The 144,179-nt window shown below is 42.8% G+C and overlaps 2 protein-coding genes and 2 long non-coding RNA genes across 7 annotated transcripts; 1 reads left to right on the forward strand and 3 right to left on the reverse strand.

Annotated features, from left to right (window-relative positions):
* Window positions 1-42,461: 42,461 nt before the first annotated feature.
* Window positions 42,462-99,723, reverse strand: EFNB2 (ephrin B2). Of its 3 annotated transcripts, none has more exons than XM_081198600.1 (5): window positions 98,765-99,711; window positions 70,345-70,628; window positions 49,350-49,442; window positions 48,465-48,578; window positions 42,462-46,286 (listed from the first exon to the last, which is right to left on the reverse strand). In XM_081198600.1, the coding sequence occupies exons 1-5, from the start codon at window positions 98,890-98,892 to the stop codon at window positions 45,904-45,906; spliced, it is 1,002 nt and encodes a 333-aa protein (XP_081054726.1). In that variant the 5' UTR covers window positions 98,893-99,711; the 3' UTR covers window positions 42,462-45,903. The 3 variants fall into 3 exon arrangements, with proteins under 3 accessions (XP_081054726.1, XP_081054728.1, XP_081054727.1); XM_081198602.1 differs by lacking the exon at window positions 98,765-99,711 and adding an exon at window positions 97,849-98,084; XM_081198601.1 differs by lacking the exon at window positions 48,465-48,578 and having other exon boundaries at window positions 98,765-99,723.
* On the forward strand, window positions 46,293-64,244 carry LOC308589498. The gene is made up of 3 exons (XR_014009325.1): window positions 46,293-48,162; window positions 62,577-63,877; window positions 64,115-64,244. It is a non-coding gene; the product is annotated as an uncharacterized lncRNA (long non-coding RNA).
* A 7,512-nt stretch (window positions 99,724-107,235) lies between the features above and the next one.
* ARGLU1 (arginine and glutamate rich 1) lies at window positions 107,236-116,525 on the reverse strand. 2 transcript variants are annotated; one of them, XM_081199394.1, is made up of 4 exons: window positions 115,950-116,520; window positions 111,397-111,622; window positions 108,992-109,075; window positions 107,236-108,036 (listed from the first exon to the last, which is right to left on the reverse strand). In XM_081199394.1, the coding sequence occupies exons 1-4, from the start codon at window positions 116,306-116,308 to the stop codon at window positions 107,872-107,874; spliced, it is 834 nt and encodes a 277-aa protein (XP_081055520.1). In that variant the 5' UTR covers window positions 116,309-116,520; the 3' UTR covers window positions 107,236-107,871. The 2 variants fall into 2 exon arrangements, with proteins under 2 accessions (XP_081055520.1, XP_081055521.1); XM_081199395.1 differs by lacking the exons at window positions 107,236-108,036; window positions 108,992-109,075 and adding an exon at window positions 109,335-109,566 and having other exon boundaries at window positions 115,950-116,525.
* A 20,222-nt stretch (window positions 116,526-136,747) lies between these two features.
* On the reverse strand, window positions 136,748-137,249 carry LOC308589750. The gene is made up of 2 exons (XR_014009468.1): window positions 137,145-137,249; window positions 136,748-136,860 (listed from the first exon to the last, which is right to left on the reverse strand). It is a non-coding gene; the product is annotated as an uncharacterized lncRNA (long non-coding RNA).
* Window positions 137,250-144,179: the final 6,930 nt, after the last annotated feature.

The raw sequence follows: 144,179 nt of genomic DNA on the forward strand, positions 1-144,179 counted from the left end.
CTGTTTTGCTAGTTCTTAGGTTGCATCTGTTTTTATTGCTTTGGTGTTGTGTTTTTGTATACTACTTGGAGTTTTTGTAAAATGTATAAATGCTTTTAAAAAGGCATAGGCAAACTCGGCCCTCCAGATGTTTTGGGACTACAATTCCCATCATCCCTGACCACTGGTCCTGCTAGCTAGGGATCATGGAGTTGTAGGCCAAAAACACCTGCAGGGCCGAGTTTGCCTATGCCTGCTTTTAAATATACTATATAGATAAATTGAATAAATTGGTGTGATGGAATGGCTTCATGGGGCCTTATCTTCTCATGAAGGGCATTCTAAACCATTAGAACTACTGTAGAAGATGCGGTACTCCTTTCCACTGGTAGAATCAGATGACAATACACAGTGCATTGCTCTGTTGAAAGGTATTGATTTATGCAGATATTCACAGTGAAGGAGAGAGGTGGACTTCTAGATAATCCATATATTTTACTTGCTGGTCTCCTCAGAGGATGCTCGACATTGCTTGGAAGCGACAGTCATTAACAGTCATCAACAGGTTTACCTCACCTATCAGCCAATCACCCATTCCCACCACCCTTCTGAGTAATACCCCTCCCCACCCTCTCACTATATATAAGGGTTTGATGACTTCTGTTTCAGTGTATCTGAAGAAGTGTGCATGCACACAAAAGCTCATACCAATAACAAACTTAGTTGGTCTTTAAGGTGCTACAGGAAGGGTTTTTTTTTATTTTGTTCCTTTCCTCAGTTTATGGTAAGAGGCAAAGTTTATGCAAATGTATAGTAAAAAGCAGACTCTTTAAACAAAACAAAACAAAAACAACCATCCCTTATTCCAGATGCTCAAATCTCCTTAAGATACAATGGACATTTCTTATTCCAGAGCACAGTTGTAGCTCCATTGAGCATAAAAGATTTACATTAGCACCACTTAACTTTGTGAATAGATGCTCATTCTTTATAGAACTCTAAAAAGTATTTTTACTTTCCCAGATTTGGCAATCTTTCTGTCAGTTATTGTGTGCCGCTACGATTTAAGACAAAGATAGTGTATTGTTTTTTTAGGCTTCCTAGCAAAGAACAAAGATAAATGTTATTTCAGAGGAAAAAGAATTGCGTTCAGCAGTTTTAGTTGACTTGATCTGAACCTTTCGGTAACATTTGGTTTTAAAATGAAATACTGTAGCAATAAAGACAAAGACTTGGTTTAGCTTAGCTAGATTAATTTTTACTGGCAATGTATGTAGTACAATGTAATTAAACTCAGGAAAGTTCTTTGTTATTTAATTTCCTTGTGTGCTGGAGCATTATGTACATTCACTCCACATAGCCCAACACAAAGTGCAAAAACAGCACAGAAGAAGACTTGGATTAAAAAAAACACACCAATGAAACTTGTTTCTGCCTCCTTCTTGTGACTCAAAGCTTATGATAAAAATTGTATAGCAAAGACCATGGATATGATAGTGGAAAGCAACGTCCCATTTGCACATTGATTATATTTGCATTCTACAAACTACATGTTTTTAAAATAAGGTCGTTTCACTTGTGGCCGAGATGAAACCAAGAGAGCATTAAACATCCCAGAACCTGTCATCTGTTGCAGCCCCTGTGAAAAAGTTGCCTCTTCAGCAGTTGGTGCTCAAGCAAAAACAAAAGTCTTGCAAAAATCCATCAGCACAGAGCACCATTGTGGGCTGCTGGGTCCTTTGAAAAGGCCCGGTGCACTGCATATTAACACCATTTCACACATTCCCAAGATGTATGCAATTACCTCAGGGAGAGGAGCTGGGAATGTGAGGTCTCAAGGGCTTAGATAATGACATAAAATAAATTGCAACGATTACCCATGTATTTTTCCAAGAGACATGTTATTTAAAGCCTATCTGGGGCTTCCAGAATGAAAGACAGAGGAATGTCCACTTTATGAAATTGCTATTAATGTGTGACCTAGAGTTGAAGACAAGGTTAATTATGGGTTTTTAACAGAAGTTTCATTTTGGCTTAATATCAGTGCCTGGCTCTTAAATATTGAAGTAAGTTACATTTTTCAGGGACAATTGCCTTTGAATGAAGAATGACAGGTCTCTGATCTTTGCTGACCCTTACAACTCCCACTGTGTAATCCATAGCAACTATGTTTCTAAGGCAACCAGAGAACACGTAGTAGAATAGGATAAAACCATGAAATCTGATGTCATACTTTCTTCAGGATACAAAATGGAAAGTAATCTTTTAAAGCAGAGTTATTAAATGTTTTTGACCTATTGTGTAAAAAAGACAAGATGATGCGTGTCTAATGGGACACTCACTCCATATGGCTTGAAAAATAATAATAATTCTGGCTGGCAATTAAAACCATAGTAAATAAATATTGAAGTATTGAAGTGAATGAGGTTTAACTCTAGATTATAACTGCTTGTGAATTGAGCTGCCTGTGTAGCAGTGGGGTCAACAAAGATGTGTCAAATATACCTCTGAGCCTTTATTTCTTGGGAAAACAGGGTTCTGAATATGAATAGTTCAATAAGGATCAACTTTCCTACATAATCAATTGTGAAATAGTAGGAAGGAAATCTGAACTCCACAAGTAGGATGTGTTTTCTGATTTACAAGATTCCTTCACCCCTTCCTCAAATGTATTCTATACCCCAACCTAAATATATGTAACCTTATTTGTGTTTTTCTCCACCAAACTCCATTGGACTTGATTATACTAAATCAATGGTTTGGCCTAAATGCAATTAGAAATTGACAATACCAAACACACCATTTCTACAGAAACGTGGTATAGAAGTGAATTCCCCATATGAACCAACCCAGACCCTGAGATCATCCTTTGAGGTGCTTCTGGGTGTGCCTCCTCCATGAGAGCTCCAGAGGGTGGCAACATGAGAAGGGGCTTATTCTGCGGTGACTCGCCACTTCTGGAATGTTCTCCCCAGGGAGGCTGGTCTGGTGCCTTCATTAAATATCTTTAGGCACCAGCCAAAAAAGTTCCTCTTCTCCCAGGCCTTTGGCTAATTGAACAATCTATGGTCTTTTAAACTGGGCAGTGTGTGTGTGTTGTTTTTGTTTGTTACTACTTTATATATTCGGGGCACGGGTGGCGCTGTGGGTTAAACTACAGAGCCTAGGACTTGCTGATCAGAAGGTCGGTGGTTCGAATCCCCACGACGGGGTGAGCTCCCATTGCTCAGTCCCTGCTCCTGCCAACCTAGCAGTTCGAAAGCACGTCAAAGTGCAAGTAGATAAATAGGTACCACTCTGGCGGGAAGGCAAATGGTGTTTCCGTGCTCTGCTCTGTGTTTTTGTATTGTATACCATCCTGTGATCCTCTGATGAAAGGCGGTATAGAAATTTAATAAATAAATAAATAGTTATGTTTCCTCCCCCACCCCCAACACCAGCTTTGAAATCTTCATCAACTTCAATGCCATCTTGGGTGTGTCACAAGTTCCCCACTGCAGTTTAAAATTAAGCTAGGTTTTTAACAGGCATCAGCCAGATAGGTGGGTTTTTCAATTCTTTCCTAAATTTAGCTGTGAATCTGAGTCTGGATTCTCTCCAGGTTTCAGCCATTTTTATTTTATTTTATTTTATTTTTGCTCTGTGCTATTTCAAAGGGGGTGAGGAGGATGTTTCCCTGCAATTATTTTCTCTCTCGTTTGCATCGGCGAATACATCCTCTCCTCTAGTAACACTTGGAAAGAGTTTAATTTTAGTCCTGTGTCTCCTCATGAGTTATTCTCTGAACTGTAAAGAATTAAATAGTTACCATAAATTCATTACACCAACTATGCTGCAAATTAGGTTATTCAAGTATGCAAAGGTACAGCCAAGAGGGCAGGGAATAGGTTGCTGCTGTGTAAATGCAGATCTCACACAACTTTTTTTATATAGGCTAATAACTACTAAATGATACAGCACGGGTCGCTCATAATTTTGCAGCCACCAGCTAGATAAGGATTGGGGAAATCCTGTTAACCAACAATGTGCCTGACTTTAAGACGCGGAAAATCACTGCGCTGATCATCACCTGTACTTTTTCTCTACATCACCAAAGTCTCTTGGATGTGTTAACACTTCACATTATCTAGTAAAGGTAAAGGTAAAGGTAAAGAACCACTGGACAGTTAAGGTGACTATGGGGTTGCAGCACTCATCTCGCTTTCAGGCCAAGGGAGCCAGCGTTTGTCCACAGACAGCTTTCTGGTCATGTGGCCAGCATGTCCAAACCACTTCTGGAGCAAAGGGACACCGTGATGGAAACCAGAGTGCATGGAAACGCCGTTCACCTTCCCACCACAGCAGTACCTATTTATCTACTTGCACTGGTGTGCTTTTGAACTGCTAGGTTGGCAGGAGCAGCGACAGAGCAACGGGAGCTCACTCCATCACAGGGATTTGAACTAACAACCTTCTGATCGGCAAGCCCAAGAGGTTCAGTGGCTTAGACCACAGTGCCACCCACGTCCCTAGTATTATCCAGTAAACCCTGCAATTCATTCTCCAGACAGGAGAGGCTCCCATCTAATGCTAGGATTCCCCCTCTTGTGTGGGCTATATAAGGACATAAGATGCGCCTGCTGACTCATGCCAGTGGCCCATCTAGTCCAAAATCCTGTTCTCACAGTGGCTGAACTGATGCCTATGGGAAATCTGCAAGGAGGATTTGAGCACAATTCTTCCTGTGCTTTCCAGAAACTGTTATTTGGAAGCATTTCTGCTCAAACTGTGGAGGCAGAGAAATCCATCATAGCTAGTAGCTACCAATAGGCCTCTCCTCCATGAATTTGCCTACTCCTCTTTTAAAGCCGTCTAGGTTAGTAGCCATCCCTGTATCCTGTGGCAGCGAGTTCCATAGTTTAACTATGCACAGTGTGAAGAAGGACTTTCATCTACACACTGTTCACAGAAGTGTGGGAACATTCTGGGTCTATAACTGGAGTGTGGCCCCTGTGGACATGTCCCATTATGGGACCTGTTGCTTCTCTAGTAACTTAATTTACAAATGTTTTTCAACAGAACTACAAAAAAAGGTGGAAATGGTTATTTAAATGCCCAATTAAAAGGACAGAGTGTTGACAAACTTGGGTCTCCAGCTGTTTGGGGACTACAATTCCCAGCATTCCCTGACCACTGGTCATGCTTGCTAGGGATGATGGGAGTACCTCGTTGAAATGGCAGGTAACTGAGAGGTAGGTGGTGCTGCCCACATGTCCCCAGGGGGACATGTCCCCCTACTTGACCCCCAGGGCGGGGCACAAGAGTCCAACCTGTTGGCAGGGAAGAGGATGAAATGGGTACTATCTTGAGCATCTAAAAACAAACTCGAACTCCATAAAGGCTTTTAAACATTTCCCATCCCTATTCAAAAGCAGAGGTGTCCATGAGATGGATATTCTCTTATTATAACTGTGGAATGCATAAACCAGCTTTAGCGCTGATACAAGAACAAGTGTGGAGTTTGAAGCACAGGTGTGTTGTAGTTGCATGTACTATGTGTGTGAATTAAAATACATTTTGGAGCATTATCAAGTTGGTAAACAAACAAACAAAAAACGCACCTCAATATGGCTCTGGATGATACTGCCAGTGACAAATCTGTGGATGAAGATGTATGTCACGTCACAATGCTGAGGGTGAATCAGTAGGCAAGGACAAAGGCCGATTCAAAATAAAGCATAAGTCAAATTGCAAATAACTAAGCAGGCCAGAAGATTCTTCTGAACAGATGTATAGCTATTTCAGGTCAGCCCCCCAATATGTAGAAGAGAAGAAGGGTTTGGACTTGATATCCCGCTTTATCACTACCCAAAGGAGTCTCAGAGCGGCTAACAGTCTCCTTTCCCGTCCTCCCCCACAACAAACACTCTGTGAGGTGAGTGGGGCTGAGAGACTTCAGAGAAGTGTGACTGGCCCAAGGTCACCCAGCAGCTGCATGTGGAGGAAGAGAGACGCAAACCCGGTTCACCAGATTACGAATCTACCGCTCTTAACCACTACACCACACTGGCTCTCATGTGTAAGCACCATGTGTCCTCTACTTGCCCAAGATGACACTATGTATTGCAACATGATTGAAGAGCTAAGTCTCCATCTGCCTGTGTTTGAGGCTTGAGAGGTGGGAACACCACTTCTGGTGTGGCATATAAGAATAGCTTATTGGATCAAGCCAATGCCTATCTAGTCCAGCATCCTGTTCTCACAGTAGCACCTCAAACATGAGCACTCTCCCCTCCCATGGTTTCCGGCAACTGGTATTTTGGAGCGTTACTGCCTTCAGCTGTGGAGGTAGAACATAGCCATGATGGTTAGTAGCCATTGATAGCCCTCCATGAATTTGTCAAATCTACTCTTTTTGGTTCTGGGACAACTTCTGGTTCTGAGATCTATTGGATCTCCCTTGAGCAGACAGACCTGGTTGTCATGTTCTTGGATCCTGGCAAATGCACCAAGCATTTAAAAAAAAATAAAACCCTAATGGAGATGCTTAGTTGTGTTTAGTAATAAAGATCAAGAGATGTCACAATTCCTTGGTAGGCAATGCTTAGCAATCGAAATGCTGTGAGGGTGAATTGCCATTTTTAAAATAAATAAATAAAAATTAGACAAGTCCTGTTAAAGCTCTGGGTTTCCATTCAAACTTGGGTGGAGGGGTTTTGTTTATGTTCTTAGACCCGTTTCAATCTGCTTTCCAGGATTAATTATTTTATCAGCTGAAAAGCCGGAAAGTATCCTTATGTCTAAACGCTTTCATGTTTACATTTCAGTTTGTTTCTCTTGGCTGATCCCCACAGTACTCTTCTAATTCGATTGTGCTGAGAAAAACATTGATAGAGGACGGCAGGCAAAACTTCAAATTTCTAAGGCTGCTGTTCTATACATGTTTAACTGGGGGAAAATTCAGTTGAACTCAACTGGGTTTACATCTGAGGAAACATGTACAGGATTACACTGTAAGTTACCTAGGAACCCTTTTCCATTGAGCTTATGAAACACAAATAAGCCGTGTGCTCTTAATATACAAGTAAGTGATGTAACCATTATTACAGAAGTCTCCAACCTTTGGGACCCACAGGGACATGTGAAAACCAGAAAAACTGCCGTGGAGACCACACACACACACACACACACACACACACACACACACAAATAACCTGCTACTGCCCAGAGAAACCAGGACATCCTGTTTTTCCTCACGAGAAATGGCTGCCGTGCTCTCATGCAATTTTGGGACACAATCTTGCCCCCCACATGCCTTTTCGGGGCTGTGATTATGCGTGGTGCTCCAAAATGTGCTGTGCCCGATCTTGGCCACAATCTTGGATGGGTCACGTGACTCACACAGGAGTGCGGCCCCAGAAAATGGCACCCCAGTCTTCCCCAGCCTCGTGCTGGAGGATATGACACACTGCAGTTAAGCACACACTCCTAGCTATTCTGTCGGCTACAAGAGAGTAGTTCTTTCAAGCCTAATTTCAGCAGGGATCCTACAGGCACTCGAGGAATCTTTTCTGAGCACATGGGCAATCACCCACACCCCCTGTATTATTATAGCCACCCCTTTTGCCTCTCCAGTCTCAGAGTATACTCAAAACCCACTAGACACAGGCTGAGACAGCCTTGAAGCCTGACACTACACGTTGCAAAAGTCATGTAGCAGCTGATTTCTCCATCTGCTTTCCTCCACGCCTTTTAGTAATCTCGAAACAGGATGTGACACCACCATTCTCTGAGTTTCTTTGGCCCCTGGGGAAAAACTGAAGCATGGGTATCTTGTCACGTGTCTTGACTGACTAGACATTACCAGACAATGAGACATGGAGCTGTGGTTTTCTGCAGCGAGCCACTTGACTCTTGTAACATCTAGTTCCTGAATCCTTTGCTCTTCGCTCGAGGCCAAGGTGGCCTCAGTGGCCCGGAGTGCCTTCCATCAGCTTTGGCTGGTGGCCCAGCTACACCCCAATCTGGACCAGGAAAGCCTGACTACTGTTGTCTATGCTCTGGTAACCTCAAGGTTAGATGACTAACCTTGCAATGCATTATACGTAGGGCTGCCTCTGAAGATGGTTCGGAAACTTCAGCTAGTGCAGAATTTAGCAGCCAAGTTGCTCACCAGAGCAAGACAGTTTGAGCATATTACACCCATCCTTGTCCGACTACACTGGCTACCAGTTAGTTTCTGTGCCCAACTAAAAATGCTGGTTTTGGCCTATAAAGCCTTAAATGGCTCAGGACCACAATACCTCAAGGACTGCCTCTTTCCATATGAACCTACCTGGACCCTGAGATCATCTTCTGAGGCCCTTCTTGGTGTGCGCCATGGCAGCACGAGAACGGGCCTTTTCTGTAGTGGCTCCCCATCTGTGGAATGCTTTCCCCAGGCAAGTTTGTCTGGTACCTTCATTATACACCCTTAGGCACCAAGCAAAAAACCTTCCTTTTTTACCAGATCTTTGGTTGATTTGATTGACATCCTATGCCCTTTAAAAATGTGGGGTGGATTTTTTTTGGGGGGGGAGTATTGGATTGTTGCTGTTTTTATTTTCATTATGGATTTTGTGGTTTCATATTTTGATTTTATTTGAGACCTGCGGGTATAGAGTAGCATATAAATTCAAGAAATCATCATCGTCATCAGTTCCAGCTTCGTTGAGAAATGAACTCAATAACCTTCTGGGCAGTATAACCAGTCAGCTTCTGTGCCCTAAAGGCACATTTTTCTATCTTGGAATGATTCTCATGGTCATTCTACGGCGGACAGCAGCTGCTTGACCTGACTCTTGGCTATAAATTTGATCGCAACTCAGTTTCAAGAGGGTAATGGGTGTGACACCTCACTGCCAGGCATAGGAAGCTGTCTTTTCCTTCATAAAACTATATAGCACAGTATTATGATTGTCTGCCTTTGTCATAAACATATGGTCCAGAAGGAGGTAACAGGAGACAGGGCCTTCTCAGTGGTGGCACCTCATCTGTAGAATTCCCTCCCTGGGAAAACATGGCTAACTCTCACACTGTTAAGTTTTAGATGACAATTATAGATGTACCTATTCAACAGGGCTTGGGGTAGACTGTTGAGACTTCGTTATTATTTATATTCTGCTGTGTTGCTTTGAGTTTGGTTGTTATGATTTATGGCTTTCCATTATTATTGCTGCATTGCATTTTATTATGCTGTATGCTGCCCTGTGCTTTGTGAGAGGAAGGTGGGAATATAAATACTGTATCAACAACAACAACAACAACAACAACTGACTTGTCATAGGCTGGAAGGAGCTAGATAGTCTGATTTAAAGTGTATTCCAATCCGCTGTGGAGTTCTGCAAATTGGATCTGAGTGCCCATGGAATACTTATGAGATACAAAATGGAAGCCCCTATTTCTGCTCATAGGATAATGATGGAATGCTATAATAAATCAGAGTATTAAGTGAGCGAGCCCTTTGTTCTGTTTAAAAGGATTGTTAGTAGCGATCATGAATATGCAGCCAAAAACTCCAACGTACGTATTCCAGCAGTGAAATCTGCAGAGTGGAGATTTGTTCATACATTTTAAATCCTGTTGCATACATTCATATTCTGCTTCGTGCTTATTTGTACTTTGCCCTCCAATTATATTTTATCATCTATTGTTCACAAATAGAGGGCCTGATGAGTAGCTCTAAGTTACATTTTTTTATCAAAAGATTTGTGTAGCAATTACAATTTGATGGCCTGTCAGATGCACACAGTCAGTCACATAATTGGCTCTAATTATTTTATTTTATTTTTTAAAAGAATTCTGCTGTACAAGTAGCCAAAGAAAACAAGAAATGGGGATGAGAGGTTAAAATCTTAGTCAACTGCTTTTCCTCAGGAAATCCTGCAGTTTCAACCAAAAAAAGCGAGAAAACATGTGAGGGAATAATTCGCCTCACATGAAGAGAAGCTTTCCTAGACAGGTAATTCACCACAAAGGTGTATTTTCACATGAGGTTCCTTCAGTACCTTAATTCTACCACAGCCCGCTCCAATTCTACCTAATTTTGCCTGGAGGAAAGTGGAAGATGTTGCCTATGACAATTCAAGCCTTGAAATTTTGAAAGAAACAAACCAATATAAAATTGCAAAAGCAACAATGCTGAAAACACCATTGACTTTTCAGGGGACCTGAATGTGAAACAGCAGACAGGGTGGCTAAAAGTTAGCAGGGCGGAGGGAAAAAGCAACTTCTTATTGTTTAAAACATTCACATTCTGTCTCTCTTCAAAGGTTCAGGAAAGCTAAGAAAGAGGAAAAATACAAATACAGTTCTTTTGGAGGGGTGGAGAAACAACTAAAAAATGACACTGTATTTTAAAAGTATGGGCAGATCAATGCCAAACTTTATTTACACTGGTATGGGGGGTGTTGTGCAGGAGAGATATGGTTCTGCTACGCCAGGGGTAGGCAACCTAAGGCCCAGGGGCCGGATGCGGCCCAATCGCTTTCTCAATCCAGCCAGTCTGGGAATCAGCTTGTTTTTACATGAGTAGAATGTGCCCTTTTATTTAAAATGCATCTCTGGGTTATTTGTGGGACATAGAAATTCATTCATTTTTATTTTTCCCCCAAAATATAGTCCAGCCCCCCACATAGTCTGAGGGACAGTGGACCGGCCCACAGCTAAAAAAGGTTGCTGATCCCTGTGCTACACAGTGGTACTTTTCTAGAAAAAGAGGTGCCAGAACTCACCATAAACACCTCCCTTGTTCTCTTATACAGTGGTACCTTGGTACTCAAACGGTTTGGCTCCTGAACAAATCGGCTCCCGAACACCGCAAACCCAGAAGTAAGTGTTCCGGTTTGCAAATGTTTTTCTGAGGCTCCTGAAGCCAATCGGAAGCCACGCCTTGGTTTTTGAATGGTTTCGGGAGTCAAACAGCCTCCCAGAATGGATTAAGTTTGAGAACCAAGGTACCACTGTGATGGCAATGGCACCCACCTGAGAGGGGCCAGAATTCAGTTCCGGTGAGTTCTGGCTGGAAAAAAGCCCTGTTGCTGCACCATGGAAAGGTTACCATATATTGCTCAGCCCACTAGGGGGGAAAGAAACTGTGCTGATAGAGACAACCAGAAAAGCTAACCAACAAACTGAAACTAACACGGGGACAAACAAGAGGACACCATCTCCAGCGTGGCTCCCCTTTATTACATGCACAGCCCCACAAGACAACAACAAGAACCCACCGGCAGCACATGAATCGATATGGCTAACTTGTCCCAGCAACTGCTGCCCCTCACACAGGCAAACAGACTACACTGCAGTCAACTCAAGGCAACCAACCATGCCTCAGTGCCAGTGGAAACTAATAAATGAATAACAAGAGAACTTACCCACATGATGCTGGCACAAAAACCACACATACACTATGCATAAGAATGAAAGTTTACTACCCTTCTTCTCTCCCCCCCCCCCAGCTCTTTTCCTCCCCAAACTTTATACAGTGCTACCTTGGTTTAAGAACAGCTTAGTTTATGAACAACTTCAGAACACTGCAAACCCGGAAGGAGGTGTTTTGGTTTGTGAGTGTATTCCATCTGTAAATGGAGTCCCCTACTGCTAATCAGAGGCTTTCTGTTGAGTGTGCTGACTGTTCAGTCCCGAGCACCCACACAACACAGAGGTGATATTTGGAGCTTTTGTTTTTGCTATATTTCTGCATTTTTGTTTGTGTGGCTTTTTCATTTTTTTGGCTTGTTGCTTCATTTTTGTGACTTGTTTTTGTGACTGTGTGGAATAATAATAATAATAATAATAATAATAATAATAATAATAATAATAATAATAATGTATACCCCACCCATCTGGCTGGGCTTCCCCAGCCACTCTGGGCGGCTTCCAACAAAATATTAAAATACTGTAATACATCAAACATTAAAAGCTTCCCTAAACGGGGCTGCCTTCAGATGTCTTCTAAAAGTCTGGTAGTTGTTGTTCTCTTTGACATCTGGTGGGAACCCAGTTCAGCTACTGGTTGATTGTGTGACTGCAGAAATGGATAAAAGCCCCCCATCCAAACAATGACTATCATCAGTGTACGTAAGAAAAAAATATTATTTTTATTTTTATCATCTACAATACTGTCTTATTTATTTTATAGTACAGTGCATTGATTATTGCCTTCATCTTATGAATCAATGATCTTGTCACATAGTAAAATTCATGTTAAATTGCTGTTTTAGGAGTTGTTTTTCATCATCTGGAACGGATTAATCCATTTTCCATTACTTTCTACGGGAAAGCCCGCCTTGGTTTAAGAACACTTTGGTTTAAGAACGGACTTCCAGAATGGATTAAGTTCATAAACCAAAGTACCACTGTACTGTATACAACATCAAAGTCTCACATTGAATATGACTGATCTGTAGAAGTGACTTTATGATCTGAAAAGAGAAACAATGTATGTACTTTTACAACCCAACAAAATCTTAATAATATTTTTTTAAAAAAAAACCAACAACCTCCAGAGAACATTACCTGCAGCTGCAAGGCATGGCTTTGGGTATGCGCATAGTTCCACATTATACATTAAATGTGAAAAATTTCAGGTTGGATTCCATCAAATTCTGGCAAATTCAAGTTGTGCAAAAGTTGATTGGGTGCTCTTGCTCAACAACTCCCCCCCCCCCCAATATTGGACTTTTGTAAGAAAAGCACTGGGAAGTGTAGGATAATGCTTACTTGATGCATTGCTTGTTTGTATGAACACCCTACAAACTACAGTGGTGCCCCGCAAGACGAATGCCTCGCAAGACGAAAAACTCGCTAGACGAAAGGGTTTTTCGGTTTTGCGTTGCTTCGCTAGGCGAATTTCCCTATGGGCTTGCTTTGCAAGACGAAAACGTCTTGCGCTTTTTTTAAAAAGCCGCTTGAAGAGGCGCAGTTGCGACGGACCGTGCTTCGCAAGACGAAAAACATCGCAAGACGAAAAGACTCGCGGAATGAATTATTTCCATCTTGTGAGGCACCACTGTAATCAGAATCAATGCTCAGTAAATTGCCAACATAATCTAACCACCCCGCAATTTTTGTGCAAACAAATCAGGATGAATGCTCAATAAAACAAGTTGTTTGGAAGGAACCATCACCGCTTTTCTCGGCTAACAGCTACCATGCTCCTATATGCTTATGTGAATCTGCGCATGGTTATTTCCCCCATGACAATTAATCCATCTGCAACACTCCAAATAAATGCTAATGGAATAAAATGTAGGATATGAAAAGAAATGAATGAACCCCAATGGGAAACCGCTTTAATTAATTAGAAGAAGCATCACAGAACACATTCATTCTTCAAATGCCTCATGGAAAGAACTTTCCCTGGCTAATACAGACAAAGTGAAATTAATTACTCTTAGCAAAAATGTAAAGACAAATCCTGTCCACAGCTGATCCCGAGTCCTGTTTCACAAAAATCCTATCACACTCAGCAGCATCTCATTGTTTAACATGAGTGGAACAGAGTTTAAAGAAATGTCTGCTTTTTTAAATACAATACAGGCTGTTACAATAACCCTTGCTTTCCTCTGGGTATCTGTTACTTTTCCACTCTGTATTTTAATAGGATTTTTATAGGTGCTGAACAGATAAATTTATAGCTCTGGGGTTGCCCTGCTACCTCTTGGGCTTTGTACAAGGGAGAGAAGGAAAATAAAGTGCTTTCCCACTCTTACTTAGAACTGACAGCAAGAAGAAACGACCATACAGAAATTTGATTTTGCAGGCCCTGCTACCCGCGGGGCATGGCAGGAGAGCCAAACCAACTTTCCTATCTTCACAGAGAGAAAATTCATAAGTCTGATGCATGCAGCGCTGAGTTATGCAGCAGATAACCTTGGACAAGTCAGATTCCCAGCCTTAACTTTCCCCAGCGATGACCACATGTCATCACAATTTCGAGAGAGACTTTAAGTAATGCAGGCTGGGAAAACTACACCACAAAAGCTCCTGCAGCCAATCAGAAGCCGTGGAAGCCCTGTCGGACGTTCAGCTTCCAAAAATAGTTCACAAACCGGAACACTCACTTCCGGGTTAGAGGCGTTCGGGAGCCCAAACGTTCGAGAACTAAGCTGTTTGAAAACCAAGGTACGACTGTATTTCCTGTGTTTCGTGTTCCCTATTTTGCTGCAATCAATTGACAGGGTTGCTCTGTCTATGACTCATGTTATTGGCATAAATTCAGATTTATATTTTTTTCAATATTTAGGGGGCAAGTAATGATGGCGTTATAAAAGTCACACATATTCCATAAGTGCATCTATGAATCACTAGATTTGGAATATTTGAACCTCTAAAGGGTTGCGTTTGTGATTTAATTGGCACCCATTAATGCAAACTGCTGTTTGACACAGAGCTGATTCTTTCTGCAAAAGTACTGAGGAATCAGCTCAATCTTACCACCACATATTAAAATACAGATAAATGACACACATGGCTGGTTGCTGTTCAGGGAGAAGGAGATGATAGAAGAGGCCTTCCATGAGTACATGCAAAAAAAAGGACCGCAGAGAAGATAAAGCACAAGAGAATCAAGACAATATGAGAGACAATCACCAGGTAATTGTGTGCATAGGGCTAGACAGGAAGGAAGTGTTACAAAAGAACAAATTATGTTTCAAAGTCAGCTATGTGCCAGATATTAAGTAGCACGTTTGGCAATTCCAAAAACGGGCCAATGGAATAAAGAAAATTGGACAAAAATGTCAAGACACACATGAAACAGGATATTTCTTGTCAAAGACTGAAAGAGAAAGGTAGAGTTGCCAAATATTAAATGTACTCTTTTGAGTAACTTATTAGCTGATATTTTTGGTCTTTTGCAAAGACAAAAAATTTTGCAAAGGGTAACAAACAAATGTTCTTTACAGCTTCTCATGCCATATTTGCTTTGCTCTCTCATATTAGTGACCTTTTCCCTCTCTGAAATTGCTTTTTCCATTCTGTCTGGGGTGGTTCCTGATATTTTCTTCTTTTCTTTTTATAGACTTTGATTTTCTGACAGATAGTTTTCAGATCATGCCCACCCCTCACTCTCCCCAAAATGCTGGCTTTTAATCAGCACTGTACAGTGGTACCTCGGGTTAAGTACTTAATTTGTTCTGGAGGTCTGTTCTTAACCTGAAACTGTTCTTAACCTGAAGCTCCTCTTTCGCTAATGGGGCCTCCTGCTGCTGCTGCCACGCCGCCGGAGCACGATTTCTGTTCTCATCCTGAAGCAAAGTTCTTAACCTGAAGCACTATTTCTGGGTTAGCGGAGTCTGTAACCTGAAGCGTATGTAACCTGAAGCGTATGTAACCCGAGGTACCACTGTACAGACAGGGAATGAGAGGATGAGATGGAGTGACTTCACCAATAGCTTTTCAGAGAGTTTGTGGATGAGCAAGGACAACAACATACTTAAAACAGTCTTATACCACTTTAACTGTCAGTGCTTCCCCCAAAGAATCCTGGGATCTGTACTTTGTTAAGGGCGCTGAGAGTTGTTTGGGGAACCTCAACAAACTACAGTTCCCAGGATTCTTTGCAGGAAGCCATGACTGCAAAAGTGGTATAAGAGTGACTTAAAAGCATGGGGTGCTTTTCAACTAAGTTTTACTCACAGACATTAGTGGACCTAACTTCATCACATATTTTTTCCATTTTAGGGGTTCTACTCTAAGTAAAACATAGATGAATATCACCCATGATGCGAATGTGCGTTAAATTCTAGATCATTCTGTATTGCAAACCAGACAGTTTTAAGTAAAGCTGTATAGGATTTGTGATTTTGTTTTTGGCTTTTCTGTCAGTTTCACCCCCCCAAACTTGAAGCATCCATTTTGAAATAAATGGAAAACTTGTGAACACCGAAATGAATTAAGCCGATGCAAACGGATGTGTGGGAAAATGATTGCTTGTATATGAGAGCATGAGCAAAGTTCTTATTGTTGCAGGATGATCTCATAGCTAGAAGCATCCTTGGAGCATGAACAGCGCGTGAACAGCTCGTGCTGTCCTATATGATTGGCTAACGTAGCATGGCCTGATCGCTCGCACGGTCTAGTACGAAGGTCTTTATCTACTGGCTAGAACAAATTGCTTGGCTTGTATTTTGTATCTTTCCTTGGCTTGTATCTTTCTGATTTCACACAATAAAAGCTGTGCTGCATTAGCCCTAGGAGCTGCCATATTAGCCCTAGGAGCAGCCATATTTCGGAACCTATCTTGGTGTGAGACTGATTTTTCCCTGGATGCCGAGCTGCAACTCGACATTTGGTGCCCCGTGTGACTGCCTTCGGACTTCACGTTGTTTTTCATTATTCAGCACTCACCAACACGTCGTTCATCCACGCAGTGGATCCCTGGTGAGTGCTCCCGTGTGACTGCCTGTTTTTCATTATTCAGCACTCACCAACACGTCGTTCATCCACGTAGTGGATCCCTGGTGAGTGCTCCCGTGTGATTTCTTTCGGATTTCATGCTGTTTTACAACGTTCAGCTCTCACCTCGCCCCGCAAGGGCTGCAGACGCGTCGTTCATCCACGTAGTGGATCCCTGGTGAGAGCTCCCGTGTAAATGTGATTCTGGACTACGTTACGGACTTATCAGCACTTATCTCCGCCCGGACAGGGCAAATAGGCGCCTTCCTCATCCTCCTACGGATCTCTCGGTAAGTGCTCCCTGCTCTTTTTGCAACTTTGCAATCATGGGAAAATCTCTCTCTGCACCACAGAAAAAATTTTATAAAGACCTTAAATTCCTTTTGGCCAGTAACAACCTTGCTGTTCGGAAAGCTGACCTTAAGTCCCTTATAAAAGCCCTGGATACTCACTGCCCGTGGTTCCCCCAGGACGGAAATTGGCAGTTAGATGATTGGAAAAAAATTGGACACTTCTTTCAAAATCATCCACAAATTGATGTCAAGGTTTTGCATGCCTGGAGTAACGTCTACAAAGCTATGTCGTGTTTAACTCCTTCAAACATTCTTCTGGCTGCTGCAACAGCTTCTTCGCCCGCCCTTCAGGTACCTGTTTTGCCTGCCTCAAACCTACCTCCTAAACCGCCGGACATTTCCCCTTCGGCTCCTCCTGTCGTCCCTCCCCTGCATTCTCCGCATTCTTCACTTCCTGCACCCCCCATTTCCACTCCTCTCCAAGAAGAGACTCTTTGTGCTGCCGCTCCGTTGCTGCCTTTTGATTCTGATACTCCAAATCTCTTTCCTGTGATTGCTCCTGCACCCCCAGCCCCCGTCATGCTGACTCAAACCGATGTCCTCGATGGGCTGACGGGAGGAGGCAATTTTCTTACTGCTGCCCAACAGCTAACTCTCCAACCTCAGTATTGGGAGGCCACTACATCTGCTGCCCAAGAGGCTTTGGCCTCTGTCCCTGATGACAAGAATGAGCGCGATGGCCGATGTGGAAGCATCAGACAGGGCCCTGCAAAGCCCTATGGACAATTCGTTGATCGCTTGTACAATACCTTCAAGCGGCAAGTTCAGGACCTGGCAACACAAGAACTGACTGTACGCCAGCTTGCAAATGAGGACCATAAGCAAGCGCTGCGCCTTCTAATGGCAACATCAAATATAGCCATTGCTGATATGCTTAAAGCCTGCCAGTTAGTGGGCACTGCTAGCCACGGCCTGCTAGCCACGGCCTTGTCCTCCGCCGTGTCCCAAAATCCTGCAAAGGCTACAACCTGTTGGATTGACAGTGGCTAAAGAAAAAATCCAGCGGACCTTACCCATTACGTACCTGGGACACAAGCTGACAGCATCTGCAGCCATTCCAGTTACGCCTCAACTACAGTTTCCTGATCATCTTAAACTGGTGGATTTACAACAAATTCTTGGACAGCTGAATTGGATAAAGAGTTATTTGGACCTGCCCACCTCCACTTTGTTTCCACTATTTTCTGCCCTTAAAGGACATAAAGATCCAGCGGACAAGATCACAATCACCTCTGCAATGGAAAGAGGCTCTTCCACAACTGTTCCAGTGTTTCCTGGCACGTTGAAAGGCCATCTTCATCCCTACTGCATTGGCCCCCCTTTTTCCCTGGGAAGCCACTTCAACCACCAAACATCATTACAGTTTTGCTGCCTCTTGTTTGGGAAGTGAGCCTGGCTTTGAAGGATGCCCTCGCTGGATTGGCATCGCTTGGATTTTACCCCCCCAGATCTCTTCTTTTTTTCTCCTCCCTCAGGAGTCCTGCCTTATGATGTGTTCCCCTGAGCATGTACAGAGGGCTGTCTTGGAACTATTGTGGACTCTTGGCAAGGGAGGGGGTGAGGGGATTTCAGTGTGTTCCAGTTGTTTCATTTTTGTGCTTTGGCATGGTTCCCGGACAGAGAGCGGGTTGCAATGTGGTTCTTTAACAGGGCCTGAGAAGACAATGGGCTCTGTTCTCGACCTTGTTGCAATCTTTTTAGTTACAGCAAGTGGAATATGCTTGAAGCGAAAAAAATATGCTTGGCTCCTGCCTTTTTGCTGCTGAGAAAAATGATTTTAAAAAGCTTCTCAAAGCTTTGAACCTTTTTTTTTTGGTGATGCTATTCTAGCATTCCAGTAAACGCTTCATATAAGATTAGCAATAATATGAAGGACAATCGTATAAGTTTACCTCCTGTATTTCTATCGCTTGTAGAATTCGCTCCTTATTGTTTTCGTTTTAATCATAATAGCAAAAAATTTTTAGGTCATTATCCATATTGTAATTGGACATATGAGTACATTAATGGATCTTCTTGTTTTCTTAATGTTACAACCATGAGTGGTAGGCCAAAGGTCTTAATTAATAATGTCACAACCTACATGACTTCTGAACAACAAGCTGCGTGTAGAGATTTTTATGTTTGGTTCGACTGGATGAGAAAGAGCAGCAGAACTACATGTTTGCTTCAATCTGATTTATGGTTATTCTGTGGCACAAAGGCCTACAAAGAAATCCCCTCTGCCTTTTCTGGTACCTGCACGCTAGGTATAGTAGTACCCTTGGTGTATAAAATAGATAAGCTCCCAGCGGTCCGTTTGCGTAACAGAAGGGAAGCACAATCACCTATTTCTCAATATACAGGGACAGCTATCTCTAGGTCTCCTCTGCCTTCTTTAGGTGCAGCCATGAATTACCGTGATTTGCATAAATTGGCAAACTGGACAGAAAATTTGTTCAATTCCACCATCTTGGCTTTAAAAATGATTAACAAAGAAATGTCAGAAATAAGAAATGTAGTTCTTCAGCATCATTATGCTTTAGATGTGATCCTTGCTTCTAAAGGTGGAATTTGTGCCTTAATTCATTCTCATTGCTGCATGTATATAACTGATCAATCGACCAATATCTCTGCTACTATTGATTATATGGAACAAATGATAGCTCATAATCCTTTGAATCCACCTGAAGGTTTTGATCCATGGGAGTGGTTGTCTTCTTGGTTGCCTAATGGATTATGGTTAAGAAAAATATTATTGATTGTAATTGCATGTATTGCTGGCTTCATTATGGTGTGTTGTTGCATTCAATGCATACCCTCTTTGATTTCCCAATGCACTGCATGGTGGTACCGACCACGGCCCACCACAGGGGTTACAAGAGGAATTTATGTTGCAAAGTGTAGACGCTTAGGCAATGAAGTGTACTAATGGTCCCTCTTTTTTCCTCTAACAATATAAACAAGAAAAGAGGACATGTGGGAAAATGATTGCTTGTATATGAGAGCATGAGCAAAGTTCTTATTGTTGCAGGATGATCTCATAGCTAGAAGCATCCTTGGAGCATGAACAGCGCGTGAACAGCTCGTGCTGTCCTATATGATTGGCTAACGTAGCATGGCCTGATCGCTCGCACGGTCTAGTACGAAGGTCTTTATCTACTGGCTAGAACAAATTGCTTGGCTTGTATTTTGTATCTTTCCTTGGCTTGTATCTTTCTGATTTCACACAATAAAAGCTGTGCTGCATTAGCCCTAGGAGCTGCCATATTAGCCCTAGGAGCAGCCATATTTCGGAACCTATCTTGGTGTGAGACTGATTTTTCCCTGGATGCCGAGCTGCAACTCGGCACGGATGGTTGCAGTTTTTATGGTTTGGGAGAGGTGGCAAAGGCAAACTTATTGCCAAGAAGACAGATATATCAGGCAAAAGGATTATCCATAGTGCGTAAACTTGCATAGCCAAGTGGTGGGTGGAGGGGAGAGGATCTTTGAGAAAAAGCATTCAATACCCGTACCTGGAAATCGAAAGAAATGCCACATTCTTCTTTTCCTGTCAATCAAGTATTAGTCAGGCAGGATGTGGAGGTGAAGATATGATTGTTCCTTTTGTGACACTCTAACGGATTTGAATTTTCCGACAACTGGAACTAAGCTGAGAAGAAAACTGTGTTACTGAGGGAAATAATGTGCGCTTGTGATCGGGGAGGATACAATATCATAGAAAAGGGACTGTTGATTTGAGCTTTCCTTTAGTTTAAGAGTTTGCCTTTGGTCTGCAGAGAAGAAAAACACAATGAGTCTCCACCTAATGCTAAACTTTCACACGTCACAAAGAACTGCCATTTTCCACTTCACCATAGGCCAATGCCAGCAGAAGGAAAAGACATGTATCATAATGGTGCAAAGCTACAGGTTAAGATCAAGGAAATGTTAATATAGGGAAATTCCATGCACAATTTATGGTGGCAGACCTATGTTCTTTTAACATATGGTGGTTCCTCCATAAATTGTGCCAGCCTGGCACTATTATTGTGAACAATATTTTGCATACGTTGCAAAATGTTAGTTGTCTTTACAAAGATCCTATAAGGTAAGCCATTGGCCTCAAAATATAGGTGCTTATTACAAACATCGGACCTTAATATGGATCTGTAATGTCCTAAAACTTCCAACATTTTGCGTCATTGAATGTCCACTACAGTAGTACCTCTGTTACAGGTAGGTAGCCGTGTTGGTCTGCCGTAGTCGAAACAAAATAAAAAAATTCCTTCCAGTAGCACCTTAGAGACCAACTAAGTTAGTTATTGGTATGAGCTTTCGTGTGCATGCACACTTCTTCAGATACACTTCTTCTTCTCCGGTTATGTAACCCTCTGATTATGTAAACTTCAGGATGCAAAAGTGGCAAACCTGGATGTATTTGACCCGGTTTCGTCACGCATGCATGCACAGAAGCGGTCCTCAGGTTGCGGAAACCTCAGGATCTGACTGGACCTCCAGAACGGATCCTGTCCGCAACCGTAGGTACCACTGTACTTCTGGTGTTATGAGAGAGGGAGGGGAAAAACTTTTCTTTATCCATTTTCTCCATGCCATGGATGATTTTATAGACTTCTATCATGTTGCCTCCCTACTCATCTTTTCTCTAAACTAAAAAATCCCTGTTGTACGTCCTGTTCAGACATTCATCTGAACACAAATGGAGGAAGAATGGGAACACATTGAAATAAGTGTCCCTGTTTTCCAGGGCCAGCGGATTTACAGAAGTCATCCTGGTTTCTGATTTGAATGATGGGAGATTGCTGTCTGCAGTGACATCAACACAAAGCATTACCAGTGACGCACATCCCCTGTGATGCCTTTTGGTCGCAGGTATTCAAAACCACCCTGAAGAAACATGAGTAGAGGATAATGCATCCGAGTCAACAAGATGGGCCGGGGGGGGGCAGGAAGGGGCATCTGACCCCCCACTAAATCAACAAAAATACATAGCTAACTGAGGTTCTCCCCCCCCCACAAAAAAACAACAACAAAAGGCCCGCCCACCCCCAACAAAAATTCTGGCTACGCTCATGGATGGGCTGCAAGATTTAAAGTGGTGCCTCGCAAGACGAAATTAATACGTTCCGCGAGATTTTTCGTCTAGCGAATTTTTCGTCTTGCGAAGCACGGTGTCGGAAAAGTTTTGGAAAAGCTTCAAAAATCACCAAAAACCTCAAAAAAGGCTACCGCACCGCGTTCTACGAGTTGCTCCTTGAAGTCAAGTCGCAACTGTATTAACGGTGTTAAGAAAAAGGAAACAAACTTGCAAAAAACGCAAGACGTTTTCGTCTTGCAAAGCAAGCCCATAGGGAAATTCATCTTGCGAAGCAGCTCAAAAACCACAAAACCCTTTCATCTAGCGAGTTTTTCGTCTTGCGAGGCATTCGTCTTGCGGGGCACCACTGTACTTCTGTCAAGCTCTTCAACAGTTATAATGCTCTGATTCATAGGTGCTTTCCAAGGACATACAATAGCTGCCAAGGGAACTTCAGGTCTCAGCAAGCCTTTCCTCAGAGTTAGGAGTCAGGCTGATGAACCAACAGAACAATAATGTTCCGTCTAACCACAACAGAGCCCAGAACAGGGTTGCCTGGGAGAGTCAGATAGGAAAGGAGGGATGTACCCAGAATGATTCTAGGGGGACAGAAGGAGAGTGTTTTGGAGCTACATTCATATATATTGCATCAATAATTCACTTGTCACTTCAGCCCACTGGCAAGCCAAGTAACTTTCACAATGACAACTTTCAATATTCTGTGTATTTCGGTTGCGCAGGGCTCATCTCTTTGTTTCTGCTTTTTTATTTTATTTATATGAATCATTGATCACCTGCTTAATATCTTTCCATATTATAAGAAGAGATCATCAATAAATTAGAGTCCCATTCGGAAGGGAAGGAGGAAATCTAGAATTTCAGTGCTGTGGCACAATACTCCCCCCACCCTAAAATGGAAAAGAAAAAGACCGGGCTCTTTTCCTCTCCCTTTAGTGAGTCATGCAGCATCTATGTGGTGTTCCCCCCCTCCTTCTTTTGTGTGTGTGTTCGATTCCATTATCTCTTCTAACCTCTCTGCCCTGGCCTTCTGACTGCCTGACACCTCCACCACATGGGGTTAGGCTACCTTGGGGCTTCCCCTTTGAGCGCTCTTTTGTAAATGCTCCTTTCAGAAGTCAAACAAGGCGTCGCAATTATGAAGCAATCCAGGAACCTCTGTCCCCCTCCTCCTTTCTTCCTCCATTTTAACTTCTTGAGTAAGGTCTCGTGCATGTGCAGCTTTGCAGGAGATAAATTATAGGGGTTAAAGTGACCTGTGATTATCTGAATTGAATCTGACATGGATATACTGGAGTCTAAACATTGCATTGGCCCTTGGCAGGCTGTTAAGCCCCAGCAATTCAACCGGCTGATATTTCTTGCCCTTGCCCTCGATCGGATGAGCCAAAATGCTCATATTCTTATCCTCTGAGGAGATGGAAGCTTTAACTGATAATTTTGTCTGTTAAAAAAAAAAAAAGGCCAGCCATTCTTTCAAATCAACTGATAACCTTAGGCAGCAATGACCTCACTCAATTAGTGCTTTACCTTGAACAACTGGCCTATGTTTAAACTGGCATGAGCACTCTGGGAGTTTAGTCAGAGGCAGATGAACAGCCAAATATGTGTGGGGCGGGGGGGGGAGGAGAGAGAGATTGCATTTATCCTAGGCATCTTGTTAAAACAAACAAAAACAGCAGACTTTCCTTTTTTAAAAAAAGGAGAAAGAAACAGTTCAGTACAACAGACCATCTAATAATTTTGCCTCAAGGGACAAAGAGTATTGAAAAGGAATGGACTAGATAGGTTTTGACTTAGTTTTTAACAATTAATGCCAAATTGTACAAGCTTATTCTTTTAAACGAAGGCATTCTGTATTTTGATTCAGTTGAGAGAGAGAGAGAGAGAGAGAGAGAGAGAGAGAGAGAGAGAGAGAGAGAGAGATTTGAAAGCACATGGGAGATTGTGAGTACTGTTTAAAATAAAATAGATGTGTATCTATTTTGAATTCATCTTGTGAATAAAAAAAGATAGCAGGAAAATGGGAAGAGGCAAGCTTAAGTGCTTCCTCCTTCCCCTGGTGGTTCCCCATTTTAAATGGCACTGGAACTCAGTAATAGACATTAGCATAAAATGTGTAGTTAGATCCTGAGAACAACAAGGCCACAATTAATATACAGTCGTACCTTGGATCCCGAACACCTTGCAACTTGAACGGCGTAAACCCATAAGTGAGTGTTCCAGTTTGCGAATGTTCTTTGGTACCCGAATGTCCGACGTGACTTTTGCGGCTTCCGATTGGCTTCCTGCAGCCAATCAGAAGCCACGCCTTGGTTTCTGAACATTTTGGAAGTCGAACGGACTTTTGTCAAGCATGATGGGGGTGGAGACGCTCCTTCAGGTATACTGGACCGAGGCCGTTTAGGACTTTAAAGGTCAACACCAACACTTTGAATTGTGCTCGGAAACGTACTGGGAGCCAATGTAGATCTTTCAAGACCGGTGTTATATGGTCTCGGCGGCCGCTCCCAGTCACCAGTCTAGCTGCCGCATCCTGGATTAATTGCAGTTTCCGAGTCACCTTCAAAGGTAGCCCCACATAGAGCGCATTGCAGTAATCCAAGCGAGAGATAACTAGAGCATGCACCACAACCAGTTGGGGGGGCACTGCCTGTCAGCTTCCCCTTGCTTAGTCTCAAGATCTTGGGATTCCCTAGCTACACCAGCATACCTCCCTGATCCCAGCTCAGCTGGGGAGAGACCAGTGTCTCTCCCTCAACCCAGCTGAGTTGAGGCTATGCCAGACCAGTCGAAGCTAAGCCAGTGGAAGTTAAACCAATGGAACATACACCAGCAGAAGTCCCAAAAGAAAGAGCATTTCAGGGCTGTGGCAGAGCTGTAACAGGCAGAGGTGGATTTAGGGCAGCACAGCTGGTTCCACCTGGGCACTGAGCCTAGGGGGCGCTGCAGGGCGTCACAACCAATGACTAGTGCATGCACAGAACGGAAAGCGAGAGACGGGGGGCACCAAATGTTGGCCTTGCGCAGGGTGCCACTGAAATGAGCAAGACCAAAGTCCACTGGGATAGGGCAAGGAGAGACTTGCTCCTTTACCAAAACTCTCTCAGCTCAGCCATGTGGCCTGGCAACCCAGCAGAACTTCAGCTGGCAGGATGGGTGGTATCAGTCAAACTCTATTGTGCAGGCTTGTTTTCAGCTCAGCTCAGCTGGCAGTAGCCCCACTCCTGAACAGAGTTTGCAACAAGGATAAGCTTAGGTTAAGGTTGTATGCATGTGTGTATGTATGTGTTTGATTTATATACCACTCTTCTTCATAAGTTCTCGGGGTGGTTCACAAAATAAAATACAGGATAAAAAGAAGCAAAGAATTAAAAAAAAGTACAGCAAAAGAATCACACACACACAGGCACATTTAAAAGGCTGCTGAATATTAATCATCTCAAGGCCTGGTTGAAGAGGAACATTTTTGTCTGGCGCCTAAAAATATATAATGAAGGCACCAGGCAAACCTCCCTGGGGAGAGTATTCCACAAACGAGGGCCACTGCAGAGAAGGCCCCGTTCTCGTGTTGCCACCCTCTGGACCTCTTGTGGAAGAGGCACAAACAGAAGGGCCTCTGATGATGAACACAGAGTCTGGGTCGGTCCATAAGGGGAGAGGCAGGCCTTGAGGTATTGCGGTCCTGAGCCGTTGGCGTAAATTTTGCTGATTTCCTTTACTTAGGATTGCTCCATAAATTTGCATCCAACCAACCCACTGTTTGTTTCTTTAAAAAAAAAATTCTCTTCAGCCAACTTTTTCCTGGCATAGTGTCTACATCGCCACCCGACCCCACCCCTTCCCTCTCTCCACCCCCCTTCTTTTTTCTTTTCTTCTCCCCCTAATGCCTCAACAAATGAAATGGATTTGTAAAAATGTTACATGGGGGGGAAAAAAATACAAGGCACTACACTTCTGTAAAACAAGAAAATCCTGAATAAAATATATATATATAAAAAACAAGCAAAGCCCCCCCCCCCCACTCCCCACACAATCATCTCATCTCAATTCCAGGAAATGCTTCTCTTGTCAATTGCTTGTTCTCCAAGAGCTGTTTAAGGCACTGCAGTCGTTCCAGAAAAACAAAAGGAAGCACCGGCAACCGTCCTTGAACCTTAGAGAGGCACAGTAGCTTTCGAGAGCATGTTGTCTTGTCCATCTCCTGGTTTCTGCTTCTTAACTCCGCACAGTAGCAAAGTCACTCCGCAGCTCTTGACAGATCAAATTCCTTTATCAGTTGATGAAACTGTCCCATGTTAAGGCCATCACAGAGGATAACCCTATATCTCACGTTGTCAGGGAGAAGAATTTCTGCGCTGAAAGGTGCCACTGGGGGAGCCTGGAGAAATCCGGCCTTATCTTCTCGGAGCTGGAAAGATGAAAGAAAGAAGCTGGTTGCTTCAGTTACGGAATGGGTGAACTGGATATCATCATTAGTGCTTCGTCGTTCTAGTCCACTTTCCTTGCCCCTAAGACAGAATAAACTGAAGCACCCTGGTAATAGCATCTGTACTCAGTGGTAAATTGATCTCATTATGCTATTGTACGGCGGGAAATATAATGCAAGCTAAATTAGTGCAACAGTTATCAGACTTATCTCTTGTTGGGATGTGGCTGCAGGCATCGTCCACCCTCCCCTTCATTGCTTCTTTTCACCACATATCATAGAATAGAATCACAGAATTGTGGCGCTGGAAGGGACCGTGAGGGTCATCTAGTCCAACCCCCTGCAATGCTGGAATCTTCTGCCCAACATGGGACTTGAACCCATGAACTGGAGATTAAGAGTCTCATGCTCTACCGAATGAGCTATCTCCGTTTTTTACCTGTATGTCAACAGAGTGGTCTTTGCCAACCTCCAGATTTTTTGGACTACAATCCCCATCAGATCCATCCAACACGATTGGGCTCGTTGAAGGTTGTGGTTCAATACACCTGGAGGGCAGCATGTCGGCAAAAGAATATTCTTCCATCTATTATTTTTATTTATGATATGTATATACCATTTTTATATTCCAAGGATCTGAAGGTGGTGAGCATGGTTCTTCTCCTCCCCATTTCATCCTCACCACAACCTACTGGTGAGGTAGCTTAGGTTAAGAGATGGTGACTGGCCCAAAGTCACCCAGTGAGCTTCGTTCCTGAGTGGAGATTCGAAGTAATAGTGCCACTGTATTCTGCTCTGGTCAGACCTCACCTGGAGTACTGTGTCCAGTTCTGGGCACCACAGTTCAAGAAGGACACTGACAAACTGGAACGTGTCCAGAGGAGGGCAACCAAAATGGTCAAAGGCCTGGAAACGATGCCTTATGAGGAACGGTTAAGGGAGCTGGGCATGTTTAGCCTGGAGAAGAGGAGGTTAAGGGGTGATATGATAGCCATGTTCAAATATATAAAAGGATGTCATATAGAGGAGGGAGAAAGGTTGTTTTCTGCTGCTCCAGAGAAGCGGACACGGAGCAATGGATCCAAACTACAAGAAAGAAGATTCCACCTAAACATTAGGAAGAACTTCCTGACAGTAAGAGCTGTTCGACAGTGGAATTTGCTGCCAAGGAGTGTGGTGGAGTCTCCTTCTTTGGAGGTCTTTAAGCAGAGGCTTGACAACCATATGTCAGAAGTGCTCTGATGGTGTTTCCTGCTTGGCAGGGGGTTGGACTCGATGGCCCTTGTGGTCTCTTCCAACTCTATGATTCTGTGATTCTATGATTCTATGAACCCAGGTCATTTTCTCAGACCCTCCAAGTGTCCCTATTTTCCAGCGACATCCCTGATTGAGAGACGCCATCCCAGTTTCTGATTTGATCCCAGACTGTCCCGCTTTTCCTTAGGATGTCTCTATTTTCATAGAAGAAATGTTGGTGGGTATGGAGTTATCCAACCCCTGAGCCATCTGAAGGCAATCCTATACAGTGGTACCTCAGGTTACAGACGCTGCAATAAAGTTGTGTGGCAATCTTTTTTGAAAACAAGCAAACAAAAGTGAAGCAAATGAATTTAGGTGGTGTTCACATTATGGAATTGTGTGTCTTAGAACTTCGGTTCAGACAAGGCTGGCGTCTCCAGGGGTTGTGTGGTTTATATATTTACAGTAGTAGCTCGGGTTACAGACGCTTTAGGTTACAGACGCTTTAGGTTACAGACACTTCAGGTTAGACTCCGCTAATCCAGAAATAGTACCTCGGGTTAAGAACTTTGCTTCAGGATGAGAACAGAAATCGCACGGCGGCGGCACAGCAGCAGCAGGAGGCCCCATTAGCTAAAGTGGTACCTCAGGTTAAGAACAGTTTCAGGTTGAGAACAGACCTCCAAAACGAATTAAGTACTTAACCAGAGGAACCACTGTATAGGAAAGGTGTTTTTTTAAAAAAAAATGTTCAATGTTTTACTATCTTTTTAAGATATGTTGGAAGCTGCCCTGAGTGCTGGGGCAGCCCATTAAGATGTGTGGGGTATAAATAATAAAATTGTCATTATGGAATGGGGTGTCCCCACTTCTCCAGCAGACACGACAAGCTGCCAAAGGAAGGAAGCCGGCTGCGGCAGCCATGGAGAGGAAACAGGATGCTCCTCACAGCCACCACTGCTGCCACCATCACTCAGAACAAGTGCCAGCACACCCTCCTCCCCAAGCTCAGTGGTGGTGGGGCCGGCAGAGGAAACAGGGACATTCTGGGATCAAATCTGAAGCTGGGGTGCCTTTTGTAATTCCAAGACTGTCCCTGGAAAATAGGGACACTTGGAGGGGATGTGTCTTGTGCTCATGTCTGGCTTGCAGGCTTTCCATGGACATCTTGTTGACCACTGTGAAGACAGGATGTTGGACGAGGTGGGCCATTGGCCTCATCCAGCAAACACATCTTATGTTCTTTGGTTTGCTCCATGGTGCTGTGAATGGGTCAAAGGCAGGTGACAGAGTTCAGCTTCTGATTTTAAAACCATAGGCTCTGAGCTGCGTTTAGATGTGAGATCACCTAGAAGCCCATACATACATCAGCAGCTGGAAAAAGACCAGTGTATAAATATCAACCAGTTAATTCATTTAGTACCCCAACGATTGCATTTTTTTATTTTTAAAAAAACCCACGTACCCGTGTATTGTATTAGCATCTATATCACGCATACACACACGCGCCACATTTTTGCATTCAGGTTTGCTTTAAACCTAGAGAAGTCTATCATTTGTCAAGAATCTGTCATGTCCTCGTCTTTAATAAAATTGTTAACATTGATTTGAACAACCGAAAATTGTCACCTCGGTTAATGGAAGAGAGGAGGGAAAGTGTCCAAGAATTCATTTGCTGGAGATTAAAATATGAAGGAAAAGAAAACCAAGGCAGCTTTTGATTTGTGCTATCCCCACCCCGCCTGCCCCCCACTCCTCTAAGTGCATGGAGGGGGACTGTTTAGAAGCATGAATGAATGCCTGTGGGGATAAGAGGAAAAAATACGCAGAAGATGGTATGCTTGACACTTTATGATTCTTCTAAGTGAAATACTGGAATGTGTTAGAAAATGTCAGCTTGAATTAGAATGCAAGCTGTGCACAGATTGGGTGGGAAAAATAGGTGTCTAGGCCTGTCTAGGACAGCAAAATATATACCTACACAAGTATTGTGGCGCAGACAGGCTTGGAAGTGGACTTATCTACCTGATTACTTAATATGGATATTATTCAGAGGAGGAGAGAGATTCCTCCCTCTCCACCCCGATTTTCTTCGTCTCAGAATATGTGTAGGGACCATGAGACACTCATAAGCAGGGCATGGCTGTCAATATTTTTTTTTAGTTGGCCTGACACTTTTAACAGTAGCCTGATGAAGCTCCTTGTATCACTTTATCTGCAAGCCAGGAAAACTTCCGTTTGCGTGTGTGTGTGTGTGTGTGTGTGTTCAGGCTGCAGCTGGAGGCAGATTAGCAGGGCCGATAAACAACCAGGCCCCCCTGAAAACAGGGTGTGGGAAATGCCTTGCAAGGAAAGCCCCAGCTGTATTACTGTGGGTCATTGCTTCACTCCTTTGCATAGGTGTCAGACAAGGCAAAAGGAAAACAACAGCCTTGAGACTGCAGAAGCGGTTTGTGCAAGACTGCTGCTATCATTTCTGGCATCTGAGGAGTATTCCTCAAAGTCCTCGCTGAGAACAATTCCTGTCCCCCTTGTGTGAGAGATGCAAGTGGGTAAGGCGATACTTTTTATTGTGCCACCCTCTGTCTCCCTGGTGGCAGAGCCATTAATCACGTGCTGCTTCCCTCCTTGCAGCCGGGTGGCCTTTATAAACCACAATTGTCCTTCTTGCAGGAAGCCTTAAATCATCTAAGTCGACTGACATCCAGGCAAAGCACCTCAGTGCTGGATACCTAACCCATGACCAAAGCCCTGCTTAGTCCTGCAATGCCTTTGTCCTGTTATAACTTATTAATTGGTTCCAGCCAGATCCTTCAGCTTTCTAATAGGCCATAGCTGCCATCTCTTGCCTTCAGAGAGCTCCGGAATAAATCCTTCCTTTTCCAAGTTCCTTTATGGTGTTCAGTTCACTTTGTGGGAATAAAACACGCACAGCAATATACACACATCTGTAACACAACTGTGAGGAAAGGAGAGCCCTGCATTCCAACGAGAGGTGTACAGTTTGATGGGTTCATTCAAACCAACAGCCCTCACCATTGCAGTAGAAGAAGAAGAGTTTGGATTTGATATCCCGCCTTTCGCTCCCTTTAAGGAGTCTCAAAGCGGCTAACATTCTCCTTTCCCTTCCTCCCCCACAACAAACCCTCTGTGAGGTGAGTGGGGCTGAGAGACTTCAAAGAAGTGTGACCAGCCCAAGGTCACCCAGCAGCTGCATGTGGAGGAGCGGAGACGCGAACCTGGTTCTGCAGATTACGAGACTGCCACTCTTAACCACTACACCACACTGGCTCTCAGTGTGTACTAGTCTCTGTTCATTCTGCTTGCCCAGAAGCTGCCTTTTTCTTCCTACTCTTCTTCCAAGGCAACCCTTTCCCTCAGCTTCCTTGGCAAACCCCTCTCTTGGAGGCCTGTTTAAGCCTACCAGGCAAGCCATGCCCAGGTGTGGGACATGTTAAGGCACGACTGGGCCAAAAAGAGGATTGCAGGCCCCCGACCAGGCCTGATGCACAGGGCATTGCAAGCTCTGGCAATCACTGTCAGGTTTGCAAGACCCCTTAAAATTGTCAATCAAAAACTTCACTCTTGTGGTTTATCCCCACAACAGCTACTCACCGTGGGTTATAGTAAAGCAAACAGTCTAATTTGCCAATGCCTAAATGATATCAAGTATCAGAACAACATGGCCACAATAAGGAAATTTTGCCCATTTTCCACCCTCCCACTTTAATTCTCTGGCACCCTATCTGTATAATCTAGCAATTCCAAAATATAGTGGTACCTCTAGTTACGAACTTAATTCATTCCAGAGGTCCGTTCTTAACCTGAAACTGTTCTTAACTAGAGGCGTGCTTTCGCTAATGGGGCCTCTTGCTGCCGCTGCGCCGCCGGCACACGATTTCCGTTCTCATCCTGGGGCAAAGTTCTCAACCCAAGGTAACTCTTCCAAGTTAGCGGAGTTTTTAACCTGAAGCGTTTGTAACCTGAGGCATTTGTAACTCAAGGTACCACTGTATAGATGTGCCTTTACCCTCACAAGACTGAATGTACTGCCCTCGGCTGTACTTGAGAGGCAATTCCAACAGATTCCACACACAAAATGCTTATGTCCCTGCGGAGATGGCAGCACTGAATCAGCGGCACATGTCTTCGTGGCCTGCACTCTTTACAAAGACCTGAGGAACGAGATTATCACCTCTCTTTTATTGTCTATTCTGGGTAGCCCAGCCACTGCCACTGTGTCTTTTTTCCTGGCAGATCAAGAGGAGCAGATGACTGCAAAGGTTGCAAGGTTGCTGGGGCAATCAGAATAAGGTCCACTATTTGATTGCTGATTCAGGACCCTAAGCTGTGTGTGGCGTTTGCCCTCCTAGGTGTGTGACATCATACTGGATTCATAAGGAAAATGTTAACTAATTGTAAAATGACTAACCAATGGGAACCGAAGGGGAGGAGTTAGAGTTAGAGTTAGAGTTAGAGTTAGAGTTAGAGTTAGTTAGAGTTAGAGTTAGAGTTAGAGTTAGAGTTAGAGTTAGAGTTAGAGTTAGAGTGAGTTAGAGTTAGAGTTAGAGTTAGAGTTAGAGTTAGAGTTAGAGTTAGAGTTAGAGTTAGAGTTGAGAAGTCAGTCTGGAGTTAGAGAAGAGACAGAGAGGATAAGTCTGTGGGTTGGGCTAGTCTGATGGGACAGAGTGAGAGAATCTGTTAAGAGGAGTCAGTCAAATAGTTGACATAATCAGTCAGAAGGTATTAGGAAAGTATAGGCCATTAAAGAAACTAAAGCTAAGAAACTGACAGGAATATTATCTGAGAAACCTTAAACTTGTTAATGCTTATAAAGTAAACTTGTTTATTTGGTTCAGTTTTAACAACTGTCTGGACTCAGTGTTTTACCCAAGAGTAACGGGTTGGTGGCAGAGGGGAAGCGAGCACAGTGGTGGCACAGGGATCAATAGACCGGCAAACGTCCGGGGACCCTGTGTGATTGCCACACTGTGTTTTATATAATCGACTTTTAATTTTGTTCTGTGTACATCGCAATGTTCTTTTGTTGCTATGGCCGATGGCTGACGCAAATAAAGTTTCATTCATTCATTCATTCATTCATTCATTCATTCATTCATTTGCAAGACTCCTTCCTTTGCCTGAGGAGATTGATTTCAAACCACGCAGCCAAAAGTGGGTGACCTGGTTGGCAGCCCTGCCCACCTATCAATCTTGGCCCATGAAATAGGAGAGATAAGGATGCAGGCAGTTGGAGGATGTTGTCGCCTGCACAGTAACAAACAGCATCCTCAAGTTTCAGCCACTTGCAATTTACACTTTTCTTCCCGTAAACAAAAAACAAAAACAAGAAGCGCACAGGGCATAAAACATTCAAAGGCATTTATTGATTTTTGCCATGAGGTTTTTCAAAGTTTCTGACAGTTTGCGTTAAGTTTTCTAACGCTTTGAGTTTAAAGCACAGGGTGTTTTGTTTTGAATTGAAATAAAAGAAATGGCCTTTTAAAAGAACAGAAATGGTTATTCCAGAGGAGGAGAGTGCTTACCCACAAGCAAGAAGGTACAAACTGCTGCTCCATTATTACTAATAGGATTGAATGGAGGTGCAAGGCTAGCATGAAAAACTTTGGTCCCTGATCTTTTAAGTCCACAGATGATGGGAGAACATTCCACCTCTGCCTCCTTATCTAGCTGACAATCATTAGAACTGAAGGGAAGTTTCTTTAAATCTGCTGAGACTTCAGCAGAATACATTTCATTTTCACAGAGCACAACCACTTCTCAGTTCCTACAGTACTAAGGTACTTTCCCCACAAAACACGTTGAATTTCCTCAGAGCAAAACTACTTCTCATTTCTTATATTGCTAGGGTACTTTTCCCGCAGAATAATTTCCCGGAGCAAAACTACTTCTCAGTTCCTACAGTACTAAGGTACTTTCCCCACAAAACACATTTGATTACCACAGAGCACAACTGCTTCTCGTTTCTTATAGTTGCTAGGGTATCTTTTCCAAAGAATGCTTTTCCCAGAGTAAACCACTTCTCAATTCCTACAGTACTATTTTCCCCTCCACTGAGTGCTGTATCACATGGAGGCTTTTCTGAAACTTGTGCTAATTGCTAGAGAGCTACCCTACTTGCTAATCTAGCCAAACTGGTTCTTTCCAGTAGAAAAATGCAAAAGCAAAACAGTAATTAAAAGTGTCCAGATAATGTCACATTAGTTTTGCTTTGAGCATTATACCTCTGTGGAGTTGTTGTTTTTCCTTGTTGAAAACAAGGAGTCTCCATTTCCAACAACTTTGCTTATAGCATCTAACCTATCTGAAAATGATTCATTCTGAAACAGGGAAATGGCCCCATGTGCATATCTTTTGATGTTTAAAGTGTATTGTAAATTTGACAGCGTTGCACATATTTCTTTTTACCAACCAGTCTTTACTGGCATTTGCCCTGATAGTTTTATTGACCTTATTGTAATTTGGTAGGTTGTTATTTCATCTTGCAGTGTTCTTTTGAAAGTGTGGCCTATGAATATTTCGGCAAATAGTAAAGTAAAACAGTAAAGGTAAAGGGACCCCTGACCATTAGGTCCAGTCGTGGCTGACTCTGGGGTTGCAGTGCTCATCTCACTTTATTGGCTGAGGGAGCTGGTGTACAGCTTCTGGGTCATGTGGCCAGCATGACTAAGCCGCTTCTGGTGAACCAGAGCAGTGCACGAAAAAGCCGTTTACCTTCCTGCTGGAGCAGTACCTATTTATCTACTTGCACTTTGATGTGCTTTCAAACTGCTAGGTTGGCAGGAGCAGGGACCAAGCAACGGGAGCTCACCCCGTCACGGGGATTCGAACTGCAGATTTTCCGATCGGCAAGTCCTAGGCTCTGTAGTTTAACCCACAGCACCACCCACATCCCATGCTTGCTCACAATCTGAGAAAGGACCCCATACCGAGAGTGAGGAATGTAATGTCCATGCCACTGCCACTTTGACAGCAGTATATGCCCAGGTGCCCCCTGACAATGATTTTTAAAACAGATATAAGAAGAATGAAGGATGTTCCATTGTGAGCCCTGACATGTATTCCAATCCTGGTCTCATTTGGGCCTGTTTGACTCTATGCCTCAGCTGTTTCCTACTCTCTGTGTGGTCATTTGAAAGACTGCTAGGTCCACAGTTCAGCACTAGCACTGTTTTAAGAGTGCTAGATATTTTTTTGCAGGAAAGTATAACAGCCACCTTGTCATGACGAGAATAAGGCAGAAAAAATAGAAACTCCTTTCTCAGGGGAAGAACACTTTTTAAGATACTGGAGGATGGAATTTAGCAAAACATTAAGAGGTATAAATATTCAAAACATGCCAGATTTCAAATTTTTGTCACTGAAAATTGCAAGCATATCGTGAGAACACCACAGGCATAGAAGACCTTCCAAGGCTGCAAAGTGGAACGGCTGAATTTAAGCCACCTTTTAAATTTTATGTTTTGTCTCTGAGTTGAAGAAACATGGCATAAACATCATGTTTCTACCAGATGCAATAGAGAAATGGATAAAAATGCTTGTGTTAGTACATTTTTGGCATACAGGCCCCTTGCTGCTTTATCCTAAAAATATTTACACTAAGGGGGGATTGACTAAATAAAATAACCTACTGCTGTAAAGCAGGATGACAACATGGGGAGAAAGGGGAGAGGCATTTAAGTTGAAAGAACAGACAGTGCGTTGGTATAAATGTAGTCACGTAATAACACAAACTGAACTGGCTGGTGTTCTGTAGAAGCACGCTTGGATTTTATTGTTAACGTGGCACACTGTTACAAAAGAGTTTGAGTTTGGATTTGATATCCCGCTTTATCACTACCCTAAGGAGTCTCAAAGCGGCTAACATTCTCCTTTCCCTTCCTCCCCCACAACAAACACTCTGTGAAGTGAGTGGGGCTGAGAGACTTCAGAGAAGTGTGACTAGCCCAAGGTCACACAGCAGCTGCATGTGGAGGAGCGGGGAATTGAACCCGGTTCACCAGATTACGAGTCCACTGCTCCTAACCACTACACCACACTGGCAAAATAATCCCATTGCTGGTGACTACCTGACAAATGCACAACACACTAAGAGCACCACAGGTTCTAGTTTCATCTGTGCTCACTTTTTGATTTCTACCAAAGTTGCCATGCAGATCCACACCAATCGTTTAAAGCACATGACTTCCCCCAAAGAACCCTGGGAACTCATAGAGCAACCGTTCCCAGCATCTTCAACAAATTCCAGTTCCCAGGATTCTTTGTGGGAAGTAGAGCTTTCATAGAATTGTAAAGTTGGAAGGGTCATCTAGTCCCAAACCCTGGAATGCAGGAATAAATGTGTTTTCATGGCGTGGATCTGTCCAGGGTGAATCGAGATTAAGCTTTATTTGAACTTTAAGCCTAGTTTTAAAGCACCTTCAGTGCATTCAGCCCAAATGAATCTTTCTTTTCCAGGTTAAAGCTCTAGAGCTAAAACAAAAAGTTTCTACACATTTCCAGAAGAAATCCTGGCTGCGCACAGGGCTGATTCGGCTGCCATTTCGTGATGTCGCAAAGAAAACTCCTCACTGCTCCTCAGCGCAGTTTTATACAGTGGTGCCTTGGTTCTCAAACTGAATCTGTTCCGGGAGTTCGTTCGACTCCCAAAACCATTCAAAAACCAAGGCACGGCTTACGATTGGCTGCAGGAGCTTCCTGCACTCAATCGGAAGACATGGAAGCCGTGCCGGATGTTTGGCTTCCGAAAAACGTTCGCAAACCAGAATATTGGGGCATTCCGGAGCCAATTTGTTCGACAGCTAAGCCGTTCAGAGTACCATTGTACTTTAAAAGATGTTGTTAAGAAGGCGGACTCTGAACAAATAAATATATAAAGGTAGGTGAGATGCTTTCAGAGAGAGACTCTCAAAATTCCTGATAATTTTCCCTGCTGGTTGGGGCTGATGTTAGTTGAAGGGCTACAGGGTTCCAGGTCTGAAGCAACAGACTAGAGGTGAGATTTGCAGCAGGTGATTCTATGACTATCATGCAAAGCATGAAAGTGAGCTGACTCACCTGGGGAAAACAGGCTTTGGCGTGTGCCTCTTTTCAATTCAGTCTGTATTTCAAAGTCATAATAAATAATAAAACATATTTTACTGTTGTTAGCTGCTCTGAGCCCGGCTTCGGCTGGGGAGGATGGGATATAAATAAACAAACATTATTATTATTATTTGTTTGAAACAAATTAATTATTATTCCCTGTCCTGCCTAGAGACTGCTCCCTCATAAGAAATGGCTCAGACGTTTGGGGTACACATTTACAGAGCAATCCTAACCCCAGCCAGGCAAGATGAAGAAGTATTGCTAAAGATTACGCTGCCCAGGACAGAAAACGGGGTAGGAAAAATTAGGGCTGGGTGATATATTGCCTTCCAAACTATTTTGAAGAACATATTGTGGTATCAGTTTCATAATTTTCAACCTGGAAATATATCGCGAATCATGATGTGTGGGTGGGTGTGCTAAATATTTGAGGGTATGGTAGGTGGGGGGGCAGCTGCCACCCCCTAAATCAAGTAAATAAATAAAAGTAGAAATCATCAGAATATTTGAAAAAGCTCACTGAGGTCACTTGGGTGATGTTGTGGTGCATTCTAGCGAAGGGACTGGCAACCTGACTGAGCGATGGACAGAGCCAGACAGAGGATGATGACAGGTGGGCATCCTGCCGCCCGCCCCCCAACATAAATCGTGGCTACGCCCATGTTGAGGTAAAGATCGGATTTTCCCTAGGGAAAGCGGTGGGACAAGTGAAAGTCTGGATGAACCCTACGTGGAAACAAAGCAGTGTGTGTGTGTAATCATTTGGCAAGCAGCCTCTAGCCTTCTGTTAAGAGATAAGATTCTTACTGTTGCTTCTTCAGATTTCTTATCAGGTAGCTGTAGTGCAGTAAAAATTCTTCGTACACTTTGCAGGATGATCCAATCTGATCTATATCTCAATCTCTATCTAGATCTCTGCAAATACTAAGACTTGAAAGCTGTTTGGGAAACATATCCCAATCAATCTTTTTAAAGTGCAGATTTCTTTTGATGCACAGGGGGAGAAAGAAGAATATAAATACCCACGGTTGTACAATATGCAGAGATATTTATTATAAGATGTCCAATATATAGAAGTTTTGAGCTACTTGTTCTTCCTCAGGGAAGTACTAAAAAAAAAAATGCCACCTTTATTCGCAATCTGCTTAAGTAGAAAATATGCAGCCTAAAAAAACCACTGCTGGAAAGATAGCCAAATTTCAGCCTATATGACCAAATATTTAGGAAACCATCTAACAAGCATTATCAACAGCAGGAGACATTGGCACTTACAAAATCTGTTCACAGAGAACTCCACAAATTAAGAAAGGTTTGAACGCAAGTTCATAATAACCCTTCACAATAGAATATGTTTCACAAGTCATGTCCCATGTGATTGTCAGAGTCTTCTATCCCAAAAGAAGAAAGCTGAGGGTTTGGGTGGTGAAAAGGCAGGAGAAAAGAAGGAGAAAAGAAGGAAACTGATGGAGTCTGAGAGGAGGTTGTGACTACCGAAAAGCCTTTGTTTCTCATACTCAGCTACCATACACCTGTCACCAGAGACAGGGAGAAGGGCCTCAGAAGTAGCTCCTGATTTAGCATTTTAAAAGTCAAAGTCAGAACCTTGAACTGAGCCCAGAAACAAGTTGGCAAATGATGAAGGTGACTGTCATAATCACCCTTAATTTTTATTTTTAAAAAAACCATGATGGTGTGAAATGCGATAAAAACAACACAGAAAGTCAGCAGCAGGATATTGTATATTTAGCTCAGTCTGCAATCCCAAAGACCTCATGGAACAGAAGGTTTTCACCAATCTTCTAAAAGTCCTCCAAGAAATTGAGCCTTCCCAGGAGGTATATTAGAAAGGCACCACCACAAAGAGAAATTTGGGGCAGGGAGGAAGAGAATATAACTGGGGTTCAGATACTACTTAAGACTTTAAGTCAGCACTAGTGAAACTGAGTGCTCCCTGCAGCTTCCTCTAGTAAAACATCACATTGCCAGCCAAAGTGTTTGAACAGCTCTCAAGGGTAGCCCCACACAGGGCCGGATTTAAGTTTGATGAGGCCCTAATGTACTGAAGGCAATGGGGCCCTTTATATGTCCAGCTGTCCTTTGTCAACAACAAATTGTCACTGTTTTTTATGTTGACTATATGCTATATGGTAATTTATGGACCTAATAGGTATCTAAAGCCATTTTGTTTTTTTATCTTATATTTTGGAAATGTACATCCAGGGTTTTTTTCCCCTTTAAATTTTTTGGGGAGGCCCAAGAGAGCAGGGTCCTAAGCTATAGCTTGTTTAGCTTATACATAAATCCGGCACTGGCCCAACACAAGGCACATTGTTGTAATCAAGCTCAGAGGTTCTTAGGGCTTGAATGACAAGAGGCTAGATCCCTAGGTCAGGAACCACTAGAGTTACTCATGTCTTTCCTAGGTCCAAAGTCAAAGTAGAAATATCCAGTTCGTGGGAAATAGTTTTAAGTCTTCCCCTCTGTGCTTACAGGAGCGTACTCAGTTTCATATGCTGTGGTTTGGGTCAGGGACAACCAAGAACCCCAATCACACCAGCTCCCGCAGCTTTGGTTTCCTAGTCCATGTCACATGGTGCGCGTTACTTATGCTAGCTTGTGCCTTGGACTGAAGCAATAAAAATGTCATTGGTGTATGTTGGAAAACAAAGAGAATCCCTGATGGATGCACTGTTTGACTTTATTAGTGCAGACCTCTCGATTCATTGTTCACCAGTCGTATGTCATTTGGCTAAGGGGATATGTCTCTATTCAAGTTATAGTTCCCGGTCTTCTTTAGTACACGTTCCATGGCTAGGCCCCAAATCGATAAGCCTTTCCACCAAAAAACACTACAGCATAGAAAGAAAGGTTCAAGAGCTATAGCAACCAGGCAGTCAGGGTCTCACTGGGGGGGGAGGGGGAAAATCATTTATATTGAGGCAACACCATGTTTCCCTTAATTTTCTTTGTAACATACCAGGTTGCACATCTTCTGCACAATCTGTGAGCTGCTTGTTCCTTCCTTTAATAGATTCTTGCTCCTTTCAGGGTAGATCACAACTGTGCATTATCATTTTATTTTCCACTTAGAGCCTATTGATTCAGCCCAGGCTCATGCTAGAGAAACAAGCTTCATAATGAGGTAGTAAATTCTGCTTTTGTTCTCATTTGATAATTAATAGTGCCATGTCAGCAGCAGTTTAAAATGCAAGTACATCTTTCCCTTCAAGTTATAAAGCATGGGTTGTAAGTCAGCCAGCTTTATGCTGGGTATGTTTTCTGAAAGGTGAACAGCTTCTGCAGAGTGCTGGTTACAGTTACTTGGGAATACTGTACTTGGCTTGGGAATATGGGGAGACTGTGGGGTAGCCCAGTTGGCAGAGCATGAGACTCTTAATCTTCAGGTTGCGAGTTGAAGCCCCACATTGGGCAAAAGGATTCCTGCATTGGTTGGACGAGATGACCCTCGCGGTCTCTTCGAACTATGATTCTACAAAGTCAGTGTAGCTGAGGGTTGCCCCCAAAGACTGGCCGTGGTTATCCAGGTCTTTCTTTCTCAACCCTACCCGGAGATGCCATTCAACTAATGACCTCTACATGCAAAGTATGTGGTTTACCACTGAATTACAGTCCTGTTGAGTTTCACAGTCCAGAATCCAAACAATATTGTAGCCATCTTATCAGTGGGCTCAGATTCTCATTATTCTAGCCAATAATCCTGTCATGTCTGCAAATGCATAATTTAAGCCACATTCCCTGATACAGTTCAACCAGCTCCATGCTGAAAACTTTCACATCTCTAAGCATGTTTTGCTGAATGAAAGGATTGTGTGATCTTTGAAATCACACAGGATGTACATGAAAATACAAGGGACTTGAACATACTGGAAGGCCCATGTAGTCTAGTGAACAGCCATACCCTGAGGCATTGGGAGATCAGGATTCAAATTCCATTTCAGTCATAGACTTAATGAGTTTTAAACAGTGCAGTGTGTAGCAGAAGCTAAAATATGCAGGATATGCAAATGCTATAGAGGCAAACAAGTGCCTAAGTGGACGGTGAAAATACATATAAATGGAATTATAGGTATTAGCATGGAATTAGCATAGGCTGATTCCACCCAAATCAAACTCTCTGTGTGATGATTGCCAGAGATTTATATGATGCTGGATAGCTTCTTGTGTGTCTGAGGTATCATAATGAAATGAAAATGTTCATTTATCTCCAAAAAGCAATCAGCTGAATTCATGTGGGTGCTTCCATTCTGTGCTTGGGATTCAAAGAAAATGAGACATCACCAATTTCCTCAAGTATGAACTTACTTAAGTTCTGTTTGGTTCGAAGATTCCCTAACAAGGACTGAGCCTTCAGCAGTGGCTGAAATTAGGACTAAGTCTGCACTAGATACATTCTACTCCATAAGTGTTTAGTGGGACAAATCTGGACACCATTCATTAACAGGGGAAGGTATTAAGCATCAATCAAGAAGAAGATACTGCCCACCATTTTCTTCAAGTACCATTGTCTGCTCCTTTGTGGCTAGAAACCAGCCAGCCTAGAGGCAAGGGTCAATGGGACCAACTACTGAATAGGCTGCAATAACAATTCTAAAGATTTCTAGAATGGTTGCTGCAAAATTCTAATATTCTCATTTTTCCCACCCAAGAATGAGAAGATAAGCATTGGTGAATCAATACAGAATGAAGTGGTTGAACCTGGAGTCAAGATTCTTTGTCAAGCTGCACAACAGAGAAGTCAAGGATTCCTTGAGATCTACTTGTATGACTATCGCACACAAGTGGACTGGCAGCTGAGAGCACTGGTAAACCCCAGCTATGAAAACGTCCACCAACAGAAAGAGCAGCATATCTCCAAAGTGTAAGGCTGTGCCCTCTGGGTTGCTTTGTGCACACACTAGATCCAGATAATTAATAAAAAAAGGAAAACAAGGAGTTCATTCCTATGGTTTCAGATTTTAAAAATGTGTTCTTGGTGATATACTTCAAAAGGAATAACCAAAGCAGCTACATGGTGCAAGACTAGGTAAAGGGTAAAGGTGAAGGGATCCCTGACCATTAGGTCCAGTCATGACTGCCTCTGGGGTTGCGGCCCTAATCTCGCTTTATTGGCCGAGGGAGCTGGCGTACAGCTTCTGGGTCATGTGGCCAGCATGACTAAGCCGCTTCTGGCGAACCAGAGCAGCGCACGGAAACGCCATTTACCTTCCCGCTGGAGCGGTACCCATTTATCTACTTGCAAGACTGCTTGCTTTATAAATATGGCTTAAAAGGCATGCCATCGTAAGGTGGTTGCCACCATGAGAGATGTTGCAAACTTGATTACAATGATGGAATCAACAGGATGTGTGGTTCATGCCATAAGTTCATCAGCCAAATACAGCAGAAGGAATCTCAGGTCATGGAGCCAAATATAGCTCTCCTGAGCCTCATTTTCCAGCCCAGGCACACCCTACATCTCTCCATACCAGAGTTCTCATTGGCCCTGCTCTGTATCAACATTGACTGCTCTTGCCTGGCTGGAATGTGTCCCTGACCTATGATAAAGCTTGTGGCTTGGTTGGGTGTAGCACCTGACTTTTGCACGGCTAGAATGCAGTGTACTGTACAAAAAGGAATATAAAATCCATCGCCCTGCTCAGGACACCCACAGGCCAGGCCGTGCTTGCATGCAGAACTCGGAAATTTGATAACAATGGAATGTAACACTCTTGCTGGTAAAGGTTCCTTCATCCTGGCTGGGGTGTGGAACCGGGTGTCTCCAAACTCCCCAGTGGATATGGTCCAAACTGAAGTGGGTGCAAAGGAGGGGGGGACCAAATAAGATCCGTAGAAGGCATTGTTTCCATAGGAAAAAAATATTTTATTTTTTAAAGAACAAATTCAGTTTGAAACAGATGTGGAATGTGAATTTTCATAGATTTCATTTTCTGGAAGGGGCTAACTGCAATGTAGAACAAAAGCAGGTTTCAAATCTATGACACTCTAGGTTTTTTTTAAAAAAAGAGAGAAAAAAATTATTTATAACTCAAGCATAATACTGTGTTACTTACAAACTGGACAAAGGAATTCTTAAATAAATATTCATGGTACACAATTACAGCACAAATATGCAGCAATTTGGCAACCTTTTTTATACCTTATCTTTTTTTTTTCCTGGATACTGTGCAAAGGGGGAATGATACGGCCTTTAAACAAGCTGTAGCTAAATACATAGCAAAAGTCAGATTTTATACAAAACATCTCGCTTAGACTTTATTAAAAAACCAATGTTGCTCTATATACACAATCTGGTTAAGAAAAGATGTTTATTCTCGTTTCCATGTGTATTTTTATTTTATATTTATTTAAAAAGGTGAATAAGGCTACTGTAACACCCCAAATCCATATACAGTAAATCTTGAACTTATTTACAGCATCTTCACTCTTTAGACATGATGGTGTAAATTTCAAAAAGTTAGGTGATTCAAGGGGTAACACAAGCAAGGCATTTACAGTAACTTTTCAAAGCTGAACCAAACACCAACTAAAAGGAACAGTTGGTAAGATTGTCATTATTCTGCACAAGACACAACACAGATACGCAGGGCTCGTCTTTTCCTTGTTCCTCACCCCCCTAAAACTGGTTGCAGGTTGTTGCTTCTTCTTCTCCTTCTCCACTGATTCATCCAATATTTCCCCCTCGCAAAGTTTAGTACATGATCAGAATGTAACCAACTAAACATACTCTCGATTAAAACAAAAACAAAAAAAAAACCCAGGCCCATCTATTAACTCTCCTCCCACCTCCCCAAATCAAATCTTAATGACTTACAAGAAAAAAATCTTTCATGGATGGATTCACAGAAAGGAAGGCTTTAGGAAAGAACTACATCTGTATTGTAGCTGGTTACCATGGTAACCTCCCACAGAACCATGATTCTCTTCCACCCTCCCTTCCTCTTTGCTTCTCCTTGGACCAACATCATTTTCAGGTTCAGGAAATACAGAGAGTAATCATTTCTATGACAGTCCTTTTTTTTTTTTTTTTTGCACGTGCTCAGTGGAGGTTTGAGAACCTTAAAATGCTGTAGTTACATGTTCTTTCCAGTCCAGAAAGTGAATCGTTGCTATGGTAACAGGACTATGTGAAAAGACATCTATTTTGCATAGCACATAAAAAAGTAGATCTCCTCCACCCTCCCCCAGGGTATAAGAGGTGGGAAGGAGGACAAGCAACCATGCTTCAAGCAGAAACTCTAAACTGAAACTCTCCGTATTTTGTGACCAGCTGAATGGACTCCATCTTGTAAGGCAAAGGGGCGGGAACAAAACAGGGACATAACACAGAAAAAAGAAAGAAAAAGAAAACCCACATCAGAACATCCGGTTGTTAAATACATGATGCAGTTACGCCAATTCTGTGGTATTTTGGGGCTTGTCTCTCCTAGTCTATGAGTTATGCAAGACAGCTTAGAGGGCTTTTGTTATTTTCTCAGTATTGTTCTTTTTTGGAGTGAAGCTATTTTCGCCGCCCCCCTCCCCCAAGAAGGCTTGCCCAGTCATTTTGCTTTAGGACTGACAATTTAAGATTGAATGCATTGCCACAGATGAACTTCACATCTTCTGGTGTAGAGTCTGTGCAATCTCTCTCTGTCTCTCTCTCTCTAGATATATATATATAGATATATATATTAGTAATCATAACAAAATCTGCTACTTTATATTCCTTGGGTTCTATACACCTACTATAAATAAGTCATACCTTACATCTCCCTCTCATGTGTCTAAATGTATTGCATCTTTACGGACTGTAAGCAGTTTACCATATGTGCTTTAACTCTGAAAGAGAATACCCCAGATAGCAGCAGTGTTGGGAGTACAGGACTCCCTTGCAAATGCACTGCCAGAAACAAGGCTTGATTGGAGGAAAAATAAAATCCTGATTAATATTCAGAGATGTGAATGCTTTTTTTCTTTTTTAAGTGATGGAATTATAGCCCTCTTGACTGTTAAGCATGTGATTTTTTCTATGTCAGATGTTGCTGTTTTCTTAAACAAATTTTCCCCTGTCCTGTGATTAATTAAAATGTGATAAGCATAGCAGCGGAGTCTGCTTTTTTATTTTTTCTCAAAAAAAAGGAAGGAAGGAAAGAAAGAAAGAAAAAGAAATGTCATTTGAAGCAGACCGAGATTTTGCTACAGCTAGTTCAAAGCTGTACATCTTATTGCTGGCACAGTAAGTACCCCAGCAGTCCTGCCCTCATATATCACTATTGTCTTGTCTCCCAGGCACGTCCATTTACTTACACTCTTTGTCCGACTTTAAAGGGAGAGAACTATTCTCTCCCGCACATTGCTATTGGAGAACAACCTTGGCATCCTTCAAATGGAGACCCTATTCAGCTGCTTGTGTTGCTGTGTGTTCCAACTTGCTTCCTAGAACTCCAGATATCAAAAGTGTTGCGCTGCCTAAATTGTCTGGCTTGGCCCAGTTGATATTCCAGAGGCAACAACAGTCGATCAGCCCTTCCTCCTCATATTCTTGGCTCTGCTGACAAGCTAGCTTCGGGACGGAAGATTCCTTTATTAAGCAAGCCCTCCCCTCCCCTCCCATCCCAAAAGCACTAATCATTCAAGTGAGGCTGCTACCACAAACGGATGGTGTATGGAATGGCAAAAATAAAATAATAATAATTGTATGCTTTACAGTAGTGATGTCGGTTGAGGAGTGTGAATGAATGCTAGTGTGGAGAATGCTACCCGACTGAAGCAAAATGCATCAGGGATTGACTAAAAGCAAGAAGGATGATTAAAAAGTCTTACTTAAAAGCAGGTCTGTATGACAAATCCGCAAGCTCTTAAGAGTACACACAAAGTCACAGGGCTGCGTTTCAAGCTTGATGACTTCCGACTCCCTCCCCAAACGCCTAAAAACCATTAGCATCCATGAGTTGCTCCATCTTCCCTGGGCTTTTTGTACGTGTCTGGATGCCAGCAGCACATGGCTTCGGAGGTGATGAACGTACAGCAATGGGGGCAGGTATCTTCTATGCAAATCCTTCCAGCTTCCAAGTAAATGCTTGTTCACCAAGGCAGGAATTCTACAGACTAGGGAAGCTGTCCATCTCAACGTGGCTCTCTTGTCACAGGGTGGGGCTTGCCGTTCCCTCCGCTGCGCCTGGTCCAGTAACCAGCGCAGGGGCTCATCACAACCCCCCACCCCACCCCCACCCCGCGTCACGGATAGCATTTTGACCAGAGAGAGAGAGCTTCAAAAAAGGTACCGCGCTGAGTGTTCATCAGACCTTGTAATAAATGTTTGCTGGGCTCTGAGGGGGCATTTCTTGAACGATGTACACTGGGTGTCCATAGTCGCCGCTGACTTTTTCATAGTGTGGGCAAAAGACACTATCTGCAGTCCTCAGAGGAATGATAATGTCACTGGGTTCAGACCCATTGTTGTTCCCACTGCGTTTGGGGGTGGCTAATGTACTAAGTGACAGTGTCGTCGTGTGCTGGGGAGAATGCTTCCTGTGTCTCCGCCGGTACTTCAACAATAGAACCACCAGAGTTATGATGATGATGAGGAATATGATGGACCCTGAAGCTATCCCTGCGAATAAGGCCACCTCTGAACCAAGGATACTGGAATGTCCAGCCTTGCTTCCATCTGAGTTGGGACCTAGGGATAAAGTTGGAAGGAAGGGGCAGAGGGGAGAGACAGAGCGAGAGAGATCTAAGTTCAAAACGATCATTGTCCCATCACCAGTTTGCAGCACTGAAAGACTTGACTGTTGACTGAACTTTTGACAAACCAATTACCCCGCAAGACATCTAGGAACAACCAGCCACAGGTCAGCCATTCACATTCAGCAAGACGCTTGTGTCTGTTTCTCTCACTTTTATGTTGCTCCCAAACCACACTGTGTTCTTTTCATCTATCATCACCCATCAGCGGCAAGGACTGGCACTGACAAGGCAGCCTTTGATGCACACCATGTCTTAACAGATGTTGGTCAGCTCAAAGCAGCTAATAGGGATAAAAACGGGGGTGGGGAAGGAAATTCTCAAGACTCACTATTCCCCTGCCACTTTCTTTTTCAAACACTAATTTGGACTAAACTTTGCCATTGTGCGCTTAACCTCTGTCTGGAGAGGCATCTGTGTTGCCAGGTGGGAAGCAGGTTGAAATGCTAAGAGACCCCAATAGATATTGCTTCATTTTGTTACGTTTTGGTTTTTTTTAACTACGGTTTAGTTAAAACAGGGCAGGTGGGAACAGCCTCAGACGGATGCCTCAGAGGGTCTAGCCTCATCCTGGGTCAATCAGCTCACACAGATCTGCTAGGGCAGAGATGGGCACCTGCCCTGCCCTTCTGTGTAGCATCCAGTGGAGCTATTTAGCCCACTAGATCTACAGAGGCCAGCAGAGATGAGTGCTGGTCATAGCTGGTAGCAAGGGGGCTTTGCTGGGAACAAGATTCCCATGTACCTGCAGCTAGAATAGCGGTAACAAGGATGCAAACTGATCTGGAGCTCACACAACAAGCATGTTTTAAATTAAATCAAATTTGGTGCTTTGTCGCAGAGAAAACCTTTAATAGGTTTTGCTGCAACTTGATGCCTATTTTCAAGAGAAAATATTGCTGTGGAGGCTAAATTTGGGTAGGAAAATCCTCCCTTAGCACAAAATTGCTGATGCCTGCTCAAGTAACTGACAAGCAAAAGATTTAATGGCATATGGCAAATAATGGTGCACAGGTTAAGGAGTTATTAAAAAAAAACACAATGATGGCACTGAAGTCAACTGACTGAGCAGTGGTCTTAGTCTGAGATTCTTCTCCTCGCTGACTTCCCCTCACTATTCTTCCTCATTCAAGTGAAATAAAGATAAGAAACTGGTCTTACAGTGGTGGCCTATGCGGTGGTTTGCGAGGTGAAAGAGATGGCAATGGCCGACAAGGGGACTTCCTACCCATATCCGCCAATGGCAAGGCAGATATGGGATGACACAGCCAGAACTGTGCAATCCCATGGCTGCCTGAGATGTTTGCCCAGCCATAGGTGAGGGTGGCTGATGCCATCGCAATGACCATACCCCTTGCACAACGTTTATGCAATATCCCGTACCTCTACTGCCACCTTCAGAGAAGTAAGAGCAGAAAGGCTGCTCCCCCTCCATAGATGTGCTGCTGCTGGATACATTTCACCCCGTGAACCACCTCAATGGCTGCTACTGCTATTTTTGTCATTCTGACATTTAAGATAAATACTCGTCTTATACTCATCCAAGAATCAGCTCAGTCATTATATATTGCTTAGATGAGTTATTCAGAGTGCCAATGTGATCCGCCAGAGGATGACAGCAGTAATTATGCATGTTTTAAAGCAAGCCTGATAAGTGCTAATGATAAACTCTTCATAAATACTGCCAGAAGACAATGGCTACAATCTAGTGCTCAGTTAAGGATCCTTTAGTTGACTTCAATTAGGCTTGAGTCAAGTGTGCTTAACCATGAACTGGATTGCAACCAATGACCACCAACTCATCTCTTCTGGTAAGCTTGTTATAACTACTTCGATTCCTGCCTCTCTCTCCCCCCCCTTCTTTTTGAAGTCAGCAGTATTTCCAGATGGAACCATTCCATTTCTATGAAATGCAAATGAAGAGAGGCTTACTTTTGTAGAAGTAATGATCTTTGACCTCTCACACACTGGTACGCATGCTTCCTCTCCCTATGCAAATGCTTGCTTTTATTGTTTCTTATTATATAATAAACCCTTAATGGTGGGAGATAAAATGTATAAGAAATAGCCTTTAAAATCACCTCCTTCAAAATCTAAAAGCTCTCCTGTTTACCTGCATGATCCTTTACAAAGGGACTTGTTGTAGAGCTTTTCCCGTTGGTACCAGCTTCCTGTTCCGGGCGTTTAGTTGGATCAGCATTATTTGGGGACCCACCAGAATTGGGAACTGAAACAACACAAATTATTCACTACAAACTAACAATAATGTGCTTTATAAGCTGGTTATCAATTTTCACGAGGCATGAATGGCTTTGAACAGAAGATCCTTTATGCAGGAATACAAGAAGATATGAGAATGTAATTTTCTCCTTTAAAGCAAGCAAGAGAGAAAAAGCTATAGAGTTATTTCAGAGATTTAGATTGTGAAGCTAGTGGCAGAAAATGAAGGGGATTCCTGAAATTGGCAGGAAAACCTTTGCAGATGACATTTCAGCATAGCAGGCAAGTTGATTGACTACTAAACCAACCTCTAATTAGAAAGAATAGGTTTTTTTCTGCACAATAGGTTATCTGTATATGAGAAAAGGACAATGAACAAAACCCTCTCTTCTTTAGGGAGGATTTGCCACAAGCAAATGAAGGGAGCATTAGCCCCCTTTCCTTTTCATTTGTTTTAAATAATTCTGAGCTCTGAAACTGTGCTTTAATGTTTAGAACGCAAGCAAGAATAACTGCAGCACATGTTGTTCATGGGTGACCTTTCTTTCCAAGGAGAGCTCTCCAATGAAGAGATCTTATTGCATTAACTCTCTTCCTGTAAAATCTGTCAGTAACTTAGGTGCAGAAAATAGGCTTTGCCTTCAGAATCCAAAGAAAGGCAGACTAATATAGACTCCGCTGTTTCATGCTGTTTCACCTTATTAGCAGAAGCTGAGACACTCAATGGGGCCCAGGGGCTGATCAAAGTTGTTTGATGAAAAACACAGATGGTCTTTACCTTGTCCAACTTTCATTAGGATCTTCATGGCTTTTGTCTGACACACCCCTCCCTCCTGGTTATCCAGGCCTTCCAGTGATCCATTAGATGTTGCTGATTGAAAAAACAAAAACACAAGAGTGAAAGATTTCAGGATGCCACCAGGTGAAGTTACACAAAGCAAGAGTACCTGAAAATAGATGTTATCTGTTCAAATTCACTCCTGCTGTTCAGGTTTACCCAGAAAAAGTTGTGAAACGCTTGACAGCCAGGCAAACAGAGCAGGCTGTGTTGTATACCTAAAGCTGGAATGCATTATCAGGTTTCTAACTTATCCAGGCACTTTTCTTTCATGAACAATTGGCTGTCTTGTTATTATGCCACTGGTTGAAAGAGTAGACAGTTCTCCACACCTACACCTACACTGCCCTGAAAAACTGGGAGTTGGCTGGAAAGAAAAGGGAGTCCTGCCAGCCTCAGCAAAGTAAGTAACTTGCATTCCTCTCAAGCCAGAGAGTCCTACCGATTGAAAAAACCACAACTCAGAATTTGCAGTTGCTCATTTGTGTACTCCAGTACCTGTGCGTATTATCACTTGGACTAAACCTATCTGCATCTACAGTGGTACCTCAGGTTAAGTACTTAATTTGTTCTGGAGGTCCGTTCTTAACCTGAAACTGTTCTTAACCTGAAGCACCACTTTAGCTAATGGGGCCTCCTGCTGCTGCCGCGCTGCTGGAGCACGATTTCTGTCATCATCCTGAAGCAAAGTTCTTAACCCAAGGTACTATTTCTGGGTTAGCGGAGTCTGTAACCTGAAGCGTATGTAACCTGAAGCGTATGTAACCCGAGGTACCACTGTATTTCCATTTCTGCCTTCACCTGAAGGGCAGGGAAACTGTGGCCCAGGATGCTTTATGAACTCCCAAGACTAAGATTTCAACAAACTGATGCACACACTCAAGCAAAAACAGACAAAATGAAGACTCAAAGACAGCTTTTCATTTATGCTTCCTTAGCTTGCCTAACTCATCAGGGAGATATTCTACCTATCCATCTCCCCTTAAGGGCAAATAGAATTTGGCAAAAATCCCACTGCAGCAAATTCTCTTCCCAGAGACCAATGCACACTCCCAAATTCTAGGGGAAGTTGCTGATCAGTTGAGAGCCAAAAGGGAGGGGAAGAGGTCACTGGCAAATTGCTCAAGAAAGCTGCAAGAAGAGTGGGATTGGACGGGGGGGGGGCTGGGTTAGCTCTTGGTATTTTAATTATCTAGTTGCAAGGCAGGGAAACTCTGAAGGCAAGAATGGGCTGAATGGAACCTGCAGTTCCCCATTTTAATTCATGGGACTTCGAGAACGGACATTATTTATCTATTGCAAGGATTTTGAAGTTGCAAACAATATTTCATGCACTGAGCAGAAATAGCTGCACAGACTATCTATCTTGATGAATAATGCCATGACAACTTTTAATATTACTAACTGATTATAGCCCTAATAAATCTGGTATCAACTTTATTGGGGGTTTTCCCCAGTACTTTCTCCTACCCTAGTGCTCTATAGCCTTTCCAAGGCACATTTGCAACAACATCTGCTAACTTACCAAACTATTAAAGGAAAGGGGAAGGCCATGAAAGTCCTTGCAGGGGGTTTACATGAAGAAAAAGCAATAAAGTGGCACTTCTGGTACTAAGAAGAATCTCCTTTTCATCTAATTTAGATATGGCCCCATAACTCTTTCTTTTTCTTAGAAAGATGTACCTTATATTCATTCCTGAGTTCCTTCATACTCCCGGACCCCCTTTCACTAAGTGTCTTCCCAGCCCCATGTTGATATTTTTCTTTCTCTAATCTTCTCACTAGCTGCAAAAACTATGAACCTTTTCCTTCCCTTTGATCTAGTTCCTGCTTTTGTTCTACTTCGCCCTCCTTGTGGGTGTAACATAATTCCTCACTACATGAACTTCCTTCTTGCAGCTCCCTCTCATATTATCCTTGTAGCTCAGCTTGCCCAGGCATCCCGGGCTAATTCTGGCTTTCCATCTCACACAAATGTTAGCTGGCCAAATTTCACCTCTCTGTTTTCTGACTCCTTGCATGTGCATTTTTAAAGTGAGAAATTTGGCTTGGGAAAATTGTGCACATCTGCGGGGCCAAGCTCGGAAAATAATGGAGATGTATAGCTTTGTTTTGTTGAGATCTTTTTTCTCCCCTTCAGAGAAAAGAAAAATCAATACTAAGAACCAGTTTGGGACATAAATCAAATGCATCTTTTGCTGTGTGTTTTTTTTTTATGACCTCTTTGTTTCTGTCCTTGTAATCTGTACTCTGGCCAACAGCGTACAGAAATACTGAAATAGAGCTTCGGTAGAGAAAATAGCAAATAAACAGTGACCGTTCTGCTCTTAATACTAAGCTTCAGGAATTCAACTGCCTTTAGCTGCCTTTTGCAGATTAAAACATAATAGAGTCAGACTGCAGTCGGTGTCTTTCTACACTGTAAAAAAAAAGAGAGAGACCATCTTGTTTGACCCATGATCTAGGCAATGGCAATGCAACCTAAACAATTCACAGCTTAACCTCTGTATGACACAGCAAAGAACGCTGCAGAAGACGAAATCTCAAAACTAGTGTCCCAAAAGGAATATAGGAGTTGTTATACCGCTGCGCTCCTAAAGGATCCCTGCATGCCTTACTTCTTTAGAATCAAAGTTGCAATTAAAATAGAACTGTCATATTCTGAAACATTTATTCCTTTCAGCTAAATATATAGATTTTTTTGTTTAAGTGACTCCATCATAGCCCTAACGCAGCTGAGAGGCCATTCTCCAATGAAGGCTTAAAGGACATATCAACAAGTGTGTTAAATGTCTCTTAAAGAAGAAGAGAACAGCAACAAGGAGCTCTTGACTCCACTGAGCTAAAACTAAGTCCAGCGCCACCCAATGGCCCAAGCTATGCTATGACACTATCCACATCCATATAAATGAAAGCATTACTTCACCACAGGGCAGCCGACAGTCACCACACGGTCTAATGTTGGCACCATAATAAAAACTGAACTGTCATAGTAACTTGTCAAATGAATTCCCCTCCCCCTCTCAAATTGCAGTTACTTAGGAACAGAACAGTGGTTTGTCCTCCTTTTGCTGGTATCACCCAGCAAACTAAAGAAGATGAACTCAGGCTCCCAACATGGATGAAAAGGTCTAGCTTGCCTTTCTATGAAATCGGAGCCATTTCTATTCCATGTAAGGAAACAGTAAGGTTTTCACCGACATAAAAATAAATAAATCTCTCCAAGTTTAAATCTCTCTCTCTCTCTCTCTCTCTCTCTATATATATATATATCTATATATAAATCATAAAGTTGGAAGGGATCCTGAGGATCATCTAGTCCAACCCCCTGAAATGCAATAATGTGCAACTGTCCCTTATGGGGATCAAACTTGCAACCTTGGCATTATCAGCACCACGCTCCAACCAACTGACCTATACAACCCTGTCTCATTCATATCTCTTAACCTCAATCTCAGTATTGTTTATTACTCAACAAACTTGTTACGCAGAAAACCACAACTGGAAGCCCGTTTGAATCAGTGAATAACTAACGCTAAAGAAAATAAATAATTCAGAATAATAATAATAAAGCTGAAGACAAAAAAAGGTTGTTTTCCCATTATTGTCTCCTACACAATTTGTTTTTGACTGACCCTGCCAAGGACAGTCTCATATCTCTGTGACTGATACTGTTTCAGCTCTCGGAACATGATCTGAAGTTTATTTTTTATACTGTTTGTATTCTAGATAGTTGGATAGAGTTGTGCCTGACTGGGGTGCTTCGTTTTCAGGCAGATAGCTGGGATATAAATTTTAAATAAATAAACACCAGTCCACTGAAGACTTTATGAACCTGCTGCTTTTGCTACCCATGTAAGTTAGCAAAACTGGCCACATATATACTCACTAGGCTGCATTTTGCTTGGGGAGTGCCGATTTCTGCAGGCTGAGATATTCCCCCTGCTGCTTTTATGTTGGTTTTAGTTGCAGTGCTTGTGTTGTGACCTTGGCTGTCTTGATTTATAATTGGTTTTAGCATTTTTATCATTTAAATTTTGCGCTTGCTTTTTTATTTCTGTAAATCGCCCAGAGATAGAGACAAAATATCAATGTAATGAATAAACTAGTGTAACATGTTTTTGTCACTGTTATGTTATTTTATCTCAGTATCCCAACTTGTATAGCATACACTGAAGTTGCAGGAATTATATTTCTACAAAGAAAGCAGGGCTTGCATGATTATTCCTTGTTTTCGTTTTTTTTAAAAAATGCACAATTAAAAAACACAATGAAAAATCTGAGGGGAATACAGAGCAATTCAAAAATACAATTCTAAACATGGTTTCAAGCTCAAGGAACATTTTACTTGGCTGAAAAAGTCTGGCCTTCAAAGGGTAATCTTACATTAAAAGCACTGAAAATCCTATAAACCAAGTTTTGATTCGTCACATTTATATGCTTCAAAAGCTATGCCACCCCTGCTTATAGAATGAAGTGGGCTCACTCTAAATGCAGAGGAAAAGAAATCAGTGAGACAGACAGACAAGAAAGTTTCTGGGTTATGATTTCCATACAGTCCCTATGGAGCGCAAGTAATATTACATTTTAATACATCTTCATTTGATTGTTATTACTCTGCCTCCCAGGAGGCTAAGCCACTGCCTGGATCTTGGCTGTTTTCAACCCATCAAGTTAGTAACATTGCTCTAATCAGATGGAGAATTAAGCTGCTGGATTTGTGCCTGGATACAGCCTTTCATTCACTAAGAGATTAGAAATGAAGCAAAGACACACACAAAATCAAGACACATGTCCCTCTTCCAAACAGAATGCAAAATTGCTTTTTAAAAGCAAGAGGAATGTACTGCAGTGAAACCACAGGTCCTAGGCATCAGCTACCGATTGTATTTTAAGTGCTGGGTGATGGTGTCCACTTCAACCACAATCCCTCCCCCTTTTAAAATTTAATATTAAATATTTTGGGCTAAGCTAGCATAACTCAAGCAATCAGTTAATATTTGATGTTAAAAAAATGGAGGATCTATTTGCTTGCATTACCCTATACAAGCAGCCCTGTAAAACCACTACGTACAACTGGATAAGAAAAAATTAATTGCTTTAAAATTTGTACTGGTCTCTGTGTGCATGCCCCTCTTCCCCTCCATTTCCCCCCCCCACAATAGCCTTGTGAGAGAGCTTAGGTTGACCCATCACCCACTGAGTTCCATAGCTGAGTGAGGATATGAACCCAAGTCTTTGTCCAATACTATAACTACTGCACTCTAGATATCATACAGTCCCAGGTGAGTAAATGGGACGTGGTTTTCCAGGTCCACACTCCTACACGAGTCACATGACGCGCACAAGATCATGGCCTTGAAAAGCGCTTTTTTTCAGGAAGAGATTGTGGCACCCAAAAATGGTCACTGTGCAAAAACAACAACCAACCAACAAACAAACAAACAAACAAACAATGGAATGTTCCACTTTTATCAGAGCTGTTGGATTTCGAATACCATCCAAAAGCATTCATGGTACTTTATCTATATATTTGGTTGGTTCAGTTCCACAAGCTGCTTCTCGGTATTGTTGTGAAGATATAAACCGATTCTTGGCAGTGGTGGGATAACAAAGCTTAAAACGTTAACCATCTCTGACCCTAAACACACACACACACACACACACACACACACACACACACACACACACACGGGTGATGGTGGTAATGTGTCTTGGCCTAAGAACTAAGGTTTTTAAAAGAGATGACAGTGTTTTGAATGGTGCTATCTCCTCCTATAGTCCTCTTGTATCAGATCAAACAGGTTTTTGGAAACTGTTTACACAGAGGTATAGCTTCTCTGGGGACGTGGGTGGTGCTGTGGGTTAAACCACAGAGCCTAGGGCTCGCCGATCAGAAGGTCGGCGGTTCGAATCCCCGCAACAGGGTGAGCTCCCGTTGCTCGGTCCCTGCTCCTGCCAACCTAGCAGTTCGAAAGCACGTCAAAGTGCAAGTAGATAAATAGGTACTGCTCTGGTGGGAAGGTAAACGGCGTTTCCGTGCGCTGCTCTGGTTTGGCAGAAGCGGCTTAGTCATGCTGGCCACAAGACCCAGAAGCTGTCTGCGGACAAACGCCGGCTCCCTCGGCCAATAATGTGAGATGAGCGCCGCAACCCCAGAGTCGGCCACAACTGGACCTAATGGTCATGGGTCCCTTTATAGCTTCTCTGAGCTTAGTACATATGTGAGTAAGAGTAGCTAGGACAAAACTTATCATGCCAATGAACCTGCTGCAAGGTCAACAAAGTCTTCTCCTGGGAGAGCCAACTCTGACTACTATCCTCAACCCACCTCATCTTACTGTCTTCAGCAGCATTACAACTGAGCGGCATGTCATCCAAAGAACTGTCAAGGCTCCTCTAGATAGTTAAAACCCTATTTTCAAGAATTTAGGTACTTAAAAATTAAGGTTCTTAAAAGCTAAGGCAACCTGCAAATGTGAGCTATTATCCAAATTTCAGCAAATGCTATCCTTAAAAGACAGATCAGTAAAAAAAGGGGGGGTCCTAAGAGGGGGGAAATCACCAAAGCTTTAGATACAGTTATAGCAAAAAGAACTATTCTTGATGCAAAGCTGTGCTTGATCTAATGTGAATTCACAGGATTATTGAGTACATGGTCTTAACAAAAAATAGAAGTGTGTGTGCTTGCCATGGGATTGCATATCTATAACGTAGCTGCTGCCAGTTGCTTTTACCTTCATTAAATGCTATCCGTGGTAAAGCATCAAGTAATTACTTCTTCTTACACATGTGTTATCTAATTTTACAAGACAGATTTAAAAATACCCAGAACCACACAGACTGAAAAACTACAAATCAAGGTGCTTGTTTCTGGAACAACTAGAAATTGCACATAAACCAGCTGTGGTGATCTGAGCACAGTGTTTTTTTAATTAAATGGTATTAAAGTTGCTTTTTTTTCTTACACCAATCCTCTGATCCCAGAGCTTCGAGAGCCTGGAAGATGTAGAAGAAACTCATTTTAAGCACATTGAGTTGCTCCATTGCTGTGCTTGTTGATCCATGTCAAATTTACGTTGGGGAAGGAGCGCGTTTCCCTGTTTGTTTAACTAACAAAAATAAGCAACACGCCATTTTAAATTATACTGAATCCTGAATTCAAAGTGCTTTCTAATGGTATCACGAGGTGAAGCAACACATAGGTCTTGCTGCTCATAAAGAAGACATTTCTACTGCTGATTTAACATTATGCCCATGCAACCAGGGAGCTGAGGACCAGAGGACTCATTCCTCCCATGAGAAGGTCCAGACAATTCACATGTTTCCATACTTCTGAGACTATCAGTGCAGGGGATGCCTGTGCCAGGGACCCCCTCCAGCTGATGACCTACCACCACCTACAAGCCCACCCAACAATCATCTACTTCTCAATGCCCTTTGTCATGTGTGTCACGTGTTTTCTTAAGACTGTAAATGTGACAAGACCAGTGATCATGAGCCCTCTTCTCCTGAATAGCCCCCTCCCACCCACCTTCACTCTGAGAACTGGGTTTCCATGTGTACATTGCAGTCCATGCCGGGATCCTCCACACAACAGGGGGAGCCCATTTTAGTCAAGCAGAACCATCCTGGCCCTCCATTACATGAAGAAATGCATGCAGTGTTCATTGGAAAAGGGTTACGGTTGCAAGCACAGGATGTCTCTCAGCTAACAGTTTTCTCCTCTTGAATCTCATTCAGCTTATTCAGTGGCACGAGGCCAGGCAGGGAGACCAGAACATGGTAGCTTATTTCTAAATGCCACACATACACACACAATTTAAATTTTTTAAAAAATAATAATAATTGGAAGTCTACTTTATGAAGATTTATAATTTACACAATCCAAATGTTCCATTACAGCTAAGAGTTTTCTGCATTGTTGTTTCAGTTAGCATGTTTTCTCTATCAGGAATTGCTCCTGGGAATGTTTTCACAGCCTTTTGAGATGGGAAGAAAAACCAGAATTGTGTTCATAACAAGAGATAGTGCTGCAAAACTCCCACAAGAGTCAACACCAAAGTTCTCTGATCCCACAATGCACGTGGATGCAAGTAGCTTTGCTGAAAAGAAGGTCAATCCCCTTTTTAGAAGTGGAGCAGCAGAATATAATTAGAAGCAGAGTGTTCCACCGATTCCAGTGGAAATGTACTCTTTTGTTTTTGTAAATTCAAAGCATTTAAAAAATAATAATTAATTTACTTTTAAAACCTGACCAAATCTCTGTCGATCTACCTTTTCTCCCATACTGTCTCACCACTGGGCACACTTTTGTATTGCTGCCCATATCCCCTCCCCCCTTTTTTTTGCAGATATAGGACAGTGAGTATATCACTGCTCACCAATAAGTATCACAGGCACTAGCAATCTGCAAATATTCACGCAGACTCTGCTCGTACTGCTTTCACAAATGCAAGCACGACTAAGAAGAGGGGAAAGGAGAATCACATTTCCCCAGAGGAATTTCCTTTCTTTTAAATGCTGGAAAAGATACATTATCCAGGAAAAAAACAATGAAGAAGAAATGGGGGGAAGGCAGTAGGCTTAAGGGGAAAGGAATATGGATTTTCCCCAAACTTGAATGTTTTTCACCTGGAAAGGCCTTTATTGGCACAATGAAGCATTTACTTTTGGGCAGAGCCATCCAAACCCCAGCAGATACACCTCCTTATCCGAAGCTTCCTGCTCACTTTAGCCAGGTTGAGTACAGCTGAAGGGCCTCAAGGTTCACAGGGGATCTGCAGGGCTTTGGATCCAGAAAACTCAATGCTGCGAGCACTATGACCTGAAACACCTCTTTTCTAGGACTCTTGTTGCCTCCTGCCACAGTGGGAGCTTACCACTCTATCAGGTACAGCTAAGGTACCTGATAGAGGATGCTATGCACCATAGTTACTTGATATCACCACCAAGGGCTGGTGTCTAAAATAAGACAGCGTGGAAACAACACAGGACAGGAAATAGAGAATAAGATGGGCAAAGATGTTGGTTGCAGCTTGGGCTAACAATGCAAAGGTTAAGTCAAAGCCATACAGAAAAGAGTGGCATTTATCAAAACAGCATTATCAGCCTGCTCCCACAATATATCTGTTCTGGACAACTTATACCGGATTTAAGTCTTCTGTGCAACTCAAACGCTGCCTTTGAATATATTTGAGTCACACTGACACAATAAAAAGGAATCGTCAAGCTTCAATTTTCTCTCTCTCTCTCTCTCTGTAGGACCAATACCACAGTTTATGTGCTGAAATCCGCTATATATGTTTTCTATAAACAAACCAATGGAAAAACCTGCCGTTTCTACATGCTGTTTCTTCATACTAGAGAGGCTTCTCTCTTTATATATTTATATACCTCAAGCTTGGAAAGAGTCCAAGAAATACTTCCCAACCCATTCTATGATATTTTCTTAAACCTTCAGCTGAGCAAAAAAATGGATAAAACGAATTCATATTTGAGTTACACCAATTGTTCTAAATGATGCATGGGTTTGCCCATGGAAAAATGGCTGCCTTAAGGGAGCCTGGGAAGATATTATCTGTCAACAGATTTGCCCTCAATGATTTCCATCTGCATCCCCTAAATCTTCTACAGTTTGTTGCTAAACCTCTCGCCTCCTTTTCCCCTCTTAGTAAAGGTTAGAATAAAAAGTTCCTGTGGGGAGGGGGTGTGTGGAAAAAAATATCGCAAACTCCTTGTGTGCAGTCTACTGTCACTAATTGCATGCAATGATATTAATGACCCAGTAATTGCTGTAAGAGTGGCACTGGAGTGGAAAACATCATCTTGAGGCAGGGTTCATCTCTAGGTGGTAGGACATCACCATTGACAGAGTTAATGCCTAGTGACATTTTAGAATATAACACTACAGATGAGAAAATGTGCCACTCGCACGGCTGTAATGGCTTAGATGGACATGACGTTATTTGCAGTGACCGCAAGAGAGTCCAGCAGTAACCCCAACGCAGTGACACAGTAAGGGTTTGCCCTACAGATGAACCTCATTCCTTTCAGGGGAGATATTCTCTACTATAACAATCTAGTGCAATTTTCCATATGTTTGCTTCAATAAAAGAATACCTTCATCTCCCGCTTTTACTTCTAGCAAAAACAGAAGCAAGCTTTATTGCAGAACACAAAAAGCTATTTAGATCCTCTGGCCATTGTCTATCACACACACAGAAATGATTTGGCATTTTAAGTCTCCAGGTCAGTTATGGAGCCTATCAAGAAAGATAACACAGTTATTTTTCCTTGCTTAACAATAAGCAACCTCCTTGTAACATTAAATAATATAAACATAATATTATTTAATGTTACAAGGAGGTTGCTTATTGTTTTCATGTTTTGTAAATGAAATTTCGAAAAGCAAGTAAACAAGCAAGAGAGAGAAGTTTAGCACAGCTGTTGTTTTAAGGGTATGTACTGAAGAGGTTTATGCCCAGAGTTAGAAAAATATTTTTATTAAGACTGATTTCAGTGGTATTTTGAATTTTGACCTCACTTCCCCACTCAAGTAGAGCAAAAACTCCACCCCCAGTTTGCTTCAGAGAATAATATTAAAACAGGCTTATAAGCTGGTACATGGATTACTGAATATGCACCAATACTGTTGCCTTTATCAATAAAGTCTTTGTAGGAAAATGAACAATTAACAAAAATCAAGTTTCTTGCGTACAAAAGGCAACACTGAGCAGCAAAGCTTACCCTGCCAAGCATCTAAACCTTCATGACAACCCACTAGTTTATAATCTTCTGAAATTTAGTAGAATTGGCTATGAACAATGCAACCTATGTATACTGCCTATCAAGCAGATAAGCAAAGTTTTATCAGTATGCTCTGTACTGTCACATCCTTAAATATTTTAGGCAGAAATCACTGCCCCGGTAATAAATTTGGCTTCCTGCTACATAATCAAATGCTGAAAATGCACACAAAACACGTTTTTGAGTTTGCAGAAAAAAGCGATAAAACTTCAGCCCTCAAAAGCAACAAGGGCAACATGCAAGCAGGCACCATCTTCCACACATTGGAAGCAGCACCCAGAAAGGTGCTATGTGACAGGCTCTGTTTGCAGGACTCCCTCTGCCTTCGCCGGTGGGGAGGGGAGTATGGCAGAGCTACCGCTTTCTCCCAGGAGCAAGAGACAGCTCACTCGCCCCCCATTCCCCAAGAAAGAGGTAGCTTGTCTGCCCCCCGCACTGGCTGAGGAAGCCCACCAGCCCCTCCAGCACGTACACAACGAGCCGGAGGGACAGGGCAGTGAAGTGCGAGAGACGGGGACTTCTTTGAACACAAACAGGAAAAAGATCGGCGCTGCTCAGCTGGGGAGCGTGAAGCCTCCTGCTCTCCAGTTGGGGGAGCTCCGATGTTTCTCTGGTTTGCACACGAGCAGAAGAAGGATCGGGGCTCCTTCAGACGAGGGTGGGGGAGCACTTTAACAGAGCCTCCATCCTGCCACTGGTAAGTAGCAGAGGGACTCTGCAGCGGTGGCGATTTCACCAGCAATATACCGCTGAGTGAAGCTGTCGTCACAGACTGCCCCTCATATCCGTCCTGGGTGATATGTTGATATATCGCCCAGGCCTAATTACACTTTTAACAAAATATAATCGATGCATCGTTTTTATGCAGAAAATGATTCAGTATACTGCTGCAAGTTGTGTCCCTTGATATTTTGAGTTGGCAACTATTTAAGCCTTTAAAAGGTTCCTACAAAATAACATTTTTATATAAAAAAGGCACTTTACTCATTTTTTTCAGTCATTTCTACCATGGTGCAGAAATAAGGGGTGTGGGTAATAAATCAGTGCTCGTTTTGGAATAAAAATAATACTCATTATTTTTGGCACAAGATTCCGATCTCTGTTAAATTAAACATAAATGAAATACATCAAGGCAAAAATTATATATAAAACTTGCAGGTGGGAATCTATAAATGGGTTTTGCTGTATGTGGGGTTTGCTCCAATACCAATATTCATATCATATCATCCCATATGTACACACACACACATATATAAAAATTCTGCTTGCCCATATCTATGTAAAGAAACATTAAGCACATTTCTAAAACGTATTATGTTGCTCATTTAAATTTATTCTTGCTCTTCTTTAATGGGCCTACTCTTTAGCAGGATGCAAATGACTCCCTTTGATTTAATGAGAGTTCTTCAAATCCCATAGCAAGAGGGAAAGGGCCTTAGGGCACTCATTTTGCAGAGTTTTACACCAGTAGTTAACTTTACACAAGGGAGTAGTCCTACTTAAGTCACAGAGATGCTTTATATACATAAAATTAAACCTCTGTGTGTGTAAGCCTTTGTAACACAGTGGCTTAAGTTATTTATTTTGTTTAAAGCATTTTAGTTCATTTAATGCTAATCTACATAATGAATATATAAAAGCTCCTTAAGCAGAGAAATGGCTTTCTCCTTTGTGGCATCATTTTATCCTTGGCATTGTTAAATCATTTACAAAGCAGAGCGTGTGGGTGGGGGAATGCTATAAATAAACAGAAGCTGGAAATATTCAACTACATATGATAAAATATTAAAAACCCTTTCAAGTCTGAGCAATTCCTAAATAATAATTCTTCCTTTCTAAGCCATCACTCCTTGTTTCCTGTCTTCTTTCATATCTAGTACACATTAGCGAATTTGAGGGGGGTTCATTTTTCGCTCAGTAGTTCCCACTTATTAAGAAGCAAAGCCATCCTGTCCTCTCATTTGCTACACTTGGGAATGAAGCAAGGGGTACTTACATATTTCCTGCTGTACTACCATTCCAGCTAGTTTTAAATGAGATGAGCAGCCAGCACTCTGCCTAGATAATGGCACCTTAATATGAACAAAGGCAATCTACAGCAGCTCCATTCAGTTTATAGGACCTATGTGGGTTGGGAAGGCAGACCCAGCAGACTGAACCTCCATTAGCCTCACCAGCTTTGTACAGGAATCTGAAGCTCTGCAAATGTTGGGGGGGTGGGGGTTACCCAGTAATTTTATTTGTGAAAATTATATTTAATTCCACCACAGCTGAACAAGAGTCCCTTTAAAAGGCTCGCAATAACTGACCACCGTCAGTGAAGAGGGGCTGAAGGTAATTTGTTTATTCTTTTGGAAGATGTAGGTAGGAGAAAGAGAGCAAGGAATGCAATTTGCCGACCGAAGGTGGCTTTCAAGATAAGCATTTCCCTACTGCATGGAGGGCAGGCTATAGCCACAAATGTTCTGTTTCTGAAAGTAAACACAACTTTATTCTTTTAAAAATAAGGATGATAATGCAGCTGTGGAAAAAACAAATCAGCTCAGTCTATTGAAACAAAACAAGGCATACGGAATCAACTGAGAGAGGGTGATGTTGAGCAACTGTTCAGAAACCAGTAATAACTTTTATTCATATATATACAGAGAGATATTGTTATTTATATATTGCAAAAAGAAGCGGAACTGTAGTTTCTTTGTTATGCCTCAATCCAAAAATGCTTCTTTATGGTTTTATATTACTTTACACCACCCAGACATGAAAGGGGGGTATATACATATTTTTATAAATAAAACTCAGGGACAGGATGAACCACCATTCCTAAGATTTGTCTCAAAAGAAAACTCATTTTTTCAGATAAATTTTAAAAAGAAAAGAAAACTGAGAGCATGCAGAAGCTTTATCATTTGACATAGTGCACACCTCCTTCGACCACAGTAGATCCCCTGATATAGTGAACAAAATGGCTAAGTGTTTTGTTCTGAGCTTGCCTGCTTCTATTTTTGCCAGAAGCCTTCCCCAGTTTTTTTAGTTTTTTAACTGGCCTTCTTTCCTGATGTGTGGCTGTTCAGATGCTTAGCAAACACAAGCGGCAAATGAATAAAATGTTGTCAGTTAGCTTTGTTTTGCAAAAGCGTGTTTTCTATTGCACAAATATAATTTAGGAACTGACCAAATAACAATATATGTGTCTTATGGGGGTGGATACATCAAGCAGGGAACCGAAGACTGTCCGCTAGGAAACAAAACAACTTTATGGCCAGTTGAAAATTCCATCCATTAAAAAACTTGACTCTAACAAGAGACACAAAACACTTTTTTTAATACATGCCAGGTTGATTACACCCCTCGGCTTGATCTTAGGCATGTTTTATCGGAAGTTGCTCAGAGTTTATAGTGGGACCGGCAGACATAAGAATTTATTCCATCCAGGAGGATTTTCTGCTGTTGCTGCAAGTTCTGCATTGTGCATAACCTTTGTTTTTCTTTCTGTTAATCTTAGTCAGAAGGCAGTTACAAAAATGGGTCACTTGAAAAAGTTGGCAAAAAAGAAGAAGGAAAGCCATATATTCTGTTCTGCTAGCAAAGCCAATGGTTATCTTAAGAGTATGCAGACAGCAGCTCCAGATGTTAAACTGAATTAAACCATTTACAGGTAGGTAGCCGTGTTGGTCTGCCATAGTCAAAATAAAAAAATTCCTTCCAGTAGCACCTTAAAGACCAACTAAGTTAGTTCTTGGTATGAGCTTTCGTGTGCATGCACACTTCTTCAGATATCTGTGTATCTGAAGCAGTGTGCATGCACACGAAAGCTCATACCAAGAACTAACTTAGTTGGTCTTTAAGGTGCTACTGGAAGGAATTTTTTTATTTTGAATTAAACCATGGTGATGAAGCACTAGGTCCGTCTTTCAAATGCCTTATCAGAAACAAATATATATTCTTGAGGGACTCCATTATCACTACTCTTACATACTATGGAACCCACATGAAATTATGTCTCCAACCCAAGAAAGGTTCATTTACAGTGGTACCTCGGGTTACATACACTTCAGGTTACATACGCTTCAGGTTACAGACTCCGCTAACCCAGAAATAGTACCTCGGGTTAAGAACGTTGCTTCAGGATGAGAACAGAAATCGTGCTCCGGCGGCGCGGCGGCAGCAGGAGGCCCCATTAGCTAAAGTGGTGCTTCAGGTTAAGAACCGTTTCAGGTTAAGAACGGCTGGCCGGAATGAATTAAGTACTTAACCCAGGGTACCACTGTATTATGGTTTGGACTAGATCAACATAGTAATGAGAAAGCAAATGAGAGAGCTAATTAAGACCCATAATTAGCTACCCATGGGTACTTTGTGTGGAAGGGTGGGACATAAAATTAATAAATAAGCAAACTGCAGCCTGGTCTAGAGATTTTGTCAAACTATCTGAGAAACTGAACAGGAAAATCCAAGGAACAGCTTCTGTTCTAGCAACCTGTCAATAATCCCACTGCTTGACAATATTCCAAACAAATTGTGTTTTCTCACAATCCCAAACTGATCTATATCTATTACTTCACAATGGGGTTGGAGTACCTGTGGGCCCCCAGATGTTTTTTGACTGCAACTCTCATCACCTTTGACCACTGGGCCATGTTGGCTGGAGCCAATGGCAGCTGGAGTACAACAACATCTGGAGGACCTTCAAATTAAGATAATCAACCTGGCCTTCAATTAATTTTTGGAAGGCAATTCATTTAGTAATATTCATTCCTGGCTGTGTGACTAAGTGGAAGGCTCTGTGTTAAAGTGTATGACATGTGTTAAGTAACCCTGTAAATTCTCCTTCAGGCTTCTGTTGAGGTACTAAGACCAGCAAGATTTTTCTTAAAGCATTGAATTGGACACTCATAATCCCAGCCACATTATACAAATAGTTGATACTGTTTTATCCACACAGAAAACTCTCTACACTTTTCTGTATTATTATTATTATTATTATTATTATTATTATTATTATTATTATTTCTTTCCACAATTGTTTGCATCAAATGTGGCATAATTCAGTAAAGGCATTTATGATGTGCTACACCAGCCTTTTGCAACCTTGGGGTCCCCAGGTGTTCTTGACTACAGCTCCCATCATCCCTGACCACTGGCCATGCTGGTGAGGGGTGATGGGAGTTGTAGTCCAGCAACATCTAGAGACTAAAGCAGGCATCCCCAATCTTCAGCCCTCCAGATGTTTTGGACTACAGTTCCCATCATCCCTGACCACTGGTCCTGTTAGCTAGGGATCATGGGAGTTGTAGGCCAAAACATCTGGAGGGCCGCAGGTTGGGGATGCCTGGACTAAAGGCTGGGCTGGACAAATGACTATTTTAATCTCTGCCAGAAAAATGGTATGTAAGTAGTGAGTCATTAATTTAAATAAAAGGGAACAAGAATAGGGAATCAGAACTACTCTAGTACCTCGGCTGAAAGATTTTGGCTCTCCCCAATTGTGAACTAGTGTTGGCAGTTCCATCGGGCTAACTGAACAGTTTCTATCCCAGCTAGGCGACATAAGCACTGTAACTTTATGAACTGATCCTTAAGCTCCCCCCAACTCTTCTCCACCTCCCACCCCATTTTTCCTTACGTGTTGTATCTTTTAGAGCAGTGTTCCCCAACCTTGGGCCTCCAGCTGTTTTTGGACTACAACTCCCATAATCCCTAGCTAGCAAGACCAGTGGTCAGGGATGATGGGAACTGTAGTCCAAAAACAGCTGGAGGCCCAAGGTTGGGGAACACTGTTTTAGAGTCTAAGCGTGATGGCAAGGACTGTGACTTATGCTCATCTTTACTATTCTGAGAGGGGTTTTTTGGATAAAGAATGGGACAATTAAAAAAAGAGAGAGCAGATTTCAAAATAACCCTCCACCTCGACTGCAATTTGTATTGTGATGGAAGAGCTGCCCAGTTTTCAGGCTGGTGGAAAGTTGAGCAGGAAATGACCTCTGCTTCTTTCTTCCTTGGCCCCTGATTAGCTCAAGGTCCCAGAGGAATTCTGTGCTTCCTGTTCCCAGGTTCTCTTCCATTGGAAGGGAGACAGGCATCACAACAAGAGAAAGGGCCTCCATGAAAACAATAATTAATGAGATAAACTATCCTAAAGTAAAGACTAATTCTGTCCCGATTTAAGATGATGATGATGATGATGAAAGGTTGATTCCATGCACAAGCAACTGAGATATGCTTTCAACAGCTATTTATGTTTGGATATGGTCTTTTATCCCATGTTTGTGGGGTTTTTCTCGCATCTGAATTACACCACAGGTGGAGCAGAGGCGTCAAGCCACAGAATGGGCTTGGAAGCAGACTGAATTAAGGTAAATTAGTCTGAACAGGTTCTGTGAACATCTGAGCAAGTTAAGTAGTCACTCCTACTCAATAAATGTGAAGAGGAAGGAACAACACACAAATTCCATTACTCATCCTCATTCCTGTCTTTCTTCTAATCTAGTGTCCACATCCTTTTTCTCCAAAGAATGAACAAGTGGTGGGGAAGCCACATTTCCCTCAGAAGCTCCCAGCATTACTTCGCTTCAGCCACATGTTTGTATCTGATGCCTACAAATAATTACTTCAGGTATTTGTCGGATAAAGAAAGCTTTTGCAAACTAATTCTCTGGCTGAAAATTGTATTCATTAAAAATACAAAAAAAGTTGTTGCTTTTGTTCATAATAGGTTTGGGGCTTTTTTTTCCTCAAGGGAAAAGAGCTGAAGCTCAGTGACAGAGCGTGAGCACCACATGAGGAAGGCCCCAGTGTCTAGATGAACCAATTATTTGACTCTCTTGCAAGACAGCCTCCTATCTTTCTTCCTAAGGGGAAGCAGTACCTGCTGTTCCCCAGTCACATACCCTTCGTGGCAAGAACAATTATGGCTGACAATCCAAATATTACAAGTCCTATTCTTGGTGCTAATACAGGATCATAACTGGACATCTGGAGGAGTTGAGAAATGGAGGAAACTTCTACCATGTTGGTGTCCTGTTTTTGTGAAGAAAATATATGCCTCGCTAAGTTTCAGCTTTGATCACAGGTGATCTGAAACCAGACCTTTAAGGCACCACCAACCAATCATGCATAACGTCCTGTCAGGACGTTCCTATTTCAAGTAACATGTCTTCCTGAGGCATTATGATAAATCTCATACCATATCCAAGGCACCAGGCTGAAGGGACAGTGAATTCTGTAACCCCTAAAGAATGTCCTAATCCTCCCGGAAATGTAATGTCTATTATACCTTATTGCCATAATGAAATAATTATACAAAAATGAAGAAAATGAGTCCTACTTATGGATTTACTCTGAGGGATTACTGACACAGATACGACAAAGCTGACAGTCTACCATGAAGTTCCGTTTGTGTCCATAACTCTCAAGTCATAATTAAAATGGTGCCATTTATGTCACAGTTGGCCTACTGTGGAGAATTAATCCCCCCAGCATTAGATAACTGAAATATTTCATCCTCAGAACCAGCTATTTGAGCAGACAGACGTTTTTATGTTGCACTTTTTCATCAGGCCTACTGGCAACTGTCTCTGCTTTCGGCGCTGCACTTCTCACTCAAGCAAAATAGAAATTCCCTTGCGCGTTTCTGCAAAAAGTCACAGGCAACAGCAGGGAGCCCTTCTGCATTTCTACCCACCAAGACAGTGCAGCGCATTTTTACAACATAATCTTACAACCCAGCAAATTGCATTTTTAAATATTCCACAATCGTTATTTCATCAACTCTCTGATTGCTGCAGGTTTTAATTACACTGAAGTTGCTGCGACTATTTTCCTGTTTCTTATTTATAAATGAATCTACTGGAAACAAGGAGAATGACTGTAACTTTGAAATAGCTATTTACTTTCATTGCTATTCCCCATGCCCAATTTTCTCTATTTTTCAGTTATTATAAATATTTGAAGTGTTCAGATTTCTAGGACCCACAGCCTCTAAGCTCAGCCTCTGCTCTGAAATGCTGGCAATAGCAACCTGCCTACCAGACCAATCTCAGGTGTTCCACTATAACAGTTATTTGCCATACGCAGTGGCGTAGCGTGGGGGGTGCAGGGGGGCTGGCCGCACCGGGCACAACATCTGGGGGTTAGGGTTAGGGGGCGCAAATCCACGGGTTAGGGGGCGCAAATTACTTGCCTTGCCCCGGGTGCTGACAACCCATGCTACGCCACTGGCCATATGGCTTTCCCCAGGCAAAGGCTGGCAGAGAGGCAGCTACGCACCATTCTAATCAGGGCCGAATTTAGGTTTGATGAGGCTTTAAAACATGGGTAGGCAAACTAAGGCCCGGGGCCCAGATCTGGCCTAATCGCCTTCTAAATCCAGCCCGCGGATGGTCCAGGAATCAGAGTGTTCTTACATGAGTAGACTGTGTCCCTTTATTTAAAATGCATCTCTGGGTTATTTGTGGGGCCTGCCTGGTGTTTTTACATGAGTAGAATGTGTCCTTTTATTTAAAATGTATCTTTGGGTTATTTGTGGGGCATAGGAATTCGTTCATGATAATTTTTTCAAAATATAGTCCAGCCTCCCACAAGGTCCGAGGGACAGTGGACCAGCCCCCTGCTGAAAAAGTTTGCTGACCCCTGCCCTAAGCTGCTGGAGGTAATGGGGCCCTTTAGATGTCCAGCTGTCCTTTGTCAACAACAAATTGTCGCTGTTTTTTGTATTGAATATATGCTGAACTGAAATACAATTAAGAAGTATATTAATAGTGAAATAATTTAATATTAGATAACAGGTACAACAGCTTGACCTACATTCAACTGTGCTGCACTGCAATGTGCAGCTGAATGCTACATGTTTCCATGCAACCAGTCCATGCAGAATGTAGGCATCCTATATGAAGAAATGAGCAAACCAGTGATATCTTAGGGAGCAGGCTAGCAGGCGGGATCCATTACTTACATCATAGGAGCCTACAAAACACTGTTGCTGTATGTAGGTTTTATTTTATTTGTTTTTTTATCTTATTTTTTTCCTTTAATTTTTTTGGGGGCCCCCAAGAGAGTGGGGCCCTAAGCTATAGCTTGTTTAGCTTATATGTAACTCTGGCACTGATTCTAACCCTAACAGACATCAACAGAGAAGGACTGTTAAGACTGCACTCAAAGATAAGGCCATAATTCAGAGCTTTGTTTAACTTTCACTATGGGTCCTGCAAACAAAACAATAGAGTGGGGAAATGAGAGCACATTGGTGCTGTAATTCGGTGCCCACCTATCTGGTAATGTCCTACTGATATCAGTGAATTAACCTTCAAGTAAGTGTACATTTCAATTTTTAGCTATTTCCAACTGCATCTTAAATGAATATTCGCTTTTTTAAAAAGAAAAGGTAAGCCAGCTTGCTAGGACTTATCCTGAAAGGCAAGGCATGCATAAAGAAAAAGAAGGCTTTAAGTCTCCAGTTTCTCTGAAGCTTTGGAGACGGAACACTTAAGATTATGCAAATAGAAACCAAACCCACTTTTTTATATAAATGATCAATTTGTGAATTATCTACCAAGGTGATATTTTAGAAACTTCTTTTTTTTTCCTACCCAGAAAGATTACTTCACATCTTGAGCTATTTCTCCTACTTCCCCCTTCTTCTATTTGCTTAAAATTAGGATTTACAAAACTGTAGTATATTATACTTAATTATTGCTGTTCACCATTCAATGCGCAGTGATTGACATACCATATTTCAGAGGGGCGATACTTAACATTAAAAAATAATAACATACATACATAATGTGTACTCTAGGCTTTGGGTAAATGCAGAACTGCTGTTTCTGGCGGTGCCTTACCCCTCTATACATTGGTTGGAACCAGATTAAGATGCCCGTGTTTTCCATAAATTGCATTATGAGCATCGCTACCACAATTACACAGCTCACATCTATGAAAACCTGGAACCTTTTCTTTAATAAATAAAAAAAGCTCTAAAGCAGCAGGGAGTTGGTTAATAATAAGCTGCCATGAAAATACTTTAAAGAAAACAATATAAATCCTTTAAGCTTCTTACTTGATTGAATACAATGAATAAATTAAGAAGCAGCAAGGCAGAAGGAAAAGGAAACAAAAGTCATTGTTCACTTACATATGATGTAATAATCTTTGTTTCTCTGAAATTCCAGTCCCCAGAGGTTAGGGCTGAATTCTTGAAACTTGATGGTAAACTTAACATCTTGATCAGGCTTGGCACAGTTGAGCAGAGGTGTGTTGTCCTTTTTAATAGTGCAACTATCTGCTTGGTCTTTATCAACCATATAGACCTTATAGTATTCATACTGGCCACTAGTTTTAGAGTCCACCTTCGGGCATATAATATCCAGTTTGTCTCCGATCTTTGGGTATAGTACCAGTCCTTGTCCAGGATGGAATCTAAAAAGAATCAGGGGGAAAAGAGAAAATGTCAAGATAAAAGATCTTGCCAGAAACATATTTTGAAAAGGGGGCAGAAAAGGGAACAAAATACAGCTTGAAAACTGGGGAAAAAACCACATCTAAGTTGCTAAAGGAAATGAATGGGACAGGAGCTACAGGCCACAAGACCTCTATTTCACACACAAACCCCACTTTTTAAGGCTGCGCACACCTTAGCGGCTTAAATTCCCCCCTGCTGCATTTCAAGTTGCATTTGCACATTGCTGTGCACACCACAAATGTCTTCACCCAGTGTACATTTCCTGATTAGTTGGCCCTGCCCTGCAACACCCCCCCCCCATCAACTCCTGTTCATGACGCTGTCATCTGCACATGCTCTTGTCATCTGTGCACACACAACAGTTGTCCCAAATGTGCACACCTCAGCGTAGTTGCAAAGTGAATGTGCCTTATGTTTTCAACTAAGAAGGAAGCCCGTTGAGGGGAAAAACATCAAACAGCAGCATTTCTGAAGAAACCACAGGGTAGACATGGATTGTGGATTGTCGCACATGGATATGTGCGTATGGCTTCAAAACCAGCAGTGGGAGTCCACTGGAACCAGACTACACAGTGATGGGTACACAGCCTAAATTAAAATAACAGAGGTAAAAAGCAAACATCATTTGAAATGAGAAGGAAATGTTCTTGGAAGCGGGAAATTTCAGTTGGCGGGTATTAAGTATCCTGTTACCTGGATTGCCAGTAGTACAAGTGAAAAGGATCTAGGGGTCTTAGTACACCACAATTTTAGCATGAGTCAACAGTGTGATGCAGCAGAGGCAAAAAAAAAAGAAGCAAAAAAACCCAGAAGTATAATATCCAGATCAAGGGAAATAACAGTCCCACTCTATTCTGCCTTGATCAGACCGCACCTGGAGTCCGGTGTTCATTTCTAGGCACCACAAGGATGTTGACAAGCTGAAACGTGTGCAGAGCATGGTGACCAAGATGATCAAAGGCCTGGAAACCAAGTCTTATGAGGAATGGTTGAGGGAATTGGGTATGTTTAACCTGGTAAAGGGGAGACATGATAACCATATTCACATGGAGGATGAAGCAAGCTTCTTTTCTTCTGCACTGGAGGCTAGGACCCGAACCAATGGATTCAGGTTATGAGAAAGGAGATTCCACCTAAACATCAGGAAGAACTTCTTGACAGCAAGAGCTGTTGGGACAGTGGAATGGACTCCCATGAAAGATAGTGGACTCTCCTTCAAAGAGGCTTTAAAGCAGAAGTTGGATGGTTTACTTCAGATTCCTTGCATTGCAGGGGTTTGGGCTAGAGGACCCTCGCAGTCCCTTACACCTCTACAATTCCATGATGTTAGCCTTGCTCACAGAAGCAATCACCCTAGAAAGCTTGTTAAAGTTACGTTTCTCCAATGCGACGTAACCCTCATAATGGCGTAGGTGGGGTTTATGTTGCTTTTCAGTGATATCACAGGCACTGTCTAGGGCAGATGCTGCTGCTGAAGCTAAGCAGGTCTGGGTCTGGTGAGTGCCTGGATGGGAGACTGCCTGGGAAGCCATTCATGAGCTGCATGATTTAAGGAAGGTATGTGATAAATGTGCTAGATAATTAAATGTTACACAGAGCAATTTGAACTGTAACAGAGGCATTGGCTGGCCCCTTCCTAGCCTACCATATGGACAGGCAATGAACCAACAGTTACTTCAGCTTCCAGGCAAGGGATACACATCTGACCTCCTTTTGTCCACAATACCTCCCTCTGCTTGCTGATCCTTTAGAAGGCTTCCAACTCATCTCCTTCCCTCACTCCTTTCGTTAAAAAAAAAAGGAAAGGAAAGCTTTGCCTTCCCTTAAAACTAGGGCAGGTCTACGTAAACCATTAAAGTGTGCACTGTCTGGTATCAGATGGTTATCTGAAATATTTCAGATTCCTGATCGAGTTGGCTACTTCAGTCAAGTAACCGTCTTCATTTTAATGTGGTGCCTTAAACAAAATAAACGTATTAAAATAATTGCTTGTAATATTGATTCAACCGCAAAATGAAGACACGCTCTCGTAAGCAACAAAGGCCACTGCAATCTTTCTCCCCCACCCCCACGCCTGGATGCATGTGTTCCAATTAATGCCTGGAAGCTGCTCTTTAGAGCTATGGATACAATATCCCCCTAATACCTACAGCTGAAAGCCTCCTTTCCCTCTTCCTAAATCTTTCCTGTCAGCCATATTGCTGCAGAGATCTTCCTTAATAGAAAATGCCTCTGAAGACTGAAAGGAATGGCTTCCTAAGGAATGGCCCTATCCAACAGCTAGCATTAAAACGCAGAGCAATCTTTCTCCCTCATATACACAAACATACAAACATTTGTGCTTGCTCCATTATGAAAGCTTAATAATTAAACCAGAGGTTCCTGTTATCTTGCACTTGATTAAATATGCCTATCAATAACTTGCCCCAGCCTTCCCTGACCCTCCCATGCTCGCCGATGGGAGTTGTGGCCTACAATATATGGATGGCACCAGGTTGGGAAAGACTGCCTTAGGATACCCTCCAACATTTCTCTGATGAAAGCAAGTACCATATGTCCTAAGGGAAAGCAGGACATTCCTGGATCAAATCAGAAACCAGGACGGCTTCTGTAAATCCGGGACTGTCCCTGGAAAACAGGGACACTTGAACTGTGCCTTAGCATGCACATAAAAAGGTGCATGCAAAGAAGATGGTGACGATGGTTCAGAGACTCTTAATTGTGAGTTTGTGAGCTAGAAATGGATCTCAGCTTGCCTAAAAACTGTTAAAAGGTTGCAGAGATCACCGTTTTGTTTTATTTTTGCATCTTCACCCAAAAACAATCTGTCTGTGCAATCCTGTGCATGCTTCCTTGGAATTAAGTCCCACCAAGTTAAAGCGGGCTTGCTCTCTCTCTCTCTCTCTCTTTTCAGATGATCTTTATTGAATTTTTAGTTACATACTATACATGCACATACATTATGTTTCACATTTGTTCTTGCTCTCCCGAGCTGACTTCCCTCCTTCCTTCTTCCAGCTTTTTTATGTCGTCTTTAATTTAAAAGATCAAAAGGGGATTGCTCTCAGGTAAGGAGGCTTACAATTGCCCCTGGAATGGCGGAGTCATCCAAAAAGTCATTCAAAAAGAACACAGCCTGATAGTCAATAAATATATTGTAAATGTATTCTTTAAAAGATACATGAAGAAAAATGTGTGGGTGTTTATTGTTTCCTTAAGTCACTTGCTCTGCAGCCATTTTACTTCAAAAACTACATATTAATTTACAAGGCACGGGATTATAGAGGCAAAAAGAGGCTGTCCAGATATTTATGAGGAAGCTTAGAAATAAGAAAGCTATGTAAACTCCAATTTAATAGGGCAGAAAGTTTAGGTACTTTGTGAAGGTAGAAAGGCTTGGCTGTTAATGATTTTAGTGATTTTTTTGTTGACAGGCTTTTACAACGGGTCTTATGGATGTATCATTCTGAGTTTAGCTCCCACAAGACCTCAAATGTATTGTATTTTTAATTGATCTGTCCCATTCATTCACTTATCTTTAGTATTCCTTTTCTCTCTCTTGCTTTTCAGGTAGCCTTGAGCTGTTTTGGAAAGGCAGAGTGTAAGCGTTTTACAATAAGCCATCAGTAAATATTTTAAATGATTTTACTGTCTTAACTGGAATGACCACAACTTCTGATTCACCTTAAAGCAAGGCTTAATTGATTTATGGACTGTGGCATTAAATATTCTGTGACGTTTTGCATTCATGAAGCAGAGGCTGCTGATGTACTTGTGCCACCATCTGTGTGGGACATACAGTCTTTAGAGATTTTACATATCCACAATCCAGTCAGATTCCCTGACAACACTTTGAAAAAGGTGAAGGTGGCAGTGCTTTAGCTACCGTATTTTTCGCTCTATAAGACGCACCAGACCACAAGACCCACCTAGTTTTTGGAGGAGGAAAACAAGAAAAAAATATTCTGAATCTCAGAAGGCAGAACAGCAAGAGGGATCGCTGCGCAGTGAAAGCGGCAATCCCTCTTGCTGTTCTGGCTTCTGGGATAGCTACGCAGCCTGCATTCGCTCCATAAGACACACACACATTTCCCCTTACTTTTTAGGAGGGAAAAAGTGAGTCTTATAGAGCAAAAAATACGGTAACTTTAAAAACTTTGGTTCAAACAGAACTGTAACTAATACACAAGAGCAAAAGTCTCACCAAACCCACACCTGCTGCCAAACCAATGATGGCAAGGCCACGTCCTCTAAAGAGTTCAGTTGAAAGCTGCACAGGAAGGGCAGTTTCATTATGTCTGCAGCTGTTGGGTTATCTTGCAGAGCAAAGGTATGAGATGCAAAGCACCAAATCCAAATGCAAAACCCTAGAGCTCTAATGCAAAACCTCCAGCCGTTTCACTGTTCATTCTCACCGCAAATTTACATTCAAACAAGAACCCCGTTGAAACTGAGCAGGGTACAAACAAGCAAATGGTGCGCTGTTAATCACGTGTACATAGATGCAAGATAAGGGGAGACAGAGAACGTATTACTTTTAGGGCTGGCGTACAGAACCAGATGGAGCTGATGAACAAAATTGGTTTTAATCTCCCTTTGTCTGCCTTATTTGCCCTTCTCGTGGCTCCTGCAACAGAAAATATGGAGCTGCATATGGCTGCTAGGAAGCATTCCAGCAGCCAAGAGGTACAGACTGATGGCACCCTTTGCCAACGCGTAGCCAGCTTCTATACCGAAGCACTGGGGCAAGCGATTTGAACATGAAATACACAAGCTTCAGAAACAGATGTCAAGTTGTTTTCATTCCTTTTTTAAAAAGAAAAAGAAAAAAGAAAAACCTCCTTGTTGTTGTTTTTACTCCCCAAATGTGAGTCTGAATGGTGACATTTCAAACATAAGATGCTCGCTCATTATAAATGAAATGCAGTGATGCTTAGAATATGAAAAGAGGACAACAGGCATGTGTACAAAATATATTCAGTCCATGATTCCAAATGCATTTCAAACGTGCAAAAGCTGTTCTTCAGGGAAGAGGTACAGTGGTACCTGGGGTATATACGCTTCAGGTTACAGACTCCGCTAACCCAGAAATAGTACCCCGGGTTAAGAACTTTGCTTCAGGATGAGAACAGAAATTGCGCAGCAGCGGCGCAGCGGCAGCGGGAGGCCCCATTAGCTAAAGTGGTGCTTCAGGTTAAGAACAGTTTCAGGTTAAGAACGGACCACCAGAACAAATTAAGTACTTAACCTGAGGTACCACTGTATTTATTTTAAGAAAATCTTTGAAAACCTGAAAAACCTGTTTGCCAGAAATTATTTAACGGAGGAATCCATTGCTTGGGAGTTCCATCTGGTGGAAGAACACCAGGCACCTTGGTCACACAGATGATATAACGTATGAAATAGGAAGTCCATGTGAGATCCATTTCATATGCTATATAGTGGTACCACGGGTTAAGTACTTAATTCATTCCGGAGGTCCGTTTTTAACCTGAAACTGTTCTTAACCTGAAGCACCACTTTAGCTAATGGGGCCTCCTGCTGCGCCGCCGGAGCACGATTTCTGTTCTCATCCTGAAGCAAAGTTCTTAACCTGAGGTATTATTTCTGGGTTAGTAGAGTCTGTAACCTGAAGCGTTTGCAACCTGAGGTACCACTGTATTACCTGTGTGTGGTAAAAGAGTGTGGGAAGGCTGTTCCTCTACCGTGTCAGGATGCCAAGTAACATACATTTTTTTAATAAGATATTTATTAAGATTTTTTTACGATATTACAATACAAAATGAAAAAGAAAAGAAAAAATACAAAATAAAAATGATTAAAAACCACTCCATTTTTCTATTACTTATTTTCCTTAGCTTGTTTCCCGGACCTCCTCATACCTCCCTTTTTTGTATTCCAGTTCAGTTTGTTGGCTCAGCAAATCCTTACCCTCTTTGTTTATCCCAATCTTTGGTCTTAACATAGTAACATTAGATTTTTCCCTATTAACAACCCATTTTTCATATTCCCTTAAAGCATTACAGCTGGAAACCACTTAATTTCTATCCAACATCATTCTAAAATTCATTAATTTTACAATATTTCTGTAGATTGTCTTTAAATTTCTTCCAATCTTCTTCCACCGACTCTTCTCCCTGGTCTCGGATTCTGCCAGTCATTTCTGCCAGTTCCATATAGTCCATCAGCTTCATCTGCCATTCTTCCAGAGTGGGTAAATCTTGTGTCTTCCAGTACTTTGCAATGAGTATTCTTGCTGCTGTTGTAGCGTACATAAAAAAAGTTCTATCCTTCTTTGGCACCAATTGGCCGACTATGCCCAGGAGAAAGGCCTCTGGTTTCTTCAAGAAGGTATATTTAAATACCTTTTTCAGTTCATTATATATCATTTCCCAGAAAGCCTTAATCCTTGGGCACGTCCACCAAAGGTGAAAGAATGTACCTTCAGTTTCTTTACATTTCCAACATTTATTATCGGGCAAATGATAGATTTTTGCAAGCTTGACTGGGGTCATGTACCACCTGTAAATAATTTTCATAATATTCTCTCTCAAGGCATTACATGCCGTAAACTTCATACCTGTGGTCCACAACTGTTCCCAGTCAGCAAACATAATGTTATGTCCAACATCTTGTGCCCATTTAATCATAGCAGATTTCACCGTTTCATCCTGAGTATTCCATTTCAACAGCAAGTTATACATTTTTGACAAAATCTTAGTTTTGGGTTCTAGCAGTTCTGTTTCTAATTTTGATTTTTCCACCTGGAAACCAATTTTCTTGTCCAAATTATATGTCTCCATTATCTGATAATAATGAAGCCAGTCTCGCACTTTGTTTTTTAATTTCTCAAAACTCTGCAATTTCAATCTATCTCCATCTTGTTCCAAAATTTCCCAATATTTCGGCCATTTGGCCTCCATATTGAGCTTTTTCAGAGCTTTTGCTTCCATCGATGACAACCACCTTGGAGTTTTATTTTCCAATAAGTCCTTGTATCTTATCCAGACATTAAACAATGCTTTCCTGACAATGTGATTTTTAAATGCTTTATGTGCGCCAAGTAATATACATATTATGACAAACATGAAATAGCAGGAAACAACTTATGTGTATCATTTGCTACAGGAGTATGAAGACTTCCAATACACTACAGTTGTTGCATCTGTACATGCCTCAACTCTTCTGTAATCTCTCTTCCCAAATGACATTTTTAAAAAAATCCCCAACTATTTAGGTGTACTCTGCCTCTCCCAGTGTTTTCTAGTTCCCATGGTTACTGAACTTCCTTCTTTATGCATTTTTATGAAATACTTCATTGCCAAGGCAATCCCAGACAGATAGGGCTGGGCGATATCTGGTTTTCAACATTGTGATATATCACCCGCTAAACATCACGATACACTGGCATGTCACAATGTCTGAAATAAGGATGGAGGTATAGAGAGGCATTGGCTGGCTTCACGGTTTTTCCTGCATTGTGGTTTTTTTTCCATCTCACACACACACAAACACACACAAACACAATATCATGTTTTGGACTTCAAATCTGTTTTGGATGACATATCGCCCAGCCCTAATCCCAGAGCAGGTTACATTAAAATCAATAGAAAATAAACATTAATACAAAATAAAACAGACAAAGCTAAAACTAGCCAGATTAACGACGATTCATCAGGCTCCCACACAGTATATACACAAAGCATCAAATCTGGTGACAGTAATAATAATGCAACAAAACAACAACACCACAAACTGGCTTATAAGTATAAAACCAAATTTACTAGAATAATAACTAGAATAAACGTTTATTGCACATGTAACTTGTACATTTATCCACTCTATGTTTACAGTATCTCCAGGCTTTGTTTTGCACATGGGACCTTAGTATGTTTGTTGCTTGAACGGTTACAAGTCTATCTCTATTCTAGTTATTATTCTAGTAAATTTGGTTTTATACCTATAAACCAGTTTGTGGTGTTGTTGTTTTGTTGCATTATTGCCACACACAGTGCCTGCCCCCCCCCACAATAAGCCAGGTGCAACCTGAATCAGCTACAAAACTACCGTCCAACCTCAATCACCAGCCTACTTTACTCTGAGAGTATTTTCACACATGGGACTAGAAGTGTGTTTTCACTTGAGAATACAGAGCAGTATTAATACTGGCTACAAATATACACATCCTATTTCAAGATGCCTTCTTGACCCCACATTAACACAATCATGTGGGTATACAAGCAAGGCCAGCAGAGCTCGAGGATACTTTTATCATCATATGTGAAAAATATTACCATGTCACTCTCCTAGTCCTCCCACAAGAGTTCCGTGCAGCAGTACTTTGCACTCAAGGGTCTTCATAAGCCCATTTTGCTAGGTGGAAATTGACAACCGAACTGACACTATGCAGGGTCTTCCAACATCAAGACACTGAAATGAACTGGGCCTAATAGTTTACATCCAAGAGGTTGCAACTGATAGAGAGTGTTTAGTAAACCACCTCTTGTTTACTTGCTAAATGTAAGAAAGGAAAAACATTTCTTTAAATGCACATTGCAGGACAATATATTTACAGTGGTGCCTCAGGTTACATACGCTTCAGGTTACAGACACTCCGCTAACACAGAAATAGTGCTTCAGGTTAAGAACTTTGCTTCAGGATGAGAACAGAAATCGTGCTCTGGCAGCGCGGCGGCAGAAGGAGGCCTCATTAGCTAAAGTGGTGCTTCAGGTTAAGAACAGTTTCAGGTTAAGTACGGACCTCCGGAACGAATTAAGTACTTAACCTGAGGTACCACTTTATTGTAAAAACATGAGGAGAGGCTAAATCTTCATGCAATACTTTTAACACATGAATTTGAGCCTAGAGACTGGCAGCAATGCAGCAAGCTTAATGATCTTCCCACTGCAACACTATCATTTGCTGAGAGCTTTTCCCAAATGAAAAACTATATACAGAATCTTGTCCCGCCTGCACTACTCTCATATAGCCAAGCCTGTTTTACGTTGGGTATCTAAGATTTAAACAAATGTGAATTGGGAGGTATGTAGTTCACTCATCATTTACTGGGGGGGTGGCAGGGACAGCCTGTTTTAGCTGAAAATGATGAGTTATGAATGGTACTTTTACAAATGACCTCCTTACATAGTAACATCACAACTATTTTCATTTTATTATTTATTATTTTTGCAATATTGTGCTGAGCAATTACTGGAATGCTGTAAGTACTTGTCGCACTAGAGAGCTTTCTTCCATTTGCTAAATCAATTTCAGCTCCCACAAAGAACCAGCTAATGCGCAGCAGTGTCTTTTTTATTTTTTGGTCTACTAAATGAAAAAAAAATGCTTTATGGATATGATGAATATTCTATTTTAGAATTGCATTATCACCCTGCTAACTTTTTTTTAAAGCCATATGAATCTTGTCAACTGCTGTGGACTCATGCCACCATCAGAAAACCACCAATCGACACAGCAGGAAGCTGCATTCCCCAGAATTCACTGCTGAACATCACACTATAATATTGTATTTGCCTGCTCTGCAGGTGGGGATAGGGAATCATACCTACATATGCATACAGTATACTTTTTTTGCCCTTATGTGCACAGATACGTATACATATACATTCATAGTACAGTGGTACCTCGGGTTAAGTACTTAATTCGTTCTGGAGGTTTGTTCTTAACCTGAAATTGTTCTTAACCTGAAGCACCACTTTAGCTAATGGGACCTCCCGCTGCCACCACGCCGCCGGAGCACGATTTCTGTTCTCATCCTGAAGCAAAGTTCTTAACCTGAGGTACTATTTCTGGGTTAGCAGAGTCTGTAACCTGAAGCGTATGTAACCTGAAGCGTATGTAACCCGAGGTACCACTGTACACCTTTAGTAAAATCATGGGCATGTCCTTATAGAGATGAATTGGCCCCACAGAATGAGCAGATGGAAAAAGTAATTAGTAAATGGAGGGCAATTAGATGCTCATTCCTACCACTTCTTGATGAATCATGCATGCACCTCTGGCCAAGAGCCCAACACTTGACTCCTTGACCCCACTCCACATTTTACTTCTCCACATCTCATGTCAGCCCCAACTCTCAACGTTCTCCCCCTCTTTTGTGTGTGTGTGGGGGGGGGGGAGGACATAGTTTCCATAGGAATACAGTGCTGGAAGTACAGCACACATAAGAGAAACTGTTAACTGAAGCTCTTTGCAAAAGCACTTTGTCAGACATGTGTATGTACGGAAGAGTTCTGGCCGTTTGCAAAAAGAGGGGGAAAATAAAAGGGCAAAGCAACTTCAGACAGGAGCTGAAGTACCATTCCCCGCCACTGCATTTATTGTTAAAATTGGTAAGTCTTTTGCAAACACACATCCACTACACTTAAAAACCACTAAATGCAGAAAAGTATCCCCTAAAATAACTAACCAATGAATAACTGAGATAACAAATTGAGAGTAAAATGAGTATCTGCAATAAAAAAAAGCAGATCCCCACTCTTCAAAAAGATAGCATTTTCTGGATAGCACTTTACTGCCCCCTTTTGCACTTGTAACATTAGAACAGGTTTGAGCATGAATGCACTGTTCTAAATACCAGCAAGATAACAAGAGGGCAACAGTGCTGTAGGTTCACACAGCAATAGGCTGTCAAACGCTGTGTTTTGAAGCATTAGAGTAATTGCCAAAGATGCAAACCGTAAGGATGGTGAGTCAATTCATTTCAAGCAGCTACAGAACAAGTCAGTGACTAGGGGGTTAAACAGAAATCACCTGCCTTTGTATAGGCACATCCACACTTGGGGGTCTTTCCTGTTATTTCAGGCAAACCTACTTTCGGACATTTCCAAGGCAAAACAGTAGAGGCCGGTTTGTTATAGTTACGGAAAGAAAGGCATAGCAAAGAGGCAATGTGCTGGGAGGCCACAAGGCTGCATTTGCAGAGTCTGAAGGGTAGAGTATGCTATTTCTCTCTCTCTCTCCCCCCCCCCCCCGCCAGATCTTTACATAGTGGCAAACAAACAAACAAATATTTTAATGCAAGTGCACAATGAATGAGAAACCTAAATTCTGAAAGCCTACAGCACCAAACCAGTTCAACAGCTCTGAAGTGTTACTTCGCTGTCAGGTCTGTATGTGTGGCCATGCCTCTGTAAACCACCTTTTTTTGACGACAAGACACTGAATCTACCGCCTAGCGACTAGCGGAAAACTACTAATTCATACTGACAATGGGAAAGAAGGCACTCCCTCCGTAAGTAACCTCGGATTCCATTTGACAAAAGCCATGTGTGCCTTTATATTTAAACTTTAATCCATTTCCTTCTGTCATCCTAAAATTACTAAACAAGTCACAATAATATTAAATTTCACTGCCTACAGCACTGTGCAACCGAACCTGCACTGCAATGAAAGCAGACTCCCTTTCGATATAAAGACTGACATTCTGTTTTGTAGCCACAACATACAGGAAGAGCTTGATGCTGCATGTGTTCGCATGCACACTATTCAAAATATACTGCACAGATCGTTTTATGGCTATTCTGTCTAAATAATGGCAGCAAATTTGCCAAAACAGTACCTAAAATAAAATAAAAATACTCTGCACCATAACTTGCTGCAAAGATATATATATATCTTGACTCAAGAGAATTCTTGTGGGAGCTCTGCAATCTGGGAAGCAGGAAACGCCCTTTCCTTGCAAAGATGTAAAGATTTAAGTGTGTAAGAAGAGAGAGTGGAGAGTAAGCCTAGCAAGCACCTCTTTTCAAAAGTTCTGAATCTCAGCTCTTTCCAAGCTTGCAGAGAGACCAGCTGGTATCTGCCAGAGTGCACTTTTTAAAGGGCACCATAAATCACAAGCCCAAGCTGGTAGAGACAATGCAAGAAGACTGTGGCAGTCTAGCAGAAGCTCAGCGTCCCCGATTCAGAAATCCCATTTTCAAGATGTAAGAGTGTAAGGAGGCAACCCTTAAAAGTTTTGAGACTCCTTCCTCTTAATTACAATTTGTCAGCACCTGTGCAGTCTTGTTCTGAGTCACACAGCAAGAACAAAAGAGGGTGGGGACTTCCTTTGGCTGGAATGTTCAAGCACTGACTATGTGTCAGAAGAGATACTGGTTTTGCTGTTCCTTGAGAGAAAGAGAGCATGTGGTTTTTGCCTAGTTGAAGAAACCACAAGCTTCCTTAAAGCACACTTGTTTTCAAGCTGGGATGTGTAGCACCAGTCATTTCTAACAATGGCAGTGTCAGCAGTTGTGGCCAATTCACACCAAAACTTACTTTCCCCTGGCCCTATGCAAACTGATTATTGCAGTCGCCTCGTAATACCACACTTGTGAATACTAGGCCCAAAAGATACACACAGTCACAAGCCTCAAAAAAATTAAAATTGCAGGGTTCAGCCAGTACAGAAATCAAGCTTCTTTTTACCTGAAGAAGGGTGCTCATCATGCAGATCTCCTGAGGTAATTGAGAATGTGCATATATAAAGTGAATGAATCAACCTCAAATCCGTTTCACGCAAATTTTAGAATTTACATGTAGAGTTCCCAAACATCTTTGTGTCAAAGTATTCCCATTCAAACAGTTTATTCATCGTCAACTTTAAAAAACACACGCCAAAAAACACTGTAGGGAAGATTTGTTAGGAAAGAGAACCCCCCCCCCCAAAAAAGAAACCCAAATCTAAATCCCTCATGTGCAATCTTGATCTAATCCAGTTTCCTAGTCAGGGAATTTACTACAACTTTGGCAGAAGAAATGTGAAAAGGATTGCAAGATGGAACAAAAAGGTTGTCTGTAAAAGCGAAAATAAATAAAGAACATGGTGTTTATTATAGCCCGCCATCTATACAACCACGGAACACACCAGCACCACAATTCACCTTGTATCCCGTGGTGCTGTGTTAGGCACTGACACACACCTAATATACAAGCAAGCACCTCACAGTTTGGGCTGCATAGTTCGCTGGGACCCAAAATTAGTGCTTCACACACAGGAAAAACACAAACCTCCATTAGCTTTTTCATGTGCGGCTACCCAAGTACTTTGACAAGAAACCATTTTAAACATTTTTAGGTGTACAGTGGTACCTCGGTTTAGGAACTTAATCCATTCCGGAAGTCCATTCTTAAACCAAAACTGTTCTCAAATCAAGGCACGCTTTCCCTAATGAGACCTCCCGCTGCCGGTGCCCTTCCACTGTTCGGATTCAGTTCTTAGACCGAGGTAAAGTTCTCAAACCAAGACACTGTTTCGGGTTTTGCAGAGTTTGCAAACCAAATTGTTCTTAACCGGACTGTTTTTAAACCAAGGTATCACTGTACATGTAAAACAGCAGAAGTGTAAATCTAAAAACACCAAGAATACGCCCACAGATGCACCCAGAATATATTTAACACCGTAGACTGCTAGAAGCCAAAAATGAACAACAAAAACATTTGAGGCCATCGGAGTATGTATACTCTCACTGAAGACTTGTCCAATATGGAATCCTTGTGATGCCCAATTATGGTGGCTCAAAAAGGACAAAGTCAGTTCATTATTGCACACAGGCCAGGGCTAATGAAAACAATGGCTTCGTGTCACAATTCCTGTGTGTGGGTGAGGGAGAACAGAATTGGGTCCACCGGAAAAACCTTCTACTGAGCCTATTTTTGACTCCTCCTGTCCTGCCAAGTGTTTATCTAGAACCATCTCTCCCAAGGGTGTGAGGCAAATTAGGCAGTGACTCAGGCACAGGAGTTGTGCATATGGACGCAGGTGTGTGGTGCTTTGCATCTGGGTGATAAAAGCCTATGGTGTGTGCCAGTGAACAGAATTTGGTCAGTAGGCCTAACCTATTCCACCCACCCATCCAGTCTCTGTGGGCTAAGTTTGAAAGGAAGGGGTCACCCATGGGAGTAGCCAGAATCTTATGGGGGGGCAGAACTCTTGTTAGGGGGACAGTTGATTGGTCAGTTTGTTAAGTATATCTATTGCTTTAATTGGCTAAGCCCATGGGGTCACCCACATTTCAATCGCCTCAGATCACAATGATGTTTTCTCTATACCCAGGCCTTTGGCTGATTAACATTCTATGGCCTTTTAAATGTGTTTGTGGGAAGGGGGTTATTGTATTAGGCGTTCTCATTTTATATTTTTATACTGGTGGCAACCATTTTAAGTGGGTCCAAATGATACGCAGGCCCTTTGGGGGACAGAATGGGACATGCTTATATTGTGTATTGTGAACCACCCAGTGATCTTCAGAGGAAGGGATATACAGTCATACCCTCAGAAGTCAAACAGAATCCGTTCCGGAAGTCCATTCAACTTCCAAAACATTTGACTTCCAAATTGGAAGCCGCGGAAGCCCCAGCAGACGTTCGGCTTCCGAAAGAATATTCAAAAACCGGAACACTCACTTCCGGTTTTTGATCATTTGGGAGCCGAGATACAACTGTATACGGATTTAATAAATAATAATAATGATGATGGCACCAGGTGCATAGCTGTCAACGTTTCCCATTTTTTAAGGGAAATTCCCTTATTCCAAATAGGATTCCTCACAAGAAAAGGGAAAAGTTGACAGCTATGACCAGATGACATGTTTTTGCCCATGCAGTTGACAAGTGTCAACAATCAGGTGACTGTTGCTGCTTGCAATGAGCTGCTCATGGTGTGAACTCAATGGAACTAACTTCCAGGTAGATGGTGCATAGGACTGTGCTGCTAAAACAAAAACAAAAACCCTTCTCTCACACAGCTTGGCTGCCTTGCCAGCCAACATGATTTTCCCTGCTCAGCTCACTAATAAAATCTAGAATTACCTTGAGAAAAGAAAAAGAGGGGGGTGGAGATAAAGGTTAAGCTCTGTAGAGTGACTAAACCAGACTGCTCCTGAAATAAAACTGAAAATTAATTAAATGTGAAGAAAACAACTGGAGTGTGGACAGGAGACGCAAAAGGACGGCAGAGCCCCTCGCAGGAGTCAAGGTGATGCTAATGCCAAATGGCAATTTTGCCCACTGAGGCATACAAATCAACCGCTGCTTGGGCACCAGTTAAACAGATGGTAAGCACCAGCCGAAGTAGACCTGTAGTGAAGATACTTCACTCAATGAGAGCCAACAGTACAGCGATGTGCAGATTTAACTACAGGACTGCCCAGACTCCTTGAACCCCACTTGCCAAAGCAGGTAAGCTTTAATGAAGGTTTTGATGTTCAGGAGTGAACTGTGCTAGCTTGTTGCAAAACGAAGTCGATTTGTTTGCTTCCTCTTTTCCATGTCAAATGTGTGTTCAGGGCGAGGCCCAATAGCTCCTGCAGCAGCACATCACAGCTAGTGACATTATGCTGGCATTGTGAACTGGCGCTCTGCAGAACGGCTACCCTGCTAGAGCAGCAAGAATTCCAACTGGCAAAATGGCATGGCACCCCGTGGCGCATGGCTGGGTAATCGAGAAAGGGACACAACTCATTCTAGGGTTCACAAACTCAGTCGCTTCCAATGCCATGAAGGATCCACACACAAAAAACAACCCTTCTCTCAAGAGTTGTCTGTGAAATGAAGTAACTTGAAACCAAAGGACATTTCACTATGTTGGAATTTACAGAAGCAAGAGGAGACCTTTCTCCTGCCTCTGAGACCTCTGGTAAGAATAGTGGGCTTGTGGTGAAAAGAATCACTTTGCACAATAGGAAATGGGGAAGGGGCTCTTGTGGTTTCTGCCTTCGCCCCAGCATGGTTAAGACTCATCAAAGGTAGCATGCGCAAAACATTTTGGTCAGCATGGAATTCTGCACCAAAGGAAACGTCCATGCCCAAGTACATATTCACTGCATCTGTGCACATCCATTGCCTCAATAGTATTCTCCCACCCCCCAATGCATTCCCCCATACCAGGGCTAGGGGAACTTTCGGCCCACCAAGTCTCTCCATTTGGCCCATTATGCCATTTTGCTAAGTCACTCCTACCTAACTTCAGCGGGGGACCTACATTTTGGGGGCCCTGAATTGTTACGGGGGCCCCTTCGCAATCAGCATCAAGGTCTAGGTAATCACGGTTCAGTGGGATTGTTCCACAACAGATCACCACATTTTAAAAAATGTAACTACTACATCTCCAATTTTGATTAAACTTGCTCTACTGAATTATCTCATATAACATGAAGCACGTTTGCAAAAATACTCTTTTTCTGGTTTTTCTAGCAAGCTGCGCACCTACAGTTTCATCCTCTGAGAGCTTCCTTGCAATGTCATTTTCTAGAGACAATGTGCATAAAGAATTTAAGCACTCTTCAGCAGAACAGCCAACTTAACCACGACACTCTACCTTTACATCTATGCTCCACACTCTCAAACTTTGGGATTGTTGAAATATATACATAAAAAATTTAATCAATATGAGTTGTGCTTTGAGAGAGGCTTCGGACGAAGCCTTCAGAAGTTGTTCTCAAAGTGCAACCTTGCCCTGCGCTTTGAACAAGCTTATGAGGACCCCCGTGGGCAAAAACTGGTGCCTGATGTTATTGCAATGTTGGGTGATTTGATGGGTGGGCAGCTCCTCCCACTTGTCAAACTTGGCCCATGAAGGGGTGGGAAGACAACAGTCTGGCCTGCCTGGCTAAAAAATATTCCTGCCCTCCAGCCCTGTGCCAAATTTAGATGGGAAGCACCGCAGGTAGGGAACTGACTTTTCTTGCTTATGTTGCAACATTTCACAATGCTGTTTATTTTAGTTATACACAGGCTGCCCAGTAACATCAGTTCTCAATTCAAACTGCCTCAAGCAGTGGCGAAAGGGAGTAAAGATGTTTTAAATATATGTAAATCTTTTAAATATACAGTATAGGCATGCCTTGCAAAATTTGATTTGAGTCCTGTGGGCAACACCCCCTCTGGTGAATTCTCTCCCTGTATACCTCCAGATCGGACGCAGGTGGCGCTGTGGGTTAAACCACAGAGCCTAGGACTTGCCGATCAGAAGGTCAGCGGTTTGAATCCCCGCGACCGGGTGAGCTCCAGTTGCTTGGTCCGTGCTCCTGCCAGCCTAGCAGTTCGAAAGCACATCAAAGTGCAAGTAGATAAAGAGGTACCGCTCCTGCAGGAAGGTAAACGGCGTTTCCATGCGGTGCTCTGGTTCGCCAGGAGTGGCTTAGTCATGCTGGCCAAATGACCCGGAAGCTGTACGCTGGCTCCCTCGGCCAATAAACCGAGATGAGCGTCGCAACCCCAGAGTCGGCCATGACTGGACCTAATGGTCAGGGGTCCCTTTACCTTTATACCTCCAGATCACCCCAACAACAACAACAGAAAGAAAAATAGAAACTGCATGTACACATGCTTTACTTTCCCATGAGATCTGGGTTAAAGCTTTATCTGGTATGATGAAAATGTACCTAGAAAGAGGTGGAAGAGAACTTCACTCTTCCAACTTCCACCTTTAACTGTACACTTTTCATTAGTGGAGGGGGTGCTAAGACACTATGCAGGTGCCAGTTGAAGGCCTCATGGGCATCATGTTGGCTAACCCCATCAATAATGTGATATATAAATAAGAATACGTACATCCCAATTTGTTATTGGATTACTGTAGACAACTACCAGGATAGACTTAAGTCTTATTTTGAGGCATTGGATTTTGCTGAATACAAAACGTTCTGGACACATCTGGCTGTTCCGCTCCCACAATTGGCAGGAGTTTCTATATCCAGAATAGAATGGTGTGTTCCGAAGGGTCTCTAATTCTAAAAGGGCACACACAAGCTTTTAATAGAAGTCAAGCTGGATGTTATCCGTAAGTTTCCCCCACAGCTTCAGAAGAAGGGTCATCAGTCCGATGCGATTTATTAACCAAGGATTAATAATGCAGCACAAACCTGACACTGATAGCTGGAAGATCCTAGAGGATGTGACCCTGGGGTTTATTCTTGTCTATTCCTTTTAATAGCTCTGCAGTTTCGCAAGTGTTGTATAAACTCTTTGGGCACAATGAGGAGAAATAAACCCATCAGCTTCATTCTGGGCAAGAAGCAGCTATATGAAGGCAACTTTTTCAAACCTTAAAATATGGCATTTTGCTGCTTCCAGGTTAAAGCCAAGTTACAGGGAACCAGGCAGAGGGCCTTCTTGGTAGTGGCACCCACCCGTGAAACGCCCTCCCACCAGATATCAAAGAGAAAAACTACCAGACTTTTAGAAGACATCTGAAGGCAGGCCTGTTTAGGGACCCTTTTAATGTTTGATGCACTGCTGTATTTTAATATTTTGTTGGAAACCTCCCAGATGGGTGGGGTATAACTAAAATAAAATAATAATAATAATATAAACATTAAGTAGTCTGCTACGTGTATGTTTTGTTTACACATTACTCTGTAAAGGTCCACCAAAATGAGGCAACCACGCAGGTACACTTGACTAGGAATAAAAACAAACTTTCACTGCTCCACTCACCCTGCTACCTTCTAACTGTTACCACTAGATACAGGTCAAAGATGTCCAGGTGTTGTGTTGCACTTTTACAGAAAGCAAGCAAAGGGGGAATCTGCAGCAATGTTCGCAATGTTCCCTCTGCTGTAATCTTAGTGTAGACACGCTACACAGGACATGGATACTGCACCATTTATCAAATCCACTCAAGTTCTTTTTTTTTTAGTTAAACTGGCTACTTTGTACTACATATTAGCTATGTTATAACTCCTGTGAAGTAAATTGCAACAGCTGCAAATCAGCAGGAAACTGAATTTCAACTCCTTAAATACTGTAAACTTTTTAGGAGCTGATCCAGCTTTTCTTTTCTTTTTTTGCTTTTAACCCAACTCCTAATGTATTTCCAATTATTCTAATGGGAGATGACTTGAGGACTTAATTACGCATGTCTTTTGAAAGATGATGTAACAATGTGTTAATGATAATGTTTCTTTTAATGGATTGGATAACCCAAAGTGCTCTCAGAGATTGGACGAAAGCAACCTGTGCAATCTGGGTCTAAATATCTGATGCAGTGAAGACCCAAGGTGGATGGGCTGGAGGGTACATTTAAGCATAGCAATGCTTCATCGCATCACCCATCGCATGCTGCAGACCCTTAATCTTTCAGCAGCATCATGACCAGAGTCACTTGGATCCAAGCTTCACATTAATTTCAACGCAAGTACGGAAATGCATTTATTAGACTGCTGTATGACTCTTGGGTACTCAATAGTTCAGAGGGGTATGTATTACAGGGGGGAAAACCATATTCCAAAAGGCCTGAATTGTGGCCTTTTACACAACACACATGCGTAAACACATATTTTATAAATATTTCTATATTTGGAGTCAAATCATTCCTTCTGAAATGGACAAAACATTTTGATTGCAAAGCAAAAGGTAAATTGACTGCTACAACATACTATCTCCAAAACTGAGTTGAGTTAGACCCAGATTTCCACTGACCTCAGAGGAATGCAATGGTAACATAATTCGGTATCATTAAAATGATGGCATGTCCAGCGTGCAGAAGTTATTCCGTGGGCTCTTAATGTAAAACAGTCTCAATTTATGGGTTTGTTTGTTTTAAAAGAAGGGAATGGACAAACTAGTGCCACAAAAATTTGCTGCTTTTAAGAGAAAAATTAGTTACAGCAACAGATCAAGCGCTAATGGCTTCCTTTGTGTGTTGTGAATATGCTTTGCAACAGAAAGCACTATCTCCCAGCTGCAAAATTTCATGTACTGCACTTGAAGACGTGTATACAGGTAAGTACAATGTTAAGATTTGCATCCACACTTGCTTTCAAGAGGGGATGACATAAAGAAGCCTGCTTGACGGCTACTGCACAGGAAGCACTTCATAAACAATTTCCTCTTCTCCTATGCAGTATTAAATGTGCACAGTTTTATCTGTGATGTTTCTGAAATGTGACATGACAGGTAGGTTCGAAAGCTAAATGTTGGATAATGGTTAGCAAACAAATGACATTGGTTCTTGCATTATTTCTTTAATCACTTTAACCCTTGTTCCAACAGAAAGGGTAAGGCCAGAGTAATTCAGCTGCTTCTTTTGTGATTTGCCTTCCATAAATATGCACCAGTCTGCATTTGAAAAGCTGAAGGAGGCCGCAAGCTTGCTGGACATTTATCATGCCCTGTTCCCTGTGAACAAGCAAATACTTTAGTTGAATAGCCCATTAGCAATCATTGTCAAATGCAGAATGCAAGGTGCTTGGATGTGACCAGCCTGTAAAGTAGAGGGCATTGCCCCTGAGCTTTGCATAGTATCTGCAGCAGAAATGGATATTTTGCTATAGATTTCTGAAGGTTAAGCTGGGACACTGGAGAACATCGCCGTGCATGAGACTTTAGACATTACACAAATACACTCAACCCTCACCAATGCATTTATTAAACCATATTAACTTTGAGCAGCATGTCAATTTTGGGTTTGGAAAAACGGTTATGGGTCAAAAGAATGTTTCAAAGAGGTTCTGCAAAAGGAAAGGAAAATGCTGCAAGTTTGGGGGGGGGGTGAAATCAGTTGGCTTTCTCTCAATATGCCAAAACTCTAAAGCGCAGTAACCCACAAAAACAACATATTACAGCTAGCCAGGAAGTGCTGACATGTGGGTTTTTGCCAAACTTACTCCATGATCTACTTTACACCAATTGCCTTTTGTTTTTCTACATATAGACTTACAATTTATTTGGCTTTTTCTATCATGCAGACAAGTGATAAAAGAAGGAGCTTCTCATCTGTAATATGGTGGCTCATTATGTAATAATAGTTGACTAGCTTTTGGCTTCTTTTTACTAACTGTGAGGGCTTTAGCAAGACAGGAGTCTTAAGTTATTTTATAAAGGGCAGTTAAAAGCAGATGTACTGAAGAATGCGTGCAGCAGCGAACCATTTCTTTTCTTACTTTTACAGCTACTACAAGCCCTAAGGATATATGGCAGTCAGCAGGGGTAAACTTCCTTTATGCTGGCCTAATTCCATTGAAATTAATGCAACAGAGTTTGATCCAACTGTTTCTAAAGTGAAGTAGGTCCACCGTGGAATTTGAGCTTCAAGCTTCAGCCCTTCAGAAATAAATGCCACCTGGATTAAGTGCTTCAAGTTTATTTGGGGTGTCTGGAAAAATGTAAAGAAGGATTTCTCCACTTCTTTTCTCTTCTCGGGGGTTGCGAAATAAGAAACAATTTTTTAAAAAAAAATATCTCCAGAAGGATCATCTGGCCAAGGGGAAAGGACAATGTGGAATGTTTATTTTAGCTTCTCCTGTGGTGTGTGAGCTGCAAGGGCCCTGTCTGAAAGATGGCTAGAATCAAAAGCCTTCTCTCTTTTCTTTTCAGATAACCTCAACGCCACCTATCCCCTCTGCTCTCTGTTCCTTGCCAGCATGTCCCTGCCTGAATATCCCAAATAGATTAAGGAAACAAACTCCCAAGTGCAGCTAATCCTACAGAATGACTGTCGCCGCTGGGCCAGGAGTTAAAAAGGAAAAACTTCTGCGCCAGAACAATTGCAGTGATCCGAAGTTTTAATCAGCCCAAATCTCGAGCAATAAAAAAGGCAGTAAATGAAATCTACCTTTACCATATTATACGCTACCAATGAGCAAGAACTGAGCAGCTTTTCTTTACTGCTTCAACCAGCCAGGCTACAAGTAGGCCTTTCATACTTCCTAATCCCAGCCCCCAAGTTTTTTTTTTTGCAATTCTCACATAATACCTTGCAGCCCCGAAGCAAGACCCTTAGTTTCTCCTTTCATAGACGTGTCATTTCTAACATCAAGCTAATCTATATGTTGCCATGGCACCCCCCTTTATCTGCCTTTACATCTTATGAGCTGCATGGATTTACCACATTATTTTTATCTGAAAGACAGAAAATGGTGGTTTTATTGCCATACAATCAGATTACCGCTGCTAGTTTCTCTATGCCTTTTTACCATACTTCAATCAAAGGGGATCACTTTCTTTATACCCTGCCCTTGATTTACATTACATCTGTAAAGGCCTAGTCTGGGTTGTAATCCCCTTATTAACTAGGAGCAGGGTTGATTTGCCTAAAAATAAAAGCAAATTGTGTCAGACCTTTTCACTTTGTTTTTGATTCGGAACTACAAAATGGATTACCAAAGAAATCTCCAGAGTTCACACGGCCGCTATACTACTGAATTTAAAATGAGAATTAAACAAGTTAAACAAGAGGGACCGTGTCAACGGTTTACATTTTCCATCATGGGTGAAGGGATGAATAGCGTTATGTCTTTGTCTGCACCAGCTTTGCAGAGAAACAATGGAGCCACGGGAATTCTCTTTCCAAGCAGTTCTTATACTGTCTTGGGCCATCACACACACACCCCCGGCAGTCTACTTTACATTTGCCAGATACAAATTGGGGGGGGGGGGGGAATCTATAACTTGAAAATATGAAAACATTTTAAGTTCCAAGCACGGCATTTAAAGTTATTAAGTTCCCGTGCTTTAATCAAAATGTTTAACCACTCAAGCCTTCCTAACATCATGCTAATGGCAAGTTTACATAAAGGCCATAAATGAATGGGGGGGGGAATGGAGTTCTGAATACTTATTTCCCAGAATATCATGTCTTTTGCTTGCATCAGTAAAGTTGTAAGTAGCCAAGCTTGTTTAAGACTAGATCTGTACCCATCTACCACAAAAACCCACATAATTGTAGCATCTCTAACAGACTTCCTAAAAGTGCAACATCTCACAGAGACTTATCCTGAGGTAAACTTTCTACCAATTTCCTACTCAAGAAATGTTTCCTGAGCAGAAAGTTGTTCTGTGGCCCTTAAAATAGGACAAAGGGTGGGGAGCGCCCTTTCCTATTATGACTTCACTTTCAAGTTTATATGATAGCAATTTGCCTTTACTGAACTGGCAATGTGATTCTAGACATGTCTAATCAAAAGTAGGTGCACTGAGTTTAACTGGACTTACTCCCAGGTAAGAACTTTACTTTAGAAGGCATACGGATAAGAGGCTTTGAGATGACTGCTGTAATTACAGCGATTTTGATTGTGACCGATCGTGTGTTCTAACTGACCGTAGAAAAACGACAGTCCAGAAATTTTCTAAGTGTCATGCAGATGTTTAAGAGAGTCACCAAATGTAAGATGTTAACGTCCTGCAAACATTGTAAGGAACGTACAGCATTTAAAGGCTGCCTTCCTATAGACATTTTACCTGGGAGTAAACCACACTGAATTGATTAAACATACCTAAATCCAGTGTAGCGTAGCAACATAGTGGTTAGTGTTCTCAGAACAGCACCTGGGAGACTCATGTTAAAATCCCCACTCAGCTACAAAGCTCAATGGTGATCCCAGACCTCTCAGCCTAACCTCAAAGGGTTGTTGTGAAGATAAGATGGTGGGTGAGAACCATGAACACTGACTTGAGCTTAGAGTGAGAATCAGAGTTGGAAGGAGCTCCTTGGAGGAAAGACACAGAATTACAAGCATGGTAAATAAATTAAGTTTTGCGCTGCCTGGGACTTTGCCTTTGAGCAGTAAGTGGCTAAATCGTGGCTTGGATTCAGAGATAGCCATGCTTACAATAGATCTTTTGAAGGCATGGCTAACTTCACGGCCATTGATTTCAGTGGGTCTACCCTACGCATGACATGTCTGGGATCCAACCCTATGTTTTAGATGAAATCTGAAAAAACAAAGTGTTTTGGTTTGATAAGTTCAGCTTGACTGGTACAAAGCACACCAGAAATAGCTGTTAAAAGGAACAGTCTTGGCTCACTCAGTGCTGGAAGTACTAGGCCACTGCCAGGCAAATTTTTATGAGCTTTGGCAGCCTAGTTAATGCAAAAAATACCTGAAAGGTTTTGGGGTATGCTACTTGCCTGCCCTATCAAAGAAGAGGCGTGCAAGTGTTCCATTTTCAGATTTGCTAGCTCAGAAGGAAGTACCCAACCATTTGATACATAATCCAGTGTGCGAGCCAGCTCCAAGCATCTTCATATATAATATATTGCGTTTCTCCAATGTAACTCTATAATGGTTAGGATTAAGAAGCAAAGCTCCAGGATTCCCAAATAAATCCTTGTCAAGTAGGAGTGCTTCCAAACGCGCTGCAAGATAGCATTTCAGCAAGCTCTTTATGCTCCAGTAGGCCGAGTTTTCTTGTGAAGCAAGACTGTCCATTACTTACAGTTTATCATCCTGACAAAATGCAAGGAATGGGGATGTGGCAGCACTAACAATTCACTCTATCCTTGGCACTTTGTCCCCTCCCCCCCCCCACTTCTCTATATTAAAACCGACAAGATTAACCCAAACACAAATTGCAGAGCACAGTTCAAGGGGCTATTCAGTCGGCAGTGAATGTGCATTTGTTTGCCTACAAAAAAAAAATAAGAATTTCACAAACAAACAATGAGAAGCAGGCTGGTTTTTGCCACTGAAAAGATGGCTTAAATTGGGCCATCAATTGTAGGCCGTTTTATCAGTCCTTGACAGGTTAGTGTTTACTCAGGCTAACTGTGGCGGATTTTTACGTGTAATAGGTTATCAGAGATATTATTTAGCTATTTGTTTGCCTTCCCTTGGTCAAATTACATCTTGCTAAGGAAAATAGTCCCAGGGTTGGCGGATAAAGAAAAATGATTAGCTGACAGAACTACTCCATTTAAGGGGTAAGGCAACATCAATTTAGCCAATGTTATTGATAAGGAAAGCTCCATCTACTTCAAACTAAAAGGTACTGAATAAACTGCAGTTTGTGGTTTGTACTATTAAGTTGGGCAGTTGTGGTCATGTTAGCTCCACTGAGGAAATTAGAGTGGAAGAAGGGAAATATCCTATGTTGAGAAGTGTCCCTGTAGTGAACTAAAAGTCAATTTTGCTATGCTTTCCTAGAACATGGGTTCCTCATTGTCTGAAGCCTTACAACATCAAAAGTGGCATCCAAGCAAAATATTCCTTTCCTCCTATCCTCCTGTCTTCTTGTCATCCCTTCCTTACCACCTGCTAAAAATTCTGGTCACTAAAGCAACTCACAGAGAAATCGCAGTTTAGGAGGCCATGAAGGATTTTGGATTACTTTCTTCTACAGTCTTATCACATATCCACTATGAGCCTGGCTAAAATTCTTTCTTTTATTGCTTCCCTGTATAACAGATATATGAATCGTAAACGGTTCGTATTTAACTTCATTAAATGAATTAAACACTTAATTCCGGGGCAGTTATCTTTGGAATTGGTCTTAACATTCTCCTGAGAAGTTACTGAGGTGGGAGGGAAGCTCTCCAGAAGACAACTGCATTTTATTTCCAATTTAATAAGGAAACATTAGCTATTCTTCTTCAGGCAGACAACAGTGATGAATTCTAAACTGAAATACGCTCTCTGAAAAGTGAAGATCCTGCCACCACTTATAGCAATACGAATAATGTACATTTGAAAATTTTCCTTAAGTGCAGGCCTCCACAAGGCCTATAAAAATCACAGGCCACAGCCATTTTTAAAGAGAGAGCGAGAGCGAGAGAGCACAAACCTCAGGTCACTTTTAGCATGCTTCTGCCAGTGTGCTGAGTAAGACTAATCTATTTGGGTAAACAAAATTTAAAATCACATCAGCGGACAAACAAGTACTACATTTTAAGTTGGGAATAAAAGCACAAGTAATTCAACTGTAGTCTTGATAAACGTTCGGCCTTTTATGAGTTTACGCAACAAGGGGAAGATGTTAGATAGAATTACTGCTTTGAGGGCAAGGCCACGCACTGTAAATAGCGACTCAGGCCATTTGAAAGCTTTCTGTAAAAAGGGGGGTGCGCCCTGAAGGCAGGTTAGGCCTGGAAGCAGCCAGAAGAATAATGACCACAGCACAGCAGAATACCGAATATATATTGGAAGAGTGACCTCTGTAGGAATAAAGCGATCACTAGACTGCAGCAGCAGGCGGGAGAATATGCCGTTCTCCTCTAAGGCTAAACTTAATGCTATCAGCTATGTGGGTTTTCGCACTCCCAACAAATACACACACACACACAATTAATTTCAAGAAATGCATCTTCCCCTTAAGAACAGGCACCTTCCTTGATTAAACACAAATGTCCTATCTGACATTTTCCAGGTTTGAGAGAGAACTGGAACAACAAGCTCAAATCCATAGTGTCAACTGCAAGTAAGGACAGTTTTCTGCACACAGAGACAGAGAGAGAGGGAGAGAGAGAGAAGCAATTTCTTTGTATGTCTGCCTAGGGAAGGGAAGAAAGCACCGCTGGGCTGAGATCCCGCTAAAGATGGACCAAGGCTCCTGCATTATAATGAAAACAAATGGCCCCTCTTTGCTTTTCCACATTAAAAAAAAAAAGCCCTGCATGTTATCAAGGTCCAGAAGCCTGCTCATAAATCTTCCTTTCCTTGGAAAAGGACAGGAAGAGAAATCTAAAAGGGAGTAGAAGAAAAATGGAGTCAGAATGTGATTTACCGAATAAACTCCTTTGGCTTTCTAGGTCTAAATCCAAACTTGCGTCATTTCACACGGAGCCTGCAAGCAACACACACAGCGCCCAACCGAAGAGCTATTTCGCACTTGTGAACCGGACCATTTCCTCAATGCGTTGCTCATTTAAAGGTATTTTAACAGCCGTTTGACCGTGTTTTATAGGAGAGCCTGTCTTCTGTTCACATCCAGCAAGCTTGCTCAGGTTTTATAGGCATGTTGTGCTCTGCTCATTTTGAATAAACTACTTCCTAAGACATCATTAAACAAGGCACCGTTATCACGTCTTCTCGAAAATTAATTCTCCAGATGAGGACACCGGCCAGACTTTCACTTGTACATCTTTCTCTCTCTCTCTCTCTCTCTCTCTCTCTCTCTCTCACACACACACACACACACTAACGAAGAAACCTGACCCTAAAGAGGCTTCTCAAAGTTTGAATAGTCAGTTTTATCTATAGTAAAACATCTTCCAAAGCAAGAGAAATCTCTCTTCCCAGAAGCCTCACTTTATTCCAAGTATACCTAAAGTTCACTATTTGCCGTCCACCGCTGCATGCATTTCATGGATTCACATGCTCCTGAAGTACAAACAGGCCAGGCCTTCTCCTAGTCTTTTTACCCAGAGGTTTTGATAGGTGGCACATAGAGATACGATCTTAAATCCACTGGAATCAAGGTGGAAACTCCTCTCAAACTCCCACCTTTTGCCTTACTGCATCAATGGTTTTCTGGAGAAACGATCTCAATCCACTCCAACAGTTATGCGTACAGACATGCTCTGACCCTGCTGGGGCCACCTCCATAATCTTTGTTCTGCATGGTTTAGTAATGGAAGGCCAGAAGTGAAAAAGCTGGGCTCATCATGACTCATCAGCCCTGTTCCCAAGGATCTAAGAGACTTCACTTCACCTAATGGTCAAGCTAACTGGGAGTTTATGTAGCAGTGGAGAGGGAACAGCTGGTGTATTCTGGCACCCTTCCCTACTTTCTCATGTGGCTCCTCACTCCACACCGCTGCAGCGCTGCCCTCAAGTAGACCCATTGTCAAAACTGTCTAAACTTCTGCCAGCTTCCTGGGCGCCACACAACCGGGTCCAAGAGGGTTGTTTTCTGGTTAGCTTTCCTTCCCGCAAAATCAGCGGCAGAATTAACACACAAGTGTCTTCCGCTGCGCTCCATTCATTCACACGAAAAACCCGAGAGGAGTACCCAGAGGGCAGGCTCAGGCTTCAACCTTCCCTTGTGGATCGGGGGAATCCGGTGCGTTTAGGATCGGTGATGTGCGCGCGCGCACGTAGCAAAAATAGCTGAGCCTTCCTCCTTTACGCACGCACGGGTACCAGAGAGAGAGAGCCTCGCCACCCGCTAACCAAGGCCCAGAGCTCCGCACTGTGCGCCCTGTAGAAGATGCAGGATCGGGCCACCTAGAAGGGCCAAGACTTTTCCTCCATTTGCTCCGAGAGCAGAACCGATCCCCAAGCGCACCCCAGACAGATCCTGCGGCCTGGCGAAAGGGCCTTGGGCGCGCGAGGGATGCCAGACGTGCCCACCCACCTGCCTGTCCTTGCGCACCGCCCCCCGTCCCCAAACCCCGGTCCGGGGAGAGATCCGGACTCCCCGCGCACTTACTTGGAGTTGGAGGAGTTCCAGTAGATGGGCTCGAGCACCAGCGAGCTGGCCAGCACCGTCCGGCACAAAAGCACCCAGATCCCCCAGCAGCACCTCCCGAACGGGGATCCCCCCCGGCGCGCTACCATGGTCGGGGGCGCTGCCGCCGCCGCCGGGTCCTGTCCCAAAGGCTCGCCAACTCCGCGGAGGAAGACGACGACGAGGGCGACGACGACGACCAGGCAAGCGAAGGCGGCGTCCACAATTCCTCCGCCAAGAAGAAGGAGCCACAACCACCAGCAGATCCCGGGCAGGGAAGGAGCTCGCCCTGCCGGCTCAGTGCGTCGGGCGCCCGGGAGCCGGCATGGAGGAGGAGGAGCCGCAATCCCCAACTGGAAGCGCCCGCCAAGGAGAGAGACGCCCGCCGCCGCCGCCGCCCCAAGGACCGGAGCGAAGGCCGGCAAGAGCACGGGAGAAAAGCGGCGGAACGCCCAAGTCCCCCGTCGGCGCGTCCTTGGCCGCCTCTATAAATCCACCTGGAGAAGGAGACGCAGCAGGTCCCGCCCGGCGCATCCACGGGGCTTCATCCTCTCCTTGGCCCGGGATGAGGGCAAAACCAACCCGCAAAAATAGGCAGCCTTCCTCCCGGCGTCCGAGGCAAGCGAGAAGGCTCCGGCGGGCTCCCAGCGCCCGCGCCGAAGACGACCAGGCGAGGCGAAGAGCTCACGGCTGGCGAAGGCGCACCGAGGAAGGCGCGCTCTCGCTCTCCGCAGCAGCCCCTTTTTTCTCTTTGCTTTCCCGCTTCTCTTTCCTTTCCCCCCTCAACTTCCCCTCGTCCCCGCGCTGTGGTCCGCTTCCTCCTCCTCCTTCTCCCCGCGCGGCTACAAGCGCTCCTCGCCGCGGGCTGCCGGACTTCCCCGCCGCGGACTCCTCGTTGGCTCCAGAGGCGAGAGTGAGGCTCCGAGCGCCGCGTCCTCGCTCCTCTCTATAAACGCGGCCACCCCCCTTCCCCGGCAACGGCGGCGCTGGTTGGGCGACGCCGCTGTCACTTACGCCAACCTCGCGCCCAGGCTCAGGCCCCGCATTCCGAAAGGGGCGGGACCTGCGCGCGAGGGGAGGGGGAGAGGTGGCGGGAGGGAGGGAGGGAAGGGCGGCGACAGGTAATCCAGTAGCTCCAGTCAGTCACCTCATAGGGTGGGGATCGTTATAGGTCGCAAACGCTCTTTCCCAGCCGAGTATTTTTAGTTTGAAAATAAAAGCGCACTTCGATTTTTGTTCCGTTTGAATTAAAATAAAAACCTTTGTTTTGAAGGCGTTGGGGGAGCGGAGGGCGGCTTCTTTGGGCCACCAAACTTTGAGGGAGGGACGGACCGGCGCTCCTCAGGCGGCTGGAGCGCAGCGCTCGCTGGGCCGAGCCGCCCCGCAATTCCACAGCGCCACGGCGCCGTATAACCCTCGCGAAAGTCCCTTGAGGACTACTGGCTTGAGAAGCTCGAAGCCTTAACTCCCCTCATGAGCCGCAGAGCGCGCCACAACCCCTCACACGCATTAGAGGAGGCCGTGACCGAAACTCCTGAGGCGAGCGGGCGACCCCGCCGAAACTCGGAGACACCTGAGCGCCGCTGGTTCCCAATGGAAACGAGGGGGTTCCTTTTGCTGAGGGCCGCCTCGTTCCCACTTCGGGAGGCTGCAAACGGGGCTTCCCCCTTCGGTTCTGGCTCATCCACTCGCATATCACCCCCCCAAAAAAAAACCCCACACGGGCCCCGGGGGTCTGAGGGCGCTCAAGAAGGGTGGCGTCTTTGGGTGGCGCGGCTTGGAAAGAGTGGAGCCCAGCTGAAAAATGGAAGCCCCCCATCCCCACGAGAGGGAAAGCGGAGCAGCAGCCCGCGGAGAGGGAGGCCCGACCCGGCAGCGCGGCAGGTTCCCCGGCTCCGCAAACCCGGCCGCCGCCAGGTCTGCGCTGCTAAGCGGAGCCGGCCTCCCTGCACAATTCCGTGGAGCCACAGCGCCCACTAGCGGCCGCGACGGTAACCGCAGCCGATTACAGCCGCGCTCGGGCGCTTCAACGGCGCGATCCTGAGCGCAGCTTTGCGCTGCAGTTGAATAGGGAGCCTTTCCATTCACACGCGCGCGCGCGCTTCATCTTGATTTTTTTTTTAAATTAAAAGCGGAGCTTTGGGGATTTGTTGGTGAAACGTCCTGCTTTCGATCACCTCTGCATCCCGGGATGCTGGCCAAAACCGAGAAGCGCGCCAGGGAAAATCCCACTTTCCCATATGTTCCGGATTAGAACTTTGCGTAGCGGGGCAGTTAGCAACCCGACATTACGTGGAATGATACGAATTGCAATGGATAGAACAATCAAGCAATTTCCCTGCAATGTTTCGAAGGAGATGCGGTCTCTAATCTGGCACGATCCGATCATTTTTGGATTGCCCTCTTATAAACATTTGGAGAGACTCAGCGAGCGAGGCCACAAACTGCTCTGTCAGAATTTAGAAGCTGGAAACTTTCTCCCAAGTTTGGAACATCAAAAACCAAAGACAGTAGAAAAGTTATCTTAAATCCATGCATATTTCTTTCTCCTGCCCGCCCTCCCCCCGCTTTAAAACTCATCCGTTTCTTCTCATTTGATTAAAACAACCCAAATATCTTAATATTTTGGGATGAAGAAACCCTTTTTTATTTTTAAGACAATTCTGGGTGGTGGGGAGGTGTATAAGAGTTTTGTTGGATTTTTTTATTTTTTTTAAGAGTTGAAGAAAACATGGTCTTGATTCCTTTTCGAAGAAGCCGTGGGTGAAATTCCCCTTTCCCAAAGCCGTGCGACTCTGCTTTCCCGGCACCGTTTGGTCCGAATTAGCACTCCGTCCCGAGCTTGCCTTCGCCAGTTGCACAACAGACGCGCGTCCGAGGCGCGCCGGGGTCTCTCGCCTCCCTCCCAGTCGGTTTCTCTCTCGCAAAAGTGCCAAGCGGGGCTGAGTCAACTTTGAATTCGGTGTCCTTTGTCGGGGGAGACCCGACGCCAACCAGAGAGGAGGAGGAGGGGGGAGGAGGAGGAGGAAATCCGGATTCGCACCCAGGAGACAATCGCTGGAAAGGTGACTCAGATATCCGAAGGTGAAAGGTGGGGAGGGGGACCCAAAAAGGCGTCATTTACACACCATTTGCTCACTTGGAGGGATTCTCTGTCCAAACTTTTGCAAAGGTAAAGATACCGGTACTTTTGCATAGATAAGGTGGATCTTTCACAAGAGCCAGGAAGCCCGTCAACGGATTTTTGCAAGGACCCGAGATAAAGTTAGGTGAACTTTGGAGAGACGGGGGTTGTTTGTTTAGAAACGCGCCGGTTGAGTTGCTGTTAAAGTAAGGAAGGTGTGCATATGTGTTTTAGAAACACAGGAGAAGCCGTTTCTATATACAGTACAGTATATATGGAAACGGCTTCTGATTGCATCCTCCGTGATGCTGAGTGTCCGGTGGAAAGGAAAATAGGCTGAAAAAGAGGCTAGCCCGGCGAAGAAAAGCCTGTCCAAAATTAGTGCCAGCCTCGGGCTTGGGGGGCAGGGAGGGTGCCTCGCGTCCCTTTTCCTCTTCCAGGCTCCGGAATCAGGGTTAACCTTGTCAAAGAAGGAGGGGGGGGTCCCCTTTCGAAGAAAGAGGCACATCTGGAAAGCCTAAAAATAGCCCCAAGGAGCTAAAAATACGGGACGTCACAAAAGAGATTTGGCTGCAAGAAAGGGCAGCTGTAAATAGCCGTGTCTGAGAGCGGAATACCATTTTTTTAAAAAAAAAGTAAGAAAAACAAACAAGTAACATTTTCTTACAGGGGAACAATCCGATTCCCCTTTTAAAAGCAAACTCTCTAGCGATTCAGGGAGGCTCTGAAGGTTACACGTGTAAATACTCTCGTCAATTCAATCATATATGTGTGTGTCTACTCAGCAGGAAGCCCCATTGTGTTTACTGAGATTTGCGTCCAGGTAAGTAGGTGGAGAACTGCGGGCTTGTTTTATAACTTAAACAATAAAATAAAACTATTTCTTTTAAGAAATCAGTCTGATCTGGCTCTCCTCAACCCTGAAGAGGCTTCCACCAAAGTTCAGTGGCCACTTCGCCGGCGCGGTTCCCAAGCAAGCGCTGCTCCTGGCGAAAAGTTGGGCAGCTGCTTCTGCGCGCACGGGGCTGGTGCGCAAAGTGGCGAGCGATAAAGTCGCCCTTCTGGTCAACTTCTGCTTTGGGATACAAGAAGTCCCTCCTCCGACCCACGGCCGTGGAAACAGTTTGCAGAGGATCCGGACTGCAGCCCCGTGGAAAATCCAGCCAAGGGGACCGGCAGGGTTTCCATCAAGCGACTTACAACACCCCGAACCCAAATCCTCCTTTCCATGGAAAGCGGGTTGCGCCACCGTTGCGAGCGAGCTCAGAATCACAAACTTTGGGTTGCTTGTTCGGGATTGCACGCATATCCCCTTAATAACATTTTTTGGGGGGGCAGGGGGCGTTGACTATCTCCGGACAGATCTGAATCCCCTTTCCCAGGAAACAGAAGAGGTCCCCCCCCCTTCAACCGGGACAGCAATTCTTCCAGAGCCTCTACACCACCCCCTCACCTCAAAAGTAAAATAAAAATCCTATAGCTTCCTCGAGAACGACACAAACAGCCTCAAAAACATTGATCAGCCCGTTAGGAAATAAAAAGGGAGGCTAAATATGGTTTTGTCTCGATTTATTGTTTCAAAGGAGTGTTACTGGAGGCCACCCCCCTCCCGAGAAAAAGGAAATTTTAGCTGCGATCTGCACAGCCCCGTTTACTTATACCCAAGTTATGTCTCTCTTCCCGGGACTAAAACTCAACAGCAACGGGGGGAAACAATCTGGTTCTGGGCTCGGCAGGCGGCGAAGCTTGGTTCCCAGGATGATCGTCCCGCGTTGGGCTGCTGGGCTGCCCACCCCAAACCATCGTTTTTCCTGCTCCTCTCGCGGGGCCGCGCCTAGCGAGGGGATCGGGCCCCCTAAGGCCGAGCAGACCGCGCGGAGCGAGGAGGCAGAGCAAGCCGGAAAGTCTCGCTCAGCTCCGACGGAGGAAGGCGGTGGCTTTTGCTTTCACGAAATTGCTCCCTAAATGGATTTTCTCATTTGCCTGCTTCAACTCGGAAGCGAGTGCCGCCAAACTGGACGGAAGTTATTCCAGGGCGAATGTGCGCTCTTAGGCATGGCGGCCTTTAGTTAAATTTTATTCTGATTAAAAAGAAATAAATAGGGTATTTATTCTTTGAAAACCGCGAATGAATTCCTGGGAAGCTGGGCCTTACAGTGTAATTTTAAGAGGATTTGGGTCTGCCACATTTAAATTGGTAATAATTAAATAATAATAATAATAATAATAATAATAATAATAATGATAATGATAATAATTTTATTATTTGTATGCCGCCCATCTGACTGGGTTGCCCCAGCCACTCTGGGCAGCTCACGATGACAACAAAAAAGTAAAAACACAACAACACACAAAAACTTCCCAATAGTAAGATCAAGGGGGTGGTTCGAGGGAGAGAGAAAATGCTTTCTTCCTTAGTGATTTCCCCTTTTCTACTAGGTTTTGGAAGAACTGGTCGCCATTCGGGAACAGTCGACCCAAGCTGCGTCTGCTCGCTGTCCATTAAAGCCTCTCGCCTGCAGCCTTACCTAAGCACATTTGTTGGGACTGAGGGATCCTGAAAGCATTAGGATGTACTTGCAAAGTTAACTCCCTCTCAGGATCCAGCTTCCAGGCACTCCCGCTCCCCGCCACTGGCCTTTTCCAATGACTCAGAAGTAAGGAAGTATCTACCTTTGATACTAACAAGAGACTCACGGGAGAAACTGCGGGGAGATCAGTTCTTTCCAAACAAGGGTGGGTCCTTAGGTTCCACAGCTACAAAGGGTTTCCATTGGTTTGATACAGCCCTAACTCAAAATAAAAATCCAGCCTATTGTCTTCAGTTCTGGGGTGCAAGACCCTGCACCCCAGCATCGTTTAGGAAAAGCCAGAAAAGGACTTTTTAAAAAGCATGTTTTTTTCCCCCAAACACCACCACTTCAGGTCACACTTGACTCAACAATTCCTCATTTCTCATGAACTTGCCAAAACCATGATTCCTTCCCGTTCTGCCTTCCTCAAGCCAGTGGAACCCAATGTATCACAGGCTGGTAATCTTTCTTCCAGGAAGACACATTGAAGCAGAAGGCAGCAACTGTGTTCTTCCCTAAGAAGTTACAATGTATGATCGCCTGTAACAGAGGTTCTTTGGATACATTTATGAGAAAGAAAAATTGGCAGTTGTCAGCAAGTTTCTCGGCCTTTTTCTTTTAATTGGCCATGCAGGAAGTAGAGTAAAAAGAGAACAGGAAAGGAGGTTTGCTAATGAATATGGGGAGGGGTAATCCACCTTGCCAGTTTAAACTGAAATGGACAGGTCAGCTGTCAGAATGACTTCCAAGATACAGTACAGTGTGCCAAAAAGAGAAAAAAAGACATGCTGTCACACACTGAGCAGCATTAGAAAGGTATGCGTTATTGGATCCTAACATAACAATGAGTGAAATAACTATGTTTTAATATTAAAAGAAGAAAGCTTCCTTAGAATTTATCTGTAGAGCACATATCATGTTGCACCAGATCTGCAGGGAGTTTGAATAGGACCAGACCGTAACCATCTCCACCACAGCAGCCTCAAACTACTGTTGTTCTTAAAAAACAAACAAAAAAGGCAGGATTTTGTCTTTAAAATCAACTTTTGCTCTAGAGTTCTCAATATAAGGAAAGTGAAAACAGCAGCATTGTAGCATCTTAAAGACGAAGAAATTTATTACAGTAAATGCCAGAACAAATTGGTTAGTCTTTAAAGGTGCTGCAAGACACTTTGTTGTGGAAGGAATGCCTATCTGTCACTTGATCAAACTTACCATATTATATGGGGGGAAAGCATGATTTTATTAGGCAACTGAAATACAAGTCTCATTAAAAATGTAGAGTAAATTTAGAGCTATATCTTTATAATTGGCCCAGACGTAAAGACCACTTGCGACCATAGGTGTTCATATTACATAAATATGTCTTCTGGTTATATGCATTCACTATTATTAGGTGATGCCAGGACCCTTCAGGTATCCTTTCTATTTCACAGCTTAAACTAGTGGTCCCCCCCTTCTTTTTGGTATCTTGTACATAAAAAACAAATACCAGTAAAATATATCAAATGCATTGAGAACCTGGGATATCGCATCAGTTTAGTTACCATATAGTTTAAAGCAAACTATTGAGACTTAAAAGAACTTGGGTTTCCTTGGGTATTTTGCTAGGTTTTAGATAAACGCAGGTAGAAGTAAGAACAGCACAATGATTACAGCGGTATTAATTTATTAAAAACATTCTCAAAGATATTGACTGTTCAGCTGTTGTGTATTTCATCATCATCTTTTCATCCTATAATCTGGGCAAACAGAACATGAGACTCTTCCAGATCTGGGTCACATACCCGACGCAAAAGATGTTACATTGCTTGCAAAACTAAAAAAAGGCACCATCACTCTCTTGTTCCTTTTTGATTCAACTATTCAAGTAAGAACTTTATGAACAAACTATGGATACTGCAGTTTTAGTAGAAACATTGTACATGACAACTGGGGAGGGGAAAAAAATTCCACTAGAACAGTTATGTTTGAAAACTAATCTGTCTATCTTGGTGCCAAAAATATTTTGGGATGGACAAAAACGTGCAGGATCCGAACGCTCTGTGCCTGAAGAAAAGGACTAGCATGTTAACCTTCATTGGTGTTTACCATTACAATAACACAAAAAGCCTTTACAAAATTATTCTAGTGATCCAATTGCAAAACTTCCTATGCCAAAAAAATAAGTGCTTCAAATGGCATACATAGACTGTTACACCAGTCTAATATCACAAACCATAACTATTAATGGCTGGTGGACATGCCAGCAAATACTTTCAGTAGCCACAAGAATTTTTTTAAAAATATGCATGTGACACTTTTTATCTGTCCATTATGCTGGGGTGGGATGAAGATAAAGGGGAAGAATGCAAACGTTAGGAAAAATTAGTTTCATGAACACAAGGGTATTTTGACTTGTTCCCAAGTATAACCCTGTAATGCTGGATGGCAAACTGCTTTTGAAACTGAGGGAAGTTTCAAAAGTAAACAATTCCACTAGGCACACAGAAGCCTCATTAACTCTTTGAATGCTGGACAAAGAAAGATGCAGCAGATGAAATGAGGATATCGTCAAAACAAAATCTACCTCTAAGCCAGCGATAGCCACTAAACCGCACAGCTGTGATAGTTTCAAATTGTATGTGCAAGCTTGGCATAGAGAGCATGAAAAATATTAGTGACCTTAATACTAGTGTGCTTTTGGTTATGGTAAAACAAGTTTCTGTTCATTAACATAAAATATACATGCACTAAAAAAATTTACTTAAAACGTATGAATTTAAGACTTCACTTTATTCGGCAAATTGGTTTATTTACACAATTGGGAATGCTGGTTGAATTTTACCACTGGAATAAAAACAATTCTAGCAGAGACAATACTGAACTCCCTTTACACATCTCCAGCCAACACTGACCAACTTTTTCCTTACCTGTATCAGGAACATCAAGCACAATAGTGGGATAGTATCATAAGACACCGATATAACAAACCACTGAGGATCCAGTACACTGTGGGAATTTACCAATACTTTTGCCAAACTTTTTTAAGAAGTCAGCAAACCAGCATTAAAAATTAACATCAGAGTATAACTCTGAGATCAGTGGGTCAGTAAAAACCTTATCAGACCATACCATAATTCATAAAATGACCTGACCTGCATCAAGTCATTTTATCATAGAATCAAAACAGATTTATTATTTAAGAAGACAATGATCTGATAAGGATTTAACTCAATAGACATTAAAATAAGAGAGATGTAGAGCACAGCCCCTATTAGAACAAGCTAACTTTTCAGATGTCCAAAAAGAAAAGAAAAAATCACGAAAGGAAATAAAATAAAAAAACACTTCAACATGAAGCTACTATACAAAGTTTTGTTTCATTTTCCATTAGAGTTCAGTGCTGAAATTTAATCCTGACTCTTTAGTGAGAATGACAGTTTCGGCCTAGACTTTCCCTTGCCTAGGATCATTTTTTGCTCTTCCTTTTGCTGACGTTGCCTCTCTTGTTCTAGTTTCATCCTCTCCTCATGAATTTTTCTTTGTTCTTCAACAATTTTCAATTGTTCTTCAGCCTATAACATGAAAACAGTAGAATTTAGATATCCTCACACGCTGTATGCTGCTCCAACTATACTGCACCAATCCTATACTGCAGAAGACATTTGCCAAAAACAGCCAAATCCTACACCATTAAATTATTTAGGGTTCTACAAACAAAATGGCTGAACATACAATTTCATTGCCCCCCAGCTATTGAGCCTACCTTTATATACCTCTTTATACTCTCATTATTCTAAGGAAACAAAGCAAGTCATTTTCATGACCCTTACCTATCACAAGCTATTTCCTTTTTTAAAAAAAAAATTGAAAACACTTTCACAAGGCAGCATGCTCCAAAAGTGCGATAAAGGCACTGCAAAGTCCCCCCGCCCCTCCAAATTCTCCCGTGGTTATACATAGCTGAAGACCAAGGTTTTACCATTAGCTTCAACAAGAATAGGCAAGATCTCAGAAATTTGAAATATGGGTTTGATGCAGCAGTTGCAGTTGCTGCATGTGAAAAGACCTGTTCCGCTCATTGCATGAGATTATTATACAAAAACAATCATTGCATGAGATTATTATACAAAAACAAGTGAAACTGAATTATTTCTTCCACTGGTAAAAACTGTTGCACAGGCATGAAAACTGCTACAGAACACAGCTACGCTAACCCTGTGCAAACTCATCCACTAGCTCTTATGCAAGCATTTGCAGAACAGCACCAGAGCGTATTTTAATTCTTGTTGGGGTCATGCTGATCTCTATGTCTCTCTTTCACCCTTCGAAAAGATGTTTAGGAAGGCCCCCCAACCTTTTGGAATCAATTTTCAGGGAACTAGGAAGGAGAGATCATTGACCTTTAGCTACAATTCAGCACAGAGTTAAATGTTCTCAAATCCAATTATTTAAATTGACTGAAGTGTTCTTAACATTGCCAGGTTGTACACTATTATAGCTGCACATCAAAACTTTTATTCTACTTACCAATTTAGCTTGTGCTTCTGCAATTTTTCGATTATTCTCTTCTAGTATTCGTTCTAGCTCCTCACGCTTTGCACGCTCTTCCTCCTAAAGGGGAGGACAGGTTAAGATGTTAGAAAAGTAAAATACTCACTCACCCATCTGCACTAGTCTTCCTAGGAATTTCTTCTGTGAACTGTCTTAAAGGGGCAGCTTTTATAGCCACCGTCTTTTGTCTTTCAAACAGCAAACTGTGCAGCCACTAAACTTGGTCTCTAGCTCTAAATTTAAATCATCCCTCCCAGTCCAAACAGCAATCAACTAAACCCTCCCTAGTCAAGAGAACCCTAGCCAGTTATTACTAGTATTTTAATATCACACAAATCAACAAGGACAACTACAAAAACTGGATAGTATTTACCAAATTAAAAGAGTAATATATAAAATATAAATAAAGTGAATAGTTTGTCTCACCAATCATGTATACCTACGTATTCTTTACCTATACTCCTTTAATCAGCATTAAAAGTTGAATATTTACTGTCTTGTCCAGTGTCCTGCAGAGTGTGCTCCTCGGCTGCCATACGCGCCAGCTTCCTCTTTAAAATGATTTGTACTGTTAGCTTGGCAATGCCTGCATCAGCAGCTCAACCATTTATAAAGAAACAACATACAAGGAAGGCTGAGCTGAGGAATGCAGATGTTTACGGTAAGAAGGAACAAAAATATGTAAAACATTCCTAAGGCAAACAATTAATAAGAAAAAAAATACATTTACTGTTAGCGAAAAGTACAAATGGCAATCCATACTCCGTAGGAACTATGGGCTTCCTTCGTGGGTGAATGGACTGAACATCCTAGGGTGTGACAAGCTTAAGAGACAGTATCAAACTGTCCCTTCTGCAATTTAAACTGGAGTCCGGGAATCCAGGGAAAGTATGAGACTGAAATCGCATCTGAAACTAGAGTTCCCTTCATAAATTTTAAAGAAACTTTGTTATGCAAACCATAAGCAAAAATATTGCAAGAAGGTTCAAGAATAATTTCAGTTATCATCATAAATATTCAAATTATTTAAATATGTGGAGGTTTTGCTAAATCAGCCTGAGGTCTGCACAAAAATATAGTAAATAGGAAACAAAGCAAGTATGTGAAGAAAATACTTCTTGCTATGTCTAGTAACCAGCTACAGGTTGGCACCCTTCACTCCAGGAATTCAAGGTTATGATGTGTGATAAAAGTGTCCTAATGGGAACAGCCATTATCATGCTTATTCCCTGCTGCTCAATTATCTACTCTTTGGGAAGGCACCATTACTCCAGCCAAAATCCACCATACAAAGTTTTGTTTTTCAAACTGAAATCTTAAAAATAATTCGGCAGTTACTTATAGCCAAAGTTTAGATTTGTAAAGATCAAACTGAATTTATAGCACATGCAGTTATTCTGTATTTTAAACATCCTGCATCATACCAAAAATCATGGGGGGGGGGCAATCATCTTATTGAAGCTTCTCTCCTACTGACAACTAAGGAACTAAATCAACTTGGTCAAATCACGAATTAGGGTGGGGGGGAATTGGCATGAGTTGTCTGACACTCAGCACGGCTTTCTGTAGAGTGAAAATGAGTTTAACTTGAAGTTTTGGGATCCTGGAGTGATTAGTGCTGGCAAGCATCAAAACCTCCAGTAGCAAATTACTGACTGCCTCACAGAAAGACATTTTCAGCTTCTGCTCCAGCTGCTGACAGAAGAAGTCACATGTTTAGCTCAACTTCAGACAAGGACAACCTGCTCTTTTACAACTCTCTAGTCTAGAGGAAAAGAAGTTGTTAGTAGTCACTGAAAAATGGATCTCATGAGTTTGGCGTAAGCCTTTTGTGAAGGAAGTGAATGGGACCAGAGTTCCGGAATTATTCCACTGTGTTTTGAAGAAGAATGTGTGATTGCCTTAAAGGGAGAATAAGAAAATCTATTTGTTTAAAGAAAGGTAGTGCAGCTCAGCATTGCACCCTGCTTTTTATTTCCCGCCCCCTGACTGAAGGCATAAAGCCTCTTACAGTCTAGGTAAAACAAAACAAACGAGGGATACATAGTCACAGATTGTTTAACCCATTGCCCCCATAAGAAAGGACTGTGGATATATCCTGCAGCCATGGCAAAAGTTTCAAACCATTCTCAAATATGTAGGTCAGTTCCATTAAAATTCAAGTATCCTTTGCACAGGTTTTTATAGGAGAGTAACTGTTTTAGGTATCAGTGAGCTCCTCTGAATAAGTTAGAAATTAAGTTTCGCAGCAATGCAAGTTTACACAAGAAGGGAATTAGATTTGCTGTATTCCATCTCCTTCTGAACGCAACAGGAGGCACAACCCGACACTGAAAGTTTTGCCATGGACTGTCTCTACTTTCCAAACGACCGAGCGTTACCTCTCTAGCCTTTTGTGCTGCAAGTTCAGCTTGTCGCTGTCGCTCGAGTTCTTCGAGCAACTGTTTTTCCATGATGCGCTTAGCCTCCTCCACCCTGCGCAGAACTTCCCGCTCAATCTCATCTTTCCGTTTCTCCAGTTCTTCTTCTACCCGCTTTGCTACAAGTTCCTCCACTCTTCGAGCCGTCTCTTCCTCAATAAGCTTCTCTTCTATTTCTTGCTGCCGGCTGCAAGGACAGAAATACCAAATCAATGATTTTTTGTCACTTCCAATGTGATACATCATCTATTAAGTTTTGCACAGATGTGTGCATCTGCATAGCAGGCACTGTATACGTACACAAGTAGATCTATAGCATTCAACAGCAAGTATTGCTCCCCCCCCCCCGCTTTCATAAGTCCCTAAATACAGACAAGAGACCATTTCGCACAGGGTGTGGGTGTGTGCTTCCTGGCCCCTGCAGGCAACAGCGGAGCACGTATGAGCCCCCCCCCCCATTTTGCCTTCCAGATCCAAAAGGACCCGCATGTCAATTGGACATGCACCTGTGCAGCAATGCCAAGCATGCTATAATTAAAAAACCATCTATTTCTATGTAAAATAAAATTGAACCGTATGTATTTGACCCACAAGGTCATCACCAGAGGCCTTTCTTCAAGTATCACTGCCAAGTAAGATCTGGCAGGCTGCTACAATGGAGACAGCACCCTTTTATTCTCCCTGCCTCTTCAGGAGCATTGGTGTGATGGAAGTTTAAAGACTCATCTGCACTTGATTTTATTTCTTTGCTTTAATGTGATTAAGTTTTGTATTTTAGTTGTTTATTTTGTATTGTAACAGTTTTCAGGTATGCCACTGGGAGAAAAAAGAAGAAAAAGCCACAATGTTACACAAGCCGACATAGGCTTAAAAAAAAGCTTCTCCTTGCTCTTCTCTGCAGCACCTCCCTCTGTGCCCACCCAATCTGCTCTGGAGAATCCCACAGCCCTCCTGAGGGGAATGGTTGCTGCAGGGAAGAGAAGTAGTCCTGTTTTGGAAGTCTGTTCTGCTGATGGGCAGGGCCAATTAGCTATCACCTTAAATAACCATACAATTTAATGTCAGAAATGCCAAAGCTTTATGCTACAGTGAATATGAAGAACAAGCCACAGGGGCAAAATCTGCCTTTTTTAAACAGTGTCACAGAATCATCTCCTTGATTATTAGCTATATGAAAACAAAGCAGCATTTTATCATAATGCAGTGCTGAAAATCATGACAGCCAAATATTACTTTTTATTAATGTATTTGGGGTGGGATGTTTGGGGGGACATGGGGCAAAAAAACTGTCTCATCACAATTTCAAACTTTTTCCTGCAACCGTGGGGCCATAGTGACATTCTTATAAATCCCACTGGTTTTCCTGTAAGAGAAGCATACCCTTAGCTCCTGCCCATTAAATGTGATGGTATATATTTTTTTGCTGAATGGTATCAGTTAAGCTGTTAGGATTCTGAGAGCACAACACACAAGGACTCCTCATACTGCCAGTTGAATCCTTTGACACTATAAAAATTAAAACAGTATGTGGTAAAAAGTGAGGTTCTGTGTGCTGCAGTACTTGTGACAGCCCACATGTGTAAGAATCTGTTGTGTAGACTGGAAATAGAACAAGACTACATGAAGTGTTGTATACATTATGGAGATGGGACTTTTAAAAAGTTGCTGTGCGCTATGCTGCATACATCATGTAAGCTAATGAGGGTACATAATACGTAGGGTTGCCCCCCCACCCCCCACAGATAGTTCTTTCCAGAATACTGTACAAAAACTTTTAATAAGAAAATAATGCATTATGTTGCTTCCTTCTGCACGTTAAGATGAACGGCCTTATGCTTAAAGACCACTGGAGCAGCTCACTTAACTCTGGCTTACAGTAGCTCTCCAAGGTATTTAATGGCTTTAGCCTACCACCAAATCACCTTTTAAATTATGATGTGTCAGGGTTAAGCATTGATTTTTATAAAGTATATGTGATTTTATATTTATCCAGAAAGGTAAGCCCATGTTCTACCAATGAACTTTGACAATTCTACCTTCTTTACATCAAGCACTTCTGCTCTTACTATTTTGAGGTTCAACTCAGTATTAACCCACCTACTCCAGAATCCAAGGATTCTACAATTTCCAAAATATACCGATTTGTACAATAACAAAATGCTAATTAGCTTTTTCCACAAACTATGGATTCTTACAGTTTCAGAACTACAGTTCTGTAAGTCAAGATTTTAATTACTTAGCAGGAACAGATCAACCTTCAACTCTGCTTTTCAGTTTGAGTCAAGGATCAAACTTTACTTCTCATTAGGACATGATCCCTGCTGACCTTTCGGTGCAAGAATGCATTTCATGTAGCAATACCATTCACAAGTCATAAGACTGAAGCGGGCCTTCTGTCAAACACTCAGAAGCATGTGTCTACAGAACCCATCAAAAAAGAATGTGAACTAAATAAAATTAATCTGAAGAACTAGTTTTTCAAATGTACAAATAAGTATTTTTTTTAAATCCCAGAAGACAATGCACTATTACACTGGATAGACTACTCCCTCTCAAAGCTGAATAAAAGATCAGAAAGGTTTCTTTAATTACAGTGGCTCAGTGCCAGTTCAGACACTATATCTGTTGGCTTTTTTATGCAAATAGCTGCTCCACAGAGTGGCCAACTTCTCTGAACAATGTAATGTATTCATGGAACGCAGCAGCACCTTCCCTGAGCAGGGAGTACTGGGGGTAACAAAATCCCTACTTCAAGCAGGGATGAGCAGCCTTATCCTATGTTACACGGCCCACAAATGTCACATTTGCACACAAGGTGATCTGCATGAATAAGGCACTGGACACTGTTCATAACCCAGTTACTGTTCAAAATGTGGAGCACAGATAAAATGCTAATAAGCTTACATTGCTTATAAAAAGAACAGTGTTTGTGTGTGTACTATACTGGTATAAGGATTCTGATAGCATTAGAATAAATCAGTTTGTTCATCAAGTGAACAAAGAACTGTTTTTGAAGGCTCCAATCCTCCAGTAGTACTCCACTAGCATTTCTAACTAAATCTATTGAATTGTTTTTCCCACTTACCAAGATACATGTGGCATCAACCAGGGCTGTGTGTGTGTGTGTGTGAAATTCAAAAATAATTATCAGAGATGTATTACAGATCTAGATAGCTCTCTCCTATAAGACTGCAACTGTTCTGTGTGCAACACTGCAGCCAGAACACTTCAATGTGCCTCATTCTGAAGCTTTTAGCAACCCACACACTTCACCAAGTCTCTATATGCAGCACTATTCTTCCTTCTGCTTAGTTCAGCCTGCACATTAAGGGAGGAATGAGAGGGGGAGGGAGTGCTTCAACATGATGTACAGGAAACCTCCCTTGCAGTGAGAGCTTGGGCTGAAATGTAGTAACACCAAAGAGCTGCAGTGAGAACTGTTCTATGTCTACGTGCACATCCTAAGTATTGCTACACCACTACGGACAGTACAGTCTAGGAAAAGGACTTGGTTCAAAATGTATAAACCTTCCCTCTAAAGGGAAGGATTGCAGCTTAATGGACGAGCACCTGCCTCGCATGCAGAAGACACCATATTTAATCATTGGTAGCTGCACAAATGGCTGGGAAAGACTTCCAGTCGGAAACCCCAGAGAGCAGCTCACAGTCGTTATCCTGTTAGACGGACCCATGGTCCAACTTTGTATAAGGCGGTGTAAGTCGACTGCATCTGCAGAGTATATTACAACGACATGAGCAAGGTAAAGAAATCACCCCAGAAAAGTGCCCCTTTAGTATAACTTTCCATCAAGCAAACCTTCCCGGGTTTTCCTCCCCACCCCGATAGCCGTCAAGTAAATTCAGCGAATAAAGCTGCCTACAGATTCCTGCGTTTCCTGCAGGGAGTTGGACTAGATGACCCTTTCCAACTCTACAATTTTCCATGGTTCTACATACTGGAATAAATGCAATAAATGAAAATGCAACTGCATGCTTGGAGCCTTGAAAAGGTGACAGGGAAGAAGAGAGGCCGGAACCTTCTTGACAAGCAGCAGGCAGGCCAAGTCCAAAGAAGCCAGAGGAGGAAGAATGGCCTTCCTTGCAACAGAGAAACAGGGGAGGAAAACACAAAAAACACAAAAGGGGGCTGTCCTTCTCCTTCAGATGGCACGTGGGCGTGCAGCCAGGTGACCTGTCAGCAGCAGGATCTTCAACACACGTGCTACACAGGACCTGTCCCCAGCATCCATGACAGTTGCATCCTGCTCTTTTTCGGAAGATCCCCTACCCCCCGCCCAAACCCTCCCACCCGCTGTCTCTCTTCAAATCAGAAACGCCCCCACGCGCTTATGCCAAGAGCAGCGTCTGCTGCGAAGTCCGCCCCTTCGCCGCCGGCCCACCAGCAGCTCCTCTTTCCAGGAAAAACCACCTCACTAGCCAGGGACCATGGGGGGCGGCGGCTTTATTGGCGTCGCTCCCCCCCCCCCATCTCCCCCTATACCCCAAAGGCTCACATTTTCCTCTGCCTCTCGAACTCGGCCTTCTTCTCCTCCTCCTCGCGCTTCTGCTTCTCGTCCAGGCTGCTGCGCTTGCTGACGGTCCGGCCGAAGATGTCGATGCGGTCGGGCGGGGAGGAGGCCCTCTCCCGCTCCCTCTCCCTCTCGCGGTCCCTCCTGGACGGCGCGGTGTTGGAGCGGGACCTGGAGCGGGACTCCCTCCGCCGGCTCCGCTTGCTCTCCCGGGACTTGGAGCGCTTCCTCGCCCTCTCTTTCTCCCGGGAGCGGGACCGGGAGCGGCTCCGGTTCTTCTTGTTGTGCTTGGAGCTCTTGACGCGCTTCGAGTGCGACGAGCTCCGCGAGCGGGAGCGGCCCATCCCCGAGGAGCCCGGCTCCGAGGTCTTCAGCAGCACGGACCCGGGGAAGGACCCGGCATCCACTCTGCCCCTACGCGGGGAGGCGGGAGGAGGAGGCCGCTTCGGAGCTTTCTCCCCGCAAGGCCTCAAAAGCCCGGCAGCAGCGGCGGCGGATGGTTTGGCTGGTGGACAAGATGGCGGCCACCTCAGCTCCGAGTCACACGGAGGGGGGAGGGAGGGAAGAGGAATTCTCCTCCTTCCTCCCGGCCCACAATGCGCCGCGCGCGCCCCCACAATGCACCGCGGCGTCGCGCCTTGGAGAGGGAAAGCGGAGGGTGGGAGGTAGAGAAAGCGCCGCAGTTCTCTCCGGAAATAGCCGAAGAAGCTGCGGCGAGTTTTCACGAAGGAGCGACCGCTTAAGCGGCGAGCGGAGCGGTGACGTTAGGAGCGGCGCGCGCGGTGACGGAAATTGCCGAGCGCGGCGCGAAGCGTTGAAGAGCGGAGCTGCGTTGGTTTGGGCGTGGCTTGGAACCAGGGAAAGGGCGAATGGGCGGAGCTCGGGCCGGCTGGGAAATTGTGGAAGTGGCAGGCATCTTAAATATTTATTTTATTTTAATATTTTTATATAATATAAAATATACAACATATAAAAATAGTTTATGTTTTAAAAATGGATTATATAATATAGTATATATTTATGATATATTATATATAAATATATAATATATTTTTATTTTACTTTTATATTTTATGATATATTTTATATAAAAATAATATTTTATTTTGTTTTATTTTAAAAACGCCATTTTCCTGGCCCTTGTGTGCTCCTCCTTGGGTGCCCATTGCACTGATACAACTATGATGCACACACACAATGAGTGCAGTGATAGGTTATTGAATGTGATGCAAAAAAACTGCAAACTGCTTTTGAGGTGGTTTGTTTGGTTTTTACAATCAACGAGGTGTATAATTTTTACGAAGTCAATAAAATAAAAGTTGCTAAAGGTTTGTCATTTTTAAACAACTCCAGGTCCACCTTCTGTCAAAGTGTTACCGTATTTTTCGTCCTATAAGGCGCACCGGCCCATAGGACGCACCTCATTTTTTTTGGGGGGGGGGAATGAATTAAAAAAAATTATTCCCCCCCCCCCAGCCCTGGCTGCCGCCCCAAGCCTTGCGCTTACCTGCCCGAAGCAGGGGAAGCCCTCCGGAGGGCTCCCCGTGCTTCGGGCGACAGGCTGCCGCCCCAAGCCTCGCGCACACGGCGGGAACTCCTGCCGGGCGCGCGAGGCTTGCAGACACTCGCCCGAAGCAGGGGGATCCTTCGGAGGGCTCCCCGTGCTTCGGGCGACAGGCTGCCGCCCCAAGCCTCGCGCACCCGGTGGGACCTCCTGCCGGGCGCGGGAGGCTTGCAGACACTCGTCTGAAGCAGGGGGAGCCCTCCGGAGGGCTCCCCGTGCTTCGGGCGACAGGCTGCCGCCCCAAGCCTCGCGCACCCGGTGGGACCTCCTGCTGGGCGCGCAAGGCTTGCAGACACTCGCGGGGGCTGCAGGCTGCTGCCCGCAAGCCTTGTGAGCCCGTGGGTACTCCCACCGGGCTTGCAAGGCTTGCGGATAGCTTCCTGAAGCCTGGAGAGCGAGAGGGGTCGGTGCGCACCGATGCCTCTCACTCTCCAGGCTTCAGCGAAAGCCTGCATTTGCCCCATAGGACGCACCCAGATTTCCCCTTCATTTTTGGAGGGGAAAAAGTGCGTCCTATGGGGCGAAAAATACGGTAATTCTATCGTTCAGGAGGAAGCTATCACTGCTTTGGAACACATTTTTAAAAAGAAAAGCCTGGCACCTTTTAGCTGAATAACTTTCTAAAGAAATGTCTGAAGCAACTAATGCTATAATTGAGGACTTGTTTATTGTTATATTTACTCCGAGAATACCCCTTTATCCTACCTAAATAGAACCCAAAAAGGCAGACGTATGTACAAAATATTTTTTAAAAATGTGATCCCATTGAGATCCCAAGATGAAATTTGCAGGTGGCTCTTAGAAATATTAAATAATCAATACATGTTGGGGGGAATTTGTTAATTGTATTAATTTTTTAACTTAAATTTCAAATTTAGTTTAAGTCCATCAAAACTAAAATCACCAATCTCATCAGAACTTCTTGAACTTTTATAAGCTGCTAAGAGACTGTGTAGCAAGCAACTAATTAATCACATAAGTTGTTTTATTTTTTATATTTATTTAAAATAATAACGTTAGCCAACTGATTGCCATATAAGAAATGTTCTAATTAAAGATGGTATATTGGGTATGTTTAGGTTAAATCAGCAATTCCCTACAGTGAGACTTCATGCATGCATACGAACCAGCTGCATATATGACTATGTTAATTACATTCCTAATATATTTTTATTTTCTAATTTCAGAACGGTTGTTTAGGGCATGTTGTATTTTCTCACAGTTGCTTTGCATTTAGGGCGATGAAGATATTGATTGACTTCTCTGCAGGCACAAGAGAAGCCTGACATCTGTGAGATCAGGAGAAACATCTGTCTAAAAAAATTTCAGCAGACATACAGAGCAGGTGGTAATATAAGAAGTAATCATTTTATCTCTTAGAACTTGTTGGGAAATACTCACGAGGCATTAAACTACTGAAAGGCTCATTTGGAAAGAAGGAAATGCTTCATTAAAAGGTCAGGGGGAAAGTCACTTCAGTAAAAACTTTGGACTCTGCACTGAGCAACCTGAATACGCAGCCAACACACAAGCAAATGACAATCCTAGTGTTACTGACAAGGAGGCGGATTACTGAGAAGTGAAAATGAAACAACTGAGATCTAATCTAATAAACTCTTTATTAATAATGCTAAATACAACTGCTTTCATAAGTGAGTGAGTGGTGATACTATATTGTGCATAACTTCACTAAATGTACTATAATATAAAATACACACACACTATTTGTGAGTGTGTAGTGTGTGTATATATGTACACACCCACACCCACACTGTATGTATACAGTATGTATATGTGTGCATGCACATCTCAAGATAAAAATATTTAATTGTTTGACAGCCCTAATTATAAATTTGAAAGCATGTCCACTTTTGCCTGAGTGAGGTTCACTTCTTTTCAGAACCAAATGGTGGCTGCAACAGCTGGATTTGATTTTGTAAAATATTCCCGAAAGGAACATGATTTGGTCTCATTGGTGGAGATTAATGTTTTAGAAACCACTCCTAGAAAAGGAGGAAAATGATATAACACAGTCACATTTTCAACGGGTCAGACAGGGCAGGAGACTTTTATGAACAGTATGGCCTTCCCCTGATTTTCTCTTTTTTAAAAAAGCCACATCTTCATAACTATGAATTTCCTCTTGGCTTTGGCCCGCTACTGTATGAGAGCCTTGATTAATCTCTCAATATAAGAGGACTATGTTTTGCCAAGTTCTAATGGAAACCAGGTCCAGTGGGTACATTTCTGTTTCTTGCTGCCTCCTTATCAGACAGAAACTTTTAGGATGTCATTATGTTTCAGCACTGGGGAAAGAGACAGTTCATTTTTAAATAAGTGCTGAAAAGAGAAGAGAAAATAAGTTAGAGCCATGGTGTTTTCAGCCAAGCTGACTTATTGGGAAACATGGGTTTTAAATGGATTTTTAAGAAGCGCACACAGAAACCATTAAGTGCATGCTTGGGGGCAGGGACAATGGTGGGTTGTGTACACCTTATAGAATACACCTTCATTCATGCTTTATGATTCTCATGGGCAAAAAGTTTGTTGCATTTCATAGATACATAGAATCACAGAATCATAGAGTTGGAAGGTACCCCAAGGGTCATCTAGCCCAACCCCCTTCAATGCAGGAATCTCAGCTAAAGCATCCATGACAAATGGCCATTCAACCTCTGCTTAAAAACATCCAAGGAAGTCCTACCCTCCAGAGCAGGAGGAAAGAAGCTTGCTCCATGTTCCATGTGGCAGCCCTTCAGATATTTGAAGATGGCTATCATATCTCCATGGAGTTTTCTTGGCAGGGATACTGGAGTGGCTTGCCAGTTCCTGCTCCAGGTGGATCACGTTTGGTCAAAGCTCTCCACTATCCATCTTGGGTGCCCTGCTGGGCATAGTTCATAGCTTCTCTAAGTTATTCAAGCCCCTTCGCCACAGCAAGGCGATGATCCATGAAGGAAATCAGCCCTGAGTGCTCACTGGAAGGACAGATCCTGAAGCTGAGGCTCCAATACTTTGGCCACCTCATGAGAAGAGAAAACTCCCTGGAAAAGACCCTGATGTTGGGAAAGATGGAGGGCACAAGCAGAAGGGGACGACAGAGGACGAGATGGTTTGATAGTGTTCTCGAAGTTACCAGCATGAGTTTGACCAAACTGCGGGAGGCAGTGGAAGACAGGAGTGCCTGGCGTGCTCTGGTCCATGGGGTCACGAAGAGCCAGACACGTTTAAATGACTAAACAACAACAACAACATATCTCCTCTCAGTCTCCTCTTTTCCAGGCCAATCATACCCAGCTCCTTCAACCGTTCCTCATAAGGCTTGGTTGCCTTTTATTATACCATATTTTTTTCCTTCAACCAAAATTAACCAGCACTTTAAATGTATGGTGTGGCTCTTCCCTTAGTCTGCCATTCTGTTCGTGACACCACACTGGCTCTTTGGTGGCTATTAGCCATGGCAGTGAAATGACAACTTTGTGTGCAAGAATTTGGGCCTTTGAATACTAGGTGCAAGGCACAAACAACAAGGGACAACAACTGCCATCACGTCTAACTCCATAGGTTTTTGGAAACACCTGGGGTACCACAGTTGGCAATATGATGGTGCACTATAACAGGAGTGAGAAACTACTTTAAAAAGTCTGTCAAGGCCTGCATTTCCTACAGGCTAGTCTGTCAGGAGCTATATGCCGGCAGTGGATAGGGTCAGGGCCTCCATGTGTCCCCGTTTTTCTTCCATCACCCTTCATCTGTTTTCGCAACCCATCCCCTCTTCCTCTCCCTCCCTGCCCATCAGACTGCAGAGGTTGGGACAGGAGAAGGAGATCACTTTTGCACATGATATATGAACTGATAACTTGTGGAGGAATGCATGAAATTAGGCTGAGGGCCACAGAGCGCCCACCTTTGTTCCGACCTAGCGGGGTCTGTTCCTTCAACAGTTTTATTGGCTATTCTTAGGGAACAGGAAACTTGGCAGTTAAGCCAAACATAGGTTTGGGCTCCCAAGTAGGGACCTGTACTGCACGGTGAAGCCTTGTGGGATTGTGCTTGTTATATTAAAGATTGCACAGCATTCTCCCCAAAGTCTGAGCATGTGTTTGTGTTTAGGGCAGCAGCACTTATGGTTAGCAATCTGTCAGCGTTTCCATTAGGAGCCTTTTTCTATCTCGCCCCCCCCCCCTTCCAGTGCCTCATGTGCGCGAACAGCTCCTACAGTTTCTTCCCAAGAAGGACTTGGCATTTAGAGTTTCATTCCAATTTTTTTTTGGCATGAAGTTTGGAGCTTAGGTTAGTTTTAGGTTTTCGGAGCTTCAGAGAAGCGGGCAAACTTATAACGGGCACGGTTTGGGATTCCTCTTTTTGCATCCCATTTAAAAATAAAAAGATTTGTGACACAAAGGACATTGCTGGGCGTAGTAAAATTATACACTTGCACAGAACTCATACCAGTCAGATAGTTATTTTTTATTTTTTAAGGGAGAGGGAAATTGCTGGGAATTCATATAGGTGTGTTTTTGTTTTTTCTTATGCAGCCTTTGTATTTACTCAGAAGTGTTCGAAAAGGGATAACTCCCAAGTCAAGACCGCAGCCTTAGGATACATTCCTGTGCATACATGGAAATAAACTTGGTACTAAATCACATTTAACTCGGCAGTACTTTGTTTTGAATAGACACACGTAGCGAGATGTTTAGAAATTAATGTGTACTCAGAAAGGACTGTGAGTAGTTGGAAAAGACAATAATATCACTATTTCAGGGCACAGACTGTTTGGAAAAAAATAAGCAAATGCAAAACTAGTTATTATACAGGATACTCTTAAGATGTTGATATTAACAAGTTCTAGGAATCTGTGCTGTGGGGAACCAGGGAGCAAGGCTGCAGTTTTAAGGACAGATACCAGAGGTCAGAGACTCTCTTGGTTGTCCTTTTGTGCAGACCCAGCGCACTGAGCATGGACATCCACAATTGCTGCCATGTACCACCATTGGCAGGATTTGCAGCTACAGCAGCAGGTATGTTCTATGCTTATGAGAATATTTTATCATTTTGCTCGTTATGCTGTTTCAAATGTGCCTTTTATATATATTTGACTTCACTTAGTAATGCTTTCTTCTGAAATGTTTAAGATCATTTTTTTTGTTAACTTTGCTAAATGTGCATTCTGCAGTTGACCTCCTCTGTAGTGTTTTGTAAATATTTAGGACAATAATTTATTATTGTCCTTTCCTACTACTCCCAGTCCTTCCTGTTAATTATGTTTGAATGAATGCTAATTGTCTTTAAATGTATACTTTATACATTAAAAGCTTCCCTAAGGTTGTAAACTGCTTTGAAAATAATAATAATAATAATAATAATAATAATAATAATAATAATAATACCTGTAAATTAACATGGCTAGAATTAAGATGAAAGTTTTGGGGTTAAATATAGCGAAAATTGATGCATGAAAAAAAGTTTGTCTTCCTTCTGCATAGTCTGCCTTCACCAGATTCCCACAGGGAAGTGGTACACACAGCCAAAGAGACAGGATTATGATTTTATTATTTATACCCTGTGCATCTGGCTGGGTTTCCCCAGCAGATGTGTGGCGACTTCAGTCCTGCTAGGTGCTTCTCCCACAGCATGTTTCCTTTGGGCAACATAATGGTGAAGCAAACCTCTTCCTGCCCGAACTAGGGTGGGTCTGGCCACCTATGCATCACTGGCTGCTATGACATCAGATATTGACAAGCGGGTGGCCCCACCCACTTGCCAAAGTTGGCCCACAGCATGGGCAAAGACTTGGCCCGCTGGGGGGGAAGTTTCTCCACCCCTTGCTAGTGGATCTGTTTATTGCCCAGTATATTTAGTTTGGCTCTCTTTTTAGCCAATATGTGGTTTTATATTGACAAAGAAGCTCCACTTTGTGGGGGTCGGGTCATTAGAGTATTCAAACCTTCGTTAAAGTGCTTTAAAGACTCTCTGAATCACTACGTAAATGCTAGGTGCAATTACTCTTCCTCTTAATCCAAGCTTGCATTCCTCATGTTGATGCCGTGTTGTACTTGCCTCTCTTCAAAGCAAAAACATTTGAAGCAGGCAAGCGTAGTAATATGTTGAGACAGTTGGCAACATTTCCTTTCTTCCTTTCAGAGTTCTTACGCCAGAGCCCCCAAACTGCCTTTTAAACTCAGGAGAAGCTTAAGTAGCAATTTGGGGGTTCTGTGGGGCCGCCTCCTGAGAAGGAATCACCGAGGAAAATGTTGGGTACGCAGCCCAGTGGGCACGTAAAACAAAGCAATATGAAGGGCCAGATTATATCTGTTGTGAGCTGAGGGCTGCTTTGTTCGGGAACAGTGTAACCACGTTGATTTAAACCAGCTGAGGATGTATCACAAAATGTTCTAGGGATGTAATCTGCAGAAAATATCTGCCTTTCTGGTCCATGCAAAGCCTGGAAATTGGCAGTTTGCAGTGGAATCCAGCAAACTCGTTTTCCTAACGTGGTAACGAGCCCCCCAAAATCCAACACACAACCATACATGGTTATCCCTATGAAGCCAGAGTCATGATTGGCGTGTCACTAGAGAGAACACAGTCGTCTGGCGGTCCCTTAACTTCTATCCTTTTCTTCACACCGTAGGAGCTGAGAATTCTTCCCATCGTAGACTGAAGGAGCTGTCTTCGGAGAGCATGTTTGAGAGGAAATTGGCACACCCTGTAATTTGGTAGAGATGAGATAAAACGAGTAGTTTAGAACAGCGAGATCTTGCAGGGACCTTGGGGGTTTTTTGTATGTATGTTGCAGTTCGTAGATAGAGAAAAATTACTGTGTTGCAAACAGACCCATAAACCAGTCTAAAAGCCGTGTGTGTGTGGATTTTATCGCTATGTGCACATTTACTTATTTATTTACTGTATTTATATCTCATCCTTTCCTCCACGGAGTTCAAGGAGGCATGCATGGTTTTCCCCCTCCTGATTTACTCTCCACAACAACCCTGTGAGGTAGATTAGGCTGCGAGGCAGTGACTGGGCCAGGGTCACTCAACGGACTTCATGAGTAGGGCTTTGAAACCTGTTCTCCCAGGCCCTAGTCCCGACACCCTAACCACTATACAACACTGACAGCAATGATTTACTTGTACTCATTAAAGCAATATTAATGAGGATTATGTTACCTTCACAGGCCCTGCAGCAGTGGTAGGCCAGGTCAGAGGGGCTCTATTTTGGGGGTTGCCTCCAACTGCCTTCCTCTCTATTCTTCACCTCTTCGTTTTCATCCTTCCATCCATGCATCCTCTGGTTGCCTTCTCTGTCCCCTCCCTTTTCGCTTCCTCTTCCTTCCCTCTCACCCTTGTAATCTTTTCACTACTTCTTTTCCCCCTCTCCATCCTTCACTCTTTCAACCCTTCTCCTCCATCTCTCTATTTCCCCACGCTCTGCGTTCACATTTTCTCAGCTCCTTCTACCAGGAAAACTATTACAGTGCTTGCTGAGTTATGTGTATTTATATGACTTTGAATATCTCCCTCTAACGAGACCTACGTTATGACCAACTAGTCTTCTTGCTGATCTTTGTAGGCAACTCTGGAAACTTCTTCATTATCAGTTTACACACTATTTGTCTTAATGGTGAACTTGATGTCTGGATGACACACACACACACACACACACACACAGAGAGAGAGAGAGAGAGAGAGAGAGAGAGAATCAGTCTTGGAGAAGCCCCAAGATTTGCAGAAGTACCCCCCAAAAAAACAACAAAAACAAAAAACACCCCACACTTTAGGCAGGGAAAAACTTGGGGCAGGTAAGCAAAACAAGCCCACGCTCAGTTGCCCAGAAATGCTAACTCTGTATATAGGGAAGAGGTACAGGAAAACAGATTAACCCATGGGTAGGCAAACTAAGACCTGGGGGCTGGATCCGGCCCAATTGCCTTCCAAATCTGGCCCATGGACAGTCCAGGAATCAGCGTGTTTTTACAAGAGTAGAATGTGTCCTTTTATTTAAAATGCATCTCTGGGTTGTTTGTGGGGCCTGCCTGGTGTTTTTACATGAGTAGAATGTGTGCTTTTATTTAAAATGCATCTATGGGTTATTTGTGGGGCACAGGGATTTGTTCATTTATTTATTTTCAAAATATAGTCCGGCCCGCCACAAGGTCTGAGGGACAGTAGACTGTCCCCCCCTGCTGAAAAAGTTTGCTGACCCCTGGATTAACCTTTTGGTTAATCAGATGTGGATGAATGCTTGCAGGCACTCTATGAGGTCTTTCTGGTGATCTGTTTCCTATTTATAAATAATAAAATTATTGTTGTTTCTGATTTTTAGAAGACGTCTGAAGGCAGCACTGTATAGGGAAGTTTTTAATGTTTGGTGTTTTTAATATTTTTTTGGGGAACCACCCAGAGTGGCTGGGGCAACCCAGTCAGATGGGTGGCGTATAAAAGATAAAATAACAACAACAACAACAGCACTTTCCCCACTGCGCCTGCTGTGGCAGGCTCCAAGCCAGCATTACCTCTGAATGAGGTTAGAGCAGGGCATGCAGAAGAACTGGATATTCATTCACCTACCAGGTAGTTGTTCACACCTTTAAGAAAAGGGGAACCTTCCATTCAGATAGTTTCGTTATATGTGAATCGAGTTTATGTGGAATTAGGCCAGTGTACAGGACAAAAGCTGTGGGTTTCCCAGTAGTGATGTATGGAAGTGAGAGCTGGACCATACAGAAGGCTGATCACTGAAGAATTGATGCTTTTGAATTATGGTGCTGGAGGAGGCTGTTGAGAGTCCCATGGACTGCAAGAAGATCAAACCTATCCATTCTGAAGGAAATCAGCCATGAGTGCTCACTGGAAGGACAGATCCTGAAGATGAGACTCCAATACTTTGGCCACCTCATGAGAAGAGAAGACTCCCTGGAAAAGACCCTGATGTTGGGAAAGATGGAGGGCACAAGGAGAAGGGGACGACAGAGGACGAGATGGTTGGATAGTGTTCTCAAAGCTACCAGCATGAGTTTGACCAAACTGCGGGAGGCAGTGGAAGACAGGAGTGCCTGGCGTGCTCTGGTCCATGGGGTCACAAAGAGTCGGACACGACTAAACGACTAAACAACAACAAGAGGACAAAATACATCACAGTAAATAAGTAAAAGATATCCCTTTCCCAGTTATTAAAATTTCAAACTCCCCAAAGCATAGTCATGGGAAATTTGGATGTGTGCCCTCTTGAGCCGTCATCCTTAGTTTATAAAGAACAGTATAGTTTGCAGTGACCTCATATTCACTTCCAGTATAACTCCATTATGTCTCAGTTGCCAAAAAGAGCCAGGGGTAATAAATGAGTGCACTTAGTGTTATGCATTTTTGGGACGCACTGAACAAAGCGGTTCATCTAAGTGATCTGCTAATAGAAAGGTTGGCAGCAGAAACGCACAGAAAATCTCCGATGGCATCTTAAAAATTAATTAGAAAATAATAACCTATGGAGTGGCACAGCATCATTTTAGACAAGTTGGATTAATCATCCTGCGCTGCACCTTGCCCGTGTGTTGGTCAAAATAATAAAATAAAATTAGGACTTTTCAGATTTTGTTCTAATGAGAGCCCTGTGATCCTAAGTGATATTAAAAATATTAAGCAGTATAGAAATTAAAGACTCAATCAATCAAGTGCACTTGCTTGAAAAGGAACAAGTTTTATTGAAACCAATGGGCAAAGCAAACAGGGAGGGACAAGAAGAAAAAGTTCATTGGTAGGAAGGCAATAGAGCAAGGAGTCTGATAATGCTGAGGATTATTAAAGCATTTATGGTGGGGAGAAGATAGGGTAAACTCCAGGTCTTCACCGAGAGCTGTTGCCTCTTTTAAAAAGCTCTGCTAGAAAATATGTAGCAGCTGTGCTGAGAGGCTGTGAAAAAGGAAAACCATTTTCTTTTTATTTTTAAATGGAAAGGGGGTGGAATAAATCCCCTTTGCAATTTCTGTGGGTGAAACACCCCTGCCCCAACATAACATTGAAAGGCTGGATAATTCCACCAGGGTTTCCAGTCACCATGCAAATAGTTGGGAGGGAAATCCTGCCCTTGGAGTGATATTTGGAAATGCTTGATTTCCAAATACACACCAACTCATTCAATGTATTCTTGGCATGGGTGAAGTGTGTGTTGACATGTGCAAATGTGCTGGTAGCTGAAACAGGAGGTGGGGGCGTGGGTCAAGGCAGTGGTGGAGCAATGGGTGCCTGGGGTGGCAGGACGCTCCGTGGGGCCTCCGAAGAGCTGACCTGCCTCCTCCCACTCAGCCGCCCTACAGCTAAGGGGGAGGCGGCGGACGCACCGTTTAGGCAGCGCAGAGCCTGCGGGCATCCAAGCCACCTAGTCACTCCCAGGAGAGACGCGTGGCTTGGGTGCGCTGCAGGCCCTATTTTGTCACACACACCCTTAGTGGTGACACCCAGGGTGACCTGCCCCCACTGCACCCCCCTTCCTCCGCCCCTGGGTCAAGGTAGGAGAGGACCCCATGAAATGGCAGTGACAGTTGAATTCAGAAAAACAACAACTCCAGCTTCTGCCCATGGCAGTGGATACCAAGAGCTGTGAATGTGTGCTGCCTCCCCCATGCTCTTACTGAACCCTCCCCTTTAATCTGCCCCCCCCCATGCAGTTTAAAGGATCATGGCATGGGGGTGAGGTATTGTCATCTGGTGACATGCTTCCTCTAAGCCTGAATCCCAGAATTCAGCAGTACAATTTCAACTGGGGGCCATTTGTACAGATTATTAATATACTAAGGCTGCCATCCTATGTGGAATCAGACGGGAGTAAGTTCAGTGTAGACGTGCGTCCCTAGGATTTTGCAGTTCATCAACGAACTGATAGCTCTGCCTGCAACATTTTCAGATGTAGATAGACCAGCGGACCTTATAAACCAAACATGCAGCCTGTCTTTTTGCTCTCTTAACAACCATCCCTCATTGTGCAAAACAGGGCTGGATGAGTGTTGCTTGTTGCAACCAATGATAGATGGATGTGGTGCCTTGGCCCCTTAATGCATTATTCTCAACCAAATGCTTTTGTAAATCACCAGGTTGTTTGAATATTCATAAAACTGTTAAAGACGATAAAAAATGTTAGGTTTGCTTGGCTTGTTGCTTATATATGAGATTTTGGAACTTGTGGTTTGAAGTAAATGTTTTCCTTATTTTTTGTCTTTTGTAAAATGGATATTCTCATGCATTAATAGAAATCTAAGACTTAGGATTTTGAAGTACACTATACCCATTTTGAGGTCTGGAAGTACTGCATTCACTCTGTGTTTGTTTGGTTGACATTGATTTGACCCCTTTTATTTGGGGCAGGTCTTCACTATTGGGGGTCAAGGAACAACACTTACCGTAAGTACCCTGACCCTGGGGGAGATGGAAAGGCAACATATTATTTCCTCACTGATTCCTTCTTGAGTAACCCCCCCCCCAGGCTTTACTTGCTTCATCCTTCCTCAGTTATTGTTAGACCTTCTTTCTGTTAACTTCATGACTCCAAGATAGTCACATGTAAGCTGATACTCAGAATAGCTTTGTTTGCCAAGAGTAATAAACCTTTAATTCTTTCAACCAGAAGTCTTGCTGATGATTTATGGTTGCACACCACTGCAATGTGTGTGTGTGCGCGCGCGCATTCACACACACATACAGTGCTTTTTCTGGTGGTATGCAATGGTATGCAGTAGCACCACCTGCTTCTGGGGCAGGAGGGCTCTCAGTTCCCGTCAGAGCATCACACCCCCTTCCCCAAGTCCAGGAAGCATTTGTTCAGCTTAGGGAAGGAGACTCGATGCTCTGACAGGATCCTGGAGCCCTGCTTTGTATTTTATTATTTGCCCCTGCTACTCTGGACAGCTTCAAGCATTTACAGGAACATAATGAAACATCAAACTTCCCTATACAGGGCTGCCTTCAGATGTCTTCTAGAAGTCAAATAGTTGTTTATTTCCTTGACATCTGATGGGAGGGTGTTCCACAGGGTGGGCACCATTACCAAGAAGACCCTCTGCCTTGTTCCTTGTAACGTCACAGTGAGGGAACTGCCAGAAGGCCCTTGGAGCTAGATCTCAGTGTCCGGGCTGAATGATGGGGGTGGAGATGCTCTTGTAGTAGTGCCTTATGCAAAGTGATTTCATGTTAAACTCAGAAACAGAATGCACCTCATATTTCATGGCAACTGTGGTTGCCAGAACTCATAGCCTTTGGTTGCTTAGTGCCTGCTGTATAGATGTCTCCTCCTCCTCTCGCTGAGGCTACAATGATTCCCATGCATAGAATTTGTACTGCAGCTTAGTGTGTTTGTTGGGTCAGAGAAACATGGCTGTACCCATTGAAGAAATGTGCTCTGCAAGAAGCACGCATAGGCCACATAGATGGCTTTCTCTTCTTAAGTGAAAAAGAAAGTTTTGTCCTCAAGTCTCTGCAATTCAACAAGGCACTTAAGAGGGCATCTTCTTGATCATGTCTGCAGTTTGTTTGCTGTGAGTAGGCAGGGAGACAAAGGGGATCAAAAGCTTTCTATCCTGGAAGGGAGGTGGAAAGCTGCTCTCTTGAGAGTAAGGGTCAAAAACTATAGCAACACAAGTATTTGTAAAGAAAGGGAAACTTAAAAGCCTTGTTCAAAATGAACATCAAACAGAATCCAATATGTACTAAAATGGCTTTGCTCTATCTCTTATTTAAAGAGAAGGAAAACACATATCTTTTGGCTTTCAGAACAGAGTATATATATAGAAAGAGAAGGAAGAACTTAACAGCTGGGTGGATATATTGTTCTTCGGAAGCTGTCTTCATTGCTCTGAGAGCTGTATTGTAAAGAATGTGAAGGTGCACAGTAACAGCTTTGTGGTAACCAATATCTCTTCACGAGCCTCATCCATTTAGCTTTTCCAAGCAATTGAGATGAAGTGATGTCTCAATCATCTGTGATGCTAAAATAGCCTTTCAGATGTCTCATAATTCCTTTATTTTTACTTACTTCACATGGAAGCACTTACTGCGTGTAGAACATTTGAGTTATGTTGCACTAATAATGACTCTGAGTGAGTTTCGCTAATTGTTTTTTGATCTGGGTGAATGGGAAGAGGAAATTGTGTAATCCACCACTTTCGTCACTGTTGTTCTTCTTTATGGGATGCCTTGTAAAATAAATACTCTAGGCATTGTACAAAATAAAAAAAAATCAAAAGAATAACAAGAAAGTCACGGTGCCATTAAAAGCAATGATAAGTTTAAGCAACAAGCTAGCACAAACAGCAAATACCAATCCAACACCATGAAATAGCGTACATGGCACAGAACTAAAACAGACATCAAATATGTATACTAAACCCAACAAAGGGACCTAAAACAAGATCTGGAAGAACAAAAGGCACTGAAAAAACAATGTGGGCACCCAGAAAGCTTCCTTAGGGACAGGAGAGGGACTGAGGGGGAGAACAGAGAAGGGCCTCTGTAGATGAAGGGGGTGGTGTGTGGAGGAGATGTTCTGTTCGTAACATGAACTGAGGTTCCAAGCCACGTGGAACTTTATAGGTCAAAACCAAGACCTTGAATTGGCCCCAAAAATGAATTGGAAGCTCGTGCAGACAAAGAACCAGCATGAGATGTTCATAATGCCCACTCCCATTAAACACTCCTGCTGCCATATTTTGAACCACCTGAAGTTTGTGGAGCATCTTCAAAGGCAGCCCCTTTCAAATTTACCGTAAATCCGAACAGGAGATTACCAAAGCATGGATCATTACAGCCTGATTTCTCGATACATCACCTTTCACCATTCTGCTTTGTGCAGGACTCTAGATGAATCATATTGGTGCATGTAACAGTAATTGGTCCAGACATTTCAATTAAAATAATATGGGTGTTTTGGATATTATTAATTTCATGCAGTCCCATACACTTTATTTTTTATTCATAAGCTTTGTATACAACTCTTCTTTGCTAACTTTATTTGCAGCATTGCTCAGGACTGTGGATGTGCATGCACTATAAATACTTTCCTAGTTTGTTGAATCTAAATTAGGAGTAAAGCAGCACAGCCTGGAGCATTGCAAACCTGCAAATTGCATGCTTTTTGGCAACTTCTGGACTGTGTTATTTGCGTTTCTGAATCGATCTTTCTCCATTAGCTTTGGCTTTCGTAGTGATGTTTATGCTGTCAGATTATGTGTTTGTGGGGGAAACGTCTGAGGCTGATTTCATAGTACTTTTACAGAATGGAGAGATTATCCCACAATAAAATCAAGTTAGACTTGGCTGCCACGAGGCCAAAATCTATCAGCAAGCTGTGAAATAACTAGAGGGACGTGCCTTGCAATTTTCCTCTTCTCCTCGTTGATTCTTCTTCTTCATCATCATCATCATTGTCATTGTCAAAATCTGATGTGTCTTTGAGATTTGAGATCATGGCCACTGGTCCCATCACCTCCTGGCAGATAGAAGGGGAAGAAATGGAGGCAGTGAGAGATTTTACTTTTTTGGGCTCCATGATCACTGCAGATGGTGACAGCAGTCACGAAATTAAAAGATGCCTGCTTCTTGGCAGCAATGACAAACCTAGACAGCATCTTAAAAAGCAGAGACATCACCTTGCCAACAAAGGTCCGTATAGTAAAAGCTATGGTTTTCCCAGTAGTGATGTATGGAAGTGAGAGCTGGACCATAAAGAAGGCTGATCGCCGAAGAATTGATGCTTTTGAATTATGGTGCTGAAGGAGACTCTTGAGAGTCCCATGCACTGCAAGAAGATCAAACCTCTCCATTCTTAAGGAAATCAGCCCTGAGTGCTCACTGGAAGGACAGATCCTGAAGCTGAGGCTCCAATACTTTGGCCACCTCATGAGAAGAGAAGACTCCCTGGAAAAGACCCTGATGTTGGGAAAGATTGAGGGCACAAGGAGAAGGGGACAACAGAGGACGAGATGGTTGGACAGTGTTCTCGAAGCTACCAGCATGAGTTTGACCAAACCGCGGGAGGCAGTGGAAGACAGGAGTGCCTGGCGTGCTCTGGTCCATGGGGTCACAAAGAGTCGGACATGACTAAACGACTAAACAACAACAACATAGTATGCACGTGTAGTATAACATACCCTCCAACATTCCTCAGATGAAAATACAAACGTTTCTCACTGACCCTCCTCTATGCCCCATTTTTGACTCCCCCAGAGAGCATTTGCTATCAGAAGGGGGGCGAGTGCCACCCCTGAATCCTGATTTTATGTTATTCTTTGGTAGATTTGCAAAAAGAAAAACACACATCAATAAATAAATGTTAGCAAGGGACAAGATTAAATGCAGGCGCACAAAGCATTAAAAAAGCCAAAACAAGACTCCCTCTTCCTTCCTGCCCAGGGTGGCCCTGCCCTCTGCCTGCCCCTCAGAGCCAGCAAGTCACACTGGGCTGGGGCTCAGTGGTAGCAGCCTCTCCTCCACCTTGCCTCACCTCCAATAGCCTCTATGAGCTGCCTGAGGGAGGATGCTGGCAGTGGAGGTCATTCATACCCTCCAACATATCTCCGCTGAAAATAGGGACACCTTATTCCTTACCTTCCCACATTTCTTTGATGAAGATAGAGATGTTCCCTCCAACATTTCTCTAATGTAAATAGGGATATCCTATTCCATACCATCTGACATTTCTCTGATGAAAATAGGGACAGCCTACCATACCCTTCAACATTTCTCCAGTGAAAATAGAGATGCCCCAAGGAAAAGCAGGGCATCCCAGGATCAAATCAGAAACTGGGCCAGCTGCTGCAAATCCAGGACCGTCCCTGGAAGATAGGGACACTGGAGGGGTCATGGAAAGGCAAATGGATGCTCCCTTGCAGCCACAGCTGATGCTAAGGGCAAATTCTCCAAGCCTGGCAGCATCAGCAGGGGAAATGGGAACATTTCAAGATCAAATCAGAAGCTGGGATGGCTTTCGTAATTCTGGGACTGTCGCTGGAAAACAGGGACATTTTGAGGTTATGGTAAGAGCATACAGTAGTTGTTATTCTGTAGACTATGGCTGAACCCAGAACAAAATGATCTGGGTTCAGAATATCTTATGATGTGCCTCTTTCCATAGGAATATCCCTACAGGCTGATCTTAGTGTACATTTTGGAAGACTGAATGGTGAATGGTTTTTATATATGTCGAAAAGTAAAATCATAAAGTGCTGGAGACCCTGTTACTGGGCTGCAGGACAGGGGAGCGAGGAAAGGAAAGGAAAAAGGAAAGATAATTTCATCTTTGGGAAAGACTTTCTCTGTGTGGCACATATAAAGCACTCAGTGGCCTACTTTTTGCATGTGAAATCAATACCATACAATGGTAAAATGAATAAAGCTGTCACTTTAAGGGGTGATGTCATGCTTGTCTTGTCAGGGCCCATTAAAGCACAGAGCTCTTATTGGTTGTGTTCCAGGTAGAAATGCACAGTGCAATTGCAGCTTTTGTAATTTTAGAAGGTTTGGCTTTCGGAGCTATATTAACCTGACAGAACTGATTTATCCTGATGCGGCAATTCAAGGTCTACATTTTCCTTTTGTTAACTTATCAGAAAAGTTTCCATTTTTTTTTAATTAGTGATAAATTGCACTTTTTATGAAGTGCTGAGTTATAGTAATTTCCTTGATCTAGTTCCATTAACTTCCTCCCTCTATTGTATAACAACCAGCCTCTGATGTGCCTTCCACATTATGTGGGAAGCTGTAAACTGCTTGTTTATTCTGTAAACAGTTCTGGCTAGACACATAGTTGTTTCTTTCTCTTGGCTTTTGGGGAAGGGTTGACACACAGGCCACACTTATCTTGGCAATGCAGATATAAAGCCAAGAACCCAGACATTTGGGAATTAACAGCAGCATTAACAATAGGTGTGTTGCCTTTATCGACTAACACTTTGCCGTATGCATGAACTACCTATGTGTAGACTGATAAGCTGGAGCTGCATGGAAATAGTGCCAGACATTTGACAAACTTTCTGATCCTGCCCTTTAAATGCCTTCAGACATGAAGATGATTAAACGCTTGGATCTGGTGATGTTTGCCTAATTCCCACAAGATAGAATGACAACTGCCAAGCATGAAATAATATAATTACTTAAATCATTTAAAATTAAGGCTGCTGGAATTACAGTCAAGTTAAAAACAAAAAAATAGACATTGAGCTTTCATGACAAGTAATTACAACCAAGGAAAGAGTTTTCCATTTCAGAACCGCACTCCAGGCTGCAACAGCAAAAGTAGACCATTTTAAAAACCAAATGAACAGACAAACTCTTGATCATTCCGTTGTCTCTGTCACTGAATGCTACTTTTAAAGAACCACTGCTGTTCCAAAAAATATATACGGCTAAATAAACTTAGAAAACTAATCTCCCTCTAAATACACAGTGGGTAAAAGTAAAATATAAACCATTTTGACCACTACCAAACTTCTCACAAAGCCAAAATAGATGCATGCATACAATTTTGAAAACTGATAGAAACTTATGGTTTTATATATGTTGGAAGCCACCCAGACTGTTATTATTATAATTATGGAACAGGACGTCCCTATTTTCGTCAGAAAGATGTTGCAAGGTATGCGGTTGTGCTTCAGCAGCAGCAACAACAACAAAAACCCCATCACCCCAGATCTCTTCAGTCCTTGGCAGACACACCCCCCCAACATTTCTCTGAAAATAGGAAACATCATCATCATCAACAACAACAACAATTTTACCCCGCCCATCTGACTGGTGTGCCCCAGCCACTCTGGGCAGCTTCCAACATATACAAAAACATAATAAAACTATGCAGGGTTGTCTTCAGATGTCTTCTAAAGATTGTATAGTTACTGATCTCCTTGGCTCGGGGGTCACATACCTTCATACCCTCCAAAATTTCTCTGATAAATATAGGGACGGCCTAAGGAAAAGGGGGACATTCCAGGATCAAATCAGAAACTGGGACGGCTTCTGTAAATCTGGGACTGTCCCTGGAAAATAGGGACACTTGTAGGGTCTTCAAGTATGATTTTGGACAGCCTCACTTCTTGCAAAACCCACAAACCCAGAGAAACATACAGATATGTAAGAAATACAGGACAGAAAAGAATTGCCATGAAGCTTTGTAGGGGCCCATATCAGACCTTTTTGGGGGGCTGAGGGGAGACTGAAGAATCCCCTCAATTACCCTTGTTATTTGATTTAGACACAGAGCCAGTGCAGACCCCTACTATTTTCTGTCTGTGTTAGCAGTAGTATGCTGTGAATCACAAGTGGGGAGATTGTTGAAGCACTCTGATCTTGCTTGTGGGCTTTCGATAGTCATGTATCTGGCAACTGAAAGCACAGATCCAACAGGACTCTTCTTATGCATGCTTGTTGGTGTTGTTTAGTCATTTAGTCGTGTACGATTCTTCGTGACCCCATGGACCAGAGCACACCAGGCACTCCTGTCTTCCACTGCCTCCCGCAGTTTGGTCAAACTCATGCTGGTAGCTTCAAGAACACTATCCAACCATCTCGTCCTCTGTTGTCCCCTTCTACTTGTGCCCTCCATCTTTCCCAGCATCAGGGTCTTTTCCAGGGAGTCTTCTCTTCTCATGAGGTGGCCAAAGTATTGGAGCCTCAGCTTCAGGATCTGTCTTTCCAGTGAGCACTCAGGGCTGATTTCCTTCAGAATGGAGAGGTTTGATCTTCTTGCGGTGCATGGGACTCTCAAGTCTCCTCCAGCACCATAATTCAAAAACATCAATTCTTTGGCAATCAGCCTTCTTTATGATCCAGCATCACTACTGGGAAGACCATAGCTTTAACTATATAGATCTCTGTCAGCAAGGTGATGTCTCTGCTTTTTAAGATGCTGTCTAGGTTTGTCATTGCTTTTCTCCCAAGAAGCAGGCGTCTTTTAATTTCGTGACTGCTGTCACCATCTGCAGTGATCATGGAGCCCAAAAAAGTAAAATATCTCACTGCCTCCATTTCTTCCCCTTCTATTTTCCAGGAGTTGATGGGACCAGTGGCCATGATCTTCGGGTGTTTTTATGTTGAGCTTCAGACCATATTTTGTGCTCTCTTTCACCTCTTTCATGTATGCATGCTACATTATGGATATTTATTCTGTTTTATGCTCCTGTTGCTATTGCATACGATATACATGCCAATCTGGAGTTGTTCTGACAGATCTGCTCCCCGCCTACACAACGAGTAAGTATGATTTATTCGGAACATGCGCCAGAGACAATGAATTTGCCTGCATCTTGAAATACCAGGCCAGATCGAAACCACATGGCTCCCTGTAGTGTCTAATCTATTCAAAAGAAGAGGAAGGAAGGGAGATTATTAAATTCAATCTAGCTGCTTTATTTCGCTTTGAAACAGATGTTGAAAAGTGTTAAAATGTATTGCTTTTTCCCCAACTGTTTACACTCAAACATGTCAGTTTCGGCCAAGTGTGCATGTACAATGTAACAAAACCGAGGTAGCAAAGTGAAGTCTACAACTTTAGATTGTAAAAAAGGAGAGCTTTATGTGTTGCCCCACATAAAAATTCTCTGCAAGTAGAAAATGAGCATAACAGGGGAAATATTTTACCTCAGCTTTGCCCCTGCTGTGCTACCTTTCTGTCTGAAGGATTGTTTTCTTTCCCCCCTTCTTTCCTTTCATTCTTCCGTTCTCTCTTTCTTTCTATATTGTGGATCATAAAAAAGATGGCACCCCACTTGGGAGTCTGAACTCTGCTATTTATGACATCAGGATTCTATCACTTCATTTCCATGTCAAGCTGCCGGTATAAAGAAGATCCAGTCCTGATTTTCAAATAATCTAATCAACATTTCCCTCCTATCACATAGTCTTGCAGGGGTATGTGCAGGGCTGGATTTAGGGTTGATGAGGCCCTAAGCTACTGAAGGGTCCTACTTGAGTGTAGGACAAGCTCCTGGCAATGGGTCCCTTTATATGTCCAGCTGTCCTTTTCCAACAACAAATTGTCTCTGTTTTTTTTCTTGAATATGTGCTATATGGTAATTTATGGACCTAATAGGTATCTAAAGCCATTTGCCACAGTTGCTGCATGTAGGTTTTATTTTATTTGTTTTTTATCTTATATTTTGGAAATGTACATCCAGGTTTTTTCTTGTTAATTTTTTTTTGGGGGGGGGGCTAGGAGAGTGGGGCTGGTTTAGCTTATACGTAAATCCAGCACTGGGTGTGCGGCTGATTTGCAGAAGCACTGACATTCAGAAAGTGCATTTTTGTATTAAATAGTTAGAAGGTGATAAGTAGGTAAAAGATTTTCAATGTTAAAATTTCCAGTGGGTGATGTTTGCCCATTTTTCTGAAGCTGCTAAGGAAAGAATGTTGTGGGGGTATTCTTGAGGTGTGCAAGAATTGTTGACCACATACAAGATTATGGTGGAACCCAGCTGAATTGGGTAAAGTCTGGCAATGTAATGCTTTGTAATAGTGTCCCCAATGACTGGGCAAACCGAAACTGTACTCTTTTATTTCCTCAACAGCAGAAGAGGATCCAGCTGTATGTATTTATTACAGCCAAACTATTGCTAAGCCAAATCTGAATAACAGCATGTAAAACAGTAAGAGTTTATTACAAGCCTTTGACTTTTAAGCAAATGAAACATACTGGTTTTTATTCACCATGGCAACATCACTCTTTTAAAAGTATTGTGTTTCTTATTTGAAGATCACCAAAGGTCAATTTCAAAAGAGGTTTGGATCCTTTTTCACCCAGGAGCCTGAAGTTGCCTTTGAGTCTCCCTTGCAGGACTGATATGAATGTGTGATTGTTAATATTGTTAATGAATGAAAAAGTGATTCAAATGTGGGTTCCAGCCAATGTCGGTTTTTCATTCATATTATAGACTAATTCAAATGAACAAAAGTCTCTTCCTAAATGGCAAGTAGACAGATGAGTTGCTTACAGACCTTTTGGATTATTCTCCCCTTTTTGGCTACCTGACCAAAGAAAATAATCTCTAGGCAAATGAACACAACTGTGCTGCACTGGGACACTTCTGCTTCCGATGAATGTTGCTTCTTAAAAAGTCCTGTTTATTTAATCTTTCCCTCTTTGACATTCTTTATTCATCCTTCGAATTCATACAGCTCCCAATGAATGACATTAAAAATATCAACAATACTTCCCAAGAAATGTGCAAACATGAATATATTCACAAAACCTTCAAAGACTCCTTTTGTGGAATGATACCTGACGAAAGGGCAGACTGATGGTTTTGGAGACCTTGAGTGAATTTCCGCTTGGTGTACTATTTTGAACGGCTAACAAATTTCAAAGTGTTAGGCTTGGCAAAAGTGGATTGTATGGCATAGTACAATATTGTTACATGCCAACCCGATATCCGAGTGGTGCGAGATTTCAGGGGTTCCATGTTCTTACCCAGAGTTCTGGCTTCCTTTTGGAAATGAGGCACAGTGCAGCTGTGGTGTCTTAATGATATATGCTTTATTGACACACATATATACAATCTGAACATACAATGGAAGAGTTCACAGCATTAACACCCCAAGAGGTCCTAATTTATCCCATAGCCACAACCTTGGACTCAGAAATCAAACAGAAATCAAACATCATGCTGTAACCTTCCCCCCACCAGGTCACATCTTAGCCAATTCTAAAAATCTACCTCAAACTTTGTATTTGTCTTCTAACTTCTTGATAAATAAATGCTGTTGGACTTGAATGCTGGTTTTGGAATTAGAACAACTCCCCAAATATTTCAGATCTTCCATACATTTCAACATTCAATATTAGTCTGAAAATAGTACAAGAGTCAATTTCAAGTCCCATAATTCCTTTTCAACCTTCCATTCTCCTTGCAACCATCCTGTAGGGAAGACTGAAATGTATTATTAGTAGCAGTAATTTGTGACAGTATTATTGCTGAAGAACATTACAGTCAAATAAAAAAGGTAATTTTCTGTTGTCTGCAGGACAAAGATTCATTTAATTCATTGGTGTAGGGCACTAAGGTTGATCATTTGCTAGTAACGTATTAAAGTTTTCAAGAGCAGCTTATTGTAAAAGATTCAGTCTCAATTATTAAACTCTTACAGCATTTGTTCAGGATGCTAAATTACACTATACTTTTGCTTAATCAGACAAAGCCTCATAAAAGTTTGCACTTTTTGACCTTTTCGCTTGAAAAACGAGAAGTACCTTTTAAATTATTGACTGAATTCTCCAGCACCTGTCACCTGTGAGACATGGTAGACTACTATCAAAAGATACCGTAACTCCTCAAAATACAGTGTCACTAAATATTTCATCTTAATGATAATATGGTCTGTTCACAATTTGAACTTTATATCAACCTTTGGAATAGAATTTTGATAAAAGTCATAGGAGGGCCATGCTCTTTTTGTTCCTTAATTCATTAACTTCAGGTGCTGAGAACAGAAGCCAGGACATTTAAACATGGCCACACTGTTCGCTGTTAGTAAGAGATACTGATTACACCCCCCCCAAAAAAATCAATTTTAATGTAAAACATTTTAAATGATCACAATGGAGACCAAAGTGCACAAAGACAAAATATAATGAGTTTTAATAGGCACAGAGGTATCTCTTGCCCACAGCTGAAAGTAAGAACAATTTCCCTATTAATATAATTGGGAACAGAGTTTGGCCCAAAACGTGTACTTACTAAAATGCATGTTACATGTATTTGCTGAGTTATCCCTTCTAAAAATTCTGCTCCTATTGGCAAGCATCATTCTTATATTTGGAGTTCCCTGTAACTGAAAGCACAGTTATTTTTTATTGTTTTCTTTAGTTATGATGTTATTATCCTAGGCTTTCTCCACGGAGTTAGAATAATAGAATTGAAGAGTTGGAAGGGATCCTGAGAATCATTTAGTCCAGCCCTATGCAATGCATTTTGTCTTCACAACAGCCCTATGAGTAGGTTTTGCTGAGAGGCTGTGACTAGCAACTTCATAGCTGAGTAGGGAGTTGAACCTGTCTTTCCCTAGTACTAGTTCAATAACAACAACAACAAATTTTATTCTTTATACCTTACCCATCTGGCTGGGTTTCCCCAGCCACTCTGGATGGCTCCCAACAGAACACTAAAAACAGAATAAAACTTCAAACATTAAAAACTTCCCTAAACAGGGCAGCCTCAGGTGTCTTCTAAAAGTCAGATAATTGTTTATTTCCTTGACATCTGATGGGAGGGTGTTCCACAGGGCGGGCGCCACTACTGAGAAGGCCCTCTGCCTGGTTCCCTGTAACCTCACTTCTCACAGTGAGGGAACTGCCAGAAGGCCCTCGGTGCTGGACCTCAGTGTCCGGGCAGAATGATGGGGGTGGAGACATTCCTTCAGGTATACTGGGCCGAGGCCATTTCGGGCTTTAAAGGTCAGCACCATCACTTTGAATTGTGCTCAGAAATGTACTGGGAGCCAATGTAGGTCTTTCAGCACCAGTGTTATATAGTCCTGACGGCCACTCCCAGTCACCAGTCTGGTTGCCGCATTCTGGATTAGTTGTAGTTCCTGGGTCACATTCAAAGGTAGGCCCATGTAGAGCACATTACAGTAATCCATGCAGAGATAACTAAAGCATGCACTACTCTGGCTAGACAGTTTGGGCAGGTAGGGTCTCAGCCTGCATACCAGATGGAGCTGGTAGACAGCTGCCCTGGACACAGAATTGACCTTCACCTCCATGGACAGCTGTGAGTACAAAATGACTCCCAGGCTGCACCCCTGATCTTTCAGGGGCACAGTTGCCCCATTCAAGACCAGGGAGTCCCCCACACCTGCTCTCTCTCTGTTCCCCCCAAAACAGTACTTCTGTCTTATCAGGATTCAACCTCAAACTCTAACCACTACCCCACCAACCATAGGGGAGGAGCCACAGCTCAGTGTCAGAGTATCTGCTTCGCATGCAGTTTCCCAGGTCCCATCCTGGCATTTCCATGTAGGGCTGAGAGAAGAGTCAGCCTGAAAATCCTGAGCTAGATGGATCTGTATAAGGTCTGATCTGTATAAGGAAACTTCCTATGCTCCTAGTACTCTAGGGATAATGACATTGGGATGCTATCAAAAGTGGCAACTGCATGTCAAGTTTGTGGGCAGCAGCCATTGACAGGGACATGAATATGATATGACAATAACACAAGACAAGTAAATGTGTCAAAATATTATGTGTGCGATGGGTGGGAAGAATTCAAGACAAGTCAGGGGCTGTTCTGCCTCATCTGAGTCTCCTTCACCCCTGAAGATGGTTTATTAGTGTCCATAAGTGTTCATAATGCTGTGGTTTTTGAGGCAGAAGAACACATACCAAGTTTGTTTTAAGGCCATCAGGTGTACAGATACAAGTCAAACTCTCTCTCTCTCTCTCTCTCTCTCTCTCTCTCTGTGTGTGTGTGTGTGTGTAAATAGTTGGCACAATAAGGGATCACTTTCCACAAACTGAATGTCTTACAAGAAAGTAACTTCTCTGTGTAGAAAATTGAATGAATCATAGACGCAGTAGAAATTGAGAAATGCATGTTGTACATCTAAGGTCTAGTTTACCCAAATTGTTTTCCCCACACATGATTGTCACACATCTTCCCAGAGATGAATTTTCACCACAAGATGTCTTCTCTGCCCCCTCAGTGCAGCTGCAGTTACCTAGGCGCTCTTCCTGTGTTTGCAGCAGCTAGAGAAAGTGGTGTTTGATGATTGCAGAAACCAGCACAACAGCATGGAAATGCATCTCTATATGCGCCATATGAATTAATTGGCCAAGAATATTCAGAATGCATCATGTACAGATTTTTTTAAATTAAAAAGAACAACAATACAACCAGGCTCTATATCACCGCATACAGACAGAGCATAAAACTGTGATTGACGTCACAAGCACATGGTAAAACCGTCATGTAAAATAAATGTTAATGTTGTTTATACTCCTAACAAACTATGCAAGCGATTCGTAGAATTCCTTTCACAAACAGGTACTTCTGTGTAGGAAATGTGTGCCTTAAAGCGATAGCTATAAGAAACTGAAAACACTCAAGACGCTTCTGAAAAACTCAAAGGTCCCCCGGAGTCGGCAGCATTTCCAGCTTTTATATACAACTTCCACGTCTCAGTGTTATTTCTTAAAAGCATTCTCTATCGTCTTTAGGTTTCTACCATTATCCTTTGCCAATGAAACAGGAAGCTACAAATGCATTATGAAATTGCAGCTTTTGACAACTAAGTATATTCTTGTTGTGTTTTTTTTTATTATCCCTTTGCTTTTATGTTGTACTTGAGTATCATGTAAATTCCACAAGCAGTGCACATGTTTAAATGGCTTTACAGCTTTTCCACTTCAAAAGCAAAGCTACTGTTACATGGCAACACAAGTCGGGGTAAGCATAAGGCTTCGGCAAGGATCCTTACTAAAAAAAATAAATGTCTTGATTTCACCTAGTTTTGGCCTTCCAGGCTTGCGGGTAACAAGAACTACTTCTTAATGGACTGTTTAAAAGTAGCAAACTTTTGGAGCCCCAAATGCTAATCTTACAAAGCTGAAGTGAAAATAAAAAAATTCCTTCCAGTAGCACCTTAAAGACCAACTAAGTTAGTTCTTGGTATGAGTTTTCGTGTGCATGCACACTTCTTCAGATACACTGAAACAGAAGTTGCCAGATCCTTCTATATAGTGAGAAGGTGGGGAGGGGTATTACTCAGAAGGGTGGTGGGAATGGGAAATTGGCAGGTAGCTGAGATGAGCCTGTTGACGACTCTTAAGGACTGCAATAGGTCTTACAGGAAAAGGCAAGGGGTGAGAAGGTGAAAAATGGCTTAGTCATCACTTTAGTCAAGCTGAAGTGATTTGTGTAAGCAAAGCCTTTTCTTAGCGGGTGCAGAAATCAGGTGCCTAAAACGGAATCTTTTTTACAGTATCATAAGAATGACTATCTTGCACATCTGGGAACAGAGGAATGGGTTACCATGGAAGTAGCTGTGTGTGAGAAGCCTATGCGCACAGGCTTCTCATTCTCAAACGCTCAAGCACTGGGGAGGTGAGCTATGTAACCATGGGCGTCAGATCCAATGGTGCAGCCAGTGCTTTTTTTCTGGGGGGAGGGGAATGCAGGGGTGCGCATACCCCTAAACATTTTGTGAATCTAAGTTTGGCCTCATTGAGGGGCAGTATTTCAATAGGAGTAGGAAAAGGAGAGTCCTTGTACACAATTAAAGCACGAAGGAGGTTAAATTCTCAGCTCCATCTAGTGAAAGGAAGCAAGGCAGCTTCATCAGCTTGTGCGTTTAAAACATTTATCCACACAGCACATGTGAAGGCATGACCTATTTAAAAAGATGGCAATCCTAATTCACATATATATAGAGAGGGGGAATGCAGTTAAAATATCGTACGCATACATATAAACAACTCAACGATCACTTCATTCTTTAATACTATAGTATCCAAATATTGACCCAGCAGTTTACAAACAAACAACAACCCTATTTTCCTCACTCTTCCTCCACACACCCCAGACTGGAGAAGATGTGCTAATGAACTGAGGCAGAAACACAATCTCATGAATGTGAAATAAAATCCCACTATGTTCAGCTGGGGGTAAGTATTTTGAGGAT

The sequence above is a fragment of the Podarcis bocagei genome (genome assembly GCF_964188305.1).
Source record: "Podarcis bocagei genome assembly, chromosome: 6".
Classification (NCBI taxonomy): domain Eukaryota; kingdom Metazoa; phylum Chordata; class Lepidosauria; order Squamata; family Lacertidae; genus Podarcis; species Podarcis bocagei.

Excerpts from the sequence above, each read along its gene's own strand:
- EFNB2 (XM_081198600.1), bottom strand. The coding sequence starts at position 98,892 with ATGGTAGCGCGCCGGGGGGGATCCCCGTTCGGGAGGTGCTGCTGGGGG. Across the intron at positions 70,629-98,764 it reads TGGAACTCCTCCAACTCCAA|ATTCCATCCTGGACAAGGAC; the intron begins GTAAGTGCGCGG and ends GATTCTTTTTAG. Across the intron at positions 48,579-49,349 it reads CCTAATGAAAGTTGGACAAG|TTCCCAATTCTGGTGGGTCC; the intron begins GTAAAGACCATC and ends GTGTTGTTTCAG.
- ARGLU1 (XM_081199394.1), bottom strand. The coding sequence starts at position 116,308 with ATGGGCCGCTCCCGCTCGCGGAGCTCGTCGCACTCGAAGCGCGTCAAG. Across the intron at positions 109,076-111,396 it reads CAGCACAAAAGGCTAGAGAG|GAGGAAGAGCGTGCAAAGCG; the intron begins GTAACGCTCGGT and ends CCTCCCCTTTAG. Across the intron at positions 108,037-108,991 it reads CAGAAGCACAAGCTAAATTG|GCTGAAGAACAATTGAAAAT; the intron begins GTAAGTAGAATA and ends TTCATGTTATAG.